Source organism: Aulonocara sp. 'chitande type north' Nkhata Bay, linkage group LG1 (genome assembly GCF_057382095.1).
Source record: "Aulonocara sp. 'chitande type north' Nkhata Bay isolate Kocher_YH1m ecotype deep benthic linkage group LG1, A_spYH_male_GT1.1, whole genome shotgun sequence".
NCBI lineage: Eukaryota > Metazoa > Chordata > Actinopteri > Cichliformes > Cichlidae > Aulonocara > Aulonocara sp. 'chitande type north' Nkhata Bay.
The window spans coordinates 21077361-21221539 of NC_141344.1; the positions used below are offsets into that span (position 1 = coordinate 21077361).

The following is a 144179-nucleotide window of genomic DNA, read 5'->3' on the forward strand; positions in this document are numbered from 1 at the left end:
TCAGGTACTTTATTTTAGTTATGCAACTTGTGCACTATTAAGCTGCCTGATTTGGATTACAGGTTTTACTCAAGTAAAACGTCTTAATAATAGCTCAGCCCCCCGCCCCCGACTTCTCAAAACACAAAATTATGTTTAGATGTTGTAAGAGGGTGTGAATCATGTCAGATTTTCTACACCAGATTTCTGCACTGATTTTTGGTTGTGATTAAATATTCAGATTTCCTGTAGCCCCCCCTCCGCGAGCTTTGTTCTTGGTCTCCTGTGGCAAAAACGAGGCAAGAATCCTGGAAACACCCCGGTCTCAAAGTTAGTTGGGAAGCCTCCCTTCAGTGACAGCGTGTATACGATTTTTCTAAACTCTGACAATCACTTTAAATCGTTTAAATCCACAAGTCAACCAAACTAAGAAAAACAATAGATTAAAAAAAAAAGGAGAAACCTTTCTGCTTGAATGCATTTCTGGGAACCGTGGAGACAAACATCTCCCAAACTTTGACATGTTAGTAATCCAGCCTTAAATACCTCGTTTTTTTTTTTAAGTGTTCTTTTGTCTGGTGCTTTTCTGGCTTAGTAAATCTCTGTTTTCATAACTTGTCCTCTCTGTGTTGGCAACAGTTTTTCTACCAATGGAAAAATACTAATTTGGGATTCAGCTTGGTCAATAAAAAAAACTCGACAGGCATTTTCTTCTTCTTCTTTTACTTCTCATCTTGACATAGTAACCCATTAAGTTACCGTGTCATGATGAAAATTTGGATTTCGCAGAGAAAAGTCCCATACAAGCATTCAAACCAGTTAAATTGCAGATGTTTGATAACTCCAACCATCTTCTTTTCATTTAACTCAGTGATTTCCATACAGCTACGTCATCGTTTCCTGTGCAGTCCGCTTTCCCTTTTTTCCCTTCTCTCTCTGCATGCAGTTCTACCGAGAAGACTATTTTCCCCAGTAAAAAAAAAAAAGCAGTTTTCAAGCTGCACACATACACACACACACACACACAGAGAGAGAGAGCGACACGGGCTCTGTGCAAGAATGGATCAGTGACCTAACTGAGCTCCAAGAAAGACAGTCAGGTAGGCTTTGTTTCTTTGTTTTACCTCCTTAAATGTTCTTTGTATAGAAATCTAACCAAACTTTCCTTTTTTAAAAGTAAGCTGTAGTTTTTGCAGCAGATTTAGAGAGTTTCTGTGAAGAAAAACAGCTGAACGGAACGATACCTTAGTCATTTTTGATATAATTAAGGTGTGTGACTCAAAAAAAAGTTCGCAGATAGTGATTTAGATCGATGTCAGATGATAACTTCAGTGTTTAATGTTTATGTGGGAAAGTAGCTCTTCTCAGTTTTACTGTTGCACTTGCATCGACGAGCCTACAGGGGTCGCCTCAGACTTTGAATTTGATCCAGTGCAGAATCGATGGCTTTTACATCCATCTGTGTTTATTTTATTTCATGCCCCAACAAGCTCCCGTTCAATTTTTTAAATGACTTTCCCAGGTATTTGTCAAACCTGTCCCTACTAATACACACACACACACACACACACACACACACACACACACACACACACACACACACACACACACACACACACACACACACACAGTCATGTTTCCATATCTCCACAATACATTACACTGACTTACATTCATTTTGCTGTTGTTACCTCAAGCCAAGTCTTCTTAAAATGCACTGATTTTGTTATTTAGAGTCTATTTTTGTACCCACAAGAAAGCCAGATCCTCGGAATGAGATGGTTATGTCAACATAAATATTATATGTATATACATATGTGCATACTCAGTATATGAAATGTTACCCCGTATCGCTGCATTCAAGGTTTCTGATTCAGTTCGGACTGATGTTGTGGCTGCTGTGTGGTCAGAAGCTGAAATGCCATGAGATAAAGGAATGTCCTTGTACTAAACTGTTCTGCTTGCTGCTCCGCCAGCACATCATGTTGTGAAAGCTGCAGCTATTCAGAGCATTTTTAGAAACAATAACATCTTATTGTTACTTTGACTGAGAGAACAAGAAAAGTTTTGTGCTTCGGTTAAACATTCCCCCCTCGATAATCAAAGGTTACTCATAGACTGCAATCCCCCTTTTCCCCTTGAAGCAGGGATGTGAAACTCATTTTACATGCGTCCCATTTTGATCTTGTGCTGAGACCTTTACACCGACACCAGGTGTTTAACTAAGCATTTAATCCCTGTGATATCTTGATATAAAATAAAAAATAAAATAAATAAGTGCATTTCTACATGATCAATGTGTAAAATTAAGACAATTACTAAGACACTGCCCAGATTGTCTTGTAGTTTTTGTTGATTGATGAATTTTGTTTTCAACTGAAATTTCTATAGTAGACAGTAAACAGCAACTTTTCTGTCATTTAATTGTTTAAATGTGTCTTAACTACTTATTAAAGGGCGAATGGCTGTGGGGGATGTCTTTCAGAAATAAAACCTTTAAAAATACAGTTAAAAGAAAAAATATTTATGCCCTCTTTCATATTTTCCAAAACCGCTCAGTGGGCCGGATTACAGTTTTTCCTGGGCCAATTCTTGCCCCCAAACCTCATGTTTGACACCCCTTTCTTAAAGGGTCTTCTATAACACAGAACCAGCTGATAACTGTTATTTACTGTAACCCTCAAGGTGGCTGATACTACCTAGCTTTTCTAAGGTGAACGATGGACTGATCCTAACAGCCACAGTACCATTTGGCCTTTTTTGCATTCAAACATGTGCGAATACAAAGAAAAGTAAGTGAGAGTCTCTTGAGAGTGATGTCAGATACAGTTAAAAGAGACACTTCCAGCCCATTTCTTCACTTCTTTCGAAGTGAAGAGGCTGTGTCAACTCGACAAGTTGCATCTTCTCCCTCTGTGCTGTCAGGCTGCATCTCAGGGTGTTGAAAAGACACGTCAACTTAATCGGGAAGTTAAAGAGCTGCCTTGGGTCCTTTTCTGAAACTCAATATGGTGTTTATTACACTATTTAGGGGATAATTGTGCTGTGACTTTGACTTCTTGTCCTCTCTTCTCATTGAAACTTCAGGAAGGAAAAAGAAAGGCTTAGTAATGATTTTCTCTCTGGCGTGTCAGTGGCCAAAGTCTCACAGAGATGAGGCGTAATCGTATCTGTTGTTCATGTTGGATGAGATTACTGCTTATTCCCTCATGAGTGCAGCTCCAGGAGGTGTGTAACGAATGAATACGATGTCTGCTGTCAGAGCTCTGTGGTTAGTCCCGAAACTGAGGTTGAAGGGATTCACATAAAGTTTTAGAAATCTGTCTTAATTGGGATTCCTTTCCTGTCTGGTAAAATTTCATGTATGCTCGTGAGTCTGTGCTTTGATGCTCCCGTGTCCTGTGAGAAGAGGATGTGGCTTTTAATGAGAAGTCCAGATGCCACTGTGATCAGTGGAACAATGAATTCCACATTATGTTGTGGTGAAAATAAAAAAAAAAATCCCACAAAAAGCTGTTAGTGCCTAAGTCTTTTGTGCTGAAAATGTGCGGATTTGAAGTGTTTTCAGGAAGGACGATCTTTATGAGACCTTGAAAGGATTTGACGGGGTCTCTGTAAGAAAAGCTGCACAGTCACTGATCTGTAGGCTTCCTGCTGACTTCATGTAATGAACCGCGATCACGGATGTCTGAGTTTTGTGACTTCCTCTCTCTTCCCAGGCTTGTGGGATGATAAGACACCCCAAGAGACTGAAAGGAGAATGTTTATGGGTGCTCCTTCAGTGTTTGGGGCAGAAATGTACAGACAGATAACCATGGATGACAAAGGGAACTCTCTTGTGAAATAGTTGGAAACGGTTTTCTCTGAACTTCCATCAACTTCTGCCAAAAGAACAAAACATATATTAGAAATTCCTTTATTTGTGTCCAGTGCAAACCTTTTTTAATTGGATGCGAGACCTCACCATAACACCGCACTACAGGCTGAAATGAGTGTGTCTTTCTCTTGTTTATAAATGACTGATGTAACTTTTACTGATGTAACACCTGGCTTTAAAAAAAAATAAATCACTGCCCTTAGGCTTAAAGCATCACCCGTGAGTCTGATTTGGTGTCTCCTGCCAGGTCTCTCCTCTGTTACACCTGGAACCACACCCACAAGTGATGACATGGGATCTTGGAGTGCACCTGCGTATCTGTGCAACAAGGTTAAAGGTAGAGGTCAGGAATAAAACAGATTTTCAGGGATTCTTAGTCATCTTTTTTGCTTTTAAGTGAACATTACAAAGTGATATCACGCCATACTCTTACTTCACTTGCAATAGGTATTCTGAATGGGGGTTTTCTTTAGAAAAGCACAGTTGTTTTCATCATGAGGTGGTCAGAGATGGATGATTAATAGAATCAGCCATCACAAATCTGATGATTTTTTTATAGGTCTGCGTAGGGTTGAAAAAACACCCAAATTTTAGTAAACTATAACTGTTCTGCATATGGTGCTACTCAATAAATAAAGCTCATTAACTTAAAAGTTGAATTTATCATGTTACTGTAACTAAAAACTGTTGTTCTGATTAATAGAAGCAGTAACTTTGGTTAGTTGAGTGTCTGAAGGGGGGACACGATGGTGAGAAGGTCCCAGACCAGAGTCCAGTCTGGGGGCCTTTCTGTGTGATGTTCCCATGGGAACAGCTACTCCAGTTTCCTTTAACAGTCCAAAGTCACGCATGGAGTTAGGTTAACTGGTGATTCTAAGTTGGCTGTAGCTGTAAGTGTGAGTAGTTGTCTGTCTCTTTGTGGTAGACTGGTTATCCAGGGTGCACATCCTGCATCTCGCCCTACGGCGGCCGGGATAGGCTCCAGGGCCTCCTGCAACTCAGAATTTGATAAGCTGAAGAACAAGATGGGTGGATCTGTGCATTTCCTTTTAATGTGAAGGTGACTAAAAAGAGATGATTTTTGTTCCAAGTCTCATTTCTTGCACATCGTTTCCTCCACCCTGGGGTGTACTCTCCCTTCAGGGAACAGCACAGTCCTGGTGCACAGCTGGCTTTAGAGGACACCGCTGGAGTCTCTAGTTTGAGGAACAGACGCTTGGCAGTTTTTATTAAACAGGACCTGTAAGAACCAGATTGTGCTTTGAGTCATCACGAAGCATTTTGAGCTAAAAGTTAGAAAAGGTGCCTTAAAAATAACGTGTTTGACTGACTTTGAATGCACTCTGGTGAAGCTGCTGGAGGACAAATGAATAACATGAGGAGTCTTCATGTGTGTACGCACTTTAATGGTGAACATGTCATAAGGGATCTTTTTCTATCATTAATGAAACGCTATTATACGGCCAACATGCATTTGCACATGTGGGCAACACTCGGTCAGTGTTTCCCATTCACTTTGGACATATGAATGGCATCTTTGTGTGTGCTGTGGAGCATTTTTCAGCATGACAATGCCCAGCAGCCAGCTCTGGCAGCGCGGATTCGTCCCATCAGCAGCCCTCGGCTCCTGAATATTCATCCACGCTCCTCAACTCGTCCTGACAATAAACAAGAGGCCAGAGGCTTGAATGCCTGGGTGGGGAGGGGAGGAGGGCAAAGGGGCAGAAGGAAGGGAGGCGGAGGGGGGGCAAATCCCGGCAAAAGTGGGGGGCAAACAACCCGTTTCCAAGGTAACAAGCCCAGCCTCTGTACTCTGCAGCAGTCTGTGAGAGAAAGGAGAGGGGAGGCAGGAGGGCTTTTTCCTTTTTTCCTCCTTTTCTTTTTTTCTGGTCGGTTTTAGTTGGAAAGACATGAGTCGCAGTTTATTGAGAAGGGCAGGTATCCGGCAGAGCCAGCCAAAGTTTTTCACCGTGTAGACGAACGGGATCTGTGCGTCGCAAAGGGATTATAATCTCAAAATACCAGCAGCCATGGATGTGAGGGGAAACTCGGAGGTAAAAGCCGTCTGCTTTTTTTTTTTTAAACAAACAAAAATTTCCCGACGAGCTACGGCAGGAAGTTTAATTTGTCACAAAGCAGCTAGTGGGACAAAGCAGGGGTGGAAAATAACTTTTTAAAAAGTTGCAAGGTGCGTTAAAGTGTCTCCATGTGACCATATTTGGTCAATGGCATGCTGAACGATGAAGTGCAGTCATCGGCAGACTGCTTTGCTTTCACCCCCCCGACAGCTGACCCTTTGAATGAAGAAAAATGTCCCAGCGGATGCAGGCAGTAACTCTGCGGGCTTTGTAATTAGTTATTATCGGTCAAACATCCCTAAAGTCAAACCAGCAGATAAGTAAGAAAACAGCACAAGACTCCAGATCACACGACTCTGAACTGAGCACCCTGTGTCCTTTTTCCTGCTGGAGTTCAGGCTTATGGTGAGGGGGGTGACTTCTGTTGTTTTGGCCAGGGAAGGGTAAAAACCCAAATACTTTTTAAAACATGCATTCTGCGTATTTTAACCTTTACACTCTTGTGCATGTGCAGTTTTATCTGTTAACGCTTTTTGCGCCACACATTTGGAGATCATTTGCATTTCGTGTGATGTAGCAGTCCTTAAAAAGTATCATTAATCACACCTCTGTGGGTTAAAATGATCATGTACGTGTTTTCAGCTCTACTTCTTAGTTTGGAGCCTTTAATTTAACTTCTTCTGACCTGGCTTTGGCGCAGATGCAGGTCCAGGGTTGGTTTATTTTTTTATTTTTTTGTGATTCTCTGAAACATGTGCATTTACTTACTTGGATAAAGGGGGAAAATCTGGCCCATGTATCACAATTGTTTCAGGCAATTTAAACTTCTAAAAGCACCTTTTTTTTTTTAGAACAACGCTGGGAAAAGAGTGTTTTCACTACACTGAGGTTTGTGTAGGTTAAGTATGGAGAGCTGTGTGGCTGTCTTTCTTGAATGTTTTGGTTCCTGAATATGAGTTTTCTTAACAGATTACAGCCTAAATCCTTATGATCTTATCTCACTCACCATAATGCAAACCCTATGGCTGTGAGCGGTTTTCTTTAAGCTTTCTTTTTCCTCCCTTAAAAAAGCCTTTCCATTGTGCAGATCAAACAATGACCTTCCCCTCTCACTGGATGGGACTGTCAACACAAAGCTATTGAGGAAGTTCTTCTCTGTTCTCCATTCACTCTAACAGGAGTGCGTCTAGCCTAAACGGGCCGTTGTTCACTCAACATCACAATCAAGAGTTGTTTTTGTCTTCAAGATAGGTTCATTGGGATTTACTGAGAATCGTGAGGGTCTGAGGTTGTAGTTTTCCTCACCGTCATGCTAAAGCGATCCTCAACCACATTTCTTCAGATCTGGGGGGTGTATTTCTCCAACATGCGGTTTTGACAGATTTCCCAGTCATAAATCTGCAGATCACAAGACCATCTCCCTTAGCTTCCCTCAAACAGCCACAGAAGTCACAAAGCTTCTTTTGAAAGCAAGCTTTTCATTGCCTTTCATGAAAGCATTTAATCTTATGTGACTATATCTACGCAGAAAGGAGACATATGATGCCGGTGCCTTTGGCTCGCCTGTGACTGTTTTAACCAATTCAGCTCTCACATTCACGTGGCTTAAAAACACAGCAGATGTCACACCTGTGGAGAGAGCACAGAACAATAAGGTGTGTGTTTCTTTCTACGATTATAAACACTGATCTCATCGATCTGCTGTCGCTCAGCTAAGAAACTATATTAACCTTGCTTTCCGCCGTGGGATTTTAGTTCATTGAAGGTCATGCTATGCTGACTTAATATTAACTTTCAGGCATACAGTATTACCCACTGATTTAGGTCTAAGGCACACTCTTAGTCATACTGTTTGTCACCATGCTGCGGCCTCAACATACAAACTAGATTTATTGGCATCCCAATATTTTACTTTAGTACATTTTACTTCCACCTTCTATCCTTGATATGAGTGTTTGAGAGCCTGCCTGACCTCTCATTAGCTCATGAAGTAAAGCAAAACATATCACTTTCTTTCTGTACTGGACAATAACCCGTGAATTGTGATGGATCATGAGTGGGATGAGCTGCTATATCACTGGTGTTCTGGTTTTCACAAGCGCTGGTGTTAGGTTGATCAGTACCTCATATGATGCTCTATTCATGGTGCTTTGTTAGTAGACTACAGTCACAGCAGCAGTTCTGTTGTCAAAAATTTGTCTGGCTAACACTGATTGCAAGACCTTCAGAGCTGCCAGCTATGGACCTCTTTTACAGCGTAACGTAGTGACACTCACCGTTCCATGTGCCAAACCAAAGATGCCATCGTGATTCATTTATATTAGTCGTCTTTCCTCTGGGGCTGCCCAGAATTGCACAGTGTAAAACTGCCTTAAGCTTAATCCCTTTTGCATTTACCAAAAGAAATCTACGACTGGTGTGTCTTAAGGTTTACTAGGAAGTTTCTCAAGCTCTCTCCAGCTGCAGTGCCAACACGACTACACTTCCTCTCACCCACTCACAGTGCCTCTGGTTCAATAGTGCTTTTTTCTTTTTTCTCATTAAAGATGACAAGTGCAGGATTTCCACAAAGCTTTAGAAAGACTTTGGTTACAGCCTTTTTCTGTTTGTCTTTTAATAAAAATCCAAAATATTTTTCAAGCTATTTCATGTGAAGTAAAAATTAAGCCTCAAGCTACTGTGTAACTTAACCTCTATATGTAACCGTTTATAAGCGCCCCCCTGGGCTGTATAGTTAATGGGTCGTAATGTTTTAATAGGATTTTGCATGCCATGTCAGGGTAACAAAACATCATCATGTAGACGTTATCATGCCGTAAGACGTCCTGACTATATTTATTCGAGGGGCTACATTTGTCATGTATAGTTGCGTGCTGAGATACGAGCAGCGCTCGGGTTGGATGTCTGGAGTACACACACTCTCAGCTGTGTTTTCATTTCTTAAACACTTGTCACAACCTGTTGATACTCAGAATAAATGGTGCAAGCGCTGCATTTACAAAGCCTCCTTATAAAGTAGACAGCCTATAATCTTTAATGAATTGCTAGTGAATTTGACTCGGAGCATAATTTTCCCAGTGCCATTAATCAGCACATATTGACTTGAGTTTCCAGATTATTGAACTCAAAACAGCTAAAGCCGAGGAACGTCTTTATCTGTCTCAGTCATCACATGCGTAATGACTCCCCTAATGAGATCACGTCCAGTTATATTAATTAACTCACTGGCTACTTTAAGTCAAGAGTGCTAATGCCAGTGTAATCAATGGGAGCCCAGTTGTTTTCTTCAGGATTTGTTCATCAGCGAAGCCTAAAAAAAGGGGGTAATTTGATCCACATATTTTAAGTGCTCCACAAACAGCTCATATTTGTTCTGTTTCTAACTAAAACTGTGCGGTGAAGTTCGGGGAAACATCACATTTATGGCCAAAAGAATCCAGTGCCAGCTGTTCTTAAGTTTTTATAACTAGTGATGGGAAAAGAAAGTGTATGAACAGTGGAAACTGGGTTATGAATGAGTGGTCATGCTGCTGGCCCTCGTCCAACATGGGAGAAAATAAAGAAATCCATATAGCTTGTTATGAACTGTTTCATGTAAGAACTGCTTTCTTTTGGCTGTCTGTTAGTAATTGGGTAACATTACGGTTCAGCCGAGGATGGGCGGCTGATTAGTGATTAGTGTCACGCTGTCAGTAGACTGAGTCTCCCGTGGTGGGCAGATGAACATTTGCTCACGCAGAGTGATAGTCTCGGTCGGTGTGTATTGGTAAAAAACAAGGTTTGTGGATTTATTGAGCAACAGGGCTGTGATTTCTGGAAAGAGACACTGCTGCAGAATATTTTAAATGCACTTTTTTGGTTCTTTGAGTACTACAAGGAAAGAACCCTTGAAGTTATACATCTCTACAGCTGAGATCTCCAAAACTGCGCAACACCGTGAAACAGTCTTTAGAAAAATGAGATTTCTAGACTCGACTGTTCCTTTAATTTGCATAAAACTGATAGATTCTGAGAAATGACTCATAGGAGAACAAATGAACCACGCAGGTATTAGTAAAGCTAATCTCTTTCTCTGTTTACTTAAGCTTTAAGAATTTGGCAAACAAGAGCACATTTTGTGTCCTTGGAAAAGTCAAAGACTTTTCTGTTGGAGGTCAGCTTTGTGACAGATTCACCCCACCCCCCCCACCTCCCCGCTGCAGCTCAGATGGACATAAGCCTGTTTTCCACATGCCTGCCTCTGCAGCTGTGCATGCTCATATCTAGGTTATACAGAAGGGGTTTTCATCTTTTCCACAAGGAGAAAATATGCCATGATTGCCCTGAAAAAAAAAAACAGAGATAAAAAAAGAAGTATTGGTTCCACCTGGACAATCGAGCTACAGTGGCAGCATGGCAAAACATGTGGTAGTGTAATTATATAGGTATGGGTATGTGCAACTGCCAGTAGCACTGACCTTGGTGAGTTTCTTTTACATAGACAGATAGAGGCCGTTAGAGTCTCAAATGGGTCTCCAGAGAGTCTCACTATGAACACAATGCACATATATACTTCAGGTTTTCAGTTTCAGATGGGAATTTTTGCTTTCCCATCATGGTTGGCTTATAAAATGCCTAAAAACAATCTTTACATGTAGTGAAAATGATTTTATGTGTATTCATCCTGTTGAATATCAAATCCTGGGTGCCCTTCTGAAAATATGTATCTGTACCTCAACTCCCACGCTGCTCTGCTGACATGATTCGGCTCAAATTGGCTCAACGGACTTTGTCCGCTGGGGACAAAACTGGTCTTTCAGGAGGTACTGAAACAATGGTGTGGATCAGTGTGTGGGCTTTTGCACTCATGTCTGCCAGCAAGTTGTGACGTCTGGAAAGAGTTGAGAATTCGCAGAGATTTTCACCCTTCCTTTCCCCATTTGTTTTTGGCTGCCTGTGAGCTCTGCAGTGGTTTGAAAAACCTTGAAGTCAGGTTGCTGATCAGCAGAAATAGAGAACCGGGTCAACCAGAAAAGCAGAGAAACAAGAGGCAGGCAGCTCTGTTTATGAAAGCTGTTGTGTCTGCTGCTTCTGATGCATATTTTTAAAGTTTGCCAGTCTTGATAATAACATGAAAATGTTACGTAAAGTTAAGCGGTTCCGTGAAGATTGCTCTTAGCCAGGTGCGTATTTGTGTAGCCTTACACTGAATGAGAACAAAGGTTTTGGCTTTGACTCCAGGTGTTTCTGCCCCTCTGCTGTGCTTCCTTTCACCCTCTGAGAACAGACTTTAATATTTTGAATGCAGCCAAGGTCTGACGGATAATGCAAATATTAGCACATTCCTGCAAGTTGCGGGGAGAACTATGTATCAGATAATATGTCAAAAGTGACAGTGCCAAGGACATGTGGACTCTCTTTAAAAGACACACACACACATAGACTACAGACTGATAAAAGACTTACTTTTTAACCATCTCTCCCTCTCAAGGACACACTGAGCACAAAGAGCTCTTTTATTCCAGGCCAAACAGTCTAATGGAGACACTGTCATGGTCCCATTTCATCAATATGCTCCTGTTGCTGGGGGAACATATGCGTCATTGATATGTAATCACATAATACTTCTGGACATGAACATGACAGAACCAGGAAAAACCCTGAAATGGCAAAGCTAGCTAATTAAGACGATGGTGTTGAATATCCAAAAGTGACACGTTGGCTTACAGGATTTGTTTTTATGCCAGAGGCAAAAACAGCCAGATAGTTTTTAATCTCTGCATTGAGGTTGAAGTAAAGGGATTAAGAAGTAGCGCTTAAAAAAGAAAATAAGGAAGAAAAACTTTTAGCTGACTAAGTCTGGATGTTTTGCTAAGCTAAGATTTGAAAGAAGAGGAAGCAGGCCAGTTGCTTGGAAATGCGGGTATGTGTTAGTCGACATGGTTAGGCGAGACAATAGTGTAAATAAAGGATGGATGTGCTAGCGGCATTTTGGGTGTAGACAAAATGCCAAACTCATAGGACTTGTTTTTTTAAGCAGGACGTGACCATATATAGGATGAACCTGGGGAGTTAGCTTACACTAGCCTAACTAGCTAGAAGAGTGCATTGTGGTTCAGTGTGTTGTAAAACAGGATGATAAGTTGGCTAGCGACAAACAGACAAAATGTATTGGTCACAGAAACCAAACAATGTGACTTTGAGTGCACTGGGTGTTGTTAGTTTCAGGGTGTTGATCTTCAAAAATGGCTGATCACACCAAGAAGCAAACTCACCCACAACAGGCCCATGGGAATACTCTTCACCATAAAGAAGACTTACAGTCATCGTATCATCTGCATATTGGGAATCCAGATGTGGCCGGATTGAATTAAAAGATGAAGAAAAGTCAGTAAATAGGAGCAGAGCATGGGCTTTGGCCCTTTCCAGACGACGATACAGGAAATTTATTCAACCACGGCTTCATCTTCAACGCCCCTACAAGGCCTGTATGCAAATTGCAGTGGATCATTATGCTCCATCTCCTGCAGAATCTCCTTTCTGTTGAGCTTTTCAAAAGACTTCATCACTAGAGATGTTAAAGTCCAGTCCCTGAACTTTTATTAGTCTTATTAAATTTAAATAATTTTCCACCCATGTTTACTTAAGATGGAAAGTTGGCATTTTAAAACTAATTGAGGCCTAATATTAAATTTAAAAAATTTTTTTAAAAAAATGACGCTGTAATGAGCCCATGATACAGTGTTACAGTAAGAAAAGGACTTCACATTGAAAAGCTGACTGGAGCCCTCAGCCTCTCGGCCTGGGGCTCGGTCACTCTGGCACAGCTGGCTGCCGGCGGAGCTCACGGGCACGTCACTGCAACCCCCCCTGGCTTCTGCTTCGCGGCTGCTGAGTGACCCCTCATCTGGGGCTCTCCTTAACTCTTTCTGGGATAGTGGCGCAGCTGCCCCTCCGTTGGTCTTCCTTGGTCTCTTGTGTTCTGAGGGCCTCTGGATGTTTGGAGTTTTGATCTCCTCCATACCTGCTTCATGCCCTGGAGGACGGGGCTGTGGCCCCCCCACACCCTCTAGCAGATCCTTTTTGGCTCCTATCTCAAAGCACACTGTGCGCCTTCGATCTTATGTGCTGCACAATAATGTTTAATATTTAGTATTTACTGTTATATTCCCATAGATCATCGTGATTTTGTTTATTATGTTGCTCTTTTTTTCTCTCTTCTGCTTCTTCTCTCTTTTTTCTTTCTCAACAGGTGATCCAGGTGATCGATATATGTATTTTTTGTCTGCTTATTTTGTTGGTTTTTGTTTTTTGCCTTTTATCCCCGTCCCTCTTCCCCGCTGTTTTTCTTTCCCTCTTTCTTTCTCCCCTTTCTTTTCCCCAGTCAAATCTGTCCCCGTATTTAGCAAGTAAAAATGAAATAAAATAAACAATAAAAAAAAGGTGAGTCAAATAGACCAATACGGCAAGGCTGGGATGGTCCATTTGGTAAAGTAAATCCGTTGGGCATCTTTCTTCGCCTTTAGACAATAATTCTGATGGCAAAAGAGCCAAACGGGACAAGCAAAAAAAAGAAAAGAAAAAAAAGCTGACTGGTAACTTGGTTACAAGTTACAATTAAAATATTATTACTTAAAAAAAACTATTTTAATGGTATACAGCTTTTAAATGAACCTTTATCTTGTCAGTTGTCAGTTATGCACCGCTTCATAGGAAAAATTGGAAAAAAGATGAATAACAGTACAAACTCTTGTCTAGTCATCCAGCTCAAGGCTATTTAGCTTAATGGTTAATGCTGCTTCTTACTGGGGTTTGTGAGATTGTTCGGTTTCCCCTCTGCAGAGAGCTCGATTAAGATAGTTTGCAGGCTGGTTCAGGCCTACATGTGATCTTTAGACTGCTGCTTTATTCAGCAGTTCCACACTCTCCTTTTGCCTTATGTTTGACACCCCTGATGTAATGCTGTGTTCCAGATACCTCGGAATTCAGATGTTGGAGAACGTTCAGGAAAAGGCACGGGAAAACAAGATTTGTTTTGATTCTTAGCAAGATAGAGGCATTCAAGTGTCGCTAGCAATACAACATAATACTTATTTTATTGAGCTTAAAAATACCGCTACAGTATATTCATGGATAGAGCCTCAGTGTCAGTCACTGCTCTGCGTATGGATTATTTAGTGAGTTATGGATACAGAACAGTGCCATTAGAGAAAAGTTTTACCGTTTTACTCCTGTTTACGTTCAGTACCGCTATCTTGAGTTGCTATCTTGGGATTGCTAGGGCTGCTCTGACGTGTCAGGTTGGAAATCCTAGTTGAGGGGACATTCCAGATTGAAATTCCTAATTGGAACTTGGAAGTTAAGAGTTCAACTTATTCAGGAATGCACTACAAACGTCAGGGTTAGTCAAGTCAGCTTTGTTTTGTGTTATGTTGCTTAATGACAAATTTGCCCCATTTTCATTATCAGACTTCCTCCATCCTCACATATCCAAGTTCCTCCTAACAAACCCTTTAGAAAGAAACATCTGAAAAAGCAAGACGGGGACGTGTGGGTGAAAAGAGTGGACACGGAGGGAGAAAGATGGAGACAGAAGAATTGTGTTTTTACAACAACAGGACAGCAACCTCAGGCTAAAGTGTGCCTTTTTGTGTCCTGCCTCCAAACCCCGTAAAACCCCAAAGATTTTAACACTCTGCGATGTCAAGTGTTTCGTCAGTTGTTGACCGTTAGCTTGCCCTTGGCTCTGACATCTCAAGAGAAAAGTTGTATTGAATGTGGTTGAATGCACTTTAAAGGTACTCTAGAGCTTTCTTAGAAGTGGTTGTTTACAGCCAGTAATTTTGTGTAGAGAGATGGTATCAGACCTCAGGAAGTCAGTTGGCTAACGCCTTGGTGTTTACACTGAAATGTCCATCTTGGGCCTCTGTGACCCATTTCTGTGATTATAGCTTTCTGAGTCCAAAAAAAATGAAAACAATAAATTTACACAGATTAAAATTGATTCTAAGTTAGCTACATAAGGTAATAATGATGTTAAAGAAATTATTTCTGCGCTTCTTTAAGGTGTTAGAGATCAAATCAGAGAGAAGAGAGTGGAGTGAATATCATCTCCAAACTCACCATATTTTAATCAGGTATAAATCATATTTACACAGCTGCCAGTGTCTCTGGATTCATGCTTCCTAATTTAACTTAGTCAAATTTTGAATAAGATGAAAGATTTTATTTCTCAAGTTCTCTGAATGTTTTTCTCAACGTCCCTTTTTTTCCTGTCAAGCATGATTTCTTACATTTTTATCGTTGTTTAGTCCATCGTGAATCAGTCTAGATAGTTACACGCGTATTAGGATAGTCTTCGATGCCGGACATGTGATTTGTAGAAATCATTTGAGAATTTCTCTAATTTTAGATCAAACAGCATGTTGATTGATGACTCTGTCTCTCTCCGAGGCATGTGAGTGGATGCTTATGATGAATCTTACGTAACTATTTGGATGACAGGAAATAGATGCAACTTTCCACATTTTCCCTCCTATTTTGGGACTAATGTTCTGTTTTTACTTTGAGCTCTGCGGTTTTATGGTTCACAGAGGAGCAGCAGCACTGGCGGAGTCGTATACAGGACAAGGCAAAATCGTTCTTTGTGTTGGATGAAAATAACGATGCATGCCTCGTCGTTCTAGCCCAGTCCACAATCCACAGGAAATAGCTGACAGCAGGAATGCTCCCTCTCTCTTCTCATCTGTCTCTATAGGAATCAGCTCCACTACTGGTTGGCTGGCTTCTTCATACAACAGCTTCCTGTAAACAAGTCATGCTGCCAAGCACCCTCCTATCCTCCAACTCTGATCTCTAGGGATCTCCATTTGACCTCCTCATGCACCAGAACAATTGCTTTGAGCCTTTTTGAAAGGTTCATTGCTGCACTTTCAGGGGCACTGGCCCTCAGTTTGAAGGGAGGCTTTAACTAACTGCTTTGACAAACTTGAGTAAATGTTTTAGGAAGAACGACTTAACAGTTTCAGTGCTACATCAGCGTTTCATAGTGTTATAAAGAGAGGGTTGTTTAGGATGAAAACAATTACACGCTCAATAGTATTTTCATTGCTATGTTCTTTTCACTTATTTTAGACGTGAAAGGTGGTAAATATGTTTGTGTGATACCAGACATACTGCTTGAGTATGAGCCATTGATTACAATTAGGCAAAGCATGAAGAGCATATGGAAAGATTAGGATGTGGGTTAAAATAGCAGACCCTGAATGTCTGTTGTGTACTGTGGGTAATCCATAGCCCGTAAGACTCTTGCAGAGACCTTGGTTGGAATCTGCCCGGGCCTATCTGCCGTGTGGCTTCCTCTGCTCTGTCTCACAGCTTTCCTGTCCTAGCATAATAATAACTAAAGAGCCCCACTCCTTCCCCAAAAATAGACCTATAGTATTATGTGTACAATATGGTGAGTAAGCAATTAGCACTTTATTTGCTAAGAGGGTTTGCCTACCCATCTATCCACCCTGACCTCCACCCTATGCACAACAGATGGGTTTCAAATATGAGTTTAAGCGTTATGAGAGTCTTTAAATATTAACTTTGTTTTAAAAAAATCTGTATTCTTTTCAATTCTAGAAATAAGTAAGCTAAATTAGTTTTCTGGACTTTGTTTGAACTCAACCTTTAATGTTAGTATCAGCAGAGTAGCACATGTGAATATATGTATTTATATATGATTCATAATGTTTATAAAGAGCTTGCTAAATAGAAGTTTAGCTTTTTCTTTGGCAGCACTGTATACCCGTATGCTTTGATTCCGAAAGGAAATTTTTCTAGGCGTAAAAACCCCACAGCTGTGCCGGGAGCTCCGGGGCTTCTCCAGCACAATACTGTCTACATACTCTGTCAGTTATGCCACTTACGTTCAGTTTATTGAAAGTCATCTGCAGTGTTTACACTGGAGATTCAAGATGGCAGATGGGGTGAAATGGAAAACTCTGTAGGATTTCTTTATTAGCCCGAACTGTGAAAAGTTGTCAGATGCAATAGTAGTAAAGCTACCATTGATGGGGGATAATAGTAACAGCTGCTGTTTCAAAACCTTGCATTGACACATTGATACTACAGTTATATAGACCCATAACCACAACAGATGAAAGAACTGCTATGTTGTATCTGTTTATTCATTTGTTTTTGGCTGCACATGTACATGAGAGGTGCTGTATCAGTAGAGTTAGTGTTGCCTTCTGTTAGCTTTGTGTTTTGTTATGTGGCTCCTTAGTGTAGTGGTTAATATGCTCACTTAGCAAAAGATCTCTGGCTTGAGACCGGCAGGGGACACAAGTCCCTGGGAGGGTTGCAGCAGGACCAGTATGAAAATTTGCAGAGTCATCTGACGTGGCGACTCCTTGGGAATAAGAGAGCAACTAAAATAATCTTTTTAACTCTATGATTCTATATCCTGAAAATATTCACGACAAATACAAACAATATAAATGGTTTAATATTCCGTATAAAACCCATGTTTAAATGTTTGATATCCCTGTGTTGTAGGTGAGCGGGTGGTTTGCAGACGAACATGACTGCCAACAAGAGTTCAAAGGCTGCACCTCGTGCTGCAGGAGGTAAAGCTCCTCGGGACGTCCCTGACAGGTCAGTGACATGTTGGACAGGGTGGGCTTGGGTATGTGCATTTCAGGGAGCATTAAGTGGTTTCAAAGTGACCAAATGACTCGACTTGAAAGACAAACAAATCCACTGCTCGAATTTATCCATATTTTCCTATTTGTTTCACTCATGGAAAAAAAACAACTAATGATTGTCAGTCATGATAAGGCTTCCAAAGCTTTTGCAAGTATGATCCTGTTTCCTGGACAAGTGCCCCATTCAGCCCTGAACTGAATACTGAGCTGAAACGTGTGTCAGCATGTCGAGAAGTGACAGTGACATACTGCGGGAAAACTCATTTACAAATGCTTTGTAAAATATAATTCTTTATGATCCTGTCAAATTTGTCAAAAGCCCCTCTGAGTCACATTTCCTGTCACATCAAATAAAATGTGTCGTATTTCATATGTTGATAAATTGAAATATATAGAATTCAAATATTTTCAGTATTGCAGCAAATAAATGGCTGCACATGCATACTTTTAACAAACCTAATAAATAATAAATCAGCTTTATTATCTCCTGATTTGTTGCATTCTTCTTTTTCTTCATGTGCTGAAGAGACTGTAGAAATAATATTTTATAAATGCCTTTAAGCAGTGTGACAAAAAAACCACCACACGTGGTCTTTAAGTAAATGTACAAAAAGAGATTAAAAAAAACAAACAACTGGCATGTTTTCATGTCAATTCATGAATTTATATGATACTGTGGTCTAAATTTAAACATTAGAAAAAGAAATACATTTTTAAGGTATCCTGAAAATTGGACATATTTGAAGAATGACCCTTTTGTCTTTGTTGAAGCTGTTACACGACTCTGCCATAGCTGATTTTAAACAGCATTTTTTTTTAAATCCATGGTTTCTATTATTCTTATATAGTTAATGATTCCCAGGGATGTTGCTGATTTCTATTCCTTTTCTCATTTTTCATTCTGATGAAGCAAGACACACAGAAGAGAGCATTTCTTACATAGAATTATAATGTAACCTAATGGAGCTGGTTTCTGTAGCTGCTCATTTCAATCAGGCCTAATGCAAATGGAAAACCACATAAAGCATAATTTGTGGTACTGCATCGAATCCCCGGTGCAGTGTGTGACATTCCTTGTGTTTATACTTATGTGCTGATGTGGCTGCATCCTTAATTCATGGGTGAAACTGAGTAAGTCTTGAACAACAGAGAGGAGAACATTTGCAGACTTTTGAGTGCGAGCACAAATTAAAATGAGAGAAATATCGTATGTCTGTACTGTTAAGCTAAATACATTCACAACAGAGGGATTCTTCTTGTGCTAATCTAATATACTGAATGTTTATTACTATCAAACAAATCCAGCACAGTTGAGGTGGTGTTGCTGGGATTTCTATGAGGGTACAAGTCTCAGTGGGTACTTAGGATTTAAATCAGTGTCATAAATCTAGTATAACAAATTTTAGGTATTACTGTGTACACACTGTTCTCCATAGTAAACATTCGCAACTAGTCATTGTAAGTAAAACACTGATCGCAGTAGCACAAAGCTTTCTCATCATCCCCCTTGCACCCCATTTGTCCATTTAACCTGCGTCTCTTAATAAAAGTATTTGTTATTATTGGCAGCTGGTAGTCCTCAGGGACTCGTCTTACACAAGACTCTTTAAGATCATATTTAAAGCTCGTGAGATGCAGCCAGATGTTTTAACAGATGGAGAAGATTTATGTGCTATTCAATGGATTCTCACCGACGTATGAAATTAACCAAGGATAAATTTCTAGGACAAATTATGCTTGTGCTTAACTGTGAAGCCCCAGGAGGGGAGCATTTTAATATGCAACAGCACATGGGCAAAGTCTCGATTAAAATGAGTTGAAACTGGAAACTTGTCCAAATACAGGATCTTCGTCTGATGTTGTACTCTGAATGGACATGGACCTGCAAGACTACAGTGAAGACTACTACACTGTTTTCATTGGTACACATTTGCCATATTTAGGTGTTACGCACTGATAATTGACAGAGAGCTGGTAAAGTCGGCACATGCGGAGCTATAAGTTTAGGGAACAGGCTGAATTCTCCATCCTGGTCAGTAACGGGAAGTGGCTTGTGGTTGGAATGCCCTGGAAGCCTGAGTAAGAGCCAGAGGCCAGGTTGTGACTGGCATTCAGCTCTTTGTAGAGTACTGTATGTGTGGCCAGTCCATCTGAAGCTGACTAAACTGGGCTTATTTTTACAACTCTTAAAGCACCCAAAGCCTTGAATAGGCAAAAATCTGATAGAAAAGGTGAAGCTCAGCACAACGTTTTGACTATCTAATTTAGAGGTCTTCAAAGTCAGACTACAGGTCAGTTGGTTTTCTAATATTATTCTTATACTCGTATTATTTTATGTTTACAACTGAAATAATATGAAGCTGTCAAGTGGCATGTGAAGACAGGAAGTTTTCACAGGATTCTGTGCAGACCTGTGAAAGCTAAGTACACCCTCACTGTTTTGATAGGAAAGAAGAGAGTAAATAACAACCAGGTGCTGATAATCAAATGCACTTGAAAAACTGATCATCAGCAAGTGTGAACACCGTTATAAAAGCAGATGTTTCTGCAGCCTCCTGGTCTGGAGCCTTGGGGTGTGTGTTTACACAATACCACAATCTCTGGAACATTGTGCTTTGATCAGAAAAGACCAAAGTAGAGATGTTTAGCTATAACACACAGCTCCATGTTTGGTGAAAATCCAAACAAAGCACGGTGGGGGATTGGTGATGATTTTGGCGCATTCTGCAGCGACAGGACCTGGGCACCTTGCAGTCACTGAGTCATCCATGAACTCCTGTGCATACCAAAGTATTCTAGAGTTAAACGTGAAGCCATCTGTTGGACAGCTAAAGCTTGGCCCAAATTAAGTCATGCAACTGCGCAAGGATCCCAAACACAGCAGCAAATTGACAATAGAATGGCTGAAAAAGAATAAAATCAAGGGTTACAATGACCTCAGCCTGAATGAAATGCTGTGGGACGAGAGCTGTGCATACGATGCACACATGATTAATAGTGGGTCAACAAGCACCTCCTGGGACTTTCTCCACTAGGGTTTAAATACCTGGGACATCTTTTCGTGTTAGAACTGAAAAAGCCTCTTGGATGAGGGGTGAAAATCAGTTCAGACATGTCAGAGTGAAGACACAGCAGTTTGTGCACAATTATGCTGCGTTCTCTCTTTAAGATGTTCTGAAAGCCCAGCATGAAGCCAGCGTGAGTGTTTTCTCCCAGATCATCTTGTTTTTGCTTGTTTACTGTCACATTGTGGAATCATTGTTAGGCATTGTTGAGTGTTTGGTCTGGTTGCTACTAAAACATTCCAGTTGATACTTAGCTTCAGAGATGCTGTTCCCTCACTAGGTTCCTGTGGCAGACGTAGTCCTTGGCAGAATTTATGATCGGAGTTTTGCCAGGAAAGCAGTAGGAATTTAATTTCCCAGACAAATTCTTTTCAACAGCTCCCCACTGAAACACTGCAACACATGCTGACTGCTGATTAACATCAGTGCTTTAAAAGGATTGTATTCATGAAACCATGGGGTCTATCTGGCTTTTTTTTTTGGTTTGGGAAATAGGTGCAGACATAATAGGTGCACAAATGTGCAAGCATACATGGGAATACAATATATATGACAAAAACAGAGGTTTTATATTTCCAACAATCTTGAAAGTCAGTGTTTGGTATGATAACCTTTATTCTTCAACATAGGCAAGGTTTCTTGTAATTTCTTTCAGTTGTCCTCAGGAATAGTTCTCCAGGCTTCTTGAAGGACATTCAAAGCTCATCTTTGTATTTTGCTGCCGTTTTTCTGTTCTCTTTCAAGATGACTCCACATTGCTTCATTAATGTAGAGGTCCGGGCTCTGGGGAGGCCAATTTATCCAGATATTCTTATACTACACCGGCAGTGGGTTTGGGTTCATTGTCATGCTGAAAAATGGATCCTTTGCCAGACAGATGCTTCCATTTGGTGGCTCAAAATCTGATGGTACTTTTTTGCATTCATTACTATTCAGTCAATTTTGAGAAGATCCCCAACCTGTAAGACTTGTTGCCTCTTGTTTTCAGTCCAGTTCTTGTGTATGGCATACCCCAGCCTTTTCTGGCTGTTTACCTTCATTAAGAATTCTTTAATTGACGGCCATCCCTCTACTGAGACCATTTCTGGTGAGGCTTTGCTGAACAGTAGATGAATCAACTGAAGGGCCAGATGTATCGCTCAGGTCCTGTGTTAGGCCTTTGATGGATTTTTTCCTTATTTCTTCAGCACATGACTTTGAGATACTGTTCATCTGTTGTTGTTTTTTTAGGACTGCTGCTTCTTTCGTCCTCCAGTTGCCAAGTTTCCTCAATTTTTTTAGGAAAATACACAGCATGCTGAGAAATGCAAGTTTGTGGCTAAAAGCTCTCTGGGAATCCCCTTGTTGGTGTATAAATACTATTTTATATTTGTCAAACTGTAATTGTTGGTATTTTTTGTTGACTCAACTAAAGAAATGGGAACAAATGATGTGTTTTTGTGACAGGCTGCTTGTAACAATGTGCCTAAAGACACAATATAAAATTGGTTGTTTACTAAGTTTTCTCTTAGGTGTAGTCATAACATTCTTGAGTTAGGTGCGTTCTTTATGCTTGAATGATTCACAGGTCAGTGTTAAGTAGCTTAACAAAATAAAAGCATTTTTCTGAAAGTTGTTAGGTACAAGGACTGGAAAAAAGTAACCAATGTCCACAGGAAAAATTAAAAAGACCTCAAGAAAGCCTGGAGAGCTATCACTCAAGACCACTTTAAAAGTTCCCAGAATGTCCGGATCATTGGAAACAAAATATGAGGCAATGAGGGGTGGCTCGAGGCTTTTGGACAGTGCCCCCCCAAAAATAAAACTGCACCATGTCATGTTATAGCCCCGTTATATTCATCCTTTAATAAAAATCTAAAAATGTGATCCCCTCAGTGTTGTAGCAGTTGTCCCCGCACTGTAGAAAATGGAATAATAAGAATAAAAAGGACAGTTTTTTTTCAAAGAAAGTTGAAATTCTTTTTAAACATTGCAGCCATTGCAGATTACACTAGCCATAAACCTCACTTTGTTTTTGCATTACTACTGCAGTTTTTTCGGAAACCACCTAATATAGGTAGTTTCCCTTAGGTAGTATCATCGCTGGCATAGCATACATACATTTTCACTGCCATGCAGATGACACCAGCCTTTATCTATCCATGAAGCCAGATAATACACACCAATTGCAGGAACTGCAGGAATGTCTTAAAGACATAAAGACCTGGATGACCTCTAATTTTCTGGTTCTAAATTCAGATAAAACTGAGGTTTCTGTACTCAGCCCTAAAAATCTTGGAAATGCAATTTTTACCAGATCTTACTCTGGATGGCATTACCTCGGCCTCCTGTAACACTGTGAGGAACCTTGGAGTCATTTTTGACCAGCACATGTCCTTCAATGCATATATTAAACAAATATGTAGGACTGCTTTCTTTTTTTTGCGCAGTATCTCTAAAATTTGAAATGTCCTGTCTCAGACTGACGCTGAAAATGTATTTATTACTTCTAGGCTGGACTACTGTAATTCATTATTATCAGGGTGTCCTAAAAACTCCCTTCATTGGCTTCCTGTTGAATCCAGAAGTGAACTCAAAATCCTGCTCCTCACATACAAGGTCTTAAATATTCAGGCCCCATCTTATCTCAATGACCTTGTAGTACCATATCACCCTATTAGAGCACTTCGCTCTCGCTCTGCAGGCCTACTTGTTGTTCCTAGAGTATTTAAAAGTAGAATGGGAGGCAGAGCCTTCAGTTTTCAGGCCCCTCTTCTGTGGAACCAGCTTTAAGTTTGGATTCGGGAGACAGACACTATCTCTACTTTTAAGATTAGGCTTCAAACTTTCATTTTTGCTAAAGCATATAGTTAGGGCTGGACCAGGTGACCCTGAATCCTCCCTTAGTTATGCTGCAATAGGTGTAGGCTGCCGGGGGATTCCCATGATGCATTAAGTATTTCTTCTTCATTCACCATTCCCACCCAGTACGTGTTAATATAGACCTCTCTGCATTGAATCACATTTGTTATTAATCTGTGGCTCTCTCCCACAGCAGGTCTTTTATCCTGTCTTCCTTCTCTCACCCCAACCGGTCGCGGCAGATGGCCGCCCCTCCCTGATACTGGTTCTGCTGGAGGTTTCTTCCTGTTTAAAGGGAGTTTTTCCTTCCCACTGTTGCCAATGTGCTTGCACATAGGGGGTTTTCTCTGTATGTATTATCGTAGGATCTACAGGGTCTGTTGTTGTGATTTGGCGCTGTAAACAAAATGGAATTGAATTGAATTAAATTAAATTGAATAGGGGCTGCTTATCCTCATATATTAAAACATGAGAATTACTGTAAATTGTGAAGGACCAGATGTCAGTGGGATCCTGCTTTTAAAGGACTATAGAATCATATTTGGTCATATTTCCTTTGTCTCCACTGACATTTCAGCCTTATGATGAAAATAGTGTTAGTGTTATTAATCATTCAGTTTACTCCAGAGTAACTCTGGAAACTACCATTAAAACTCTGCAGATGTGAGGTCATGTCTTCATTTCTCATACAGTACACCTTCAAAGCAAGTAAGATGAGATGCATCCTCCATGGCTTCAGCAACCAAGCCCCCAGCTTTTGTATAAGTTTCTCCACCCTGGAGTAGGAAGAGTGAAACCAGGGATGGGCAGATAGGCGTGAAGTCGGATCTGTCCCAACCTGCATTGTTGGATCATAGTCCACAGCCCTCAGCTTCCTCCTCCCATAGCTCTTGTTATTCTAACCATGGCTATGACATCAGATCTTCCCAACACTTCACTTTCACAAGAGTTAGTCACCTTTCAGCTCATGACAAAGCTCCTGATGTGCTATGAGTGGTAGGTTAACCTGCTGTTAAGTGGAAAATTTGGCACTCTGTGGAAATCTTAAAGCGGGTGAGCACCGTGAGAAAAGGTGTGTGTGTGTGATAGTGTGTGTGAGGTAAACGGTTGCAGAGTCTGCAGTAAGTGCGAGAACACAGTAGCACCTAGTACCACTTAGCTGCAAGGATCAGCAAAAGTTTTGTGCACCTGAGCGGAGCAGCGAGACTTTCACAGGTAAGATAAATCTCGCTTGGCATGCTCCTTTCTGTGTGAGGTCCAAACTGATTCTCCTCAAGTTTTTTTTGATTATGTGGAAAAATCCGCAGTGGCGTTTTAATGTAGTCTGTATTTCCTTTGGCCTGTATTTGAATCCCGCGCTGCCAGAGACAGAATACTTTAGTGTGGTTATTCTAAATACGTGGCTCAGGTTTTCATGCTGTCTTTGATCTCGGAAATGATTTCAAATCTTTCGGCTGATTCTTTACAGTTTTCTCCCATCTGTTCCACATTTGCACGCGGACTTGTTGGCACCTTTTATGACACTGGTTTGTTACCATCTGTCAGTCTGAAATATTTTTTTTAAATGTAAATTTTCTTCACACCTCTCTCCGCCTTGTTTCAGGTGCCAGTCTACATCACCGTGTCCTGCTCTCTCTGCCAGCCAGCGGCAGAGCCAGCAGCCGCTCCTCAGCGACAGTGAGAACTCTGGCAAGCAGAGCAGGTACGTCAGAACTGACGGCAGGTTTCTGCTACGCGGTGGATGGAATAACAAGACAGCTAGCCTGTGCAGCGGTGCATCTCTCCCAAGTGAGCCTGACTGCCAGGGGCGTCTAACCAAGTCAAAGAGCATCAGCTGCCTGGAGAACAGGCTTTCCATCTACAAGCCTCCAGCTCAAACCAAGTCCTGTCAGGAAAGTCAGGGCGCCCAGGAGCAGAAGGAGAAACAAGGGGATCTCGCTCCAGGAGATGGACTTAATGGTAGGACACTGAGCTGGAGCACGCTCTCACTGGGACCTTCCTCTTACCAAGGCCACAAGCGCGCCCTCTCTCTCACCTCTTCAGCAACAGGTGTCCCTCCTGCCACAATCCGCAAGAAGATCTCAGAATGGGAGTGCAGAAGGGTGTCTCTGCCTAGGATGAGCTTGTGTCTGGACAAAAGAGGAGGGGAGCGCATAGGGAGTAGCGAGGGCTGCCCGAGCCTGCTGTCTTCTCCCTGCAGCGAGAAGACTTTTGACTTTAAGGGGGTTCGCAGGATGAGCACGGCATTCTCTGAATGCTCCTTCACAGAGACGGAGGAGGAGGAAGGATTTCCAGACAAAAACGGACGTTTCCAGAAAAGGATCGGCAAGACAGACTCTACGGGACCGTTCGTGCGCTCCCTGTCTACTCGCAAAGAGACGTCAGCGGTCCTCAACAGGATACAAAAGATCGAGCAAGCCCTTAAGGAGAATCCCAGCCCACCCCCTCCACGTTACCTGAGTAACTGCTACGCGCCGGATAAGACGAGACAAAAGTCTTTTGTGATAGGGGACGACCTGGACAGCACATGTACCAGTAAGCGCAGCAGCATTTGTTCAGTGAACACTGAACCGGACACCGCTTTGGTGCCCGACAAGCTCTCTAAACTCAGACAAAGGTTTAGTGTGAGCTCAGCCAGGTCCGAGAGCCCAGAACCACCGAGCCAAAAGAACTCTGTTAGCACACCAGTCAACCCCTTACCTAAACCCAAACGCACTTTTGAATACGACGCCAATCGAGACCAGAAGGGTGCATCGTCGACCAATGGACTACCTCCAGACAGAGCCTCTGAGTCTCCGCCGCCGCTGCCCTCGACCCCTGCACCCAGCACGACACGAACGGCAAAGACCGAAGGAAGTGCCCCCATCAGAATCCGGGACAGGTGAGGCAAAAATCAAATGCCTGCTTTTGTGTCTGTAATCACACAAGTATAAGCACAGGAAACTTGTACATTACCACACAATACGATGCTTTATTATTACAGTCTGGAGTTTTGAGTGAACAGGACGAACCACTTTAAAACAGGAAGTTTTTGAAGGGCTAGGGAGAAAGTATGAAACCTGGCATGCACTTACAGTGTAATAAAAACGTAATATTTTGTGGATCTTGCATATTCCAACTACATGCATACCACATGTAACATCCCCAGAAATATTTTAAAAAGCATCTTGGAGCTATACAGGTAGTTTACAGATTTTGAATTAACTGCACATTTACCATTCCCAGTCTGTACATTAATAAACTCTGCAAACTTGACAGTTTAAATGACAAACTTCTGTGGTATGTTATAATTTGGCATTGGACCTAGTTTCTGGCTTCATCTCCTTTAAGAGGATAACTCATCAAACATGTTTGACTGCCTTGTGAGAAATTAGGCTTGTTCATTATGGCTAATTGCTTCGCTGATGATGAAGCTCAACAGGCTTCTCATCAGTGTGTCCGTTTGCAAGGTTGCTGCACGTCCTGAGTTTGTTTTAGCTCTTGAATCAGCTGTTAAGGTTGCCACTGAAAAATAATACTTTGACAGAGGATTTGAAATGCCAGATCCTATCCAGAAATGTATGCAGGCCCATAAAAAAGGTCTGCTCCTATAACTCTTTCATAATCCTCTTTATCAGAAGTCCTCAGTTGTTTTTTGTGAGCGTCGGGCCTGTCCAGATCATCCCCGTGTGTGAAACGGGCATGAAATCCTTAAACATTCATCCCTGTGACTCTGTGTTTAACATTCCTGTGGTTCAAGCAATTTCAGACCGAGCTTATAGCCACAAGCTGTCGATGGCGCGACTTGACCGTACTGTAGATCCCTGCGCCGATGTAGCTCCGCTAACAGTTTGTGCAGTGCTTCGACATGTGGCATGTGCTTTACACTGTGCAGACAACACGCAGGAATAGTAAGATATCTGCATGTTTACTTTGGACTTATCTAGAATTTTTCGGTGATCGGAGCATGATCCTTTTATTTCAACATTAATTCTTCTGATTTAGGGTTTTTTTTAAAGGACAAACGCTGACTTTAATGCGCTTATCAGCACTAGGAGTGTTTTAACCACCTGTTTCTGTTCTTCCAGATGACAAGTAGTGCATTTTAGAAGTAGGGCCAGCTGTCTGGATTATATTTTAATACAACCTGCACTTTTTCTGTCCTCTATCACGTGTTGACATGCTCTGAGTAAGACACTGGCTCGTGTTGACTTGTCCTCCTTGTAATTTTGCCTCAGCACCTTGGTCTGTTTCAAATTGTTTATCTTCTTCTAGAGAGTCGTGTGAGTCGGAGGATGCTGCCAGCTTGCCGTCTTCATATCCGTCCTCGCCCACGGAGAATGGCGCACTGACCACAGACGCACGGAGCCGACCCAATTCCAAAAGCACTTTAGAGGAGAATGCCTATGAGGACATAGTAGGTAAGCACACTGGCTCAGTACACTGTAAACAAGACAAGATGTAAACATTAACTGATCTTCAGATCGTTGATCTGTAATTTGTATTACTGTATAAGTCACCTTTCAAAGTAAGACATACAACATTTTTCTGGTTCTTGTGTCTTGAATTTGCATTTATTTTTCATGTTTTCTATTCCTCTGTGATAGTAAACTGAATATTTTTGTATTTTGAACTTATGTTGAGACAACAAAAGGCAATTTATACGCAATCTTGGTCTTTAGGGAAGTTGTCCATGGTAATTTTTTTTTACAACAGGTGTCTGGTTACATATGAATTATGAAGGAAATACAAATTTGTTGTAAGAGTAATGTGACAGCTGAGGCATTAATTATAATCTTCAAATCGGTTTGCTCCAAACATATAATGATACAGGTACTATAAAGGAAATCAAAGGCAAGGACACCCAAATCATGTGAAAAAGTTTTAGCTCCACTAGTTACACTTGTTGGCCACTTTATTAGGTACACCTGCTTAACTGCTCATTTACGCGAATATATAATCAGCCAATCACGTGAGAGCAACTCGATGCATTTAGATCTGTAGACATAGCCAAGACAATCTGCTCAAGTTCAAATTGAGCATCAGAATGGAGATAAAAGGTGATTTAAGTGACTCTGAACGAGGCGCGGTTGCCGGTGCCAGACGGGCTGGTCTGAGTTTTTGACAAACTGCTGACCTACTGGGATTTCCCACACAACCATCTCTATGATTTACAGAGAGTGGTCCGAAAAAGACAAAAATATCCAGTGAGCAGCAGTTCTCTGTGTGAAAATGCCTTCTTGATGCCAAAAATCAGAGAAGATTTTTGTCCAGACTGTTTTAATTTGACAGGAAGGTAACAGAAATTTATATATAACCGCATCTCTGAATACACAGCACATTGAACCTTGAAGCAGATGGGCTACAGCAGCAGAAGACCAGGCTGGGAACCACTCCTGTCAGCTAATAACAGGAAACTAAGGATACAGTTGGCACAGGCTCGCTAAAATTGGGCAATAGAAAAGTGGAAAAATGGTTCTTGGTATAATGATTCTAAATGTCTGCTGCTGCATTCAGATGGTAGGCTCACAATTTGGCATAAACAACATGAAAGCATGGATCCACCCTGCCTTGGATCAATTCAGGCTGCTTCTGGTGATGTAATGTGTGGGGGATATTTTCTTGGCACACTTTGGACCTCTTAGGCTACGTTCACACTGCAGGTCTTAATGCTCAATTAAAGCGGCCCGCATGCGCAAAAGAAGACGTCACACACAACGCACTCTGTTTAGACCCAGAGCAAACAATATTGTTTGACTGATGGTCCTTAAAATAAAGACTTCAGACTTTATGTTTCCCAATTTTTGCTTTAAGTTATGATAAGTAATGATCCTTATTGCTGTTTTAGAGAGGAGCTGTGCTTCAAAGGATAGTTGCAGATTTCTGTCAGAATCTGCAGATTATACAGTACAAATAAAATGTTCACGTTGTCTTCCCAACAGTTTCACTAACATCTACACTGGATGGACAGGAAGCGTTCACGATGTCTTCTCGAGCGCTGATAATTGGCGTCTGTCTTGTGTCAGTGACGTAAAAGATGGATTTAATGCGACATGACCGTTCAAACAGCAGTTGCTTTCTAAAACATCAGATATGTATCGGATTCAGTACCACATACGAAAGTGACCCAGATCGGATTTGAAAATATGGGATTTGTGCCGTTCACACTGTCATACCATGATCAGATATGGGTCGCATAGGGTCAAAAAAATCGGATTTGATGCGCTTTCGCCTGCAGTGTGAACGTAGCCTTAGTATCAACAGAGCAAGACAGTCTACTGGAGTATTGATGCTGACCGTGGTTGCTTCCAGCAGGATAACTCACCATGTCACAAAACTCAAATCCCCTCAATCTGGTTTCTTGAATGTGAAAATGAGTTCACCGTACTCAAATTCCCCTCACACTCACCAGATCTCAATCCAAAAGAGCACCTTTGGGATGGGGTGGAACGGGAGATTCATGTGTGGCCGATAAATTTGCCGCAAATGTGTGATACTGTCATGTGAATATGGAATAAAATCTCAGAGAAATGTTTCCAGCACCTTGTTGACTCTATCACATGAAGAATTAAGGCAGGTCTGAAGGTGAAAGAGGCTCCAAACTCGTACTGGCAAGGTGTACCTAATAAAGTGGGTGCTGAATGCATATCATTAGTCTGATTGTAACAGAAGCTTTGGCAGACAAAGTCGGATGTTTTAGTGACTCTTAAAGTTGTAATAAGCATGGTGGCCCGCCCCCTTTTCGCTTTTGCTTCATGTAGAAATGTGTGGGGTGTGGAAAACAAATCCCACTGTGGGAGCAGTCAGTGAGCACTGAGCCTGAAAATAAGATTAATGGATAACATGTGGCTGCACGGGTTGAATTTTATTGTAGAGATCGACTGGGTATCTGCATTTTCACTCTGCTATCCGGCATCAGCAGGGCGAAGAGGAGCAGTGGGAACTCCCACAGTGAAATGCCTTTATTGATGCAGATAGATGTAATCAGTAATCAGTAAGTGGCAGTTCACCAAATGTTAGAGTAAGGATGGAATTTTTTGTGTGGTCACAGATTTGCTTTTTAAAAAAATTGCTAAGCATCATTTTCTTACATTTTCATGAAGCGTTTCTCGCCGGAGAGAAGTCAAATCATTGGTTTGTTGTCTGAGATGATTTGTGTATGAAATGCTGGACGCGTCGAGGAGCCAAAATTCCTTTCCACTAGCAAATGACCCCAGGCCCTTTGCCCAGTTCAGCTGCCAACTCCCTCGGTACATATTTAATGCAGTGAAAATGTGTCAGTGCGATGTGCAAGCTCATGATGAAACTTGTGCAAAAAAACAAAAAAAAAACCAAAAAAATCCCCAAACAGTTTACACACTCTGCAATATTTTTATTATAAACGCTCAGTGATGACTAAATAAGGGTAGGATGTTTTAAATATACAAGCATAACCATTTTTTCCCAGTCAGTGCACTTCTTCTTCTCCTTCTGTTTTTTTTCTTTTTTTCTTTTTGGCTGAGGATGTGCAGCGGTCTGAGATAGAGCGTCAAGGCATGACGGATTTTCATGTGACTCGCAACAAAGCTCCTATTGTTCATCCGGCACTGTGAGGGTGAGAGTTTGCGGGTTGGAGACGCACTTTTCCCGATCTTTGCCTGTTCTCGACAGAGATGTTGTCTTCGAGTTGAAGTGCTCAAACAAAAGCTTTCAAACTAAAGTTTCATTTGAGAAGCAGCCACGCTGGTAGGAAATTAGGGTTTTTGTGTATCTTATTACACGGTACAGCCATCTTTTACAAAGAACAACAACCTCGCGTATATTCTCTGAACTCAACAAGTAAGCGTGTACAGAAAGAAACAGGAAAAAAACCCTTTTGCTGATGTTTAGATTATATATATATATATATATATAGTCTAGGTCTCCCATAATGTGTTTCATATTTGCTCATGACACGTTTTTCTCTTTGCTATTTGTAATTATAAAAATCAAATGCAAAGCAAGCTGACATTAAAGCTGCTTTCAGACGAAACAATTTCTGGGGAGTACCTGTGGGTAAGTACCCACTGGGGATGTCCCTGTGTTCCAAATTCCTTCCAAGCCTTTATTCTGATTGTATTCGCCCCTCAACAAACTCTTGAGGCTGATGTAATGCAGGCCAGTGGTTGGTAGCTCAGCGTCACCTCTTGTTGTGGTCAGCGTCTTCATTTTCTCCCCACATTGCTGCATGGGGTGGATGCCCACTAGCAAACCGAAGGGAACTGTGAGTGCAGAGTTTTATATTTAATCAAGATTGCATCTTATTTCCCTTTATTAAAGTCTGGACTCCATCTCATCTTTAAGAGTTGCTCTCTAAATAGCTACATTCAGATTTTTAGCCAATTACAGTATACCTGCATCACTCAAAGTTCCTCTTAACCTGAGGAAGTACCCTGGTAACGCTGGCTAGAAAAAAGACCCTATAAAACAAAGTGCTGCGATGGTTCCCAGATGTGAGGTCTCTTTTTCATGTCGGATGAAAATACATGAACACTGACTATGCAAGAAATGAAAAGAATTAAATAAATAAATAAATGTTTTTCTTTCCCATGAGAACTTTGACTTCTTTGACTTTCTTGGAAGGACGCCCACTCACTTGTTGTCAGTTGGCACTTGTGCTTGATGTTAGGTGTTTATCTTAAGATCGCTGGCCTTTTTTGACCTGCGCTACAGTGTTACTACGGTTGCATGATATATTGTGACATCAGGGAACCGTGCTTTTAACCAGTGTAGCTGATAAATGGTGTGCCGGTGATTGATCTGTTTACAAGCTGATGAATCACACCCTTTGCACCACTGACACAATGATTCAGCTGTCTGCTCTTACCCCACTGCGAATGAATGAATCTGGGCGACTGTCTGCTACGTGTAACGAGCGATTAAACAGATGCACCTTAGACACATAAAGCAAGCTGTAATTTTGTTATGGTGCCTGAAATACTGTACATTCTGCCACAAAACGTCGCCGGCGTGGTCACGGGAGAGACTGTCTTCGTGACGGAGGCGCTGTACGGTTTGCGGTCCTGCCAGAGGTTCTTCTATAGCGTCCGTCCCTGATGTAGTTTTGTTTCAGTGGTTGAGCATTGGTACAAGATCGCCACTTTAGAGGGTAAATTGATCCTGACATTGTTGGTGTAGTTTGCTCTGAGCCTCGCCCTGCCCAGAGCGTCTATTGTGCGTGTGTACAATCACAGTGTGCAGCTGAGGTGTGTCCCCTCCCTGCGTAATGCTGCGTGTCTGGGAGTGTGTTAGGGAGAGATCCTGATGTTTGTAATCAGAGCAGCAGATTAGTACCCTCCAGTGCATGAGCAGCTATAGAGACATATGATTTTCCCAGCAGGCTCTCATTACAGTATAGCTTCGGTTTAATGGCGCAGCGGCACAATGTGGGGTCAGACTGAGCCCTCTGATTCTGCCCCGCAGCTTTAATGATGCACATAAAAATAACTCCACTCAACTAATTGACTGCATGACACAACATAACGCCCCGAAGCTCCCCATCCAGTGTACATTGTCTGTGCATGGATGTGTGTGTGTCCAGGTTAAATCATTAACCTAAAAATAGGTAACTGAACAAAGCTATGCAAGCATTTTTTTAAGTTAGGTGCTTAAAAAACTCTCATTGTTGGAGGGTTCACCAGGTTTTCCTTTAAAACACAGCTACCAGATGCACTTCTGTTGCCAGATAACACTGATTTTCTTTCTTTTAAAAGTTCCCTTCATGCATTTCGACGCCATCTGGCTCTGTTTTTTGTTCTTCGCCGTGGTTTCTTCTCTTTCTCACAACCTTTTTCAGACCCTGCCAAAAAGCTATTCTCAGAGCACATGTCTGAATAGACACGGACTGTGGTGTTACACAAGTTCTGTCTTTATTGAAGTTGGTCCCCTGCCAGGTGACATCAGCGAGAGCCATGCTATGCTCTGTAATGTTCATGCTCTTTGCTTTCCTGCCATCATTTAGTGACTGAAGGACAACTATGGAGCGGTAGCAAAATCTATGCTTATTGCAGGCCTAAAATAATTTGCCAAATGAGACCTGAACTCTTGTTTGTCAGATGCCTTATTAGATTGTCTTATGCAAAAAACAAACATAAAATGATATACTTAGCTGATGTATACTTGAAAGAACCAGTGGTTATTGGAAAGGTCTTTGTGGAACTCATGATGTACTCTTCTTTTGCTCTCTCACTACAGTTTGCATATCTGGACAGTGACTCAGTTGGGAATTAACTTGAGTCGGCTGTGAATGTCCTTTGACTTACCTTTCATCACTCATCCCTTTTTGAAATAACCTAGGGAGGCTTTCTTGGACCTCTGACACCTTTAATCGCCTTCTATTTACCCTCTTTGACCCCTCGGCCTCATCTGTCCTCTCTCAGAAACGGCCTGCTTACACAAACTGTTGCCAGCTGTACTTCTATCGTGAACACTCACTTTATTCCCACAGAGAAGGAGAATCCATATGAGGACGTCGACCTGAAGCGGCGGAGTTTGGGCCGTACGTCTCGTCTGTTGGAGAACAACCGCTCTTGGTCCGTCATGGACAGGAAGCTGAACTCTCCGCCTCAGGTAACCCTTTCGGGGTGTCACGGATGAAACCTGGATAACGTCTTTTAAAGAATCTCACACCTCATTTGAGTCACTCCAGGAAACAGCTTGACGTGTTTAGACCTTGCGATGTTTACAGAAAGGGCCATCTGCTGATTTAGTCTGCTCACTTCATTGCCAGGCACATGCCTCACACTATGTAAAGTAGAAGGGACAAAAGGGGTACATGTGGTAACAACAAGCATTGTTTAACGCTGCTGTAAACACTGTTTGAACCGCTACTTTTGATAGAGAAGTCCATCAGAGAAGTCAGTCATTTCCAGAGTAGCGCTGAGAAGATGACAAACGTTTCAAGTTATCACATGTACAGGAAAAACCCCTGCTTTGAAGATGCACATGCTTTTTTAAGTTGTTCCTTTGAACGCCACTCCCTGTGACTGCTTCACAATAAATCGTATTCTCCTGCTTAAATGCTTTAATGTTTTGTTTGCATTGACACTAACACATTAAAGCATTGTGGCCCACATACGGACCGGTGCAACTGACCTTTCTGTCAGTGCAAAGCTATTAATCTACACATTTAATTCCTGGTATATTTTAATAAAAGAAAAATAAGTGCAATTTAAAAAATAAATGTTATTGTTATGTTATTGTAGGGTCAACTTAAAATATAAAGTGCCTTAAGGGAACTGTTGTTGTGATTTGGTCTTATATAAATAAAACTGAATTGAATTACTTGTCAGTTTTTCTACATAATAAAGAAACGTTGTTATAGTAAATGAAAAAATAAAATCAGTCAGCACCACACTGGGTTCAAATTGTAAGAAAACACTGTTACAATTACCGAAAATGTTCTTGTAGCTCATTGCACAGACTGTCCTGTAATTATTAAACAGAAAATAAAATCAAATAAAAATTCTTGTTAATTGACAGAATATGTCCTTTTCCCCCTTTGTACTCTGAAACCACCATTAAAATGACAGATTTCTATGAAAAAATGGAAATTTCTGTCATTGAAGTCCAAAATTCAGGCTCTTTCCAAAGCTGTCGAGCAGGCCATATTAGAGGCCAATTCTGGCCCCCGGGCCTTATGTTGGTCACCTCTTTATGACAGGAAATGAAAAACTAGGAAGGCAGATCACTGCGCAATGTAACTGAGATATAAAGATATTGCTTAAAGCTAAGTGTTATTACAAGTGAATGAAAGGTACCAAACCTGCTGCTTTCTTTTCTCTGTAACTAGCTGCCTTCCAAGCCCAGCAGTCAGTCCCTTCACTTGCCTGCTCCGAGCGACAGGAAAAGCCATCGGATGTCGCAGCTGACCAAACGCTACAGCCACGACGAAATGCTGCTTCTCCCCCAGATTGGTGTATCGCCCTCACCTTGCGGCCTGCTGGATGATAGCCTCTGTAGCACAACCGATACCCTGCCCTCACACAGGCACTGGAGGATCCCCAAGGTACACACTGCGAAATTGTACAAAAACACCTACACTAAGTCCTCGCAGAGCTCCGACCGTGTTCACTCTGTGTTCCCGCTTCACAGGCCATCTCAGGTTTCAGTCAGAGTCAGTGGAGCTCTGGATCACTTGTAATTCCACAGTTTGGAATGGATGTTTTAAGATAGAGTGCCTTGGTGCGTGTAATCACTGTTTAAATTTGCCTTTTTCTCAAGAACTCCCCTTAATGCCTTTCTGTTGTATTTGTCTGCACCCTTTAACACACATGTACTGTATTTCACACTGTTAGCTTTGGCCGTGCACATCTCTGCTTCCTATACTTAGGCTCAAGAGAAACAAAACCTTAAGTTCCTGATAGAATTTCCTCCTTCCTCCGTCTACAGCTGGTCCAGAGGATCAACTCCATTTACTGCACTAAACGTGGGAAGAAGAGGTTGAAGAAGCTTTCCATGTCCAATGTTGAGACTGCATCTCTGAGAGGTATTGCTTCTCTATATTCCCCTTCATCTTCTGGCCAGATAAGCGAGTAAATATTTGTATCTCAGCCACCCACGTAGCGTTCCCTCTGTGTCCCTTTTGTGACATAAACACATGTTTGTGAAGAAGCACCCTGACCCATAAAGACCCCTTTTCTCTGTGTGTCTCCAGACGACAACAGCGAGAGCGAGAGCGACTCGGACGACAGGTTCAAAGGTTAGCGAGCGCACATTTTTCAGATACCTTCTGTTTAATTGACTGACCTGCTGTAGCCTCAGATTTCATTCTCTACAAAAAAACTGACAATTTTGCGTGTATTATGTTTCTCAGCTCACACCCAGAGGTTATTAAAGTTACAGTCCATCCTGCGACGAGCCCCGAGCTATCGAACGCTGGAGCTGCAGCTCATCGAGTGGCAGGAGAGAGAACTCTTTGAGTACTTTGTGGTTGTTTCTCTGAAAAAGAAACCCACCAAGAACTCCTACTCCCCAGAGGTCACCTACCAATTCCCCAAGGTAAAAGCCGCAACTGGGTCCTGCTGCTGGTCACCTCTGACAACTTTTACGTGGGGCGTAGCAAGAACGCAGAGAGTGCAAATTGCTTTGAAACAAAGCAAACAAGCAAAGAAATTGAAAAAAAAATCAAGTCTATCGTGTCAGTGACCATAAAATTCCTTAACCGACGTCACTAGGTTTTTAGAAATCACAAACTGTGCACAGATATGTCACCACTGAATGGTTTCCAAAGCATAAATAGTTCAGAACCTCCTGAGTGTTATTATTACGTGACTTCTAAAAGCAGTTACTGCAATGATATTATTCTTACTATTAAAAGATCTTGTAGAGGGTTTCTAAAATTTCCCCCCATTTTGAGCCTTGAAACACTTTTTTCACATTTGACCCTGCAGGCTGTTTGAAGTTGTGCGGGTTATTACAGCTTATAAATTAAAGCCCTGTAGGTCTGTTTATAATTTAAAATAACCAGGATCCATTCACGCCACAGGAAAAACCCTGAAAGAGCATTTCTCTAATTACTTCTCAGCTGACGTGTACACTGGGAGAAGTTAATCTCACACGGCCAGAGAGCACTCTCTGTGTAGTTGAATTAGAGAGGACATGAGGGAGTTTAACCTTGAACAGGAGAAAAGTTAGTCTGGTCATTTGTAGGTCATCCATGGGGGATTTTAATAAAGGATGACAGAGTTATGTGAAGGAGGATGAGCTGACTGGAATACTCTCCTCACCTCACAGCTGGATAGGCCCACCAAGCAGATGAGGGAGGCAGAACAGAGGCTCAAAGCCATTCCCCAGTTCTGTTTCCCAGATGCCAAAGACTGGAGTCCGGTCTCAGAGTACAGCAGGTACGTCCAGCAGTCTTCCACACAGTGTCAAATTCCTTTCCTTTCCTGTCTGTTGGGCAACAGAAAAAACAGAAACTATAGAAATTTCACATCCACCTCACCCTCTAAGGCGAGGTTTAGGTTTTCCTCTGCTGAATACCTCAGCTTCTGAAATGACGTCTCATGCATGTTAAAAGTTTTTCCATTTGGCTCCGTTCTCTAAAAGGTGGATTTTTACTAAACCCAAAGCCACAGTGGACGTTATAACTGATAATAAATGATACTGTACTTTATTTAATCAACAACAATATAATAATGATGATAATCTTTCACACACCTCCACCCTTTTATCTGTGCACTCCACCTGCTGCACCGTTTGAATGTATAACCATGCCAGGCCCAATACAATCATGCTCTGTTTTATCACAAGTATCTGCCGTTGTGTTCACGACTCTGTGTCTTTGCGTTGCTCCTCATGTGCATATATTTGTTTTTGGCCTCAGCGAGACCTTCTCCTTCATGTTGACTGGGGAGGACGGCAGCAGGAGGTTTGGGTACTGCAGGCGCCTGCTGGTAAGCCGCTGTTCATCTCCCTGTTCACCCCCCGCTGAGCCCCTGTTTGTTGTGACAGACGCTTTTATTTGAACACTCGGTGTAGTTTCCTGTGGCGCTGCTGATGTGACCGTGTGCTTTGTCCGAAAAGGAAAGAAATCGCTAAGAATAATAATGTCAAAAATAAAACATGAAAAACTAAACAGGGTGTGAAACGCTTGAAAAAATAGATGCGGACAAAGATTATCGCACTTACTGTTACAGCAGCTGAGCAGCATGTGTGTGTGCCCAGTAAATACTTTAAATAGTGTTAGCAGAGCAACAAACACCCAAACTACACAGGTGAGATTTCAGTGGCTACAAAATACAGTAATTGAATAAGTATATGTTTAATGAAATGTGTAGCTCTGTTGCATTTTAAATTGAATACACTTGGGAAGAAATATTGCCTTAAAAGATAGAACGCAGTCATAAAAAGCCCATGAAAATGTTGTAAAATATAATAATTGAAGATAAAAACCCAGTTAGAATAGAATAGAATAGAATTCAACTTTATTGTCATTGCACATGCACAGGAACAGAGCAACGAAATGCAGTTTGCATCCATCCAGAAGTGCTTTAGTGATATAGATATATTACAATATATATTAGCAATAGTATAGATATGTAAGTATATTACAGAAATGGGTCTATTCAATTCAATGAGTCTAGGACTGACTCATTGAATTTAACAACGGTTTCTCGAGCGAGGCAAGACAAAAAGAAACCATGAAAAATCCAAACATTGTCATTCTGGAGCATTTCCTCTCCGTAATTAGGCTGGCGAATGCTTTGAAGTGTTTCGTTGAGCCTCCCATTTAGCTTGCGGGTGGAGAGCATGACTGTGTGGGATTCTGCTAATGTGCTGGCGATTTTTGTTTGCCTTTAAAAACGAAAGGAAAAAAAAGCGTGCACGCAGCATGCACGGTCTCAGACGCTTACCAGGAGCGTGTGTGCTGTTTAGATTTCTTGGTAAATTTTAGATCAGCAAAGTGTTTTCTTATGCATGATCCGCTTTGTTGATCTGAGATTGTTTTTGATGGAAGCAGGTTTTAATGACGGTTGACAGAGACAGATAGGGAGATGGGGAAGAGAGGTGAGCTGCTCTCCTCCAGTAATTTTGTTTCCTCCCCGCTGTCTGTCCAGCAGTTGGCAGCAGGCGAGCATTCCTGAGGACTTGAATCAAGCTCCACATAGTTGATTTAATCATCCATTTGGAAAGGCAGAGGAGAAACTAGAGGAGAAAATTGTATTCCTAATATGGACAAGTGGATTCGTCTGTGTGGCCTGTGTTCATTTGTGTCCGTGTTTTTAAGTGTCTGTGCCCCCGGTGTTTCTATTTGAGCGCACAGAGGACAGCAGATAGGATCAGACAGAGCAGATAAACCACCTATGTTTATCCGCATGAAAGACTTTCACCTCAGATGACAGATTGAGTCAAAGACTTCACATACAACATTTAAGCAACTTATCTTCACGTTATCATCCGTGTAGTTTTATGGTCCCTTTATGTATTTGTAATTATATACAGTAGTGTTTGGAAGTCTTGAATCGCCCCTTGTTGGATTACTCTTCAATAACGTAGAGGTTCTTACTCAGGGGAGGCCAATCGTGACTGATTATGTTAAGTCGTGTGTTTTTCTATCCAGGTATGCAGCGTGTTTAGGATCATTGCTTGACAGATCAAAATCTGATGGTACTTTTCTGTCCTTTTGTAATTAATTCCAGCAACACCGCTGGCTGAAGTGCAGCCCAAAACCATGACAGAGCCACGGCTGCTTTTTAAATTTAGTTATTTTTGGCGTTTTCTTTAATAGAATGAACTAAAGAAATGTGAACAAATGTTTTTGTGTTTTTGTGACAGGCTGCAAGTAACAAAATGTCTAAAGTTGATTCTTTGTTTTCTATGATGTGAGGACACAACACTGGTGCATCCCTTGAGTTTAGGTTCCTTGTTTATGCGTGAATGATTCATAGGTCAGTGTTAAGTGTCTTAACAAGCAAAAACAAATATTCCTGTGAAGATCATCAGGTACAAGGACTGGGCTCAAAACAGCCAAGAAACCCTCAAGAACTATTGCTCAAGACCACTTTAAAAAATGTGTTTCCTTTGAAGTAAAATATAAAGAAAGGAGGTGTCACTCCAGACTTTTGGACAGCACTGGGTATAGGGCTACCTTGCTAAGCCCTTTCTTCAAGTGCATTTATAGTTATCATTTTTTTAAAGGATATCTCTGAATGGGTCTCTTCTGGTAAAGAGTTTATTCTTTTTTCTCTTGCAGCCGACTGGGAAAGGACCTCGCCTTCCTGAGGTGTACTGTGTCATCAGCAGGCTGGGCTGTTTTGACTTGTTCTCTACAGTGAGTTCAGTCTTGTCCTCTAGCCACACACACAGTAAATGCACACACACACACACACACACACAAAAAGCCAAATTTCTGCATGCGGTGCTGTAGCTGTGGTTAACCTGTCTCATAGCTGAAGGAAATGACTTTCAGCAGACCTTGTGCCGAACGCTTGTTTGTCAGTAAGGCTTGTTTCAGCTTCTTTTCCTTTTTTTGTAACCCTCTGATTTCCCAGAGTAATTGTTTCTCTTGCTTTTTTCTCACTGGTGCTAACGCAGAACAGAGCAGTCACTCTGTGTGACTCTTTCAGCCTTATCTGATTCCTTTATTATTTCAACCCAGACTGTTGAATGTTTTAAGGATATGGTGCATATATATATAGTTGCCCAATGAGACTGCAGTAACTGAGTAAAAGTAGAATAACTTCCCCATATTGATGAAGTATTCACACACTATCAGTATGGGTGTGTGCCTTTAATTTGTACTGGTGTTTACTTACTAGAGCCAAACTTTAACTAGTTTTGGATCCTGTGATATTTAAGCACCCTTAGCAGATGCCCAAAGAGAGCAAGAGAATGCCTGCGATGTTTCAAATGTAAATTAGATTTATTAAAAAAAAAGTTATCATGATAAAGAAGGAGGTCAGTGTTTGCTTTCAGAGGAAGCTGTATGTGTGTGAAGAGAGAGCAACAGGGTTGGTATCATATGACCTCCAAAATGAGCGATTCCCCAATCAACTTTCCAGACAGGAGGCAGCTTGGACCAAAACAGGCAGACAGGCACACTGGGTGGAATTTTCCTCACACAAAGGCATGGAAATAGATGCCTTTGCTATTTTTCAAAACAGAAAATGAGAGCTAGACAACCATGAGCGCTTAAAGCCACAACAGTATGTTTCCATTAATTGTCAACATCCTCTTTTCAGATCCTGGATGAGGTAGAGAGACGGAGAGGCATCTCAGCAGCTCTGGTCTATCCCTTCATGAGGAGTCTGATGGAGTCCCCCTTTCCCGCTCCAGGGAAGATTATCAAAGTAAAAACCTTCCTTCCCGGTGCAGGAAATGAGGTCAGAGCTACAGGCACAGGCACAACAAAACACAACTGCTTTTTGTTTACGACCGTTAGCTCAGTACACTTTGGCAAAGTGCACTCAGTAAATCAGACTCACGCTTTCTGTGATCACTCAGGTCATTGAGTTGAGGCGGCCCACCGATTCCCGACTGGAGCACGTGGACTTTGAAAGTCTGTTCAAGTGTCTCAGCGTGCGGCAGGTGATTCGCGTCTTTGCCTCGCTGCTGCTGGAGCGGAGAGTCATCTTCGTGGCTGATAAACTCAGGTAAGTGTTCGAGTTAAAGAATTGGTCTGCAAAGTTGACCTGTGCAACCATATGTGCATACTTTATATTTGCATATACAAAAAGTATCTCATTGGATGGGTAATTTCAGACATTTTGTTTCTTTCCCAGTAGAATTTGTTTCAAATTCTCCTGGAAATTTTTTAAAAACAACACCAAAATTTCAGATTTCAGCCTCAAGACTCAGACTTCATCCTTCATTTTCTATATAGATGCATCTCTCTAGTGTAGCGGTTAACACGTTTGCCTCACACACACAAACATGATCCCTGGTTTGAGACCAGACACAAAGTTCTGATGAAAAATGAGGGAGCTGCTGAAAGACGTTTTACTTATACTGTGATTATATTGGCAACTGAAATGGGAACACACTTGTGTTCTTTCAGTGTGGGCTATAACAGGCATTTTCCCTCTGTGCCTTTACAAAAGGCTGTATATAAAAGAAAGAGTGCCTTAAACAAACAGCCGTCTGGGTACATTGAAATCTGTGGGAAAAGACAAGTCAGCTCCTGTGCTTCGTGACCTCAGCAAAAAGTGTTTCTGAGTTTATGGTCTAGTTTCAAATCTTTTTTTTATACTTATTTTCCCAGTTGTGTTAGATTTATTAAAGTGGCTCAAGATGGACATGTGCATGGAGGGATAGTGGATATATTGGAAAAAGGATGGAGCTGCCAGCCAGAAGGGAAAGAGGAACAATACAGAGGAGGTTCATGGATGTAATGAAGGAGGACATGCAGATGGTTGGTGTGACAGAGAGGGATGCTAGGGACAAATCATCCACTGTGGCGACTCATAAAGGGGAGCAGCCGAAAGGAAAAAAGTTTGGCCTAAGAGGCCCTGACAGACTGGTTTGGTTTTCCTTGCCTCCTTGCCATTTCAAATCAAAAAGTAGTTTAAGGATAGTTGGAAAGAAGCTTGCGTTCCTGAGTGCAGCGCACAACAAGAGATCACTTACATCAGCCGCGTGACCACTCAGTAAGCTGTGAATCTATATTAAATTAAATTCTCAATTTGTTCCAATCTGTGCGATGACACATCACACTCACTCTGAAGAGGAACTTGCAGGATAAGTGCCGTTTAGTGTCCAATCTGTTGTATCTAGAAAATTTCAGGGCTGCCTTAGTCTCATGCGGCCTATTGGAATCCCTCTTCTAAACACAGAGACGTGTAATAGCAGGGTTATGCTGTGGATTTGCCAACTGAAGCCTGACAGATGCACGTGTAACAGTTTCACTCTGATGTCTGATGTTTGGTAAGTATAAGAAAAAGTCAAGCAGGAGTGGAGTTTTGATATCAGAGGTGTAACGGGTCGCTTTCAAAGGAGAGGTAAAATGTGAAGTCTCCAAGGACTCAGTGTCCTCTTCTTACACAAAAGAGAGGGGTACTTTAAGAGCATTGGAGTCAAGGGTGGAGTGGGAGGAGATTTGAGTGGAGAAGTAATCTCTTCATGTATCAGAGCCCAGTTTAAACAAACATCAGTGGGGGCAGTGACTGCGAGGGGAAGGAATGCACTTCCTGTGTGTGCAACTCTGCCCTCTGTGATCTGTGGCTCAACTGTCACCATTTGACTTACGATGTCACGTTCACTCCCTACGTACAAGTGACCTCGCGCTCTGCGTCCCCGGAGAAAATTTGTCTGAGCTGCTCATTAGCGGAGCTGATAGCATCGAGGAGTCATAGGGTGGGAATCACAAAGTGACTCGAGATAGAGTATTATTATGATATGTTAGCAAATAGCAGTCAATGTTGATAGATCTTTGTAATATCTAGCTCAAGTGATAAACAAAGCATACTGATGGTTTCCAGAGAATAGAGTCTTATACCTTCTGGTGATCCTCAGACATTTCCAAACATCAAGTTTACATTTATAATTTTTGACAACTCTTAGATGGATTGTCATGAACTTTTGTGAAGCTGCTCTTGTCCCCTCAGGGTTATTTGAACTTTGGTGACCAGGTGTCTTTTTATTTACCACCATCTAAAGGTTAAATTTCCAGATTTCTTCTTGTTTTTCTTTCTGCACGTTTCTCACACTTACATGTTTCAGTTCATTAGACAAAGTTTAATATCAGTCAGCAATAACCAGATAAATACAAAATGCAGTTTTTAAATGATGATTGAATTTATTAATGGAAAAAAGCTATCCAAAACTACCTGGCCCTATATGTAAACGTAATTACCCTACTAACTGGTTGCGCCACCTTTGGCAGCAAGAACTGCAGTCAAGCAATTGCAATAGCTGGCAATGAGTTTTACACACTGCTGTGGAGAAATTTTGGCCCACTCTTTTTTTGCACAATTGTTGTAATTCAGCCACATTGGAGGGATTTTGAGCATGAACGGCTTGTTTAAGGTCATACCGAAACATGTAAATCCTAATAAATTCCGGGTTTTGGAGTGACCACTCCAAAACCTTTGTTGGTTTTGTTTTGAGTTTTTTTGGACCCTTTCAGAGGTGAACTTGCTGGTGTGTTTTAGATTATTGTTCTGCATAAACTGAGTGTGCTTGATCTTCAAAATACAAACTGATGGCCGGACATTCTGCTTCAGGATTTTCTGGTAGAGCGCAGAATTCATGGTTCCATTAATAATGGAAAGTCGTCCAGGTCCTGAAGCAGGAAAGCGACTCCATCAAACTACCACCACCATGTTTGACTGTTGGTATGATCATCTTTTTATCAAGTGCTGTTGGTTTTACAGCAGATGTAATGCAACTCAAGATCATCGAGGATGATCCAGAGGATTTTTTTTGAGACAAGTCTTTGTGTTCTTTTCGGTCAGCAGTGGTTTTCACCTGGGAACTCTCTCATAGATGCCATTTTTGTCCAGTCTCTTTCTTATTGTTGAATCATGAACTCTGACCTTAACTGAAGCAAGTGAGGCCTGCAGTTCTTTAGATGTTCCTCTGGTTCTTTTGTGACCTCCAGGATGACTCGTCAATGCGTTCTTGGACTAACTTCAGTAGGACAGCCACTCCTGGGAAGGTTCATCTCTGTTCCAAGTTTTCTCCATTTGTGGATAATGGCTCTCACTGTGATTCGTTGGAAATCCCTTTTGTCTGATTTATTGCTTTTTGAGATCTTTTAGCTGCCTAAAGGATCTCTCAGTTATCAAGCCTGGATAAGGCAAGTGAAATTTAACTCAAACAAGAATGCAAAAAACTAAGAAATCAGAAAGGGGGCAAAAACTTTTATGACACTGTACCTAATTATTAAAAGCTCCAAAATATAAACTGAAGTATAATACCCACTTCAGATTTATTCCCAAATTTAAATAACTGAGAAGCAGAAGGTCAGTTAAAATGTAAAGAAAGGAGACATAAAACTTACACAAAACAAAAATAACATACACAACGTTTAATAAGGCAGCGTTCTCGACAGATTCCTCTTAATGTTTGATCTGCTCAAACCAGTCCATGTTTAATGTCTATGGTTTTATGCATGTGTATATGCAGTGCTCCAGTCTTTTTATTTAATTTTAAAACATGATCTCTGTGCAGCTTTAATGACTCATGTGATAAAAGAGCTACACCCTCTCCGTCTCTGGCACATAATCCATAGCAGACCGTGATATATGTTTCTTTCCCCTCAAATGTATACCCAAGACACGAAGGAACCGAGAGGAAAAGCTATTTTAGGCAATAGCTGCGTTCAATCAAGTCTTGTAAAAATGAACCGAGAGCTTTGCTGCTATTTCCAGAAATTTTGCTCCTTCTACACAAAAGTCTGAAAAGACAAAGTCATTCACCCTCTGATGCCTGTAAAAACTAGTTGGATGTCTAATCACAGACACTCAGCATTAGCTGTGCTGCTCTGTAATTGCTTTACTCAAGTGACCTGCAGATGTTGAATGAATTTTGTCAGTCCTGCAGGCTTATGTAAACAGTCACTGTCAGCCCTCAGGGTAGAGCTGAGAACGGTTACCAAATTAAATGTCTGGATTTATTGTTAAACATAAGCAGAGAAATACTCCTGCTGTATATTAGATTACAGATATTAATAATATGGTAATATGATTCTGTGCAGCTGCGCATAAATATATTTAATTAAAATAACTAACAATGCATTTTTGTGCAAATGAAAAAATTACATTAAACCTGCAATTTTTTAATGGCCAGTTTTTAGATACACCAGGCACAAATTTCTCTCCATGCACTGATAATAAACATGAGGGCAAATTCCAAATCGTACTTGTATCATTTTAATTTGATTTGTCACTTTATACACTTATCAGTGTATGTCTGAAAGAGCTGCGTAAGAGTAATTGAGCGGGCAGCGAAGAAGAGAAAAGAATTTAATGAAATATGAGAAGTCTGGCTTTTAGAGAAAACAGTGAAAAGAGGAGGGAACTGTGAAGGGAAACAAAACAATAGCTGAAAGCCTTTCTCACAGCCATGGTGAATTAATCAAGCTCACTTTTCTGTGGTGCAGCAGGCTGTTTGTGTTTCTGCATAGAGCCGTTCCTGTGTCCTCTTACAGTAAAACTACACGATTGAAAAAAATATTAAAAAATCACGTATGAGGTGTCGTGTTTTTGGTTTTGCACTAAATTGCCTGAAAGTGAACTGCAGCCGTGGAGCTTGCCAACATGTTTTGCAGCTGCAGATCTGCAATATTATGATCAATGTGGTGACTGTAGTGCTCAGACAGGTAGAATTATTGCTGTTGCTGTAGGCATTTTCAAATCAGCAGGTACTGCAGCGTGCTTGTTTCATTTAGTCCACGGTTGCTCTCAGACGCTTTCTCTGGCATGTTCTGCAGAGCTGGTACAAAGCCAAAACCACTTTTAGCAACTCATACGCTTTCCCATGTGGTATTCAACTCATCAACGCACTGTAAATATGTGAAATGTTTCAGTGGAGAAAGATGTGGCTATTACATGAGTCTGACCAGCTGATTTTTACATCGGTGAGCATATGTAACGGAAGACACCTGCACACTTACATTTGCTCTCCAGACAGCCTTGATTAAACTCGGATGTTATTGTGGTTTTAATAAGAACATGTATGGAGTTTTCCATCAGGGGGCCATTTCTCAGTGTAAAATAGTTTGTGCTGTTTGACTGAGACCGTGGCTGGAGACCCTTGTGCACAGGAAGTGAGGGAAAACCATTTGTGGGGCTAAAGGAGCAAGCAGAGAACATTCTGCTAAAAGGATAAAAATACACCACTGGGAGCTTTCCCTTGCTATACAGTTCTGCATGTACTCTGTTGCGACTTCGTGTGACTTCTAGGTGTTATTAGGGGCTTTGAAGGAGGCCTAACACTGAGGAGTGGTTTTGTGGATCAGCTGGCAAGTGACAGCTGTGGTTTGGTCTTCTACAGACCTGTCTGTGGAATTCATCTTGCCAAACCGTCCTAAGACTGGTTGATACAACACAGAGCTGCAAAGCATGTGATGATACAGCCTTGCCTCTCTTTTTCTTGAATACTGAAGTTTATCCTACTCTTCTTCTGGGCTTCACATACTAAGCCTCCCGATCCCATGTTTCCTGGAGTATCTGCCAATTCATCGTCACACACATTAAACCAGGCCCAGCAGACCCATGAGAGCTAATATGTGAGGATTAGCTCCCAAACCTCAACACACAACAGCTCTGAACAGACTTTATCTCTGTTGAACTCTCGGGATCTTTTTTTTTCTCTTCTTTTCTTGAGAGTGGCATCATAAATTGAAACATAGATGTATTCCATCAAATTAAATGAGTCAAATTAATTTCTGTGGTGTAGTTTTTATTAGTAAAAAGGTATAGACCCTGTGCACAAGAAAATGCTAACTTCCTGGTTTGAGACCGGATGTGGGGTTGTACATTTCCGGTATTTTTTATTAATCCTTTATTTATCCAGGTAAAAAATCTCATTGAGATTAAAAATCTCATTTCCAAGAGAGACCTGGCATCATAGCAACAAAAGTCACATACCACATAGGTATATAACATTTAAAACAAATACAATATCCCATACAAACATGTGTAAAATATACAATAACAGATCAAATTAAGAGTACATTTAAAAACAATCAGCAAGTAGCTTTACTTTGCGGTCAATCGCTACTGCGAAGACATACTCCAAAATCATGTCCAAAACTCGAAAACGGAAAGATCGCGTTAAGTTACAAAGAGCAGAAGGTGGAAACACTCACCACTGTTGTGTCATAAAAAATCTAATGATCAATTTTGACGTTTAAAGAGTTTAGATCGATCAATTGTTTGAGTCATTCCTACTATTCGGTGCCATTTCAGTGTGATCACTCTTCATCAAAAAATACAAAATTTTGAATTATTTTAACATTTCATCTAAAAGAGGGATTTTCAACCTATAAGAAAAATGTATTGGTCCAGCTAAGGATATTATATTATAATATTTTTTAAAATCAAAGTCTTTACCCATGACGTGCCAAATGTCCACCCTGTTACAGGACATTCAATTTTCTATTAATAACTGTTTTGAATACACAGTTATAGTAATATTTACATTTTCTAAAAGCTACAATGTCCCTTTTTAAAATCTGCAAGGAAATTTCATGTTACAGTGCATAGCAATAACAGGGGTGACGGTAACAGGGGGGAGATTTTATGCTAAACTTAGCCATTACTACTAGTATGATGAACAACAAGCTAGTACATGGTGACCACTAAGAACCATTTTTAACATGTTTATTAGCCATATTATAAAAATTACAAAAAAAAAATTGTTTCCACTATTAATAAGCGTAACAGGTTGGACATGTTATGCTTTGCCACATTACAAAATCTTGCTAAAACATTGAAAAAAGGGTTGATTAAAGAGTGGTACTTACTCGTCTTCTTCTTGAAAGTTTTCCCTCCAAAATATGTTACATCCGGGAGTGTCATGTGACTAAAAGAATAATCAGGTGATGTGTTCTATGGAATTCTTATCAGAGTAACAGGGGTGACAGTTGATTCAGGGACACAACATTTTTTAAAGATTTTAAGTATTAAACATGCATTAATAATAAAAAAGAACATTTGATGAGGAACATTAGAAATAAGCCAATCCAGAAATGATGAAAAATTTTGATTTTTTTTTTTTTTTTTAAGTTATATTTGTAACTGAAGTCGAGCAAGCATGACTGGGGACATAGTACTTTAGTGACTTGTGCTAAAATAAAAGTAATTTACTTTTAATGTATTTATCCTGTGTATATATCAATGTGTTCTATGGTAGAGGGGGGTTAAACATACAAGAAAATGGTTTAGAAATAAGCATTAGACAAGTTTTACACTAAATATACCATATTATGTCATTAGGACTCAAATGGCACCGAATAGTAAGAATGACCCGTTTACATCACTCAACACAAGCAGAACTGCATTACAGAATCAGAAGACACATCGTCCACATTCAGAAGCACATCTCTGTATAGTGACAGTTCTTATGATTTAAACAGGCAAATGTTCAGCATTCAAACTACAGGTGAAGAATAGTCAAGCCAGATGTTTCCCATTATGTCGATATCAGGTAGTGAAGTACACACCTACACAGCATGTTAACAAACCGTGAAAAAAAGCAAAAAATGAAAAATTGCTGAACGATTGCTGGTAACGGTTTCTATACATTAGTATTTACGAAGGGTATGTTGTGACTTACCTTCAAAATTACAGCAGTACTGTATGTCCACGATGTCCACGAAACGTTTTGCACCGTCAAAAAATAAAATTGGCTACTTGATTTCACCTATCGCTGGTTATTTTTAGAACATAACACCCGCGATAAACGAGGGACCGGTATTTACAGATACTGAGAAATATAACATTTGAATCCCTTTTCTCTTTTGCTCTGAGGCGCGGGGGAAAAAATATCGACAAGTCGATGAACATCATTTACAGATATATTGGGTAAATGCCCAAGACATCTATAGAAATGTAAATCGCCGCTTGATTCATTCACTTGCTTAACTTGTTTTGGACAGTAAACAGGGTGCGAATAGGACACCGGAAACAAAGCTCCCCACAGGGGTTTCCGCACCGGAAGTAGCATGTGCTAACGTGCACGTAGTCTATTAAACTATGGAAATTCATGTATATTTACATATGTTTACGTCAGCAAGTTTATTGACACACACTTTGTTGCTTTGGGTGTCATTGAATGGCAAAAACCGATTTTTTTTGTGCTCTTGTATCTACGTTAGGGTAACTCATGTAATTTCTAACATGTTCTCAATAATGCTAAATGCTAACCTATGCCTTCTTACTTTGTACATAGGCTGCATATAAAAGCTGGACATGCCTACTGTGATGTCACCCACGTGCTTTTGGACTTTAATAAAGGGTGGAAGTTATCAGCAAAGCAAGCTAGCAAGCATGGTTAGGCCTCAGTCACACAGGCCTAGAGACTGGGTAACCACCATATGGTAACGATCAGTCACGACAGAAAAAACAAGTGTGTCACGATAAAATAGACCCCCTTTTACACAGGCCTACAGAGTGGTCGGTTTGCCTAGCAACCAGTGAAGTGTGTATTCTGTCACTGGTTGGTGAGTGGTTTCTGAAGGTTTCTGGAAATCGCAGAGAGGGCCATGGTACTTTAGTGAAAAACCTCCTTGCAGTTACCTCGGTCACTAGCAGACTGCCCTTATTGCAGTTTGCATGGTAGATGCCAAATTGTCCGCAAACACTTGGAAACTATTTTCAAGCAAGAGTTAAACTGAATAGTGTTACACAAAACAGAAACGGTTAGTGTCCTGAGGGTGGTCAAGGCAAATTGTTTGCAACCAAATCTACCACAAGGAGGTTTTTGGCACACCATGCTCTTTGTAACCAGTTTCACCTAGACTCAGCCAGCAGCCTCTAGCAGTCACTCACTGTCCGAGGCCTTAGAAAGCTACATCTATAAACTTTAGAGATGCAATGCTAAGACACGGGTACTTACTAGTTAGCGTTAACAGATAAATAAAATACTACAATTTTACTCCTCAAAACTGAAGCACTAAACTTCTTGAATGATCTGGAATGAACACATAGTAGTATTAGTCATGATATTTAATTCAAAATGGTCCAAAAGGCACCTGCAACACAAACACGGGCAAGAAGTCCAGTTCAGTGACTCAAAATTTGTGAGCGAAGCCTAGCAGGAGTGCTAGAGCTATATCGTCAGAGTATGATTCAAATAGGCTGGACTGTTAACTTTAACAAAGTCCAAATGCAGTACAGTTGTTATGAAGGGGGAAACTATCCACAGAGACCAAAAATATTTTTGTACAAAGCCGTAAAATTGCTTAAGAATGCAGTTTAGTTGGAAATTTTACCACAAGCGTCTGTGACGACTTGTCTCAAGTGGACACTCCAAGAACTGCAGTTTTTTCCACCTCCGACTTGGATTATTTGTCAGTTACTTCATTTTGATTTGTAGGGTTAAATTTCCTAATTAGCACTAGAAAGTACAGAAAGTACATCTGAGACAGAAGTACTGCTAGTTTTATACTTCTGATGGTCACAAACCAAATAATTTTAATTCATTCAGTGGTTTTGAAAAGATTTCCTCCTCTTCCTGATCTTCCTCCCCTCAACCCCAACCGGTCACAGCAGATGACTGAGGTTTTTTCCTGTTATAAGGGGGTTTTTCCTTCCCACTATTAACAAGTGGTTGCTCAAAGAGGGTTGTTTGTTTTCTCTCTATTACTGAAAGGTGTTACCTTGACATGACTTTCTGTGATTTGGTGCTACATAAATGAAATTGAATTCAGTGGAATTTCATATTTAGAATAAAGTGGCACTGACCGACTTTGTGGCAATGTTGATGTCATAGCTAAAAAAGCCATATAAAGGCCTATAATCTTATCTGGTACCACCAATTTTGAGTGGCTAAAATCCAGCTTCTGTACTTATCGACACTGTACCAAGGAAAAAATATGGCTTTACTGTTTAACTCAAACTGTTTTATTTTTTACATTCTACTATTCTTTACCAATCAATGTATATGGAGGCCAAAAAGCATTTTTTTCTTCTTATTTTATGACCTGCGTATGCCTGAAGCTTTGGTCTAGATCAAACGGGAATGTCCCACTCGTTCTCCAGAGTTGAGTGGCAACCTCTGGTAGTGCGGAGTGTTTTCGTTGCAAGTTCATTTTCTCCCAGGAGTATGCGGTCGGGGAATGAGTGTAATTGATCCTTTTTGGTATCAGTGGTGTGCAGGGCTGTGTGTAGCCTGTGGCGAAGGTTTTCGGAGATCTGTGCCCCATCACTCCCTGTTGGAACTCGTCAAACCCAGGAGACGGGATCTGTTAGGAATTATCAAGCCCACCTCAGGCAAATGGAAATCAGACTGGCCAAAGCAAAGCTGCAAGTGCTTCATGTTGTGAGTGAAATGTAAAAAAAAAAAAAAAAGAAAGGTTGAATGCTGTGGTTATTGTAGCCTTTGGGTTTCTCTGATGTAATTTTATTTTACCCTGTCTAGAAAACATTTTAATCTTGTCAATTTGACTCATGGGAAGTTCAGAAAAAAAATCTCTGGCAGACATGTAGCTGGAATGGATATTGTGGAAAAAAAAGCTGTGGGAGTTTGTCAGTTTTCTCTGTATATTGCTCAGTAAAGTTTCTCTGCGCTGAAACAGACATAGGTCACATAAAAGGGAGGAATTTTTGTTTGCTGTACTGCTGTTGATGAAATGTATATATCTCAGATAACGTGCGTCATATACCATGTTTGATCACTGGTCTCGGTCTTGAGCTATACTGATTTAGTGGTTTGTGTGTGTGTGTGTGTGTGTGTGTGTGTGTGTGTGTGTGTGTGTGTGTGTGTGTGAGAGAGAGAGAGAGAGAGAGAGAGAGAGAGAGAGATTGGACCCACAGTTTATTTTCACTCTCTTTGTGTACATGGACTGGACAGTATGTAGAAGACTGAGGGGAGTCTGGAGGGGGGGCGGGGTCAGCCACTGTCAACAAGCGACGGATCGTGAGAAAGACGTGCTGCTATTTGTGAGCTTCATGTTATACCACAGCTGTCGAAGTTAAACCGAGCTGCTGCGTTTTGTTATTGCGTCAACAAGACCCCAGCTTAACCATAGCAACATGTCAGAGTCACGCCACCCCTGCAGACAGAGTGGGGCAATCTCAAAATAATGCAGTTTGTGGGGTTACGGTTCCTCGTTGTGGTCTATAGTAAATGGTGTTAACTGTTGGCGCGAGAAGTGGAATTGCAATAAATTAAGGCATTAATTTTTCCAGAAGCTGTGATAATAAGCTCTGATAACGTAAAAACTTTGGGGGGAAAGAAAAGAAAAACAAGTGTATTTGTGGAAGCTCAAGAACAGTCTGTTGGATCTGGCTGCACCTTAGAAGAGCTGCAGGAAGAACAAAGAGTCCGAATACTTAGCTGTACTGTTATGGCTCATTTAAAGGCAACAGTTTCAGGGAAAAGAGGATCAAATAGTCATTTAACTTGGAGAATTGGAGTGTAGTGATGGAAATACATCGGCTGTGCTCCAATAGTTTGGAATGTGGCCCCAGTTAGTGATTTAGTAGTAATGATTTTCCAAACATTGCATTTTAAAGAAGAATATAACGTTCAACTTAGCATGACCACAGCAGGTGGTGCTTTTTGAGTAAATGCTTGACTGCACAACCCTTTCAGCGTTTTATACTCCCTGTTTCAAGCTTGTCTGAATTAATCTGGTTAAACATGATTGATGTGTTTGCCTTCCTCTTTGTCTCCCATCATCAGCACCCTGTCCAGCTGCATGCATGCTGTGGTGGCGCTCCTCTACCCCTTCTCCTGGCAACACACCTTTATCCCGGTGCTGCCAGGGTCCATGCTGGATATCGTCTGCTGTCCCACTCCGTTCCTGGTGGGGCTGCTCTCCAGCTCGATGCCTAAACTCAAAGAGCTGCCTGTAGAAGAGGTGAGTACATTGTATTTAGACCATGAATTTTTCAATTTTCATGTTGATGTCAGCGATGTGTAAATGTTGCTGCGTAGAGTCCTGAATGTAAGGGATTTGAATGACATGTTTGGATGACATGTTAAAACAGTACAGATTCACAGTAATTCCATTATGACCTGGCAACTGTGGCTGTTTCTCTTTCTGTCTCCGTTTTTATTATACTAGGGAACGAGCCAGGTGACGTCCAAATGATGAATTTACCCAGCCGGGGTAAATTAGTTGATCAGTAAAAATAATGGTTACAGGTTTTAGACCAAGTCTTTCTACAAAACAGAATCTTGGTGAAGTGAAGTGTGGCAAGACTTTACTACACTGGTCTGTATCACACATGGCTCAATGTGGATGGACGGATGGCATCTGTGCTCTCCATCTGATTCTTTCTTTCGTATAAAATAAATATTTTGGCAGTAGAAGCCGCGTGAAATGAAATGGCCATTAGTTTGTTACAAAAGTGTTACTACACCCAGTTTTTCCCCAGCGTGGGCCACATTAATGTATCAAACTGAGAAGCGACCATGTTAATCAGAGTTAAGACTGACCCAATAACGAGTTGTTCGCGATACCAGAAACCTGTTTCTGTCACTCTTCCAGTTTGTGATTCATTCATTGCGACATTTGTCCAAAGTACGTTTACATCTAACATTGTGCTGTAGCATGTAGCTTTGACCATTTTATGTACAGTGGACTTTAAAGTTAAATAATTCATCAAAGAGTTCTCATGTGTGCTAATCAAATAATGATATCCTCCTTTTCTCTTTTTTAGGCTTTAATGGTCGACCTGGGAACTGACCGCTTCATTAGACAGGTTGGTCTAATGGCATTTAAAAAGAAAACCATTAGCATTAGCATGAGCAGTGACCACTGTGCCCCAAGTGGTAATGTAAAGATAATGGCAAATTTCCTTTAACACCCTACATGTTGTTCAGTCGTTTGCTCAAAAACATTAATTGGCATTTCTTATTTCTGGAACAATATATTAATAAGTAAAAGCAGCTTTAATTGTGACTTAACTCAGAAAAATGTAATAATTATAATAAAAGTTCAAAACTCAGGATAGGAATGTAATGACTAGATGAAGTAATGAAGCACACAGAGGTGATCTGTCCCAAGAAAAAAGCCAATAATGCATAGGTGAACTACATCTGACAACAATGAGGGTGTGAAAAGAACAAAGGCAGGAAGTAAAAATATAGCCACATTAGGAAGAAAAAAAGCAACAAAATAACACAGGAAGTGACGGAAAGAGAGACATAGAACATACCTTCCTAGGCAAACAGGAAGACAGAGAGGAATGCAGAAAGCAGGACAACAGTAAAGAAATAGAGAAAAAAAACTAAGAGGAACCGCAGAGATCATTCCTGGGTATCCTGGTTTTCTGTGGCAACATGTAATTGTGGTGAAACATCTGTCACAGCAAAATGTCTCAATAATGTGCGTACACAGCAGTAACTAACTCAAGTTAGCAGATAAGAGCTATCATGAGTAAGGGACAAAAACAAACAAACCAAAAAAAAACCCTGACTGTATCAGGTCGAGTAGGAAGATCGAAACATTTCTTATTCCAAAAATTAGACAGTCATGCTCGTAAAAGGTTGCAGAGCATCGTCTCCACGCCACTGTTGTTCATCTGTAGTAACTGCAGCACTTTCAACTGTCTGTAGATGGATGACGAGGCATCGCTGTTGCCGCGGAAACTTCAAGCAGCTCTCGAGCAAGCGCTGGAGCAGAGGAATGACATCATCACTCAGGACTCTGACAGCGAGTCAGACGAAGGTGAATAAGCGACTGAACATCTCTCGGTTTAACGCGGCAGATGTTCTTCTTGTTAATTAGGGCGACAGGGAGCGCGGTCTACAAGTCTGTGAAACTGGCTGGGAAATGACGTCTTCTGTTCTGCTGACAGTGAGTCATGAAAGGCTCATCTTTGAGATGAGCTAATGCTGTTTCTGGTGGTAGTAGTGTACATTTCAAGCTGACTGGAGCATAAGTGCAGTTGTTTCTAATGTGTCAATGTCTCTATGTGTAGCTCCCATGTGCCCTCGCAGTCAGGATTCCCGGTTTTCACCCAGGAGGCCAGGTTTTGACTCCTGGTGTGGAAATGAGGCTTTTATCAAGGAATCATGAATGGCTTACCTGTAATGGGCTGTCACAACATGCTTTACGGCACAGAAACAAAGAGAATTTTGACATAATAAGGCCAAATCATTTGTGTTTTTTTAAGGCTACTTCAGACAGTCTTATCTCTGCTTTCCAAATTCCCCTCCAAGACCAACAGCTAACACTCTGTGTGGTTATGTTACATGTGCCAAGTGCCACTCATAACCAGTTCTCACTAGTCCAGAAAGCCAATACACTTGTGCAACCCACAGTATAGCCTCATTGGACTGTAGGTGAAGGGGAAAATGAAACTACAACTACAACAATTAGCTTTCTTGTGCTAATATTAGTGGAAAGTAATAAAAAACAATAACAACACGAGTAATCAAGAAAAGAAATAAGTAAAAAATATTGACCTGTGGTAAACTAGCCTTGAATGACAGTTGTAGCTCTGGGTGCTCTGATGGGCAGGATTTCAGGTTTTTCCTGCAGTGTCATTGTGCTTCACTTGACATCTTCTGACATAGGATAAGCACAAAGCTGTCACATCATTATTGTTATGTCTCAATTTTGTCGTTAACATGACTGAGGTTTGGTCTTTATTCGACAACTTTACTTTGCAAGCACAGCAAAATTCTTGAACTTCAAGGTTTAACAAAAGCTGTGGGCCTATTTTATCGATTAACGCCTTCGTTTTTATCCCCCACAGAGTATAACTCGCTGAACAGCCTGGTGTCGGAGGCGTTCATCCGCTTCTTCCTGGAGACTATTGGACATTACTCCCTGTTTATCACTCAGAATGAGCGTGGGGAGCGCATTTTCCAAAGAGAGGCCTTCCGCAAATCAGTGGCATCGAAGAGCATCCGACGTTTCCTGGGAGTCTTCATGGAGTCTCAGATGTTTGCAGGGTTCATCCAAGACCGGGAGCTCAGAAAGACACGAGCTAAAGGTAGACTGCTGTTCTCTGAGTGTCAGCTGGGTCTATGAATGCTCTTTCTTCCTTAAAACATTTCATGAGAAAGCTGTTTGCTTTTCTTTGTGCATTTCCACCCCTGCATTCCTAGTGCTCTCTGTGCAGAAGAAAGCATTGCACTTACACTGACCTCTAGTGGCTGAAAGTTTTTCAACAGCATGCTTTCTCACTGAATCAAAGCAGCTCCCTGAAGTATTGATGTTTCATATTCTCGTTCTTTACCTTTCCTTTTCCTTTTTTTTAAAAAGAAAAGTCTCTGCTGTTGTGTTGACAGGTCTGTTTGAGCAGCGGGTAGATCAATATTTGGAGGAGCTGCCAGACACAGAGCAGAGTGGAGTCAACAAGTTCCTCAGAGGCCTTGGTGAGTTCAGAAGCAGACATATTTTAGGAGCTGGAAAGTTATAAACAGAAATATCAAATATTTATTCTGCATATGCTAATGTCATCTGAACAGGCAGAGCTACACAGCAGCTTTTACCAAACCTCTGCACAGTTTCACTCTCACTTTATTTTTTATTGTAAATATCTCACATGACACGAGCTAGCTGTGATAGGCTTCACCAATAAGAACTTAAACATGGATGTTTGCCAGAAATCAGATTTTTTTTTATACCGAATATTCGTGGCTTCGTTTTACACGGCTTAATAGATTCATGTATTTTATTTCCAGGAAGTAAAATGAAGTTTCTCCACAAAAAGAACTGAGGAGACGACCTGATCTTTCAAGTCTCTGCGTCAAGACGACTCCCATTTTCATACTTTGTTTTGTTTTAAATGTTCTAAAAGCATGTACATATTATTTCACTGTAAGCTGTGATGCTCTTCAGCCTATGTTTATAGTATGAGATAGCAATAGCAGGACGGTACACAGCATGTGAGTCGTAGAGTAACCACTGATGTCTAGTCGTGCTTGTGAAGAGTGTTATCGGAGTTTGTGAGTGTATGTGACTTGAAATGGGTTGCAGGAGGGCGTAGATGTACAGATATGTTTTCCTTTTTGCATTATTTTACGACAGTGTTTTTCTCTGTTTGACCTAAAGCTTATTCAAAAACTGTACATGCAATACAATGAAGAAGATGGTTTGAACTCTTCCTGGAGATTTTTACAGTCTTTTATTAAAAGTGATCATTAAAATTGTTTCAGTGTCCAAGTGTAAGCATTGAACTTAAACTTTATTCTATTCTTTATTCTTTAACCTTATTAAACTGTATTCGTTCATTATCAAAACAAGGCCCAAAGCAGTACAGACTTCCCAGTCAGACATAGACATATATTTCACATTTTGCCTGATGATGAAAACTCACCTCCTTTTATCGCTGACATCTCAATGACAGCCTCTCCCAAAGCTGTGTATTAGGTTGGTAAGATCCCAAAAGGCACAGTAGTCTAACACTGGCTACCACATGCTGCTGGTAACCTAATTACGTCTGTGCACATCACTCCGGTGGCTGTCGCTGCCACGCTGTTATTAGCTCTCCTAACTGAGCGGCTCGCTGTTGATTCCAGGTGCCGTGGTGCTTTTCTCCTGCCAGTGTCTTTATCGCAGTTAAGAGTGACATTTGATGTGAAGTGGTCGTGCAGAGACTTTCGGATAAAGAGCTGGCCATGAAAGAATTTTTTTGCTTGAGCAAAAGTTGTGAAATCAAGTTATAATAACAGTGAACCTACAATTATGCTTTCAGAATGTAGTAAATACAACAACAACAACAATCTTTATTTATAGAGCACATTTAAAAGCCTTGGGCATACCAAAGTGCTTTACATAAAACAATAAAAGGTTCAAACATTGATAACGGATAAAAAAAAAAAAAATAACGAGTTATGTTCATAGATAAAAGCTACCAATAAGAATGACTACAGCACATGGGTAATAGCAAGATAAAAGCTGTACCACCATAATAAAAGACACCAATAGAAAGATAGGAGGGAATTAATACAAGAGGTCAATAGGTCACAGCAACCAAACAAACAAACAAACAAATACACACAAGTACTAGTATTTAATATTTTACTGTGGAATATTATCATTCATAGGTGTAATAACTGGGAGTTTTAAAATCCCCCAGTCCAGCTGACATTACAGCTTCTTACCACTTTAACTTCCTGTGACCTGAGATTGTATTTTGATTTCTTCTAGTTAACTTCTGTAAACTTCCTCTTTGAACAGGAAGTTTATGTAAAAAGAAAAAAGAAGTATCTCCTCATATGAGGATATTGGTTTTCTTTTACAGCGTAGCACAATAAAGTCAAAGCTGCTTAACACAGCATGCAACACTTAATAAACAGAATGAAACCCAAAATATGTCAGGAAGTTAAATGTTGCAGCTGAATCCAACTCTTAGGTTGGTGGCTCTGTTACTTAAACATCTTTTTATTTTTAAACAGATTTTTCCTAATATTCATCTGAAATATGTCTAGGAAAAAAGTAAAAGGTGCAATAATTTCCTTTAAAATTGATTGCAGCTACAGTGGCATAAAGACATACTCAAAAAAAGTATCAAATTTAAAAATCAAGTAAAAGTATAAGGTCCTAAAACCACCAACATACTGCTAAAATTATGGCTGTACTTTAACTTGCGGACACCAAGGATATGTGCTGCTACATTGCCCACATCAGCAGGGCAAATAGGGTAAACTGGCCAAGTGGCTGCAGTAAAACGGTCCTGCAGATTATAGTATCAATAATTCAAGACCAGGAAAGGATGAGTGTGTAGAGTGATGCCTTAAATTGGGAATATACCTGCTACTTCTTTAAGCTGTCTAAGAAAATGTTTTAATGTTCTATTTGTGACCATTATGAACGCCGGCTTCACTCGCTTGACTGATTTAAAAAAGAAATATTTGAATGTTTTCACTGCTTTAATAATAAAGTATTCCATATCTTTATTTTATTTTAACTAGATGACTTTTAAAGTCATACATGTTCCTGATGTTGATGTTTGATGTGAGTGTTGAGATTTTAAATGAACCATTCACATGTCCGCTGAATTTCTGTACATTTAGTCAGGCACTAAAGTCATCTATGATTTTCAGATGCTTGCTTGATTTTAAAACGCTATCATGTTTTATAATGATAATGCACAACACTTTAAAAAAACATAGTTACAAAACGCTTCAGAGACCAAACACAATTAAACTATGAATTCCAGCTAATCTCCGAAATTTAACAGCTGAAATGATGCTGCAGTAACTCGGCGATAAAATGCGTAATATTTTATCACTGTTGCACCTTTTTTTTTTACTCAGAAATTGACACACGATTCCCGTTTTCAGAAAAATGTGGAGTTTTAAATTTTGGTCACGTTGATGATTTGTTTGTAATTTTGTAATTACGTGTTTATACATAATTTTGCATTTAAGTTTCGAAAGGTATTACACGTTAATATTTTGTATCGCTCAGTGACGGTGGGCTCTAATTGTAAACTTGCAGTCTTCTCGCCAAGTGTCACACTTCAGCCTTGAGAAACGTCAGAAGTATTGCAGGACTATAAAATCTCACGATTAACTGCGAGACTTGGAATCTCCAAAATTTTGTCCGGGCCAAAGAGCGACATCCGAAGGGGGATCAACACTCGGAGATGCTCGGGTCAAGGTAAAAGAAAAAAAGAAAAAGAAAGGATAAACTCTCTTTGTGCAGACGCAGGGCACAAGATGTGATGGGCAGGCTGACAGAAGCGGAGTTTCTCGGCAGACAGTCTCGTTTCCTCCGGACCAAAAACAACACTGTGACATCCTCACACGCGCGCACACTGATGTTTACCTGACAGGATGTTTTGCACGAGCCGTGCGCTTCGTGAGGGGATTTAATTTGTACACAGGCACAGTTTGTAGCTGCTTAGTGGTGGAAAGTATCCGTGTGTTTACTTTGTGTTTGCGTGCTGTCCTTCTCTGTGTTGTGGATTGCACCATGATGCCATGATAGGGGCGGAATCTCATGCGCACTTTCTAAAAAATAATATCACGCTCAGTGATGCGCTGGCTGCTGATGCAGAGGCAGGCTGTGGATGAAGGGGCAGGTACTCTGCGATGTCTCTGACGTGCTTGCTGTTGTTATTTGAAGAAGCTTTAATAAGGTGCTGACAGCACATCCATAAACAGATGGAACAGGTAGCCGAACGCGTAATACGCCAGAAGGAAAAATCACAGGAAATCCCGAATTCCCACAGCCTTATGCAGTGGGCTAATACAAAAACTACACATTACTGTTCACGCTTAATGTAAGTTTCCCACAAGGGTTGGGTGCTATTCAGATACGGATGTGCTGTTTTACATTGTTTACAGTTCAGTCATAATGTAACCTAAACACTAAACAGGTATTCATTGCAATAATTTGATGAACTTGTATTTATTATTAAGCTAAAACTAATTTTTTTAACGCCTCGATAAGATAAAGAGGGTAAAAAATTGATTCTTTCACAATTATACACCCCATGACTTAGTGGTGTGCAGAAACTTTTTGTTTGTTTAGTTTGTGGCATGTCCTGTGACTTGACTCACATAAAATAACTTCTGCACGGCTCTGGATTTCATATAGGCCAATTTCGTTTTAGAGGCCACTGGCTGTGATGAACTTCTCGATATGTTTTTCCTCTTATTTATTGCGTGAATTGAGCTCCTTATTCTGTAAGTTTTGCTATGAATATTATATTAATATTATACTTTTTTCAGTGAAGTTTAATTTCAAATGTTTTCTTTTGCTTCAATGTAAAGAAATGTAGTTTAATGTAAATCCAAATTAGCATTTGAGAAGCCTGCTAGAGGACCGCAGCTCCCAGCATCCTTAGTGCTGCAGAGCTGCAGCACCCTATAGTTAACAAATTTTAATACAATATTATTTTATGTTTTGCATATATATTATTATATATTAATGTTGTAGCATGTACTACTATAAATGAAATGCAGTGGTTAACCTATCGTGCTGTGCAAAATTCTCGAGCTACCCTTCCTTTCTTTATATTTTGGTAGGAAAATGGGAAATAGGTGCAATGATTTATTGAAACACATGCAAAAAAAAAAAAAAGCAAAAAACTGAGCTTTTACAATTTCAACAAGCTTGAAAGTCAATATTTGGCATGACCACCTTTCTTTTTCAACACAGTCTGAACTCTCTTAGGGACGATTTCTTGTAATTTAGTGTAATTACAATTCCTTTAGTGTTCAGGAATAGTTTTACAGGTTTCATAAGGATTGAAGATTCAAAGCTTCTCTTTGGATGTTGGCTGCCTTTTGTTTCATTCTCTGTCAAGATGATCTCACACTGCTGTTGTTGAGGCCCGGGCTCTGGGGAGGCCAGTCCATGACTGACAGTGTTCAGTCGTATGTTTTTCTATCCAGGTATGCTCAAAGGGTTTGCATTGTCATCCTGAGCTACGAAGCTGTTGCCAATCAGATGGTACTGCATGGTGGTTTAAAATCTGATGGTACTTTTCTGCATTCATAATCCCATCAAATCTGACAGAGCCTTCACTGTGTTTTACAGATGGCTCTAGACACTCACTGTAGTAAGTCTCTCTTGATCTCCACTATGCCTATTGACAATATTTGGACTATAAATTTCAAATTTCATCACTCCATAAGACCTGTTGCCACTGATTTTCAGCACAGTTTTGTATAATTTGGTATACCTCATTCATTTCTCCCTGTTTTCCTTTCTTAAAAATGACATGCTTCTACTGAGCTCATTTCTGATGAGGCTTTGCTTTGCTGGATATTTTCCTGTTTCTTAAGGACATGACTTTCAGATACTGTTCATCTGCTGTAGATTTTATGGTTTTTACCAGTTTTTTGGCTAATAGCTGTTTGAGAATCACCTTGTTGGTTCTTTGCTAAGTTGCCTGTTATGTAAACACAACACAGGTTCACCCCTTGAGGGGTGGTTCAGGAGTTTTGCACAGAACACTTAATTACAGACTACCTGTAATATCAACAGTATTGCCAGTGTAATGACGAACTGGGAATTTTTACTGTGCAGCTTTATGAGTCTTTTGCTAGTTCAGTGTTTTTGGATTTATGGCTTACATGCTGAGGCTGAACCGATGTCAGTAATATTACATTTGAATATTAAATTGTGTTGTTGGCACATGTGGAAAGTAGTTTATTAAGAAGGTAGCCATTGCAGCTAAAGAGCAATAATATGTGAGAGTTGTTCGTCTGCCTGCTTATTCTGCCCCCTGGTGACAAAAAAATTATAAACACCCCTTTAAAATAAATAACACTGAAAATAAATGTCATGTTATTTTATAGCCTATCAGCTATACCGGTTCAACTAGCCCACATTCAAAAGATAAACATGATGTGGAAAATATGTGTTTAAGACTTGTTTCTATCTTTAAATTAAATTGAGTTAGAAGGTCGGGATGTTTTTGTCACATGTGATGCCTTTTGTGAAGGAAGACTTTGTGCTTGATTAACATCTGATGAGTGAAAAGTGAAGACGTTTCTTTACTGTTCATGGATTTGGTAACAGTGAGTTGTTTGAAGGGAGGAATAGTAAAACAGCATGATAATTTCAGAGTGGTTGAAGATAATCCCGCTTTCTCTGTGACCTGATCACCTCAGTGTTAATAGATGTTACTCGGGAGGTGCTTTCAAGGGAGAGATCATAGCGCAGGTTTCTATAATTGTGACGTCTCCGGAGATGGTATGCGTATCTAGTGCCAGCTTAGCAGAGCAGGGAAGCTGGCGGGAGGTTTCAACGTGAGCGATAAACGCTGTGCAGGTTGCAGAGAAAGCGAGTGCGCAGTTTGAAAATGCTACAGAGCTGAGTGAACGAGACACAGGGTGCACCACGACTGGCTAATTGTGTTTCAAATTGGGTCTTTGAGTTCACAATGGGGAATGGGATTGCTCTGAGCTCCCCCGCTGAAGTATCCAAGGATGAGAAAGTTGTCAGATTTTTAGGTCAGACTGTAAAGGGTTGTTGTTAGGCAGATTTTCTCATAGGTCCAGATGCCACATTGGTTTAATTCAAAGCTTCTGGGTATTTGATGTGGAACTATTTTAAGTTTTGGTTGGTTTAAGCAGTAACCTCTTCTTTGGTTTCGTTTCTCTGCTTTTACACTATCTTGCAACTGTATCTTTGAAAGACATGCAAGTGTTATATTTATATTTATATTTTCTGTGTTCACATCTGTACTTCTTTACTTTCATTTTACAGTGCTCTGTTCATTTTAACGTCCTGATTGATTTTGTAGTTTTAGAAGGAATAGCAGGAGTGCATCCTAGTCCCATCAGAGCCTGACCCCGTTTCCGTGAGCTACGTTAGAGTGTAGCCCCTCTGGGACTTGTCCCCTCCTCGTGCTGACGAAGGGAAGAAGGCCACAGCTGGCCCATCCTAGCCCAGCTCAACTTAGCCTGACAAAACCTCAGCCTTGCATCACCTAATCCTGCCTGCTGCAAAGAACCTAAAGGTGCTTGCATTACAATTTCTCCTTCCCTGCTCATTGTAGGTCACTTGGTCTTCCTTCCTTTAATTTGGAAAGGCTTCCGGGGATATTTTGCCCTACAAAAAATAATTATGTTATCTCCCTAATTCCCAATTATTATGCACAGGCTTATTTAAGAAAAAGGATTAGATTTTCCCTCCCTTTTTTTTTTGTTGGCTGCACCAGCGAGCAGTGAATGAATATGAACATGACACTTCTCTCCTCGTCTGCAGTGAGGGGTCCTACACTTGGATGATCTGGGGGAGGAGAGAGCACAGTGAGCCTGTCATGTAAGCCGCCTCCTTTGGGGCCACCTCTCGGTGTACACTGCTTCCTGCCTCAGGTAGAAGCCTCAGTGTTTCTGCTGCTGAGGCGTCAGGCAGTTCTCTTTCTCCCTCTCCTCTTCACTCCCTCCCGCTGAGAAGGCAACACATCCTCTCGCAAAGCACGGAAATGGAGAAGGTAAGTTGTCGCATTTTTGAATCTTGTTTCCTATCTTTAATTTCTTTTTTGACACAACAGGAAATTATATTTCTTTCATGTGGCATTTTGTGCACCGTGCACTTTCTGTATAAAGCTGGCATGTTTCTTATGTTTGTGTTGCCCTCTTCTCAACCCAAAAGTCTTGTTAGATGTTTGGAATACTCCTACTGTTGTCTCTGGACTAGAGTTTCAAAAGCGGATTTTATCCCAGAGGTGCTGTTCACGGCTCCAAAATTAGGCAGGATCAACTATAGATGACAAATGTCCTGGCAAGGATACATTAATAAAAGTGAAAGTGCTTTGTTCTTATAGGTTCTGTGCTTTTATTTTGAAACTAAAGACGACATAAACAAGAGAGAGCATTTGAACATTTTATTGATGAAAACCAGCTTTTTTAGATTTCAGTGTTAGATATTTTATTGTGTTAGATAATCTCTTGGTTGGGTACTTATATTTATCCACACGAGTCGCTCTACAAAGACTCTCGGAGGCATTTGCAAGCATGCAAACGCATAACAGCTCCTTAAAGTGTGATTCCACCTTAAATGAAGCAGCAGCACAATTTTTTCTGACATGTCATGTGCCACCCCATCTTTTTAACACATTGTCATGTGTTTGTGTATTCGTTGTATGACTTAAGGCAAAGTTTCTCTTTCAGAGCTGCTCAGAGTGCACAGAGCCGACTCTTGCACAGAGTCTGTGTACGCTCTGCAACAAGTGGTTGTGTTACCAGTGCACAGATGTGCACCAGCATCTGAGAACCCCCAACACTTCCCAGTACATGGAATCACACCAGCAACAGAGGCCCAGTGCCACCCAGTTCCCAGAACTGCACCAGAGGGGCTCCAGCTCCCTGCCTCCTACTGGACAAGGCAAGACATTAGTTTGATTTGTTGGCTTTACAGACTTGTATAACACATTATTATATAGTTAGCAGGACTGGTGTCTTTTTGCAATGATTAATGCATGATAGCTGCATGTATTTCTATGCACCTGTCTTTAACACGTGTCTCAGTGCTCGGATGATTTCATTTTTGCTAATATTAGTGTTTTGCTATTTTAAGCCCATCGCGTATGTTTGGCAGCTTTGTTGCCAGCTGCTTTTGCACAAGTTGTCAAATCATAATGAGCACGTCCCAGACAGCATTATTGTGATGTGGGAGGGTTAGCATTTGGTTTGTGTACTTGTGAGAAAAACCGTGTGACAGCGCTGATAGACAGGATGTGGTCAGTCAGATCAGGCTGATGCACACAAGGTGATGCTCAGCTCTCTACCACAGAGATCTCTGATGATCTGCAGGCAGGAGGGGGGTTGGCTGAGGTGAGCCGGCCACCAGAGAGCAGTAGGGTACGTTTATTAGCATTATCCAGCTAATGTTAGATGGATTTTCTGTGCGCCAAAAGCTTCTTATATAGCGAGAGAGGTACAGGTGAGAAGCACTTTAGAGCGTGTGTATTAAAAGTGAGATGTTGCTAATGGTACTTCAAAAGCCAGTTGGACAGCAGCTGAAACACTGACATCTTTGTCACTAAACACTTTAACACATACAGTTGCAACCTCAGCTTCCTTCGGGTGCCACAACATTATTTTGGTGTTAAAGTGTAGCACTAGGTCAGCTTTAATAATGCTTGTCAACAAAACTGGTAACAGTTTTCTTCAGTTTTCTTCAGTTTCTTTTCATGTATGTTTAACGCAACAGTAAGAGCACTGACTGACATTTATTTTCAACATTTAAAAAAAAAGAAAAAGAATCCAGGTATAAGGTACAAGTAGAATTTATATTCAGACCATTAGCTAGCAGGAGAATAAACAACTTAAAGAACTGAGGCTTGGTCTGGTCAGCATGGCACTTTAGAGGCGACTTCTAAGGATTTACAGCTCTTTAAGTATTTCACATCAGCATATCTGTCCTATACTGATGACATTAAAAGACACTTTGGAATAATAAAAAGTGTTCATAACTTATCAAGAAGACAGTTAGAGGCTGTCATGTGATCCTGCATGCCATTTGAGCAAACTTTGAGCAAACAGGCTGATGACACTGCAAGTCTTTCTTTTCTTCTAATGTGTTTACTTTAATGCTGCGTGCTGTGGGCCTGACTGTGAACTGCCTGTTGACTGCTGCTCTGCCCCCCTCCCCCTCCTCTCTCTGTATGTCGTTCAGGCCCGGGGTCGTATCCTTGGTCCCTCCTCATGTGCCACTCTCACAGACAGGAGCCCTTGGAGCTTTTTTGCGAGTCATGTGACCTTCTGTGCTGTAGCAGCTGTCACCTGTCCTCCCACAAAAACCACAGGTCAGTCCTCAGATGCACAGCACAAGGACACTGCCGAGAAGGGCTAACCACAGGTTAAAAAAAAACTTCCTGTGAGCAGTAACACTCTTTAACTGCCTTGTCAGTTTTATCATCTATATCTGCATACACTACCCTTGGCCAGCCTAACATTCATTAAGTATTCATACCTTTTTGTTTTCTGTGATGTTAGAAAGCAGGAGGTGCTGCGAAGGTCACCTGCATAATGTCTTGTCCTCGGGGGAAACAAATTCAATTCTGGTGTTCGTCATGCTCAAAGAATAAATTAGTGAACTTTCTGGTGGATGCTGTGATCTCTCATGTGTTTAGGGTGGTGCAGATCGGAAAGGCCCTACAGGATCAGCAGTGGCTGTTTGAGAGTCTGATGGTTCAGGTGGAGGAGAAGAGGTCTGCAGTGGAGAACAGCGCTAAACAAATAGAGGAGAGGTTGGTTTTCATCCACACTGTCATTAAAATCCAATTTCTGAGCAACTTTGCCCACAAATGGTGGGTTAGGGAGGGACTGAGACATTTGCCCCCTTTCTGTCTTTCCAGGCTTCACGGAGTGAAGATTGCACACAGGAAGGCAGAGAACCAGATTAAAATGGCAAAGATGATTATGATGAACGAGCTTAACAAACGAGCCAACCTATTAATAGAGCAACTGGAGGTAATTACTTTCTCTTTCCATCTAATCATCTTGCCGGCCACAAATCTACACGCAAAGAATCTGTAACTGCCACGATGCCGTCGCTAGCTCGTGATAAGCTGTCGCAGCTGCTTAAACCGACATCCCAGCACCTACATCTGTCAAAAGCTGTCTGTTGATTAACCTGCAGTCCAATCACAAGGCTTGCCTTCTGCAAGTAAGGACACAAAACTTCATGTTTACATTTGTTTTTTTAATTTTCTGCAGAAGATTGCAGAGGGCTTCCAGCAGCGTCTGGAGGACCAGCTGCAAGGGGCAATAGAGATATGTGGCCAGCTGGACCATATTCAGAAGTTCATCACCTGGGCTATGACCCATCACTGCACAAGCCCGGTGCTCTTCAGCAGAGCTCTGGTATGCATATGAGACAGTTAACAGACGTCGTCCCGCACATGCACACGCACACACACAAAGTCCGGTCCTGTGAGAGAAGTGATAATTAATTTCTTGTAAAGTAGAACAACAAGTGTGAAGTCTCTTTTTATCGTCTTTGAAAAAGAAGCCACACATTTACATTTAAAGGGGAACTCCAGTTGTACTTGAAGGTCAGTTTGCTAGAGATTACTTTTTTTTTGAAGGAGCAGCCTGAGAAAATTGCTGAAGTTGTGTTGCTGGCTTTAGTTCAGCATGAGAAAGAAAGAAGGCTCCGTGTGCTCTGTACTGGCAGCCTGGAGTTTGACATTTACCCGTTAGGTGGGGTTTAAAAATAGAAAAGCTGCATGATAAGCAGTGCAGGATCCACTGTTTTGGGAGATTCGCCTCTTTGTGGAAGTCCAAACTAAACCACTTAAGTGTTCTTTTAAACTTATTTTGCATCCATTTGTCTTTCTGGTCTCATGATTTGTATGGAGACACATCTGTCCACTGACTCTTTTGTCACGTAGTGGTGTAGTGGGCAGCTTGGGGCCTTGTGCATGGACCTCAAGCTGCCCACCGCATCACTTTTTCGCATTTGTCCCAGTCCAAATCATGCTCTTTGGGTTAACTGGTGCCTCTAAATCAGCTCATGGATGTGAATCAACTGGAAATCTGTCTTGAGTGTAGTCCACCTCTTGCCCTATCATAAAAACCTTTATATGAAGTCCACTTTAACAAGCATGTTTTATCCCTTGTGTTGATTTAGTTTATTATAAAAAACTGAATGACATATTTTTAGTGAAAGGAACAAAGGAAATGCATAATCATCTACAAATACATGCTGGAGTTTTCTTCCTGTTAAAAGGGAGTTTTTTCTTCCCATTGTCACCGAGTTCTTGCTCACAGCGGGTTGTCTGATTGTTGGGGTTTCCTCGCTATCATTTAATGGTCTTTACAATCTAAAGTGCCTTGAGGTGACTGTTGTTGTGATTTGACCCTAAATGAATAAAGTTGATCTTCCATCTTTTTCATATTTCCTTTCCTGCAGATTTCACTCCAGATGCAGCAGCTGCTTGAGGCGTCACACCACTCAGATTCTTGGAGTCCTGTGAAGATAAAATTCAACTGGGATGCTAGTTACTGGACGAAACAAATTTCCTGTTTAGGTAAAAATCAATCCGTTAATGCAAGAAGACTTTTTTTAAGAACATGTTTTTCTAGGAGAAACCTCCTCACTCAAAAAAAAAAAGTTAAGTAGGCACAAAAGGAACCGTAACTATGTATATCTGTTTGATAATTAATCAGCATTATTTTGATGCATGACATGTGAAATACTATCTCTGAAACCGGGCTCTCACTGTGACTCTGTTACTCTGCAGGTCAGCTGACTGTTGAGGGGGGAAACTGCGCTTATCCCCCAGGGTTGGCCTGCTCCAGTATTATGAGACCCCAGCCCATTACCTGCTTGACTCTGCCACCAGTGTTTCACAGAGGACGAGAGCCGGGCTGTGGGTACCAAGCCTGCTGTGAGCCTCAGATGTGCTGCCTTCATGGCATTCATTCGCAGCCAGATCTTCCCAGTCTGGACAAAAGCCAGCTGGACACCACACTTTATAACTCCAGCTGTGCTCAGCCGGCTCATATTTCTGCTTCCCAGCACCAGAACCAGCAGATCCAGAGGTTCTGGGACCAGGAGAGTTCCTTGCAGCGTCCTCCACCTGCATCACCTGTCCCAAACAGAAGGCACAATCAGCTCAGCCGCAGCCGAGCATCTGCATCTCAGCCACAAGCTGCTGACTCACAACCACATTCTCAGTCTAAGTCCTATCTTTCTCATCATCAACACCGCAAAGAAGTTCTTCCAAATACCCAGGCTCGGCTAAGTGCAGAGCGTGGGAGACCAAACCGGCGTCGGGGGAAGCTATCGACCAGCAGATCTCTGCAACAGGAGCTCAGCTACACGGCTCTGGAAAGGGATCCAATGAGTGAAGAGAACCGGGTGGAAACGCATCGTGTGGAGGAGACCTGTGGACAAATAGCGGTTGCTGAAAGGAGGGAGATGTTGGATCAAGAGCTACAACAGGGCAGGAGGGTGCAGAGTCCTGTCCAACAGCAGCAGCTGCTGCTGTGTTTATCAGGTGTGAGAAAAGAGCAAAAGAGGACCAACTCTGCACTGACCGTCAAAGACCACAGAGATGCCAGGGTGAGAAATTAAGCTAAAAATGGAACCTCACCAACAGAGGATATTGCAATATAATATATACCCATATGCACATGCATTAAAAAAAAGAGCTGAAGCTACAATATATTAAAAAAACAAGATGAAAAAGACAACAAACAAAAAATGTGTGTTAAAGCAAAAGATTATACAAATGAAACAGAAATCTCTTTGCTGTCGTGTCAGGAAGGGCGACCAACATAGAAATCTGCCAAATCAAACATGGCGACACCTTGAGAATAGCCGATCAGCTAAAAATAGCGTTTTATGTACAGTGTGCTTCTTGTACGCTCCTCGTTGTAACAAGAAAATTCTGCTTAAATCCAGCTTCATAAAGCTTCTTAAAAGCAGCAGAGTTGCGAACATTGTTTGACAGTTGGCCCTCAGATGAAAGCGAGCCATGCGGTGGGATTTTTGTGCACCTCAGCCTTCGGTTTTTCACTTCACACGTGGTTCTGCAAAGTTTCTAGAGGCTCAAGCGAAGTTTTTAACCCTGCTATGGTAAACCACACAAAGCTGTTTATATGTGCCTCTCAGAACCCGCTACTGTTTGGTCAAGCCTATTTCCTGTGAAAACAAAGACGTTCAAACACTTGCTTACACAAAGGCACCAAAGCCTGCATTAGAAATTGCTTAATGACGGGACGTTTAAGTCGAATGAAAAGCTCGGAGAGCCGCGATTTACGCGTTTTGAAAGGGCTATTGTATATTTTTAAAATATTGACATGTAGACGAGTGTTGGAGCGTTTGAGGCGGCATTCAGTTTTAATTAATATCCATTAACAATTGAAACCAAAAGCAACACTTTATATTAATGCCAGAATGATCACTTCCCACAGCTGACAGCTAGCCTCAAAAACAGATGGCGCAACAGAAAGCTGCTCTTGCTTTCAAAAAGAAGGGATGATGGGAAAACAAAAGAGCTGCTCTGACAATTATAGCCGAGCACTTCAATGCATGCTTAAATCCAGGAGCTCGCTGTTCATCATAATCACTCGTGATGCCAGGGGTTTTAGCAGCCGCATAATCGCCCTTCTTTAAAAATTCTCAAGATGGGTGATTACTACCACAAAGATATGTTATTTTTACATTTTCAAGTCACAGCATCTGAAAGTGATATAAAGCCACTTGGGCACAGTCATTTGTGTACTTAACCTGTCATTAATGAGTCGCTGAGGGAATAGTGTGAGCTGCCAGTTTTTTAGTTCTGGTTTGCACTGAGATAAATTCCCATACCCCTCCGTGATTCCAGAGAGAAGGATTATAGTCTATTTTCCTCTACAGCCTGAATCCTGCATACGTTTCCCAGGGGGCATAGATCAGGTGAGTGTTTTAATCGCATGATACTAAGGAGCATGTGCTTGGTGTCAGCCTGGCCTGAAAATGTGTGATGGTGTACCGGAAAAAGAGACACAAGCCAAAGTGTTTAAAAAAACCTTTTGGAAGACTTGGATCAGTAAACTGTAATATATGAGAGAAACTGTGAGAGTGGTGGCTTAATCAAAGGGCCACACTGTAGCTCTCGGGTTGAATTTACATATGATAATTGGTGTGATATCCAAAGCTTTCATTGCTCCAACAATAACACTAATATATTCAACATGTTTGTAAGGATTGAGGTGTTCCCTGAATAGGCTCTGAGTGATGTTTTTGTTCATTTGGTGTGTGCCCGTGTGTGTCCATCCACTTTTTTTTTTGTCTCCTTTCAGTTTTTAATGGCATGAACAGGTGCACCTGTGCATGCAAGGCTGCTTGAAACCCCAACTCAGTTGTGTGTGTGGATATATTTATGTTTTTTGACAGAGATCCACATCCCTGGAGGTGACAGTGGCAGCCCACGAGTGTGTGTCTGATGTGCAGAATAGCAGCAGGCTGAGCACTGGCTCGGTGTGCTCGAGGAGGAAGAGGCGCTCCCAGAGCATCCCGACAGAACTGGCAGCCCCGTCCGCCAGCCCTTACGCCGAAAGGCCCACAGGATGGGCTCGTAGCCTAGAAGCGGGAGCTGCAAATAAGGTAACCCCGCATCAGAATATGATTGCACGTGGGGAGGCTGAGCTGTCAGGGAGAATAGGACTGATCACAGTTAGGAGGTGCACTCGCCACATGTGTGTTCAGCACTGTCATCTCTGGTGATACACAGTTCCACAATAAAAACTGTAACTCCAAAACTAACTAGAGGCGAAAACAATACCAAGATCCACTTTGCATCGATGGACTAAGATGCTCAGTTGTCACTAGGTTGCTGTTTTTCAAGCGCTTTTAAGAATTCATCTGCCATGTGAAGAAAGAGCAAAGCCTTCTGGAGGTGCAGAAAGAGCAGGATAAAAGGAATGCAGAGTTAGAAAGAAGTGAGCTTAGCACACCTGTGCACGTGTAAAGCCCACTTCTCATCTCTGCTTGAGCCTAGCAGCTTAGGCGAAATCAGCTGCTCTTGGCACGGTGCACCCACACCTCTGATTTGGTGCTATGCATATATTGGAGGTGCTCAATTTGATAAGGCGGGAGAATGAAAATGAGCAAGGGAGAAAGAATACAAAACGATGGTTCTGCTAAATCAGTTTTAATAGTTAAATTCCCAACGTCTGACAGAGAGTGCGATACTAAATCTGTGCAGTACTCTTGTAAAAAAGGAAAAAATAATAAAATCTGTGAGGCGTTTAGTTGAACAGTTTTCTCAGGAGATAAGCAAGGGAATGAGGAGCCCATTTTTCCAATCATTTTTGACAGTTTCTGTCATTTGAAAAATCGTGTGCTTGTAGAAACCTGCAGGAGCCATTATTTGGTTTAACAGCATATTTTGCTGCTGGAGTTAATGACTAAGATGGTGCTGGAGTTTTTTATTGCTTGATGGGGCAGGGATAGCTCAGTAGGTAAAGTGGTTGCCCCATGATCGGAAGGTCAGGGGTTTGAATCCCCTGAACGGCTACCCTGAGGTACCCCTGAGCAAGGTACTATCCCCACACGCTGCTCCCTGGTGGCTGCCCACTGTTTCACTGAGTGAATGGGTTAAATGCAGAGAAGAATTTCCCCATGGGGATCAATAAAAGTGTACATTATTAAAAGAGTTTTACTTAATGCTTATTCTGATTTCAGTATTACGTGCTGGATCCCAGACAGAGGAGAGCATCAGATGGGGTGCTCTGTGTGGCCAAGGAAACTTCAACTGAACCTCCTTTAATGTCCTATAAGACAGAGCCAGGTGGTTGAAAACACTCAGAGATTTTTTTTTCTTACATAGTCAATAAAAAAAAAACACCTCACATTTTCAACTGCTTGAATTCTTCATACTTTTTAGATCACCCCATCACTTACGTAAATGAAGAGACTGGTTTTGATGCCAACAAGAAATGCAGCTTCTCAAGTAACAGCAACAGCAGGTATGTATTGTCTTAAAAAAATGAAAGATCAGTCCATGCACAAATCATGAAAACAGCTTGTTAACCTATTTTTACATCCCTCTAAATTAATAGTGATGTTCAGAACGACTCTGCAAGGCCCAGGGTTCCAGTCATTTGCCTCGAGCGTCTCAAAATACTCGTGTCTCAGCTCCCACCACACGGACGAAGACAGAGTGACCCTCTACCTGCCAGTGGGACGGATAAGAGCGAAACCCTCCCTCAGGTGTGGTGCATTTGTTTCATTCAAAACAAGAAGGGAGATGTTTTAACCCTTTAAACCCTAACCCGTCACGGTTAGCATTGTTAGCAAGGGTGGGCAACTCCAAGCCTCGTGGACCGGTGTCCTGCAGGTTGTAGATCTCACCCTGGGTCAACACACTTGAATCAAATGATTAGTTCATTACCAGGCCTCTGGAGAACTTCACGACATGTTCAGGACGTAATTTAGCCATTTAAATCAGCTGTGTTAGATCAAGGATACACATAAAACCTGTAGGACACTGGCCCTTGAGGCCTGGAGTTGCCCACCCCTGGTTTAAAGGGTAAATTAGGTTAGGGTTTAAAGAGTTAGAAGCACCATAGCAGGCATATAATTAGCTGTCACCACACCATTTATTTCATTTGTTTACTTGGTTATGGCTAAAGTGTGTTGGCTAGTAAGCTTTAGGGGTAATTTAGGATGACCCTGGCTAGCTGCTGTCCTCTGTAGTATTTATGCACGAGGGTTTTAAGAGATTAAACTGTAATATGAAAAAAATCCCTTCCTTTCTCTTCTCTGGTAAACACAGGGAATAACAGGAGAATCTGAGACTAGTGGGGCCACCCGCGTGCTTGCAGCACCAAAGCGACAAACTTGTAATGAGTCCACCGCACAATCAGACTGCAGCGACAGCAACATAGGGGTACCTGTTCCTCGTAAAGAATCCACACTGCTCTCCGCTGACTCTGAATATGTGGCACCAAGTTTCTATGAACTGGATCTGGATTCTGACTCTGATCCCAGGTCAGTGTCAGAGGAAGCAGTCATCTCTCAGGCTGATTCAGACCCACAGCTTGACTCAGATGCATCACCAGATTCTGACCCGAATGCACCGTCTTCATCTGAGGCTGAACTGGAGTGTAGAGCTGAGCAGAAGTCTGCAGAGATGGGGCTGTGTGGCGACTCAGAGCCAAGTCTGGAGTATGAGGCAGATCCAGAATCAGATGCGGGACCAGACGGCCGAGGGTTGGATGCAGATACAGAATCAGGTGATGCTGAAACGGAGTCCGACATCCAGCCTGTATACGACCCCACTTTTCAGGGCGAGACTGATTCTGACGTGGTCTCCGATCAGCCTCCAGACTCTCAGGGCTCTGTGGCATCTGAGCTCGATGTAGACTCTGAACCCGAGCTGACCACCGATGACCCGCAACCGCTTCGCTCTGACCTGGATGAGGAGATCGGTCCAGGTCAGAGGCCGCTCCTGATTGCAAATCCCGTTGTTCCCGGAGACACAGAGGAAGTCCAGACTGAGCAAGACAGCACAGAGTTGGAGAGTGAGGATTTTTGTGCCGTTTGTCTGATCGGAGGAGACCTGCTATGCTGTGATCGCTGTCCAAAAGTCTTCCACCTCTCTTGCCATATCCCCCCTTTGCCGACCTTCCCCTCGTAAGCTCACGTGAAATTTCAGCACAATCCTCACACCTCCTGTTAAACAGTTTACATAAAGCTGGTACTGCTAATCTAATGTGTCTTCCCTCATTCAGAGGTGACTGGGTGTGCACCCTGTGCAGAGATGTTCTACACCAAGGTGTCGAATACAACGGTGACAATGAGAGAGCATCTGGAGAAAATGCATCAGCAAATTTGCTATCTCCATGTGACCAGAAAGTAGGTCAATTCATAAGAACAAACTTATTTATAGCAATCAATTTGATATGTTATAGAGGGTAACACAGCTGTCACTCATATTACCCGAGGGGGTTCATCTAAATGCTAAAAAAATCTCCATAAATATCATGACTAACGAGTGTTTACGTACTTATCAAAATGGCTATAAAAAATGTATGTGGCAATAACTAATGTTTTTTTTAGTTTTTCTTTAACTGTGATCCTTCTCTTTCTGTCGCGCCAGTTTTCATTCATGTTTGGCTGAATCTTTGCAGAAATGTGAGCGGCTGACACTTCTGATCCTCAGTAACATCCTGAGTGCGCCATTCCAAGAGCCCGTCAGTCCACTCGTAAGCTAATCAACATTTTCTTACAGTAAAGTTAATTTATTTTTGCAGAATATATTTATGTTTTCATTATACTTACAGACACATAGTAGTTAAGAGTTTTACTACCAGTCTAAAGTTTCCCTCATGGGTTTTATATGTAACACAGCTCTGCTCACATTCAGTTTTTGCCCAAGTGAGTGAATCCTTAGAGCCTTAAAATTGTGCTGAATACATTTTCTTCTTCATAAAGTATTTACGAAGCTCATTTTATATGATATTTGAGGCATGCTATAATTGTCATTCATGCCTAAATCAGCTTACACTTATCTATTTATGCAACATTTCATTGTGCATTGTGTTTAAGCTGTTTTGTAACCCATAAACAAAACTTCAACAGAGAAACAGGTCACCTCCATGTTACCATATGCTATCAAAGGTCTTGAGTATCTAACTTAGTTTAAGACTGCGATGCAAGCATGCACCCTGTGCACAGGTAGAAGCACGTCTGTCACAATGATACATAATGGAGCTCATGCAACATTAATGTGATGCATTTTGAAGAGCAGAGTGCTCCTGAGATAATTAAATTGGAATTGGTTTTAGAGAACCAAAGTGGCTGGGGGGATAATATAAGAGTCTTAAATGCCACTGCTTTCTCACACAGGCACGCCATTACTACCAGATCATCAAGAGGCCAATGGACCTGTCTGTGATCAGGGCCAAGCTGAGCAAGGGGAATACCCAGTGTTACAGCTCACCTGATGAGTTTGTGGCCGACATGTATCTCATGTTCCGCAACTGTGCAAAGTTCAATTACGTAAGTTAAAAGTCTAAATTCTGCTTGTTTCTGTGTATATACATCAGTCTCGATATCATCACTGGTCACTACTTTACTATAATTACTGCCCCCCCCCCCCCGTCATTGCAGCCTGACTCTGAGGTGGCCCAAGCAGGCCGCAGCCTCGAGGCCTTCTTCACCTCCAACCTGAAGGAAGTTTTCCCAGGCAGAGTCTTCCCCATGGCTGAGGTGGATTCAGACAGCGATGAGTACGACGAGGCTTACAGGACCACTGAGAGCGGGTTCCCTTGGCCAGAGAGAAGAGAGCAGTGCCACAGGAAGAGGAAGAGGAGGCAGTCTCTCAAGTCGAGGAGGCATCATTTCTAATTAGAGCTTAATAGTGCGCAACCATGGCAGAAAACATGTTATTTCTGTTTATAAATATGCTGTTTTTTTTTCATTTAGCAGCCAGAGGGAATGCACCAGTGTTTCTAAAAGCAAGCCAACCTTGTGGTTTGCAGTGATATGACAGTACTGCCATCTGATGGCAGCTAAACATGCGAAAATAGGATTGAGAGTAGTAACTAATGCAGGAGTCATTATTATCCATGCAACTCATCGGAGGGGCTGAGTGCGAAAATGGAAATAAGTGAAGGTCACATTGTATAGGTTACGCAGTCATACCTCTGTGGATCTCGGTTTGTTGCTTCTACAGCCATGTAGTGAGGTGATGCTGTAATACTTCCTTTATCATGTCATATTTTGCCGGCTAAGCATATGCTCCTGATACACTGCACTGCTTGCTATTTTCTGCTAACATAAAATACCTTATATATCTTTCATCACATGCTTTTTTTGTACAGAGGATGCTGTAGTTGGATGCTTATTAATCGCACTTTGCATCTTTATTAAGTGGACTTTTTCAGGCCATCATAGCCCTGATTATACGCAGTACTCTGAAACTTTGTCGGTAAATTCTGTACTTACCATATTCACGAGTTTCCAAATCATTTATGCACGTGTCACTGTATAAACTTTTATTTTACTATATGAATGATTGCAGGCAATTAACATAGGTTTGATCATTGTTATAATTATGTGTGTCAGTAGCCTTTTTTGAAAAGCAGCAGCAAATTGTTTAGATTAGAGGAAGACAGGATGTGAGAGATCGTGGGCACCGTAAGCACTGTTAGAGCTCACCGGGGCATTTTTATTATTGGAGAATTTAATATCTGGAGCAAACAGTTCATGAAATGTAAAATTTCACATTTAGCTAACAGATAAGTTTGTGTATGTATATTGCAAATTATTTCTCTTGGAGCAAAATCTTCCACTCTTCTCTTATCGGGATGTCTCAGGCTTACTGAAAGTCTAAGGTGTTGTTATCTTTGATTACTGATGAGTATAAAAATGTACTTGCTGCTGTGTGTAGAGAATTACTGTCGAAAGGAAATGCATAATTTTATAAAAAAAACGCTGTAGCGCATTTCCTGTTTTTAACTATGCTGTACTTGGTTCCTGCAGCTTAATATACGCTTTGTGTGACTCATGGCGATGGATGTACAAAAGTAGCGAATGTATAGTATGTAATGCTATTCCTTTTGACATCAGTAGATCTAATAGGCGTAAGGGGAAACTGCCATAGTTGCTGTCACTGTTTCAAGAGAAATGTTGTCTTTTTTCCTTTTTTGTAACTGTAATTATAAATGCACAAATATTAATATCAATAAAACGCATTCATGAAAAAAAGCATGTTAGCATTCTTATTTAAGATACAGTACTGCAGAAAAGTCTGGACTCCCCTGTCATTTCTTTATATTTTGCTTCCAAGGAGCCTGACTTTCTTGTAACTTTTATGGTGGTCTTGAGAGATAGTTCTTTTTTTGGACACTGGCCGCTTTTCTCCTCATTTTACATGTTTGCTAAGCCACTTAAAACTGACCTATGAATCATTTAAGCATAAAAAAGCACCTAACTCAAGGGTTAATCAGTGTTGTGTCTACACATAACAGATAACTTAGCAAAAAAACCCATTTAAATTGTATATTTAAGCACTTTGTTACTAGCAGCCTGTCAGAAAAACACATTTCCCCCTAATTTTATTTAGTTTGAGCTATAAAAGCAAAAAATAACGCAATTTAAAAGGCATAAAAAAGCAACAGCAAGGTGATTTCCAAAAAATGGGAAAGTGGAGGGGAAAAAAATCTACAGCAGATGAAAGCCGTGTTGTTTAGAAGAAATCCAGACACGAGACCTGTCTTATCTGAAACAGTCTCAGTGGAAGGGTGACTGTCAAGAAGTGGTTCTTAAGGAAGGGGAATGGGGAGAAAAGACGTATACAGGGACATATTACAAACTGCAAAGCAGGTTAAATGCTGGATCAAAACGAAGCAATGTTAACTTTATATCAAAATCCTGTCACTGCCATGTCACATACAGTCCGAGGTTATGGGTGTTTTATAGCTTCATTAATGGTGTGTGGAAGGGTGGTAAGAGTGCTCAGAATTACACAGCCGAAACTGCAAAAATATTCAGAAAAGACTCTTTTATTACTTCTAAAACCTTCGTGACATTTAAAATATTTGGTTGAATAATCTCTCAAACTGCTTTGATGCAACATAAAGTAGAGAGAGATTTTTTTGTGAGCGGACAGAAGTTTTAAGAATTAATCAGATGAGACTAAAGAACTAAAAATTGTGTAATTAGTCACACTTGTTTCCTTGAGATTTGACAGTCTTTTTGCTCTGAAGTAGTTTTTTTTTCTTCAAAGCAGCCACTATCATCGGCCTGTACCTATGATTGTAACCCAAACCTTCAGTTCAATCTGTCAAATGTAAGAAAGCAATCAGTCTAAAGGTTAGTAGCTCCTGGAAGCCTGCGAGCAGGGCAAAATGCACATCACCATGAGTTTTACGAGTTTCTTTTCACATTTGTTTTGAATATTCCCGAGTCATAAATCAGTTAGCATGCATCATTTGAAGTTTTATCTTTTAGTTTTACGTAATGAAATGCTTCTTAAAACCCATCGCTTCTTTGCCCTGATGTATGTAGAAGTGAGTCATGCAGACAGCACCGCCCACCTAGTCTGCACGGTTCTTAAAAGGCTCTTTCATGGCCACTTCAAACAGAACACCATCAGAACACATAGCATGTAATAATGAATCTGATTGTCTGGAGAGCATTAAAGAGAGAGAGGGAGAAGTAACTTGCTGGACTCTTTCGGCAGCACAGACGTGATGTAACCCTTCAACGTGGCCCAGGAGACATTGCTGGCTCCTGCCTCGCGTCACACAAACTGTGGAGAAAAAAAGTTGCGATGTTTTAATTGCATGTGAAAAAAAAACATTTAAAAAAGTTAAAAACAAAACAATCCTCATATTTAAAAGTAGAAGTTCAAGAGTTCTAAGTGTCATAGAATTCACTTAACATAGGATTTTCTGCATCAGGATATTTGTTTTAGTTTTAATCAGACAATGGAAGGCGAGATTCATCGTAGGGATTTTAAGGGTTTCCTGGAGAGAGAAGGACATTTAACAGAAGCCCCCTGGTGATGCATTAAAGTGTTAGCGTTGTAAAAATAAAATAACAACCCCCCTCTTGGTGCAAGTTGCAGTTTGACTTCTGTGACTTTTGTAGTTTGCTGCAAAAAGCCTGTGCTTTAAGAACAAAGAAGAAAGTTCTGTTTTTACATTACACTGCTTATCCTCCTCTCGAGATCAGTCTGTTTTTTTTATTTTTAACCAACACACACACACAGCAATAATTGTTATATGTACACTATTTTGGTCAGGAGGCCTCTTGCTATGTTTTATTTGTGAACAAGGCTTGTGACCTTTCAGTCTTCAGTCTTCACGTAAAACATCACATGATAATAATGAGACACTTCTGTGACCTTTGGTGAACAATGAAAAGGGCAGACAGAAATGCAGTGAGAGAAAAACACGAGCTGGAAAGTGACGCAGGGAAGTTTGGAGTCTTTTAGTGCTGCAGGGGGCAGAGAGGGGATCTAAATTGTGTGCCTTGCTGAGGTTAACTGGCACGTTACACCTGGAAACATCTGCTGGCATTTTATAGTCTTGGTAATGTGCCTGTGTGTGTGTTAGCCATAGATTCTGTTTATGAGAACTCTGAAATTCAGAGCTGACAATTCCACAGACCTCACATCCACCTTAAGGAGTCTTTAAGGTTGGTGCATCTCGAGCATCGCTGGTGTAGTGGTATCATGCAAGATTCCCATTCTTGCGAGCTGGGTTCGATTCCCGGGCGATGCATTTTAAGGGTGGCGGTAGCTCACTTGGCAGAGTGAGTTGCGTACCAATTGGAAAATAAGGTCGATCAGTTCTCGACTCCTTCTCCTCATGCTGAAGTATCCTTGGGTAAGAAATCGAACTCTAAGCTTCCCCTGATGTGTCTGTATGTGCATTGACAAGAGTTTTGGAAAACTTAAGGTCGAGGTCACTGAGATTTGAACTGGTGTGAGCTTTTTAGTAGCACCTATGGTATTAATGTGAAAATCCTACATCACCTCGTTGAGGTAATGTGTTCACAAAGTGGGGTAACGGGTAAAAAGGCGCTTCACAAAAGGTGATGATAGATGTTTCTGAATGGGATGAAGCATAATTAGATGTGGTTTTATTGTGTGACACAAGCACATTTATCAAATCATCTGTTGTGCATAATAATCTTAGAGGTATAAATGTCCTGCCTTTGTTTTAGGCTGCTTGTCAGTATTGTGTTGCGTGACTTTTCTGCCAAATCCTTAAATTTTAGCACTAACTGAAGAGTGGTAGAGATTTTCACTGAGTTTTCACAGGGGACACCGGTGTTTGCGAGACAACTCACAGCATGTCTGAGCAGCTGGCACAGTGATAGGCTGTGTACACTGGAGAGAGGAAGAGGGACAGTTTTAACAGCTCACTTAGCTCTTGTAACATCATCAAGTTGGCTCCGCTGAGGAACAACGGGGCTGGAAAAGCAGATGAGCAAACACCAATCTCAACCTTTCTTTTCTGGAAAATTACTACATGTTTGTGCATTTATCTAATCTATCTGCTATGCTTCCCATCACAGATTAAATGTATGTAATGAAATATAAATACTCTAAATACTTTAGAGCACAGTGATGTGAGAATTATTAAGCCCTCTCTGGAATTAACAGAAAGAGTCTCACCTTCAGCTAACAAGAAATGACATTCATGTTTTTGACCACAAAAACAGCTGCCGTCATTCTATTCTAGAAAAAGAATAGGAAACAGTTAGTAAGCATTGAGCTATTTCTTCTACTTCTTCTTCTTCTTTTTGCTTTATAATGAGATATCATACTGTTAAAAATGCTCAAACATTCCTCAGAGATGTTGGTCCAGGCTGACATGACAGCATCATGCAGTTGCTGCTCATTTGTCAGCTGCACGTCCATGATGCAAATCTCTCGATGCACCACATCCCAAAGGTACTCTATTGGACTGAAGTATGGCAACTGTGGAGGCCACTTGAGCACGGTGTACCCACTGTTATATTCAAGAAACCAGCTTGATTTGAGTTAAGCTATGTGAGATGGTGTGTTATCCAGCTGGAAGCAGACTTTAATAGATGTATACACTATACATGGTCAGCAACAATACCCATGTATGATGTGCTGTTTAAAACTAGTTCTAAGATGGCCAAAGTGTGTCCTCACACTTTTTAAGACAGGACAGACGCATGCTTTCATGTTGCTTCTGACTCAACCGTCACAGCAGAAGTTTGACTCATTAGAACAGGCAACAATTTTCCAACAACCGTGCCACATTTAGAGTCACAGGCCTTGTGAAGCAGGGAAATACTGACTCCCTTTCTTTTACCATCGTATTCTCCCCAGCTGTTCTGCGGTGATTCTCCAACATTTTATTGGAGAGTGTGCTTCCATTGTCGTTATGTTGATATACTCATTAAACCAGTAATATTGTTATAGCATACAAAGATATATAATATATGACTCTCATGGGTTTTCCTTATTGTTTCTGTTGGCCCTAAACGAAATACACTATATCAGTTTAATGTGACTCAAGAAAACCTCCTTTACAGTCTGTTTCATATGGGTTTGGAATCAGCGATGTGCACATTTTACCACCACTCAGTGTTTATCTTACAGGCTGTAATAGAATGATGGTTTGCAGAAGGGTATAAAATTTCAATCTTCTTCTCTTCTGGCCTAAATTAATTAGCTTGTTTGCCCTCTCTGAGAAACCATGCACAGTAAATATAGTAATCTTTGTTCCATAATTTGACTAAGCTGGCATCATGCTGTGTTCACTGCCTCTCAGAGAGCTTTTTCATTTACTTTGCTTCACCCTCCACTTGTATTTATGCTACTGGCTAAGATTTGATTACTTTTAAAACAAACACTCATATTTTTCGACTTGTTTTTGTTCTAGATTATACTATAAAACAATGGTCACCGGGAGACAGTTTTCATCCAGTCACTTTGCCAAATGATTTACCGAGTTTCTCAGCAATTTTCACAATTTTTGCAGTTTGTGGACAATAAAGAAATCCATGCTTCTAAAAATTCATCGTTTTTGTAGTCTGATCAGTTGGTAGATGATATACTGCATTTGATCTTTGATGTGTCAAAGAGGAAGCTGCAGGTGTATCCTGAGGGAGCCTGTGAAGTGACCAAATGTCCTTCCTGTATGCCAAGAGTGCCCTGTGGCAGATCATTGAGGCCCAAGGGGAAAGCAGCACTGGGTCAGTGACCATACATGTAGTTGTTGGTGTTAGATGTTACTGAAGCTGAGCTGGATGACTTACTTTCATGAACTAATGAGCCCCATTTCTTAAATCAGCCCATCAGTGTGAGGATCCATGTGGTATCATGTCAGCTATGGTCTGCATTCCAACACACTGATTTGGAGATTCCCTGCACAAAGTTCACTTATGTTTGTGGCCAGAAAGAGTAAATCTGAGCAGGAGCACAGGGATGAAGACACTTCTGACTCACACTGGATCTTAAAGCATTCCATTAACTGGGTAAATCAAATAACCTCTGTGTGCTTCCTTGCATGTTTATGTAAATTGTAAATGGATAAAGTAAACATACTGGGGATTTTATTTTACTGAATTATTTTGTAGGTTTGCAGCAGTTCAGTATATTACACATTTTAAACATCATAGAGGCAGTAAAAAAATAAAACAAAACTGTGAATGTGGACTTACTCAGTCACCTTAAGTGCTTGGGTTGCTGGTTACTGTGTAACTGCTTTATTCTTCCGTGGCACATTTATGGGCGTTCCAGTCTTCTTAGTGAGCAGCGAGCAGGACTGCTCAGCAGATATGCACAAGCTCAGAAAGAGTGCTGCCACTTCCAGGAGGTGTTTGGAGCAGAGAATTAGTTGGAGATATCCAAGCTTTTTACAAAGCTCATTTATCATGTGATGGTCCTTAAGCACTGTGTAGACTGTAGAGAATACAGTGGCTCCAAGTCCATGGCCAAAATGATCAATAATGCCTTAGATAAAAGGCAGAAGTCTGCCTAACGAAGGAAGTCAGTGGTTACTAATTACATGTTACCACACAAAACTGCTTATTGGATACTTCAAGCCTTTTGCACTCATCACCAGATATGTGGAACTAATCTGCTAAGCATTTCAGAATACCATCTTTATTCAAACATTTCAAATGACATTTTAAATCTAGTTGTTAAATTAGTTTCTTAAAATTCAGTAAAATTTACATTTTTAATTATTATTTCCAAACAGGAACAGTATGTGATAGAACTATGATTCCCTATCTTGATTTGTATTACAGCTGGATGTTAGGGGTATACACACTATTATTTTCTAACTTCTTGTAGCGATATCCTCTCAAATACATGATTTCTGTGGGTAGAAAATAGCTGCATTACATCAACATTCTTATATTTCTAAATGCAAGATAAAATGGGTGAACCTGGATCCAGCACAACTACAAATTATGAGTCTCACGAAGCCATTTGTGATTTCAGTGTAAAAGGAAATTAACACAAACAAACAACCTTCAAATAACATTTAAAAGAGTCAAATGAAAATCAACAGACACCAAAGGAAATGTCAAAAAATAAAACATGACTGTAGCTCTGAGTTTGGAGTAGATCTTTCTTTTTTTTCTGATGTGACAGGAACTCTGGCTCTATATATTAGTGTAGAAACCACATTGTGGTTGCAAGGCTGCACTAGTGTCAGGTTGTTGTGCTCGTGTTAACATCTGACTGAGTTAACAAGTCTCAGAGTTTAAGAAAAAGAAGTCTGTCTAAAGTTTGCTTTACTCACCACTTGTGTCTTTTAGGATCTTACTCTAAACAATAATTAATATAAATGTTTTCTTACTTATCTAAAATGATAAACATAATGTGAGATCATTTTCCCAAGGGGCCACACCAATACACCGAACTCAGTTCTGCTCAATTTTATTTCTTTATAAGCCTATCTATAACCAGTTCCAGTTCCAGGCATCCTGGGAAACATTAATTGCCCATCCCTGAATAATTATTCCAAAATGAATCTAAAACTCAAACTCACCAGACAAGCTCTCCATGTGTCCACTAGATGGAGACTAAGAACCAAGAAAAATTCAAGATGCCGCAAAGAAAAAACATGTCTCCTTATGCTTAAATATCCGGGTATGAATTGTTCTTTTGTTCTGTCAGGTTCATTATTAATAGGGTTCTCTTTAAGCATCAGGTAAAAAAAAAAAAATACTACTACTAGCCCCTGAAGCATTCGCTATTGACTCAGTGGAGTTTTAACTCCCTTTCTGTCCCTCTTGGCTTCCCGTAGTCGTTCGCCAAAAAAAAAAAAGTTTTCGCGTGAAGCACAACCTGCTGAATGAAAAATGTCTCATTCCAACAGGTAAGAAACTTTTGGTGAATTTTACAGCCGCAACACTGTACACACTGTACAGCCGTGCGTGTATGAGTGGGGTCACCTTTATTTAACGCTGTCTTCTCAAGAGGAAACGTTTTTGCAACCTCACGTTTCGTTGCCATGACAACGTGTAACCGTGGGAGACGTTACCTTATTAAAAAAGTCACTTTTTTTAAAGCTTTCTGCGCTGTTTTTATGCGAGGAGTAGCTGATTTTTTACATTACTAGATACCGAATGTCTCCCTGCCGTTTCTGGGATATCACAGTTATTATTATTATTATAATTATATAATATAATTATATATATAATTCTATAATTATATATATAATTATATAATTATTGTAGATTTCAACTAGCTATCGTTATTATCTAAATAGCACATTTGGTTACAAGCGTCAAGTGTTAGGATTGAGGCTCTGTGTTAGATTAACTGGCAGTATAATGACAGAGGTTACACACCGAGCAGGACAATAATTTAACATTCATTTTAATGACCCGGTTATTCAATACTTTAGAGTAGTCGATGTTGAATGCGTGTTTCATGCGGTTATAGTGACTATGTTTCTTGGCTCTTAACATTGTCCTCTTATTTTAAACCACCCGGCATTCCCTTTTAACTGCAGCCATTTTGACATGAAATAGTATTGTGTGCCAAAAAGTGATTACAGACGTTTCTGTGTGTTTTTTTTAAATGTCTAATGTCTGCTTATATTGGTAATTAGTAGTAGTAAACAGCATTTATGAATGGGTTCCATATAAAATAACGAAATGCCATGTTTTGTAAGTATCAAGGGCTGCTTAAAATATCTTTATAGAACTTTTATGTTATATTTGTTGAAATTTCTGCTGCCCTTTTGGTCAGATCTCTCTTTAAAAAAGACTTCTTTTTTTTAGCTGGATATATAAAGTCACTTCGCAGTTTCTACTCGGCATTATCCATGTAAATGACCTGCTGAATTCTAATCGGTCAAACAACAATTTAAATGCTAGCACTTTTTTAGCAGGTGACATGAAACATAGATGCTACTAATAAGAAAAGCTTTAAATGATGTGATTAATAACACTTGTGTACTATTGTTGTCATATTGACTTATGTGAAACAGTCTGTGTAAAAGGGAGTAGTTTTAAGTGTCCTAAAACTTTATTTGGCCATAAAGAGGCCCACTGCTTCTTTTTTTTTTAAAAACAGATGAATACTGTAGAAGCTGTTATGACATTAGTATTTGACAGGTGGGGCCATTTGTGTATTCCAATATGAATGTGACTTTTCTCCGGCTTCTCATCGATGTAAATTTGAGGTGTTCTTGTTTCTGCACTGGCCTACATTTTCCTACACGTCTGCCACCCTAGCTTCCCAAGGCTGAACCCAGCAAGGGCAGAGATTAGCTTTAACCAGGATTAAACCAATGAGAAAATTTGAATTTGTTGGCCCTTATCTCCTAGCAACATGTGGAGAGCCCTGAGCAAATGGCAGAATTTGATCTTTTGCTTCCTTTTGGCAAAGCGTGTTTTCTTGCCAATAGACACTTATCAAACATGACCATTGAACACAGCAGGATTTTTTTTTGAGGGGGGGGGCGGCTTTAAAATGATTTGTTTATAGGAAAGCTGCATGCATTTCTTGTTTGCAGTGAGGGAGCAGCAACTTAGTTGCACCTCCATTTTATTTGTCAGTCTTGTTGTCCATCAGCTGCCAGGTACAGTGTAATTTTACTGCTCTTTAGTTAGTCTGGTGTGTGCTTTAATGGCTTAATGTTGTTGGTGTAGTGCATTTAGACCAGAAGCTTTGATTATCTCTGCATAATATTAGGATTCACTCCATAACTTAGTAGATGGGATATTCGCATTCTAAACATGCAATTTCTTGCCTCATCAGGTAATGTAATTCCACGCTTCATTAGGACTGTGAAGTTTATCATTTGTCATCAAAGCCAAGCTGTCAATAAATGATTAAGTTTCACATGAGTAAAATGTAATATTGGGGCCCGAGCAAAACGGATGGCAGTGTACATTTTAATTGCAGTTAGGAAGATTTTGTTTTTGTTTGATTTTCAGGCGATATTTAAGCAGCTGCTCGTTACAGCTAGAGGCAGTCCCGCAGAGCTTGAGTCCAACTTATTCCTACAGTTTATGCAATTAAAGAAACATGAACTTCTAAAGGCCTCAAACAATAATTGAAATGTGTAACATGTTATTGGTCTGGGCAAACAGAGAGGGCTAAGTGTTTTTCTGTGTGCTTACCAACATTTTTCACTTACATGCAATCTCATCAACCTTTAGTATGCTACAGCTAATCTATACCAACTATTTCTAGTATTGGCTGACTACAGTTAATAGATAACTAAATCTGTTGTTTAGTCTATAAGATCACAAAAATCATTATGTATATCATTTCCCACAGCAAGGGGCTATTCTTGCTTTTTATGTTCAGCAGAGTCCTTGCTTCATATGATTGACACTGATGGGTTAGAAAAACTACATGTACATGATCATGAATAAATGAAAGAAGAGCTGTTTTAAGTAGAGAAAAGTAGGAAAAGGTTTTAAATGAACCCTTATGTGTCTTTTCTCTTTGCTTGTTATAGCATGCTTATATTTGGAAAACATTTGTATATTTAGTTAGTTATGTAAATAAGCTGAAATTGCTGTCTGACAGAATGATGGAGAGGTGGGACAAGTAGGGGCTTGACCTGGGGCTCTAATTACTACCTCCTGAACCTGGAGATGAGACCAAATTCAATATAAAAGGGTGTACTGATGTTTGCTCACCCGTCAGTGTGTCTGTGGTTGAAAACAGACTTGTTATTTGTGCCATCACTGCAATTCCTTCCTCACTGGCTCTAGTTAATAATTATGTGTATTTTCTTGGGTCAGTGCTATAGAGATTGGAAAGAAGATCCATACATAGATTTTGGTGGTACTCCAGCACTTTCTTAATCAAGTCAAGAAAAGGAAAATAAGGAGTCTAGCCTTCAGGGAGGTTTCAAAATTTCGCATTTTGTAAGTACTGATGTAGGGGTAGCTGGAAGGAAGACGTAGCCTTAATGGAAAACATTTTAGGTACACAGGTGGCACAGGGGCACACTTCTTCCCCACCACTGCAGAGTGGTTCAAATCCCAATTGTATTTCCAGCAATTTGGTCATGCAACAAACACAAGTGGCCATGCTTTGCAAGCCACTAAATGACCATGTCTTTGCCACTCCATTAGCAATTCTTCAGTGTTGTCAGTGGCTGTTTCACTAAAGAGCACAACCTCTCAGTGAATTTCCTCAATGGAGGCAATTTGTAGCTTTTGTCAGATGCATTTATGTTTTACATTTAAAAAAAATCTTGATGGGAGAGGTGGCGGTACAGTGCTTGTCTTTACTTTAATTCTCTTCGGTTCTTTTCTTTGCTCCTTTAAGGCCCTTAGTTTGGGTTTGTATTGTTGAATTGTTTTTGACTTTAAGTTTAAAAAAACAAACAGATTTAAGTAAGTCATGCATTTCAATTGAATTGTTAGAATCACAGGTATAGATATTCTAGATAGGCACACAAGGCTTAAAGCAATTCAAGACCTGTGTCTGTGACCCTTTTAAGGTCAGACCTCTCACCCTAACCTGAACATGAACTTGATATCCTATTTCCTTTGCATCAGAGATCTGGGGCCAAGGACCAGTCACCTCTGTCTGGGAGATACCTGAGGAGCTGAGACCCTCCTCCAGTCTCCTCAAGTCCTCAGTGATACACTCATCACATGCTGCTGTCTCCACAAATGAGCTATGATTGAGGTGACTGGAATTTCCAGAGGCTGTCACAATCATTTTGATTGGAAAATAGACAGGAGAAAATGGGAGAGACAGGCCTGTTATGAGAGCCCTGTCAGGGCTAAAATAATGCATCAGAGTGAAGAGGTTAAAGACACCACTTCCTTGTTAATAATTAATTGCTGTGCGTGTGGTGGATCCACTTCATCGCTCCCAGTCATCACTTGATAATTGCTTTACATTTAATTTGGCTTTAGAGACTGTTTTTCAAGCTGGGTAAATTGTGCTTAAAGTGAATATGGGCTCAGACAGAGACAAGAGTTTTGGTCATAAACCATAAACCAGAAAAAAAGGCGACAACTTAGACTGGGAGAAGTAAAGTTTTAGTAATTCTGTACACTATTTGAACACCAGACTTTTGGAATTAAAGTCATTAGGAAACTTTTAAAAATGTCTACAGCATTAGTAGCTGAAGCTTAAAAAATAAACGTAATCGTTGACACTTGCTTGAAACTAGCAGTGATAATTTCTTGCGTTGGAGAATATTTATGTGTCTCTCAGCATTTCCTTATTTTTAAGCCTTCTTACCACGACACATGTAATGCCTTAGGGTTTAGAAACATGGTTGCCAAGGATTGATTGGGCTGTAATGATTAGGAATGATGGCAAACTGGATCATGAAGGAAAGCTATTACTTTTCTTGACTGACTAGAAGATGAAAAATAATCTTGTTATGATGTTGGGATTTTAAGATAAAACAATATAAAAATCACTTTGCTTTTTTTTATTTGTTTTAGAAAAACCTGCTGTAATACCAATATTTGACAAATTTGACAGATTTTAGTATTTTAAAAAAATTGATTAGCCAAAGGATTACAGCTGCTCGTCAGTTAAGAATGAATTTTTTTTATACGCATGCCAATTCAAGAAAGATTATGACTGCCTTCTCCTTCCTTCTGTAGATGACAAAAGGAGATGTTAGTGGACTAGATATGAACCTGAAGTCTGTGCGGACCAGTAGATGCACGTCGGAGAGGAATGTGCTAGATATGCGGCTGAAAAATGATGGAGACATCAGGGTATGTTGATCCTGTAACACGATCCCACTGACAAAGTAAAACCTAGTCTTTGATGACGTCTGTTTTACACACTATGTGCAGCATTAGAAAACCAAACTCCACTTTGCTGCTGTATAGCCTCCTTCATTGGTTAATTTCACTGCTCACTTTTCTAAATCCAAAGCAGCCAGTGCTCAGTCTTGCGTGCACACAGATAACAATCAAGTTAATTAGACCTGAGATTGAGCGAACTGCAGCAGCAACTTAATCATTTGTAACTTGATTAAAAATACTATATTCTGCGGCTCCAGAGACTGGTGTGTTTTTTTTTCCTTCAGAGGGCTTCACAACTTTGCAATTCAGGTCTTAAGTTAGGACATAATGTTTTTGAAAAACAACAGTGAAATGATCCTGAGGTCTTCAACACCTGCTCGGGGGAAATCCTCTGCTGTATATGACTGACGGTGAACAGATGGATATTACAAATGTATTAATGTTTTCTAGTATTTTTGTGCCCATAGGAAATTTATAAATTTGAAAATAAATTGGGTCAAGGTGCCTTTGGAGTTGTTTATGAAGCCACCCACATAGAGACACAGACAAAATGGGCCATTAAGACGTTTTGCAGACCACCGGTGAGTGTGTTTGGCATCCCTCGAGGAAGCCTGTTTTTTAATGTGTTTAAAAAGTTGCACTAATAAGGGAAGTTTATATTTGGAGGGTAACAAATCCAGCTGTGATTTGACTTTCTGTTGCATTAGGCAGGAAGTTCGAAAGTAGAAATGGTGGATAACGAAATAAACCTTCTCAAACAAATGAATCATGCGCACATAATACATCTTGAGGCAGTCTACCGCTCGACCACGGTAAGCGTTGCTATCCTTTAAATCACAAACTCAAAATTAGCATAATTAAGTGAGTGGGTGAATGTAATGCATGTAACATATCACTGTGTCTATTGCTGCATGCCGCTCTGCATAAATATTACTGATGAACACACAAATTGACTGTATAGTAAGATGCATTTATCTTCTCGTTTCTAGATGATTTATTTGGTTACTGAGCTGTGCAAAGGGGGTGATCTGAGGGAGCTGTTGCAGCGGAAAAAGTTCTTCACAGAGGACGAGACGAGGGATATAATCTGTAGTTTAGCTGATGCTGTTGTGCACCTTCATAAAAGAGGTAACGTCATTTTCTAGATTGATCTAATCTATGCTAATTATACTGTCAAAAATGTAGTTCAGCCTGTGTTTTGAATGAATTGTGCTTCAGTTAATTTATACTGGTGCTATAATGCCATTATTGTATTCAAATTGTTTTTGCCCTCAATGATGTGATATTCCTTGCCATTAGGGCTTTCAGTCACTGTAGCAAGGTGTCTTATTTTGATAAAATGGCAGTAATGCCCAGCTGCCAGGAAATAAACATTTTAATTAAACCATTTATTTGGAAATGCTGTTTCCCCTTTGGTAAAATCTGAGGTTAGAGGTAATTTAGGACAGTTCTTGGTAATGAGGCATCATTTCATGTGGCTAATGACTAATGTAGAACAAACTAGGGAACAATACTAATTAACAGGAGTTTTTCACATGGAAAGTCCTTTTGTGGTGGTGTTCTTCGGCTTCATTTTTATTAATGATAGTAATGAGAATGAGCTCTCCAGAAACCTTTCTTTGTCAAATGACAAGTTGCATAACTTGGCTTAAATTTGTAGATCACATTTTTTCTGACGCCCCTTAATGTACCATCGGCACATTAAGGGGCGTCCACACAGGAAGTGATTCGCTTGTCGCTAGCGGACATACCAGGCTCTGATTGTCTAGGAAACACTCTAGTGCAGGGGTGGGCAATTATTGCTCCCCATGGGCCACATGAGAAACTGGGACTGTTGGGGTGGGCCACGCCAATAAGCTTCTGAAGATATAAAGTTAATATTGAGCAGAGTTTAGTTCATCTAACGGAGAGATTTCGCAGGTCTTTCCTCCCCACTGCTGTCAGACTCCATAATAAAGACTTTAACTGATCAAGCACACACATCCATACATATGCAATAATACTAAGTGCAATAATCCTTTCTGTCATCGTTGTATTTTTACTCAGTTGTATATAGTATTTGTATTTGTATTCTATTTTTATCTTATTGTATATTTATTTTATTTTATTCTACTGTATATAGTATTTTATTCTATTCTGTACAGTTGTGTACTGTATTTATTCTTATTGTATTCTAATTTTTGCCTCATAACTTTTGCACTGTCCACTTCCTGCTGTGACAAAACAAATTTCCCACGTGTGGGACTAATAAAGGTTATCTTATCTTATCTTATCTTATCTTATCTTATCTTATTGGTGCGACTGTCCAAAACTGTCCCAGTTTCTCATGTTGCCCCTTGGAAAAAGTAATTGCCCACTGCCTGCCTCGAATGAATTACCCCTCATATGTCAGTCAGTGGTATGCTTCTGTCTTATTGGTAGTCTCCTCAATCACTCGCTTTGAAGCTGAGAAAATTTTAACAAGACCACTTCACCTCAGCAGTGGTCTCTGGTTCCCGCATCACTGGTAGTTGCTTGCTGTGTGGATCTGTGAACTGTATTGTTCCTTATTGTTCTTATTCCTTAATGGAATTAAATGCACCAAACCTTATATTGTGTAGTTTATAGTTCGAAATTAATTTCTTTGCACTAGTATTTCATTAAGTGACTAGAAAAAAAGCAGAACTAAGTAGTGTATTTAACAACTGGTACTTCTGTTTTAGTGTGTGTATAATTGTTACGTAACTGAAAAAAGAAATTGAGAGTTCAGGTGACAGAAAGCACTTTAAAGAAAAATAATTACCATACCAAAAAAATGTTAAATAGACAAAAGAAAAAAAAACATTTTCAGGTGTTTGTTTTGGGCACATCATTTGTTCTAACTTACCTTTCACACACCATCAGCACTGTTGCATTGTATAATTGGTTGCTTCAAATAGTGCACTGAATAGGACTGCCCAGGGCAAATTGTATTTTTCCTCCTGCCTTCCCTCTCTGTGCTAAGTTAACAAGGCCCTTCAGCCTGGTCTGCTGTAAGCAGGAAAAACATAACTGTGTTAGCATGTATGGAACATGTAATTTATTCTAGTGACTGACCATAAAGTTATACCTTGATGAAAGGCTACATATGTATTTTTCTCTTGTTCGCTTCTTCAATTCTTGGCTTATAATTCAACACAAGAAGTCAAAATATTAACATAAAGGTTTTGTCATGTTCCACTGGCCCAACCCATGAATCTGCTTAGTTAAGTTAGTATTTATAACTCCCTTTGGGGACATTTGCCCCCTGCTTTACTAGCATTAACTACTTAGAAAATGCAGGTAACCTCCAAAATGCAGCCACATTTTTGTTTTTGCCTTTTGCACAGGTAATATTACAATAATTATGTTGGGATTGATGTTTTATCTATGACTCATGAAAAGTTAAATAGTTATCACTGGTCTCATCATTAAGCAACCGCTGGTCTACTTCTAATTTAAAAAAAAAAATTTGATTGAGATATTTATTGCAGCACCTAATCCTGTAAATATATATAAAAATATTTGAAGCTTTTATGTCCGTGTAAAATTTCCTGTTTCTTCACATCCTACAGATATTGTACACAGGGACTTGAAACTTGAGAACATTCTTGTGAAAAATTCTCCTGATAAGGATGGTGACAAAATCGATGTCAAGGTAAAATGTTGAACCAAACTGAGAGCTTTCCATAAATGCATCTTATCCATTCTCTGCCACACTGAGAAAAAGCCTCAAATAGGCGCCTTCTCCTCGCCCACTGTCTCCTCTATAGTTAGTAAAGGCTTTAAATACTATCTCATTATGATAGTCTCCCTCTGGTCTTCCTTTATAGTCCACCTTTACAAATGGAGTCTAAACTGCGTCTTTAAACAGATGACATGCTGAGCACAGCATGTTGCTTGTATTGATGGCGAGCCAGACAAAGCAGATACCTGGTGTATGAGTTAAAACAAGGCCAGGATTGTCTTTGTCTTTGGCTGCACATACACTAACACACTTATAGTACATGTTGTTAGAAAGTTTTGTCATAGCAGAGCATAAATTGTTTTTCAGAGTAGTTTCTTTTTTTAAAACTTTGCAAGTATTGCGATTTTTTTTTCCCCTAGAAAAATTCTGTATAGTGTCGGCTTGTATTGATGTTACTTGCCTAGCTCCTTACTGAAGCACCTTTAACAAAGAATCTAATATGGATTTTGTCAGCATGACTGAATCATGTTTATTTGTGACACCTTTTTCCTAAGTGCTGTTCTCCACCTAGGTGGCAGACTTTGGATTATCGGTGAAGACAGGTGGTGTCGGGATCGAAAACATAATGACACACGCCTGTGGGACCCTTATCTATATGGGTAAGATATTTGGATCTTCTGCAGCATGCTAGTTGACCAACACGATGACAGTGCGGATGAACAGAGTAGCAGAGATCACTCCTGTTTTTGATTCTACCACTGAGGGCGCCAAAGTATTTTTATGACATTTTTAAGTTTAAATACAGACTGCAAAATTCATAAATGGACTGTAAAATGCTGTTTTTGTTTTTATATAAAAAGTATATTGTTAAATGTTATGACTAAATATGCTATTATATACTTATATCTACAATGCAGTGTAAAAGCTATTAGTCCTTGTGAAAAAACCAGTAAAGTGGTCATGCTTTCAAAAGTAATATTTATCTTTTAACTTAACGGGATACAAACTGTGGTGTCCCTATGCCTTTAAAAAGTACCGATTCTTCTACAGGCAGATTTTCACTTTAACTGTTTGTAAAAGTTGGAATAAAGTTATTGCCAGTCTTTCAGTGAATTTATGCTTCCTCAGCTGCCACTTTCTCTTTGGTAATCCTTGACTTACTCTGTGATACTAAGATCAGCGTTTTCTGGGATTGTGTCCCTTCATTCCTTTCATTATCAAAGATATTAGGAGAATTTTTATCTTTAGAACTTTGGTTGTACGTTTGAGGTACTCAGTCTGGGACAAATTAAATTTATTCTTGATGATGTTTAATGCCAGGACTTCTCAGGTCCTTGTTAACACTCAGACGACTAAACCGCCTCCTCTTGGAGCCAAATATTTCAGGTTATGACTTGTCCCAAAGCACCTGCTCTTCCATTTCTGTACCCCACATCTCGTGTTTTTCTGCATACGTGAGTTAACTTGGCTTTGTCTTTACATCAGAGGATTGGCTATTTGGCTGGAAGTCTTCCATGACGGCAATGCTGGAAAATCCTCAGATTGTAATGTTAACTTAATGCATCAATTGTTTGCTGCACTCTATTTCCTTGGCTTGCCTCTTTGTTTTGAACCGTAACCGTTTCTGTGTGGTTCTACAGATGATCTTGGACTACACGTCCAGAAAAACCTGTTTGCCACAAAATGTTGGCCTGTGAGAGACCAAGCATTGCAGGCTGACCACCTTCTGTCTTCCTGCTGAGGCTCATTTTGTTTCACGGTTAAAGATTTTTAGCTCGAACTGTCACTGTTTCAGAATCCTTACCTTTTTATTATGTCAGGGTATCAGCCACTTTAATCCTTCCTACACAGCTGTTTCTGTTACAGTTAATGGTTTTGGTTTAGCCACGTTAATGATTTGATTCATTAGCACCTGTTTGGTATAATTGTTCAATTATGTGCTGGGCTATATGCCTGCAAATTCCTTCTGTCATTTTGTTACTTTCTCAGCATATAAATATGTCTCTGGAGTGTTTCATGGTTGCACAAAGGATGTTTTGTAGATCCAGCATATAATTTAAAATACATTACAAAAGATATAAATCATTATATATTAAAAATATATAATAATATATTCAAAAGATGAGCCTCCTCCACCTTTATGTATTCATCTCTAACTTTTATGGCTCATTACTACCTCTAACTGTGGTTTTGCACTTTCACCTTGTGTGTCACTCAGCTTGCATGTGTATGTGTCCTTGCAAATATGGTGACAAAACATAACACACACATTATTATAGTGTTAACTTATTGAAATGGGGCTCAGCAGCGCTGCTGGTGCTAAAAAACATCATTTAACAAAGTGGTTTTCCACCACAAATTTCTGTAGCTCATGCAGACCAAGTCATACATTTGTGCATTTTTGTGTTGTTGCCAGCCCCTGAAATGATGAGCGGTCGAGGTTATACCCAGTGGTGCGACGTGTGGAGCATAGGAGTCATTATGTATATGTTGTAAGTAGGCGCACACGTACTATTTTTATACATGTACACGATTCATGAGTGCACATGTCTGAGGTATGTGTCCCTGTAGACTGTGTGGAGAACCTCCATTTGTCTCCAAAACAAGGAAAAACCTACTTAAGAAGATAATGAACACTGGAGTCAAATTTTCTCAACCCATCTGGGCCTCAGTCAGTGATGCAGGTAACACTTCATGATCTTAATCACATTCTTATGGTAATATAAAGTAGCAGCGCAAATGCTTCATATGTGCAGTTTTACTGGGCAGGTTGGTATTACGAACACTCACTGATCGTCTTGAGTCTGTCTCAACAGCTAAAAATCTTTTGACTTGCCTACTGAAGGTGGACCCCGCATACCGAATGTCTGCTAATCAGCTACTAGAGAACCCCTGGATTACAGTAAGGCACTTTCAGCATTCATGAACTTCAGATAAGTCGCATGAAGAGCTCTTATAGTGCGCTTTGTCAAACAGGGTGACTCTACTATGCCTGTTGTACCACCCAATGTGCTGGAGATGATGCGTCAGTACCTGGAGCAGGAAGAAAGTAATAATGAAGATTAAATTAAATCTTCCAAGTCATCACTTGATCATTTTGATTTTGATTTGATCACTTTATTAGTACTGTTGCTATCATTTGATAAGCTGTAGTTTAATATGCTGATTACTATATTTGAGTTCTCCTGATATATAATTGAGCAGACATGCAGGTCACAGTATAAATGGATCTGGAAAAGTTGCCAAATAAGGCCAAGGCAGTGATATTGACTTAGTAATGTAATATTTAAATGTGAGGCATTTGTTTTCATTTAGCATAGACTATAAAGAAACAGATGACAGTGATAAACCAAAGGCATGTGAATCTACCTAATGTAGATGTTGCTAAAAAAACTTCCAAAACAGGAAATAAGACTTCAGAAGTTTCACCCTTCATCACTTCTGAGGCAAACCTGGACTCAGTCCCGGTCCACCCGGCATTTTCAGCAGAAACTAACAGCAACTGCATGAGACACAGCAGCTCTGACATATCTTCCACATCCACTAAACTGGTAATGTGTTTCTCTTTAGCACAGCTCTCTCAACATTTTCACATTACTTGCCTATGTATGTGTTTTAGGACCCCAAATGTGTGTTTCTTAAGGTCTCTTATTATCTACTTAAGTGCTATATGTGATTAATGTAGGTTTTGTATCACTCACTATTAAACACCCCACTTTCCCCTTTTGGCAATTATTGGGTTTTATCTTGAGTCATCGCTGTAGGTTTATGATCAGCACAACAGAGTTACAGAGTTGTTAGATTTCATCTGTATTATATCATAATGGCTGGTGTGATGTGTTTGTCACATGCTTGCTTTACTCTGATTTCCCACCCAAAAAAATTTCCCTGGTTCCTTAAAAGTTTTCTTTTAAATATAAAAACATTTTAGAAGCACTCATACACAGTTTTAAAAGTTACTGTAATGTCGTCAGTGTCTTGATTTCTTTTTATTCCTGTTAGCAATTAATACTGCTAATAATTCACATAAATTGAGTCTCAGTGTGTGTGTGTGTGTGTGTGTGTGTGTGTGTGTGTGTGTGTGTGTGTGTGTGTGTGTGTGTGTGTCAAAGGTTTAAAATGAAACAAGACAAACCTGAATTTTCCTTTAAACTACCTCTTTATAGGCCATTATGTGTGGTCATGAAGTCCATGTTTCGTGTTTTCCCTGTGGTTATCATAGGACGGTGGAATAAAGACTAAAGAAAGCAGTGGCAGTCTTCAGCAGGACAAACAAATAAACAGCTCTGACACCCCAGCACAGCCAGCAACCACACAGGTCTGTTGAATCTCCTACATCCTATGTTTTTTGGTTAATTTAAAGTTTTCTTTAATGTGTATTTTCAGCAGCATACATGTCTAATCTAAAATGTCAGTTTACAAATGTCTACTGATTTACCGTTTGGATTAAAAAAAAAGAAGGTTTTTTTATAGCTAAATTTCTGTATATTGGCTTTCATGTTTAACTACCACTAGATGGTGCCAGATTCACCTCTTAAAGATGTTAGAAGATGTTAATAAAGGTGTAGCCATGCAGCTGTTTTTTTTATATGGGTGTCATAGTTAATTATGTTATGTAAGATTAATATGAGTCTTATGCCTGCAGTCTCATGCTCTTGTTAAACTCTCCACACAGCCGAGTGCAAAGCAGCGTAGGCCTACAGACAAGAAGGACCTCAGTTCAGGACAGAAACAATCCCCCAAACCCAAGTAAGGCAGACGACCAGAGACTTTCTACCCCCAGTAAAGTACAACTGGTCCCTGCAAACCACCAGCTAGCTCCAAGACTGAAAACCATTTAGAATAAAACTAAAAAATGAGCCATATCCCATTATAAAACATGAAGAGAGAGAAAAACAAAAACAAACCTGGCCTTTTGTGGCTGTGTTGGACATACATTTATTGTTTTGTTTTTCATTCTGTTATTTAATTGAGATCTCTTATTTAACAGTAATGTGAATGTAAATACTAGGAATGGTGCAGCCTTTTTGTGATGGCCGGACACTAAGCAGCAAACACAGTGTCACATAACTGTGAAAATAGTACAAAGAGGCCGAAAACCACTGCAGCTGATTCAGCTTCAGTTTCAGCTTCAGGACTGCCGTGTGCCAAAAGAAAGAGACTCCGTCTGAGATAATCTCCCACATGGGGAGAAACTCCTGGAGAAATTATTTGTATTAAATAGCCAATTGTTTTAGAACATCAAACAGCTAACATAAAGACTCATGCATTTCTATAGTTGCTGCCAAATGTGGAGCCTGAATGAGTCTGATGTGTAACACTGATACTTTTAGCTTACAGCAACAACAAGGTTAGGTAAGATTTTGATGTTTTATCTTGACATCTCTCTCTTCCCTAAGTCTTCATTTTAGTTGTTGTAAACTGTTTAGGTATAAATTTTTGTCTTTTTTTTTTTTTTTTTTTAAATTTGTCACTTTTCTTTTAGGTTATTTGCTTTATAAATAGGAGAGAAAACACTCGTGCAGATTACTGGATATTATTTAAAAAACAACAAACAAAAAAAGAGTGAGCAATAGGGATTTTCTTTCTTTCTGTTCTGACCTCTCAATTCCAAAACGTCCGATATGCAGTGACTGCACCCTCTCAGTGTCAAAACAGAAAAACTGTCACACAGGCTGGTTACGCTCCATCTGAATGCAGAGGATTGGGACTGGGGGCAGCCACGGGTCTAATCTCGTTTGGAGGCCATTGAAAGCAGTAGGAGCTACTTTGAGGGCACTGCCATTCAAGCACAGGTTTTTCCGCTGCAGAGAGAATAATCCCCAGCATAGATACAACATTAAAGTATCCAAGCATAACACACAGAGGGTGAATTTCAAATCCACCCATTTGCATCTTGAAGTGAATGAGTGCCAACAATGGGGCCCCGTTTTCATGCACAGGCTCTGTGTTTTAGTGTGTATGTGTAAATGTAGTTTGCACTTTTTCTTGAATGAGTGGACTCTTTTTTTTTTTAAGTCAAATTTTATCCAGGCAGACATTCTACAGTAATCTCAGGTGATGTTCCCTAACATAGTGAATAGATATGCAAATGAGATGTGAATTATTTTTGATTAAAGCTGCTTGCCAAAAGGACTGGGTGATTCCTGAAAACATGATTTTTGTTTACTCACTGCTTTGAACAGCAGATGGTAGCTGGTAGTGAGTTGTTGAATTGATTCTGAAATAATTCCCTGAAGTTAATCTGACACAGGGTGTCGTCCCTGAAGCTACCTAGTTTTGTGCATGAAGCTCTGTAATTAGAATTGATTGCTTGAGCCACTGCCCATTAAAACTGTGACACCCATGTGATGTGGCACTAATTAATATGTTGTATGCTTATATCTGCGTGGTCCATAGAGGAAAAATAAATAAAATGTTCAGACATACTTCTGTTTGGGTTCTGCCTTATGATTGTGGTGATAAGTTGAGAAAAAGAGGACAGCAGTGGGGTGTGGATATTTGACGTACAGCAAGATATAGGAGTGCTTATATGTGTCTCCGGTTGGGACAAATTCTAACAGAGTGAAACTCATGAAGGACACATGGAAGAGTCATAACTATGTTGCTAAAGTCAGATGTTGTTAAAACACTGTCATGGTGTTTCAAGCAAACAGCAGCCTCCAGTTTCACTCCTTTTGCCAAAACAACAGAGCACAGAGGTGGGAGAGGAGGGGAAAGAATGAGAGGCTGTATGGTGGATAGGTTAGGGGCGTGAATTTGGGACAAAGCATGGAAGCAAAGGAAATTAGAAAATTCGTCGGGATGGAACGAGGGATGCGCCCCATGCCCCCCCTCATTCCCTCCAATCCTCCCCCACCCCTTTTCCCTCCAGCAGTGCTCCCGACAGATGGAAGTAAGAGTGGGTGGGTTGATGGGCTGGAGGGATTAAAACTCTGAAGCCCCATTTTTTTGGGGGGGAAACAGTGTCACTCCTGCAAAGGTGGGGTGCATAAGAGGCACTTGTGGAGAGGAGTTGTGTGACGTGTGCACGCTGGCTAATGTCAAAAGAGGCAAGGATTCTTCAAACACCCCTCCCCACCCCCTTCTTCATCCACCTTTCTCCATTGAGGAGTGTAGAGGGAGTTGCTCCAGGAGAGGAGGGGAGGGTTCATTTCAATAACCTTAATAGAGCTCCCTTTAATTAAGCCCGATACCTGCTGCTGACCCCCCCCACTCCCCAACACACACACACACCCTTCCATCCTCACCCCAACCCAACATCCTCACAATGCTGCTATGACATTGTGGTAATGAGGGAACACAGCTACAATGTCATGGAAATGTTGCAGAGACGTTATCTGCGGGAGCTCATCACACATGCCGATGTTCTCGATCCCCTTCAGTGTTTGCGATGTGTGCGGAGATGCGGCTGTATTACACCGCAGCGTACCTCCCCTCGTAAAATAACAGATACATATGGCCCGGATGGCGGGAGGATGCCATGATGCCTCTATTTCCACAGAAGAAGAGGGGAGGGGAAGTGCCGGCGTCAAGTAAACATTTGAAACAGATGGCAATTTCAAAGCATGCCTCATCAATCTTTGTTGACACTACCCCCTTTTTAAAACTACTCTTATTTGGGATATTTGCAATTATAATGCATACTGTAAGCTCATTTGAATATCAAATTAATTACTGAACACACTGGAGTAAATACCTCTTTTATAAGTCCTTGTTAAAAGTGAAAAGTTCTTCACTACGGTTGGATGGTGTGTTAATTTACAGTGATATCTAATCCCAAGTTACTTCACATAAAAGGCATTACTATACATATTTTAATGGGGAGGTGGTTGTTTTCCAAGCAATTTTCTGCTAGAGTACATTTTTAATTTATTCATATTTAATTTATTGGTCTCTGCATAACCGCTCAGTAAAACTAATCAACGCCATGTATGGCCCTCTTAAAGCCACATCTCTCTTTGGCAGGCAGACAGGCAAGCCTCTGCATTTGGATAAGCTCCCTTCTCTTGTGCACAGAGCTCGGTGAAATGCCCCGCATTCAGTCAAGCAGGCGGATGCCACCTCCAAGGAGACTCTTGGGTTCTCACAAACAACCTTTTAATCAGAAGGAAAAAAAGAGTGGAAAATGAAATATGTGCCCAGCCTTGAATGATCCAAAACACTGCAATTTCTGTGGATAGTGACCATCGTCTGCTGTCAGAATACAGTCCGCTGGGGACAATGCCTTTTCCCCTCTCTTTCTGTTACTTGTTGCCCTCAAACTCATCTGCCCTTGAATTGGTTTTATGGAGCTTTTGCAGTCATTTAGCACAGTATGACTGGAGTTCTTATCACCTGACTCCACTATACACTCCAAATATCTATCGACCCATTGACACACCTTGAGGAGGGATTCACACAACCTAACACATGGAAATGATTTCAATTAATTACCATTCCCCTTTGACAAGGCAGATGGGGGTGGGGTGGGGGGGGGACAAAGGAGCCCCAGACAACAGGAGCATTTCTCTGGTGTAATGTGGACCATGTGTAATGAGCAGCGGAAAGGTCATTTGACACATTTCTGCCAGAATGAATTCATTTATTTCAAGCACTTAATTCTGTAGTCACCTCATTGGTGCACGGCTTGGCAGTGCACTGAGAGGGTGCATTACCACAAGTGGAGGCTTAGCTTCCTCCCAACTGCTAGCGTTGACCACAGGTCTGTGGGAATGCCTGAAGAGCAGAGAGATAGTGAAATGGAGTGTGGGAGATCCAATCACCTCTTCCATCATACGAAAATCGCCTCCATCACCTTCAGCGTAATTGGAACATTCATTACAGTTCAGTAAAAATGCAGGTCGCCATTAGATGAGCAATTTAAAAGAAGGCTCCTGGAGAATGAGAGACTTCAAGGGTCACGTTACAGGGTCACAGTCAAGTAAATAATAGGAATTGGTCCCATGAGACTTGAAAAACCACAAAGCTCATGGTCACGCACCAAAATACAGCTCGGGAAAGGAGGCAGAAATTCAATCATCGGACGGAAAATAAAATGCCCCCTGCGCCCTCACAGCATTAAATAAATTACAATTAGAAAGGCAGACCGTAATTTGCTGTCTTAAATGTACTCTAACCTGAGGAGTTATGCGGCTGTGATGCTTGTGTGACAGCTGGCAGTGTGTTAATCACAAAGCACCCATTGAAGAGGTACAGTGATGGGGAAATTAGTTGTATTTTGTAGGTGCAAGGTATAAAAGGCTAGACTATAAAAGTTCAGAAGATTAACCAATTCAACAACTGCCGTTAACCTTTAACTAATGAAGTCATACTGAAAGTTTAAGAGAAGTTTTACTGGCGAGGATGTTACCTTCAGCTGCCACTAGAGGCCTCAGTCTGGCTGAAAGCACTACCACTGTGCTTTTTTACATTCCTCTAAAGGGAAATGGTTCACTGCAAGCAACAGCAGATACACTAGCCTGATCAAAGGAAGCATGTTTAATATGTTTAGGTTTTAAAACGGACTTGTTATTTATGTTCTGAAGGTTATTTTGTAAAACTTTGCTCTAAACAAAGAAATCACAACAATAGCTCACCGGATTACGGGCAGCGGTGCTTCACTAGCCGCAAACATGCCTAAAGTCACAACTGATAGCATCATTTTAGATTCTCTTTGAGAAATTTAAACCCTCTCACAACAAATCTGCTTATTTATTTCTTTGCAGAGCTCTCGCTAATGACCGTGTTTTTGCAGGAGAAAATGCTTCTACATTAAATATGAATAAACACATCATGATGAAACAATTAGGCAATGGTCCTAAGTGTTGCTGGTTTAAGTATCTGCATCACTAGAAAAAAAAGAAATGGTAATAACAAAAACAAAGCTGAGGAGTTGTATTCGCTAATTAGCCTTACTTCTCAGGGAAAGAGGAAGTAATTAGTGAGTTTTGCATTGAGAAATCTCACGCAGTCCCCCCTCTCGTTAAGATGGAACCTTTGTGATTGATGAAATAAGATAATAATCGGTAGCGTGATCGCCTTATGGAAAGGGGTGGCCACAGGTTCATGATAAGATGACACACGGCCTCAGAGTCAGGAGCGCTCACGCAGCATATGGGCTGTGCTTTCCTCTCAGCCCTTTTACCACTTAGGAGGCAGACTGGACTTCTCACTCTCAGCTACTCCGCATTATTGTCCATTATCACACAGTGGTCCATGTGTAAGGTGACAGTGGTGCTCTGATGGAGAGGCGACGGGGGGGACCTAGACTGCAATAACATATTATTAGCTTTTTTCACAGCTCCACTGGGCTGGATTTACACTGGATATCCAGAGACCTCTGAGGGCAGCTCACTGTCACAGCGGTGTCCACCAGCGGAGCAATTGCCAGAGCTACACAGGTGTGTGCGGACCAAATAGCCATGCACCCACGCAGGGCACAGATGGGCAATGTGTACACACGTGCGCGCACAAACACACACGCAAACGGTGTGCATTAGTGTGTCTATAATCAGTGACAGGCCCTTTCCAATTAGCCTCGGTGTGCTGTCTTTCTTGCTGTTGTAAATAGTAGATGTTCTCCTTTTGTTCTGTAAACTGTAAACACATCTGCCATCGCTGTAGTGAGCCAATGCATAGATAGATAGCCACACCTTGAAGATAGATAAATAAATCAATGTATTTAAATTGATATGAGGGAGAGTGGCCCTCCCTATGAGGTGCTCTTGTCCTTGGTGATGTTAACAGTCTCCCTTGTGACTGATGCCTCTTGTCCCAGCCCTGTTTATAAAACAGCAGAACTTCGTTAAGGGACAATAACATCAGCCGAGCTCAATTATGGTGACATTTTGCTGACATGCAGATTGCCTCCCCTCAATCTTTTTTTTTAACGTAAAATACTGGTGTGCCAGTCACATATGGATGGATGAACTTTGGGAGAGTCGATGGTATCGATGAATCATAGATCATACAAGTCAACAAGAGTGACACCAGGAAAGTGAATTCATCGCACACGGAAAGTCAATGTGAAATTGTAATCATAATCAGACAAAATGAGTTATGTGTAATCAATAGCACAATTATGATAGTGAGTAGGACCTGTCCTTAGCAATACAGACAATATGTGCATTCAAAGAGGCTGTGTTCATTATAGCATTAACTTGTGTGGTGTGGACTTAAACTAGCATCTGTTGTCAGGAGTGAGATTTATGCTATCTGCACACTATCTCATGCACCATTTATGATGATAAAACGGGACCGATCATATTAGTCCTAATCAATATATCAGGGGCTCTTTGTGTAGTGTAAGGGAAGAAGAATTATATTGTCATGAATTGCTGGAGAGTATGGAAGTTACCAATTTTAAAATATCATAGAAGGAGTTTGTGCAGAGGGAGTGCAGTAAGGCTGCTAAATCCAGTGAGATGATGGTATTTGCCTGTCCTTTGGCGTGCCCTTAAATATTGGAAGGACTGCAAGGTGTTTCATGAGAGTGGCACATGGCGGCTCCATCTGATGTCGGTGGTCAAACAGTAATAAAAATAAGTAAAATAACCCCACACGTAATTAGTTTTTTAAATCTAGATTCTCAGTATATTTGGTTTGCTGTTTTTTTTTATTTTTTATTTCTGCACACACTAAACACCTGGCCCAGGCCACAGGAACAGCTTCAAATATTCACGATGTATGCATCAAATCTGGGAATGACAGACAGATAGAGCATATATATATATATATATATATATATATATATATATATATATATATATATATATATATATATATATATATATATATATATATATATATATATATATATATATATATATATATATATCAACATAAAAAACAGCTACAGCAATTAATGGCCCATAAAAATTGGGCCAGGGTACAGCCTAGACAAGTCTCTATCACAGGACTGACCCAGAGAGATAGACAACCATTCATACTCACATTCACACCTACAGCTAATTTAGAATTGCCAGTTAACTTAACCCCATGCATGTATTTGGACCAGGGGAGTAAAGCCAGAGTATTCAGAGAGAGCTCACCCCCAGTCAGCTGGTGGATTCAATAGATTCAGTGGTGGATTCCCACGACCTTCTTGCTGTGAGGCAACAATGCCGTCCACAGTTTAATTTCACATAGAATAACTTAAGGCCATTTAATGTGGTTTGACACCCGACCCACAGAGGTACTCAAACATTCAGGTTGAATGTGGCTAGATCAGTCAGCCTCGGGAAGTCATACTGGATGTAACAAGCAAAGGAATATACAAGATGCAATCTATCGACTAAAGCTGCAGCGAGCACAAAAATCCAGCGGATGTTCTGCAGAAGCTGATTGTTAGTCATCTTCAGCACCTCCAATCAAGATTTAAAGGAAAAAGGCAACACAGGTGCCCGGGGCATAAAAGTTTCCCGCTGTACATTTCATAGCATGTGATGATGTTTACATATGATTGCATGAATAGGCTTTCGCTCCTTCTGCCGCAGCTAGTGTGATTTCTTCATGGTGTTTGCAAAGACACTCCTGCAGCTGAGCAGAGTGTTTCAAACTTAGGGTCAGCCATCTCAGCGTTACCTCTTGTTGTACAAAGTGGTATTTGAACCGGCGAGGAGGCCAGTTCAAGTCGACCCACTCCCTTTACTGTACAAATTCAGCTCAAGAGCAAAGCCCTCTAGCTAGCAAAACTTCTGGTCAGATGAAATTCATTTTTCTAAGGAAGCTACAGAGCAGAAAACAACCTTTCCACTCTGCCATGGAGTTAACAGATGGCCTTTTCAGCCTGCTTCTGTTGCACTTTCTCTCTTTACATTTAATTTGAATTTTTAATCAAGTTTGAATTTAAGATGGTTAAAGTGAATCGTGGACTTCATTGGTGTTTTCTTGGTTTAATACCACTTGAGGTCAATGGGAGAATATCTCTTTTTCTGCTTTTGCAAACTGTATACGTTACACAATTTTCCCCAAGAATGAAATACTCAGCACTACCACCTGTATGTTAACTTCCTACATGATCTGACCATGTGGCACACAGAGCTCTGCTATCTGACCCAAACTCAGAAAGTCCTGACAAAGCTGCAGATCTAGTGGTGTTTTGCTCATTTTGAAATGTAATTCATGAAGAAATTTCTCCTCTGTTCTTGCTGACTGTGCCAATTTAGTGCATCCATCTGTGTCATGTGATGCAATTCAATATGCAAATGCCCATTGTGACAAGCAGAGAGACAGAGTGTAGTCAATATGATGCATTAGCCTGTTAGGTTAACAGTCAGTAATGGATGAAATGAAGCAAAAAGTAGCATAAAGCCTGAGGTATGCGGCAGTATAAGAAAAGTTAAATGCAAGTACGTGACATTGACTCGATATTTCCAAATCTTCAGATGTTCTTTGCTGAAATGTGATAACGTGTAGGTGATATTTCAAACCTCTTTCGTCATTGTAGTAAAAAAAAGTACATTATAATAAAAATGATGTTGATTTAGAGCAAATCATATGATTTACTGCACCCATAACCCATAAAAACATAGCGTACATGTCTGCAGAATCATACTCCCTCGCTTTCTCCCTCTCTCACGTGCATACAGTACACAACCAAAAACAAACACACAAAGGTTTATGCAACTCAAAGAGATACTAATGTATTTTCAAGCTCTCCCTTCCTCTCTTGCAACAATAAAACGCATTACATGTGACTCACATGATGCGACGCCCCACTTTTTTTCCCCTTCTAATAAATTCTCTGGAGAATAAGGCGGCCTCTGTCACCTTCATTAGAGGATGGCAGCTTTTCTTCCATCAAAAAGCTCATCTTAAGGATGTGTAAGCGCTTTGAATCACAAGCTGTAATTGCTGACCGATGGAAATACTCAAGGCTGTGCACAAACAGTCTTCACAGAGGCCTCATTTTCCATTATGTCGACTGGATTTGGCTACAAGGTTCAGTAATTTCACAAATCTGAGAGGTGTACACACTAAAATTCATCCTCCTCTCTTTTAGAAACTTTTTTCTTCATAATTTCCACACTGAACAACGGTCTGCGTTCCACCGCACTTCAGTGTGTAACCCACTATTAGAGGGACAAAACATGAGCTCGACTGCATTAAATGAATGTAGTATCTATTAGATAAAAGGTGTGTAATGCTGAAGACCTGGACCTTAGCTGCCCTCCATTAGACACCCCTTTGCCCTTCACTTTGTTGTCTTTCATTCACTGGCTTTTGTTGATTAACCACGATGAGGTGACTTACTATAGTCCCCCAGTTTATCCTCTTCACCCCTCCCTCCTCCTTAGTGAAGTGGTACAGATAAAAAAGTCCATTCAGGCAGCCATCATAGGGGGTCAGCACAAATCAGATGGAGGGGCTTTCTTGTGTCTGGCAGCCGACACTTTCAAATGTTAATGGATGGGGGCGAACAAAGTTGAAGTGGGTCTGAAAATGCTAATTGTCCCTAATTCATGTAAATAGGTTCCTTAATGGAGGAATTAAGCATTTTAAATATGCAATTGGAGGCAATCAGTCCTTTCATTTGGTGGGGTGGCACAGGTGTAGTGGATTGAAATTCATCTTTCACACAGGGTGGCTCATTTTTCATTTGGCTGTGCTCAGGCATGGATGACGGGGACTGGAAGAGAGGTCCTTGTGCACTGTTATGTACAGATATCAGCGAGCGAAACACGTTGCAAAACCTATAATTGCGTTCTTGTTGTTGACTGTATCAAGATAGAGGGAAAAGCAATTAACGGAGACTGCAATCAATACTGGTAAATACAGCCAGTGCAAAAAATATAATTAGTTCCTGTGGCTTAAATAAGTCATATTAAATGTGTAGTGTTATTATTCACATTTGTTTATCTTCACTATGTATACAGTATATGCAAAATGCATGTATACCCCATTTAAAATGATAATTAGAGCGATATATACGCTGTGATGTTTAGGTAGAAAAAATATGAGTGTGGCACAGAAGAAAGGAGCGAGGCCTACCTACATATTACAGACAGAAGAGAAGCGAATAGACAGCTCTGACTTATTATTCTGATCATCTCAAACAGACAATAAACCAGGAGGTCATGCTTCAATATGTAATAACATGGTGTAGCAGGACCAGAGACAGAGGAAACTCACACACAGTGTGTATGGGCTATGAATCAAATGGGCAATGCATTGTCTCAGAAAATGACTTATTAGTCAATATAAAGGGGATACTGTGTCTTTGAGGTGTAAATAGCCACAGCTCTGCTGCAGAGAAGTGGAGCCAGCCCTGGTTAATGAACGAGACAAGAAAAACCTTGCTTAAAAGGACAAATCAGATCACAAGATTTTAAACCCATTAGCTGCTACTCACATGGAATGATAATAATGATAAAGGATGGTAGGGCCTTTTGATTTCAGAGTAGCAAAGTGTGTTGTCTTGGGAAAAATCTTTTCCTGGAGGAGAATCAAAGAGCAGTTCATTTTCACACTGACCTTCAGGGCTCAAGGCGGCCAGACAAGGGCACAAACAGATTGAGAATTAATTGGTGCAATTAACATTTTGTGATTATAAGGACTTCAGATCAATACCCTATGCAAATAGCAGTATTGATGTGCAGCAGAAACCTTGTTAATTGTGTTTGGCGAACAAACAGGCCCCTGTGTTACTATTCCATAATGGAACAGGAGGCACGGACAGGTTCAAACTGCTGACCACTTTAGATGCACGAGGACATGCGGTAGTTTCTCCTCCCCCCGCCCTCCATCCCCCCCCGGTCCACACCCTTCACCCTCCACTCTGCTCAAGACTCTTAAGAAAAGTTGCAGAGTTTGATGATCTCGGTTGCTTTTAAGCCAGCCTTTTAGTGGCTCTTTGAAGAGCCTCTTAAAAGCTGGATGAAGATTCCTCAGTGGCTCTGTGATCACCATGTTCGTGTCAGGCAGCGGCAGATTACACAAATGGCCTTCTGCCGCCTTTCTTTTACAGTTTTAAACAGTAAGAATGGGCATGCGAGGAAGAATGGAAACACTCTGTGCCGACAGCCATCGAAATGAATTAGTTTCAGCTTTATTGCTATGGACTGGATTTTCCACTCTCGTTATTAAACTGCGTTAAAAATGCACTTTCATTTCAGATAAGTACCAGTAATCCTGTTTGCGGACCACAGCAGATGAAGTTAAATATAATTTAAGCAGAAACGGAAACGGGAGGAACAATGTAATCACTGAAAGTGAGATTGAAGTGATGCTATTCTTATCATTATTATTATTTTCATTACTGTCTGTGTGAGGAAAGACGCTGGCGAGGGCAGCGACAACGGCAAGCAGCAGGTGACAAAGGCGAAAAAAAAAAATACTCCATTCAATAACTATCACAGCCAGTAAATCCCTGCTCACTACTACCCGTCTCACTTTTTCGGTGTGTGACAATTGGCTTGCAGATTGTTGCATGGCTTACATCCTGTGGCCTTGAAGAAGCACGCAGAGCTGGCAACGTACAAAAAGCATGAAGCTACTGTTAATTAGCTGAGTTTACAGGCTGACGGGACCGTTTGCAGGGTCTTTTATGTGCTGTACTGCCTGCTGGGGTTGTGGTGTCGGTGTAATGATGCTGAGCTTGATGTGGTGGGCTTACCTATCGTTAGGTGCTGTGCCGCACTTGCTAAAGGATGCAACATGAAGGGTGAAGACCCTGGCAAGAGTAGAGCTGTGACAGAAGAAATGCTTCTTTTTAACCCTGCGTTTTTAATTTTACTAAATTAAAATGAATTTTTTTTTATTAAAATGACCCTCAACCTCATTTCAGCATAACTTAAAATGAGGTTCTCAAGGGTACGATTACAGGTTATATAATAAAAATATAACAATTGCCACCGTATTAGCCATTTGTCAGTGTGCTAATTAGAGTTAATTCTTTTCAATTTTGGGCTGTGCTCCTTTAGGCATTAGCTTTAATCTCCCTGGTGATGAAGTTGCCATATTAAATGGAAAGCAGTAGAACAAGGGGACAGTGGACATGGAATTAAACCATCACACATATAACTATGATTAACAAACACCACAATTTATTAGGTGGATAATAACTTCAATCAAAACAGCTTCACAAGTTGTGACTTAATTCTAAATACCTCTGCGTTTGTGAAGGACCGTCTTATTATATCCAATTAAATGAAACAAATACAGTGAAGTGGAAGTTTCAAGCTCAAGGTCATCGTTCAAGAAGACAAATTTATGGAAAAGGATCATTTAACACAGTACTGTGTAAAAGTCTTGAGCCACCCCCTTTATATATCTCTTTAGATTTTGCTTCAAAGGAGCCAGACCTTCTTATAACTTTTTGAAACCATCTTAAGAAATAGTTCTTCAGACTTTCTGAGGCTCTTTTGAAAATTTTCTTTGGAAATTGGCTGTTTTTTTTTTTTTTTTTTAACTCATTTTCACTCCTTGTACGTGGACATTTTTACCTGAACATATTCTTTTGTTTGTTCCACTTTAGACTGAACTATGAATCATTCAAGCAACTCAAGGGATGACAAAGTATTTACAAAGTATTTGGGCAACCTGTTTCAAAAACACTTATTTATTCCAATTTATTTAGTTGAAGCTACAAAAATGCCAATGATAACACAGTTTGGCAGATATACACCAACCAGCAACCCCAAACATCCATTACCACAAAACTTGGCATATCTTGGCATTGTGTCCAGTGTGTCATTAAAACATTTAAGGAAACTGGCCAAGTGGAGTACTATCGAAGTCATTTCCTTAAGAAATAGGAAAAAAATCCAGCAAAGGCCTAAAACAGGATCTGAGAGATACATCTGGTCCTCCAACAGATCCATCTACTGTTCACTGAAGTCTCATCAGAAATGGTCTTAGTTGCTATCAAGAAGATATTCTTAAGTAAGGGAAATCGAAAGAACAGGCTGAGGTATGCAGTTACACGAGGACTAGGGTGAAAATCAGTGGCAACTACTCACATAGAGTGATGAATCCAAATGTGAAATTGTCCTCAGTATGCACTGAGAAGGTCAGGAGAGAGATACGACAGTGAGTGTCTACAGCTATCTGTAAAACATGGTGGAGGCTCTGTCATGGTCTAGGGCTGCATTTCAGCCGTGGTGTTGGAGATCCTGTCAAAACTGATAGAACTATAGACTCAGAAAAGTACCGTCAGATTTGCTTCCACCATGCAGTACCATCTGGAAAGTGTTTGTTGGGCAAACACTGTTCATTTTTCAGCATAACAAAGATCCCAAACAAACTGTCTGTGCAGTAAAAGCATAGCTGGACAGAAAAACATACAAGGGATCACTATCATTCTTGGATTGGCCTCCCCAGATCCTGGGGCTCAAGCAGTGTGGGATCATCTTGACAGAGAACAGAAGGAAAGTCAGCCAACATCCAAAGAAGAGCTTTGAATGCCCTTCAAGAAGCCTGGAGAAATATCCCTGAAGATTACTTTAAAGGAAATTTCTGCATTTTAGCACCTCTTTCCCATTTTCTTTGCAAAACATAAATTAAGGGTGGCTCAAGACTTTTGCACAGTACGGTACATGGAGATAAAAAAAGGGCAGAAATTGGAAAATTATAGCATTATCAGTAAGGACACTTTAAGCTGTGTGTGTGTCTGTTTTCACAGGTTGATGCAATTGCTGCTTGATGAACTTCCTCTTTCACCTGATCAATTATTGTAGAAAGTCATGAATTTAAAAATTAGGATTCAACAGAACTGCAAATATGTAAGGATGAAGATCAATCCACGAGCAAACATCAATGAGAGAGGTGCTGGAGGTGGAAGATGAAGCTCACAGTAAAGTAAACACTGCAGGGATGAAGAAGATGATGGTGCTGATGATGACACTGATTGCACCTGTTATAAAATTGACTGACTTTCTGCTCTGGAAGAGATGAGATGGGTTGTTCTACCTAAGCAATCAACATACAAAAGATATACAGTGATGACATGTGAACCATTTCCCAAACACTGTTATAGAGAGAAAAATAAAGCAGATAGTTAATCTTAAAACCGGCAATCGAAATGCCCCTCTACGGTCAGACTGTGGCGAGCAGGTGAAAAACACAAAATGGCATTGCATTTTTAGACATGGCTCAAAAAGACCTTGTCAAGATTGATGTTCCTCCTGTAGCTATAGTTAATAGTAAGAGAACACTCCTGAAATTAGAATCCACTTCTTTCTAAATGCACCACCTGTGAATCGAGGACATTTGAGAAAAAAATGGAAGGGTAGATGTCATTTCTATAGGTTTCCGAGACACAGGGAACGGACAACAGCCAATCTGTGTGGCGTAATGGATATGTCAAGAATTGCTAAATCATAGGTGTCCAAGGCAGAAAGACAACTAACCTAAACATAATGCCATTCCACAGGCAGGGACCGAGGCAATCCGGAGAAAGAAGAGAAGAGGAAACAACACGGACGCATGAAGTGTTGAATTTAAATTTGGGGCCCCATCATCGAGAACAAATATTAACTGTTTATTTTCCTTCATGCTGTTCTTTATTATTACCTATTTGGCATCTCTGTCTGGGTGCATTATGTAAATGAAGTAATGCTACTTTGCTTAACAATAACACACTGACTTTGAATCCTCTTACTTAAGGTTTGATTGCTTCTTGACGGTGGTTTTAAATGAATTGTGTTGAGGAGTGATAAAGAGCTTATTGCCAGGAATAAAAGCCCAGAGCAATGAAGAAAAGCTACACATGGAGTGGCTAGGCGATACAGGCTATTACGGTGAGGGAATGGTGTCCTTGACTGCCAGGACGGCTTAGAATTTTATTTCATCTTGTTTTGCTGGCTGCTGACAATGATGCGTGACTCTGGCACCGGAGGAAGAGGGCAAGCATGAGAGCCATTTTAGATCTCATTTGCATATAGTGTGTCTACAACAGCATGAAAATAACTGCACTGGCATGCGTGTGCATGTGTACATGAACGCACCATGTGCATGCTTCATGCACGCATTCATAGGTATCAGTACAGTATATGTGTACATTCAGGTGTAATTCTGCATCCAAGCAATTTAAAAGTTTCTGAATCCAGTGCCGTTTTAGGGGAAGTTTTCGTTCACCTTGTGTTGCGTGTGTTTGTGGATACACACTTGCTCTGACCTCTATCACCCGCATGTGCCGAAGCCCCCAAACCTCATGTAAATTCGGACAATGGAGGACTAGGGGACTCTGGGAATTGTTGTTTATCAGTGCAGTGAAGAGAACGGTTGAGCTGTAATGGCTCTCCTGTGGCTTCAGTATGCAAACTCCTCTGTGCAGCAGCAGTTTGAGTCGTCCCCTCTGAGTTGCACATCTCCATGTTATATTGGTTGAATGCTTGATTTGTTTGGGAACAGTTCATTTGGCGATTATTGTCGTGTTGTCAAGGTGAGTATGTGTGCCTTTTGTTGCATACAGTGGCTCAGATGAACGTGGAACTACATTTATTTATTTATTTTCATTTTTGACTCCAAACTTTCAGTTTAAAAACCTCCAAGTTTGCAACTTTTTTTTGTGACATCATGACATTCAATAACCGTGTTAGTATTACCTGCTTTTTACCAGCAGATCACTACATCTGCCGTCTGTGACGCTACATCACAAGACTCGTAATTAACTTGCCACTGAAAACATCCTGCCCACTCGACTGTCTGCGAGGCTCTGCACTCATTAACTTTCCATTCTCGTATGGCACACATGCAGTTTACAGTTTTTAAAATGATTTATCACTTATTATTCTAAGTAATTATTCAGCAGACAAAAATAGGCTTCAGATAGTGAATCTGACATCTGTAACCAGCAGGTGTTATTTGTTGCTAACTAGCTAATTAAGCTAACACGCGAACCTGAAAATGAAAAAAAAAAAAAGAATTTGTATTTATTTGCTTTTTTGAGTAACACAAACTGAATATTTTGAAATACAGGCATCATGGGACCAGGTTGATTTGAATATTTAATATGTCAATATGTGTGACTATACAGTAAGTTAGCTGTAGTATAATGGCTGGGGCATTAAGAGATCTGTGCTCGTGGCGAGATTTGCAATCACACATGAACACTTTGGGTATAGAGTGAGGACACCCTCCAAATGTAACATGTAGCTACTGTTAAATGCAGCTAATGTAGTTAGTCAGTGAGGCACTTCTTGTTTCTTCTGTAACTGGCTTCACTTTTCACCTGGAAGCTGCAGTATTGTGCAAAATTTACGAGCCTTCTCTCCTTTATTTATATTTTGTAAAGAAAATGGCAAAGATATGCACTGATTTATTGAAACATGCAAAGATACAAATGCAAATACAGTGTAAAAGGGAAAAACTGAGTTTCAACAAGTCTAACAAATTTGAAAGTTAATATTCTGTATCACCACCTGCATCCTTCAGCACAGCCTGAACTCTTTTAGGCAAACTTTCTTGTAATTTGTGTAAGTAGTTTTCAGGAATAGTCCAGACTTCTTGAAGGACATTCAGAGCTCTTCTTTGGATGTTGACTGTCTTTTGTTCTCTGTTAAGATGATGCCACACTGCTTCAATAATGTTGAGGTCCAGGCTCTGAGAAGGCCAGTCTAAGACTGATTGTGTTCCATTGTGTGTTCTTCTATCCAAGTATGCTTTGTACCATATTAACAAAGTTTTTGAGACCATTGTCATGCTGAAAAATGAACACTGACATTTACACTGCACAACTCTGTCTTCTCTTATTGTTTGTCTTTATCTAAGTATCCTGAATTCATATGTTGTGGTCCCACACAGCCGTGTACGTGCATAATTTTCATGTTACGATTAGGTCATGCACACCATTTCAGCGTGTGGAGAGCTGATTGGACTGTGGTTGGTTGGTATTAGTCAGCAATTGTTTCAAAGCAGGTAGCTATTTGCTAAAAAAATGCTCATCACACCCCATTTTGTGCCTGTAACAATATTTGGAGGATCTTAGAGCTAAACTAAACTCTATTTTCTGTTTTGCGCTGTTGCCTCACAGCAAGAAGGACGTGTAAGTGTGAGTGTGAATGGTTGTCTGTCTCTCTGTGTTAGCTCTGCAACATTCTGGCGTGTAGTCCAGGATGTACCCTGCCTCTTGCCCCATGACAGCTGGGATAGGCTCCCGCGGCCCTGAAATGGATAAGATGGACAGATTGAAATGGTAGTTGTCTGACTGAGTTAGAATTGTAATAATGTTGGTTATTTGGTCCAACTGAATTTTTTTATAGAAATTAAAATGAAGTGTGTACACTTGCACAGACAAACAAGCATGCAGGGATGAAGATAACAATGCGCAAGTGCATTATAAGCAACAATCTGCACACTCTGACTTGTGAGTCAGACATGCCAAAAGCTGTTACTCTTTAAGTAAAATATGTCCAGTAATTATCTCATATGATGCAGTATGTTTTCAGGCATACAGAAAATAATGATGGTGTGCCACGAAGTGGTGAAACCTCTCCCTCTGATAGGTTTAGGCATTTCAGACGTTCTTTTCCAAAGAGATTTGGTCAGAGCTGTTCCTCTGCTTAAACAGAGAAACACTGAGGATCAATTTGCGGGATTAGTGGACACTGCTTAGATAAAGTTGGTGCCGAAGAAGCCCACGCGGCTGCTGTTCCCCCAGTGTCCAGCTAAAGTCCTCTTAGCTCCATTCCTGGCTGCAGACTAAAACCATTCAAACCCCAAATGCAATCACAACCCCGACTCAGCCGGGCCCCTCAGAATGATCATCTCCAACAAGACAGGCCTAGATTGCAGCTCTGTCCCTGATCTGCAGCCCTCCCTGCTTCGTCTCCTCCCAGAAATTTATTTAATGAGCGAAGTTTTGTGGTGGGTGTTCGGGGGTCTCACACCAAACCAGGAGCAATGCAGAAGGCACTTTCATAAACCACGGGCGAACAAATGGGATTTAACACACAAGAGGCTCTGATGGCCTATTAATTCTGCTTTGGCTGGAATCCAGAATGAGCCCAGCCTCTCTTCTAATTCATGGCTAATTTCTATCAGAGGTGTCTGGAGACGTTTTTTTTTCCTCTGTGCAGGATGCATCCACATAACTTTAATGGATTCATTCAAGGGCTATGGCACGCAGACATTGATTAGATTGCCTCTGAGGCCCTGCTGCTGGTCGCTTGACATAGGCAGCAAATGAAATGTGACCTCTGGTAAAAGGCCTGAACCAGCCAGCCCCAGTCTAATCCATTAGCTCAGAACCTTTCCCAATCCCATTTAATTAATGAAGTGATTTGAAAAAGGGTGAACATTTACCAATCCCTGGAACTGGAAAATAGTGGGCATATAAAGTAAGTGAAACAGCACAAACAGCAACAGCAGCAGTTATAAAACACACACGCACACACAAAGTAAAAGCACGAGAGTTGGGTTGCGGAGTAATTGTTTGGAATGAGATGGGATATTGTTTGAGCCCTGAGACAAGATGATCCAACCACAAAACACATACAGATGTGAAGTAATGAGTTGGGTTAAAGAAAATTGCCTTTCTTTGGCTGGTTTGCTTAAATATTTGTCAGCAAGAGAAAAACTCAATTTATTCATATTCATCAAAGCCAAAGAGTTACAACAGAGGAGGAGGGGGGAGTTAATCGGAGAAAACATTAAAAAAAAAAAGAAAAATATTTTCCACTTTTGTCTGCTGAAAGAATTTACTAGCATGTTCATCTTGGCAAAGCAGCTGTGATCTGCAATCGTCAGCACTGCCTCAAATCTTCTTTCTGGAGTTCACATTTTGTTCAGTCATTCCCTTTCAACAATAACTTTTTTCATTTGTTTTATGACGAGCTTTTGATGCGGACAATTGAAAAAGGAGCCGCGGCACTTTGTTTATCTGAAGCCAGAGAGAAAAAAACAAAAACCCTCAATGTCAAAAGAAAGACGAACACGAGATCTCTGCCGGCGCATATGTTACATTACTTACTTTTCTAATTGAATTCATTTATTTATCTACAATTAATAATTTATGATGCAACACACAGCGGTATGCAAATGAACAGTTTAAATTTAATGAGTTTTTAATGACCAAACAAATAATTAGCAGAGCCTGGTGTGGTGTGCATGTAATTTGAAAAGGCATGAATTTGAGGGTTTTGTTCAGTGTTTGAGTGCAGACAGCCTAAGCTAACTTACTTATAGAGAAGCTTATGCAGCAAAAGAGCTGTGCGGTATATACAAAAGCACTGTAAAGTCATTACCTCAAGGTCATTAGGAAGGCCAGTTGTGGACATGTAATGCTCAAGAAGTAATGCGAACCATTATATTCCACTACAATCACAGCAAACAGCAAAATAGAGGCACATGCTCTGAATATAACTCACATGCTGACAACGAAAAAATCCACTATGGATATCCTAAATATTCTAACTATTCCCATCGGTGTGGGAGAAAAAGGCAGAAGGCTACATGCCACTGGAGCCAAATGGCATTTGATAATGGCTTTTTTTTTCTCCGGCAAACCTAAAAGACATTGTTAAGATTTACATTTTCAAATATATGCTGACCTTTTTTCCCTCCTCTCCTCTGTTCGCCTGTCATCAGCACTGTAATTGAATCAATATATTTCCTGATCAGCCCAGAGATTGAATAAGGTCACAGGAAGCCATGTGTGGACATTAAAAATCATTATTCTACTCAAATTGAGCAGAGATGGCATAGACCATTCAGGGTTCAAAATGAAATTATATTAGAGTCTATTACACTTTTACAATTATAGAGACGTCCCAATATTACAACGGGAAATGAAGTCATAATAAAAAGCCCAGGGGTGTATTACAAAGAAATGACCCAACTATTTTTTTTTCCACTTTCACACTGTTATTGAATTGATGAAGAGAACTTGGTGACATTACATTCACTGATAAGTGACCTTATTCATGAAAAATAGAGGAACCTGTTTCAGTTGTTCCATTTTCTTACCTCAAGTTTGCTGTGGAGCCATTTTCCACCCAGAAGACCACAAGGCAGTACTAGCGTGTGCGCTTTTACTCTCCTCACAGACACTTTCTGGGACAAGTGGTACTAATGTAGCTGCTAAAGCAGTTACTGCTTTAATTGCCTTTAAGCATACATTTATTTTAATTATTCATTTATTTTCTGGGATATGGAGTATGGGGTTTTGCTTTATGCACATGTCTGAGCAGCAAAATGGCTAATTAAATAGCCCAATGGAGTTGTGCAATTGGAAGACAAAGTTTCAATCCTTTTAATCCAATACTCTGGAAAGAAAGTGTAAAATTAAATTAAACCACACTATTAACTGAGAGTTTTCAGTCTAAATTCTTTCAAATTATGTCTAACTATCAAATTAGATAAAACTGTCTTTTTAATTGGCTTGCTCACTGTAATGAATAACACTTATCAGCAATCAACTTATCAGGGCTGCATGAAATAAAAAACTTTCCTTCTGGCTTTACAGTTATTCTTGTGGTCCACTTTCCCAAGGTTTTCACATTTACAGATCAAGCTACACTGTATCTCAAATTAGACAATTATAGGGCTTCACAGTTATAAAGCGGCGACCTGGGATTGCTCTGTGCGGTCACATACATCTACAGAGGAGGAGGAGATTCATTTCTTCAGGTGTTCTACTTGTCTTTTCACTTAAAGGCACAGTGCTTCTGGTCAATTAGGTGTGTTGGCCACAGTTTCCGCAAAGCTCTAGCAGTATGCTTCTTAGAGCCTGGCAAATGACAGCGAGCTGGGAAACCCGGTCGCTTGGAAACGATGCCAGCTCCCACAGCCATCGCCATCACCATCATCATCATCATCATCATCATCATCATCATCATCGCTGGATGTAAATAGCCTTTCATCTCAGGTGGAACAGAGCCATTGAGTGAGCACATCTATGTTGCCCTGGTTAAACTCTGGCATGCGGAGGGATGAATGGTAATGAAAGGACCATTTACATTGTCTATTCCACCTCCACCTCCCCAGATTTTTTGAATATAAAACCTCAGAGTGGAACGTTTATAAAACACATAATGGCAATCTAAATCAGTGGGCGGCATCACTCTATAAGGATTAGTGGGCTTGATGTAGTTCAACACACGAAGGCATACTTGTCGCCTTATTACTGTAAGCTTCAGAAGTCCTCCCTGAAGGAGTGAGTGCATGAGGGAGGGGGAACACTCAAGTATGCCACAGATCTCTGGCAGCAAATTAGGGACTGTGTTATACATTCAGTATGGAACGAAGAAAGAGACTTGGCCTGTAACATTTTTCAGGTAGAGGGAAAAAACCTCTACTGTAGATTTTCACATTGATTAAATGCCCAGGACCTTAATGGCTCAACATGGCAAAGAAACTCCTCTACGAGAACTGACGACTGTGTACACTGTGTACGCAGGATTGGGATGTTTTGATGTTGTCTGTTCTGATTTTATTGTACCAGTTGTTTGCATAAAAAGTGTATGTTACACTCCTGCTGGTTTAACCACTTTTTGTCACAGTTTATGTTATGATAGAACATTTGGATCATACCTGTGAGCACCTGTATAAAAACTGGTGGTCTGGGGCATTCAGGTGTGTGTGAACAAAATACCACAATCTTCTCAGGAGTGGGTGTCCCAGCAAATCTCTCGTATCTTGCCAAATATGTGTCTTTGTGTTAGGTCTCTGTCATTTCACTTCATGTTATATTTTCAGTTGTCGTCTCTTGTGCATTGTTTTCAGTGTTACTTCCCCGTGTTTCATTTTCTGATCTGGTTCAGCTGTGTTTTGTTCCCCAAGTGTTTCCACTCTACATTCATTACTTTCTGTGTATATATGGTTGTAGTCTTCCCTTTGGCCTTTGTCAGATCATCTGTGTCTCAAGCCTGCGACACAAGACTGCTTACTGCTCCAATCTCTAGCCTGTTTATCTTGTGTTGATTTGTGCCTCTGGAGCTCGGGGAGTTTATGAACTCATTGTTTAGATTTTTTTTTATATATATGTGTATTTTATTTGGTTTAATTGAATTTTGCCTTGAGAGTCCAGCTTCTGTCATACATGTGACACCTCCAAGTGTCAAGCACAGAGGTGGTGACGATTTATGCTTGTTTAAAAGCCATAAACTCCTCTTTATACTAAGGAATCTTAAAGTAAAATAAATGTATGGCTGTCTGAATGACAGCTACAGTTTGGGTGAAATTGGGTCATGCAACAGGACAGTGATCCTAGGCACAACAGCAAATCTACAACACAATGGCTGAAAAATGTAATGGCTTCAACCTGATTGAAATGCTGTGGTACAACCTAAAGAGAGCTGTGAATAAATGAATGCCTGAAAACCTCACTGAAGTGAAATAATTAATGACAAGTTTTGACACCTCAGTATATATCAGCAATGATGTGGTTTGATGACCATTAGGATATTTTTTTTCCAAAGGCAGCTGCAGGCAGAGCCCACCCTGACTAACTTCTGATGCAAACCCAGTCATTTTGTTTAATAAGCAGGTCTGAAATATGACAAAACCCACTCATTTCAGAAAAGAGCTTCAAGGGTTATTCTTAATAGTTTTTCAAGGGGTAAAGAGTTAAAAGATGACTGATTGTGATGGGCGCTGTACTGAATATCTCTAAATATCAGTGATTTTGCAGCCTTTATGCACATATTATTATTACTTGACACCATGTTGGTGTATAAAGATAAGGATGGAATAAATAAGGGGAAATAGATGGGGGAACATGTTGTTGATGGCTATGGGGCTTTGATGTTATTTACTCAAAAGTGAGACAATTACTGATTATACTCAAAGGACACGATGCACAAATGAAATGACAGCGCATAAACACACAATTTCATCCCTAAGTTCACACAAGGTGCTGTGGTGCTCTGCAGTCTGATCATCTCCTCTCGCAGCCAAACTAGCTGGCTCGCTCTGTCACCCTGGTTTGTCGGAGGCCCGATGGTGATGAATGTCTTTTCCTTTTTGTGAAGTCCCCTTTACTGCTACAGCATGCCAAGCAGAATAAAAAACAGATTAAAGAGGCAGGAAACCAACACAGAGAGGATGTTTGGCTGGTGGCTATTGAGTTATCAGCCCTTTTCACACCTAATGAAACAACTTTCAGCACTGCAGCTTATTAAATATCCCCCAGTCACTGGGCAGAGCTGCACTGTTTCCAGGCCTTGAGAAAGCTACATTAGATTTTAATTAAAAACAAACAAATTACCCAGAGCTCAATGCATCCAGGAAATTTAACTCCATCCAAATAGGACCCAACTTTTCACCATGGAAGGATTCCTGTGAGAGGTCTACAGGTATACATAAATAGCGGTTAATGCGGGGAGAAGGGGAGTAAACACATCAAAGGCCTTTTATAGATCAAAAAAACATGCAAATTTAATATGATAAGATGGCAGGGAGACAGGGTCCAAACATCAACAAATACATCATGTGAGGCCGGAAAATCGCTGGCTGATTTATTATTTGATAATCAACCTAATCTCTTTAACCTTCACTTTGGACACTTCTGTGCATCCTCAATGAGTCTGAAAATCACATTGAAAGGTTAATAATCAAAATTCTTCTAGGAGATGTCGTATCATACAGTAGCACTATGAGTACAAGAGAAGTGTATAGTTACATTATACTTGTTTGTGTTTACACGGATCTTTTAAAAAATATGCTGACTGTGGTTCAAAGTGTGCAAATTCAAATTTTGTTTGAAATTTTGGGGGCAATGTGTGAAACAGATTCAGCTGATTATTTAAATATATATGCAGAAATGAGCTATCGTATGAACAACTACATCAACGTTCTTTTGTCGCTGCATTGTGAGTCCATCATGAGACAAATGAAGACAGCTTGGAGGGAATCGGCTGCGAGGCTGAAGTGCTTCTGTCCCAGACAGCTAAACCGGTGTGAACTACTTCCCGTTCCTCTCAGTGTCGCCGCTTTTCTCCCCTTTTTCTCCCTCTGGACTTCTGCTGTCCTCCAAGTGCACACATAACTGGCTTGTTCCTTTCATTTGGATTTGACCCCTGCTTACTTTACTTCCGATTGGGCTTCATTAAATGTCTTTCTGGCTCTTTCAGGGCCTTCCTTCTCTCGCTCTCTCTCTCGCTTTCCACTAAGTGGGAGAACTGTAACAAAAGGAAAGCCTCCAATGTGCAATTCTCAGTGGAAGGGGCTGACCCTAACTTTAGGGAGAAAAAGAACCTGAGGATAATAGCAAATGAAGCCAAGGGCTGCGTTAATGGGCAGACACGGCACAGCGAGTTCCTTGTGCTGCCTTAACTGACAGACATGTATATTAATACTCAGCACTTTTTTTTTTTATTGAAGTCAAAGAAATATGAATATTCATCCTCATTTATATTTCAAGGCATTTCCATTCCTGTGGGGGACTTGGTAGGTTTTGACCAATTTCCATCCCCATTACGAAAATGACAGCTCTCACTCTTGGGCTCTGACAGAGGTCTGCCCAATGCACAGGAGGTCCGACGAGGAGGGAGCCCGCGCTCATTCCCAGCTGTCCATAAACACTCATTAACAGAGGAAAATATCCAACGGAATCTCTGTGAGAATTTTTAATCACACAAAGGCCCTGCTAATTAGGCAGCTGATGGGGCATGGAGAGCACAAGGACGAATTCTTTAAACAAAGGACTAGAAACTTTAGGAGCCTTAATTACTTGGGCAAAGAGTTCATTCCAGAATGGCAGAGCACATCATTCCACTAATGAGACCAAGTGGCAGCACATATTAGTGAGAAATAATGTGGAAAGTTCAATTATATTGTGCTTTTGGAGCCTTTTCCCTCTTTCCCTTCCTGCTATTATGCACACATATAAGACAAAGCCCGGGCCAGCGGAGGAAGGAGGCAGGGGTGGAGGACACGTAATCACTGGCACCAGCACACCGTTCCTCACGTGTATCTTGGCAGGCTTGATCATCTTAATTGCCCATTAGAATGTTCTCCTGTTTGAAAATGAATATCATTATGGCACCCAGCTCTGGCCTTTGCTGGATAAAAGACTTGCTGCAGTTTTGCCATTAAGTACCACATGTGTCTTGAATTCCAACCACACAATTGACTATCAATTTGCAGTAACCAAAACCTTTAGAAATATTATGAATTAAAAGGGTGCCGGTAGAGTTAATTAGCAGGATGTAAGTAACTCCTTTTTTCTTGCTACACGGACAAATAATCTTAAAAGAACATGTTGTATGCGGCCCTTTTGTTGTTGCCAATTCTGTTGTTACTGTGTCTTTAGGGAGAAGCGTCTCAGTGTGTTGCCTTTTACTACAAGTCTGCTTTTGCTGAGATTTAAACAGTGGTGTCTTTTGTTGAAACCATTCTGCTTTTTTGCAGAAAAAAAAAGTTTTCAGCATTAGGATCGCCGTTGTGAAGCGTTTGAACAAAAAAACAAAACAAAACATTAGCCATAATCTCCAGGTTTGTTTCACAAAATATAAGTGTAAATAATTGTGAATGGCAATCAAATACTGTGGAAGTAAAGTAAAAGGGTAATATATGCACATTCCCACCTGTGTAAAAGATTGTATTAAAAATTCTAATGCCCACATCAGGAGGTGCCTACATACCAATTACAGCAAGCAGGAAGCAAATTTCCCGTGAAATAAAACTGCTAATGGGAAACAGGCAGCATTGCTTATTGCCCACTAAGCTGGAACAAGAAAAAGAGGCATGCAGAGGAGAATGTCCACAACTGTCCTGGTTTTACCCACTCTGCAGCCAAATACATCAAATGGGATAACGGAAATAGGACGATTAAATGCGTTTGCCCCGTCAAGATGATGTCACGCGTTCTTCTATATTCAGCAAAGGCTCTAAACTCATGGCTTAATTGTTGATGCTTTATGATGTGATCTGGTTATAATTTCATTCATCACTGAAAACAATCTGTTGGCACAAAGCTCACACATTTAACACAGACAGGGAGATGGCAAATAAACCAAGATCTTGTGCCCCAATTAGATCCATGATTGTGCCACAAAACTATAAAGCATCATCTCCCCCCCCCCTCCCGGATGGGATTACGAGGGAAAAATAATACCAACCAAGGAAGGTGTACTGGCCTCACAGCAAGAAGGTCCTGGGTTCAAATTTAGCAGTGAGAGGGCTTTTCTGTTTGGAGTTTGTGTGGGTTCCCTCCAGGTACTTTAGCTTCCTCCCACAGTCCAAATACATATGTGTTAGGTTAATTCCAAGTGAGGTGAGGTTAGGTTAATGTGTGGTGGCAATTCTGAACTGGACGTAGGTGTAAATGTCAGTGTGAATGTTTGTTTGCGTTAGCCCTGGTTAGACTAGTGACCCTAAACTAGGGGGTTGTTATAAGCTGTTTGGAAATTGGATGGAAGGATGGATGGGGTTACAGAGGTCAGACACAAGAGGGATCCAGCAGAGTTCACTTACCAGAGGAGCCTCACTTGTAAGAATGTAATGATCTGTTGTTAGTCTGGACACACCAAGGACCAACTGCACAGCGCTTCTTTTCTCAGTTTAGGTGAAAAACTGTGCATAGTTCATACAGTGGGGCAAAAAAGTATTTAGTCAGCCACCGATTGTGCAAGTTCCCCCACTTAAAATGATGACAGAGGTCAGTAATTTGCACCAGAGGTACACTTCAACTGTGAGAGACAGAATGTGAAAAAAGAAATCCATGAATTCACACGGTAGGATTTGTAAAGAATTTATTCGTAAAATAGGGTGGAAAATAAGTATTTGGTCACCTCAAACAAGGAAAATCTCTGGCTCTCACAGACCTGTAACGTCTTCGGTAAGAAGCTTTTCTGTCCCCCACTCGTTACCTGTATGAATGGCACCTGTTTGAACTCATCATCTGTATAAAAGACACCTGTCCACAGCCTCAAACAGTCAGACTCCAAACTCCGCCATGGCCAAGACCAAAGAGCTTTGGAAGGACACCAGGAAAAGTATTGTAGACCTGCACCAGACTGGGAAGAGTGAATCTACAATAGGCAAGCAGCTTGGTGTGAAAAAATCAACTGTGGGAGCAATCATCAGAAAATGGAAGACATACAAGACCACTGATAATCTCCCTCGATCTGGGGCTCCACGCAAGATCTCATCCCGTGGGGTCAAAATGATCATGAGAACGGTGAGCAAAGATCCCAGAACCACACGGGGGGACCTGGTGAATGACCTGCAGAGAGCTGGGACCAAAGTAACAAAGGTCACCATCAGTAACACACTACAACGGCAGGGAATCAAATCCCGCAGTGCCAGACGTGTTCCGCTGCTGAAGCCAGTGCATGTCCAGGCCCGTCTGAAGTTTGCCAGAGAGCACATGGATGATACAGCAGAGGATTGGGAGAATGTCATGTGGTCAGATGAAACCAAAGTAGAACTTTTTGGTATAAACTCAACTCGTCGTGTTTGGAGGAAGAAGAATACTGAGTTGCATCCCAAGAACACCATACCTACTGTGAAGCATGGGGGTGGAAACATCATGCTATGGGGCTGTTTTTCTGCCAAGGGGACAGGACGACTGATCCGTGTTAAGGACAGAATGAATGGGGCCATGTATCGTGAGATTTTGAGCCAAAACCTCCTTCCATCAGTGAGAACTTTGAAGATGAAACGAGGCTGGGTCTTCCAACATGACAATGATCCAAAACACACCGCCCGGGCAACAAAGGAGTGGCTCCGTAAGAAGCATTTGAAAGTCCTGGAGTGGCCTAGCCAGTCTCCAGACCTCAACCCCATAGAAAATCTGTGGCGGGAGTTGAAAGTCCGTGTTGCTCGGCGACAGCCCCAAAACATCACTGCTCTCGAGAAGATCTGCATGGAGGAATGGGCCAAAATACCAGCTACTGTGTGTGCAAACCTGGTAAAGACCTATAGTAAACGTTTGACCTCTGTTATTGCCAACAAAGGTTATGTTACAAAGTATTGAGTTGTATTTTTGTTATTGACCAAATACTTATTTTCCACCCTAATTTACGAATAAATTCTTTACAAATCCTACCATGTGAATTCATGGATTTTTTTTTCACATTCTGTCTCTCACAGTTGAAGTGTACCTCTGGTGCAAATTACTGACCTCTGTCATCATTTTAAGTGGGGGAACTTGCACAATCGGTGGCTGACTAAATACTTTTTTGCCCCACTGTACATCTCTCCCTTGTAGGACCTGCCACAGTGTCTTGTATTCAGAAAATCACATGTGGAGAGGACAGCACAACGCTCAGGCACTTTGGGTTTATGGCTTGCAGTGCTGAATACGGACTTTCAGCAATTGCTTTTTCCATCACCCATGAGAAAGAAAAAGTCAATAATTTTTTAGCCTGCATATCTGTCTTTTCATGCACTGACTGAGTGACATCATTTGCAAATATTAAATATCAATGAGCAGCAGCACAAAATCTCCTATCTCTTACATTATATACAGCGTTGTTTTTGCTGTATGGGGTCTGAAGAAACTTTTTAGTTCACTGAAAAAGTTCTTGGGAATCCACAGACTGTAAATAAAAGATGGATGAAGTAATTTGATCTGCTTTTTCGGGGGTTTGAGTTTTTAATTTAGTCCAGCTTCTCAAACTTTTTTTCTGGCATGCCTCAGTCCAGAAGCTGAGAAAGTTCAGTCCACACACTGTGCAGTTTCTTTTTTAAATCAATCATTAACAATAAAAAAAAGGGTTGACGGATGGAATTTTACTTTGAGGTCTGTTCACTGTTTGTATTTATTTAAGATAGCTTTACTATATATATTTCACCATGTTATCTTCACCCTACCTGCAGTTGTTATGTAATATTAGTAGAGAGTTTTACACAACCAAGTATCTTAGATTTACAGTAATGCAACACAGTGTCTTTAAATGATTGACCCACTCTAAAAACAATCAACTGAGTTGTTTGAGTAACTGTTTCAAACTCAAACAAGCATTTTCACAACTATTTTCACAGATCACGCTGTTCAGAAACTGATTTTGATATTTGAAATTGGTCACGTGCTCCTTTAAACTATAAGCATAGAATCACACGAGCCCCTCTGAAAACTCACAGTAACATTTGTGTGATAAACCCCGAACCGCACAATTCTGCAGTCTTCTCCGGTAGCTGTGTGGATTAAATGCACACGAGCTGCATTCACAGTGAAGTCCTATTATAAAAGAAATGTGGAAATCAAGAGAATGTTGGCTGTGTGCTTCCTCCTGTCTGCAGAAAGTCAAACCCAGAGAGAATAGTTTGACCAGAGAAGACCCACCAGTGAGGGAACCTATTGATTTTTTTTCTCCCCATCCCTCTGCCAGGGTTGTTTGTTTCTTTTTGCCCATTGCCCCTGTTTTATTTACAGGGAGGTGGATCAATAGAGACACTTCCTCACTTGCCTGTTTTCAGCTTTATGAAAACATATCTTTTAGACTTTTAAGCGCATTGGTAGATCTACATCATTTCTCCAGTAGTTCAAAAATTTCATTTCAATTGATTGACAAGTGTAATTGTATAAGAAGACGGCTTAAAGAATAAAAAGAAATGCTGCAGCATTGAGATGAAGTCTGCATACATATTTGTTTAGCTCTCTTCTGAGCCACCATGAAATGGAGAAAAAAACATATCCTGTATAATGTCCTTTGCAGCCACCGTTTCATAAGTGGTTTGATTTTTTAATTTCAGAAAGTCGTAACAATTAGAAAACCTTGTACAAAAGATTGATTGAGACCATTATTTCTCTGGCTAATGGCAGCAAATATAAATGAAACATCCTGCTTTCTTCTAAAGCAACAACGAAGTAATTATGATGGGTTAAAATCAGACTCACCAAACAGCATTAGTCATTATGTCAACATCATGTTCCGAAATATGGGTTCAGACATTATAAATTGTCTTTTGAGCTCGGGGTTGATGAATAGGTCAACAAAATATAGGTTTTCAGTTGACAAGCAGCATCATAATAATCAACGTGTTCTCATCCCAGGGCGTCAAATTCTTCACATAAATGCTGTTTCGTCTGAGGCTGCTGTCGTCAAGAGATTTACTCACGAGGTGCCCTTTGGCATCAATGTCTCGCCACACAGCTTAGTAGTTTTGAATGCTGACCATTAACAGTTCTGTTAGAAAGTCCAACTACGTCGATATAAGGAGGCAAGGAGGTTGGCAAGGCATAAATTACATGCTTGTTTCCAGTTTGGCTATGTCTTATGTCTTTTATTTTATTTGCTTTCTTTTCATTCTCTAATTTTAAGGGACCAAACCTCTTTGGTTAGGTTTAGGTAATGATCATGCTTTTTTGTTAAATAGTCATTTATATTGATTCTCCACACTGTAAACATTAAACCAGTTTGACGCTATTAGCCATTTCCAAAGACTCCCTCAGTTCCCAAAAAGGAAGACTGAGGCTCCACTTGGAGTTAAAAACAGTCCAAATTCTTTAAATTCGAATAAAATGATCAGTGTGGCTGTTCTACCTGCTGTTATAATAAAGTACAGAAAAAAGTTAGCTTGCTAGCTTCCATCTAAAGATGATATACCATATTCTACCATTAGAGGGTTCTGCAATTGGAGGGTTGGTGGATTTGTGCTGGCTGACATACACTGCGCAACGTTTAAAGGAACACCTTTTTAATCAGAGTATAGTATATGTTGCTGTTGGTGCACTAGAAGGGCAACAATAAGACAACCATCAACATGAACTATTTTAGAGGTGGAGCCCTTTTCTGACTGCTTTTTTTTTTTTTTAGTAATTTTATATTTGGCTAGGGTCACTGTCACTTGTGGCAGCATGGGGCAATACACAAACCTCCAGGTGTCAGAAGGTTTGTGTGTCTCCAAGCACAGGAGAGCTAAGCAGGACCGTAGAACCCTTAACCCTAAACAGGACCCTAACCCATTAGCAGGAGGACAAGGGTGAGCACCGCCAGAGGCCTAAAAGGCCTAAAAGTAGGCCACTGGTATGAATGTCTCTGATCAAACAGACTTCACAAGGGTGACCTGAGGGCCCAGTGGGCCTTGTACTCACTGACTGGCACCATGTAGCTCAGTTGGCATTTGCCATAGAATACCTGAATATTCAGGTCCACCACTATTGCCTTGTGTCTTTCACAGATAACAGCAGGTTCATCCTGAGCATCTGTGATAGACGGAAAAGGGTCTGGAGAAGCTGTGGACAACATTATGTTGTCTGTAACATTGTTTAGCACGACCGGTTTGGTGGTGGGTCATCAATGGTGCGGCATATCCATGAAGGGAGGCACAAACCTCTACAGGCTAGCCAGCGGCACCCTGGTTGCTATTAGGTATGACCTTGATCCAACAGAGCACCTCTGGGACTTTGTGTTTCAGTTCATCCTAAGGCACCAGGTTGCACCTCAGACTGTTCAAGAGCTCAGTAATGCCCCGGGAGGACATCCACCAGGACAGCAGTTGTCTCATTAGGAATATGCCCCAATGCTATGAGGCATGCATACAAGCACGTGGGGGCCATACAAACTACTGAGTACCATTGTTAGTTGCTGCAGTGAAATTTTGTCAAAATGGAATTGTCTGCTGCATCATTTTTCCCACTTTGATTTTCCAGGCATCTTTGAATTTAGCCTCGTGTAGGATGATTAATCTAATTTCCATGAAAAGATGTGGCATCCTTTCATTCTTAACACATTACCCAGTCGATATCAGTATAGAAATCCAGCATGACCTTTTCCCCTATCTGATGTGTTTTTAAACTGTTCCTTTAATTTTTGTTACTATTTTTAACCTTGGGTCTTCAAAACTTAGCTTAAAGACGTGACATGAACAGAGCTAATAAAAGACAAAAGGATACCACATTTCTTTGTAATGCCAGGTTTCCTACAAAATAGCAGCATTTAATCCACTACATGTAAAAACCAGCTATAATAACCAACTGGTTTTTAGAAGGGAAGTCGAATCATGAGTGATGATTTCTTGCAGATGTGATGGTAAAATAAGTAGCAGAGTACAGGACAAATCTGGCCTTCACTTGAACATTTACAAGCTGAACAACCCACCCCATTTTGTATGTCTCTAAAGTCCTGGGAGAACTGTCATTTGTATTTCTGGCTCTCCTCTCCCACCTCCTGTTGACTGGCAGGCTGTTCCTGCCCTGACGCACAATGCTTACACACTCATTTTGGTGCAGAGGGTGCTACACATTGAATTAAAAGAGTTCTGATTGATAAGGTAGTTGAAGGCAAATCTGCTCCCACTAATTGTCTTTCAAATGCCCTCATTAATCAAAGCGGAGCCAGCGTGGTGACGGGCGGTCCTGTCAGCCGCTCTGCTACAGGCTCTCCTCTGGCCGCTCACCTCCCAGCATGATGCCTGCTTCCCCTCTGTCAGGCGCCACTGTCCGAGGACTACTGGAGCACAGGCCATCCGTCCGTCCGCTGCACACCTGCCTTCTGCCAGACAGGATCTGACCGCCCCCTGCCACTAGGACAGCCCCAGAGACCAATTTAGCAGCCACTTAATGATTCATGACTTCAAGTGGTGGAAATGAGGGCAGCATATGATAACAGGAATAAACACATTTAATTAGCTCCTCATATACATTATTTATTTATTTACCTGCACTCTGATTAATTTATATATTTTGTGTTGCAGGGGTTTTTTGGTATTCACAGCATCTGGCAGACAGCCTTTGTTGTGTGGTTGAGAGAGTGCTTTCTCCTTCTCATCTTTGTGTGCGTGTGTGTCTGTGTCTGTGTGTGCACGCACAAGCGGGTTGGGGGCTAGCAGTGTACCTCCTCCTTATCGGGTACCACCTCTTTATCGGGGGACCTTTTGCTTGGGTGGGGTATCAGCAGGGATTTGGCAAGCCCCCCACAATGAAACGAAACGAAATATTAGACTTTAAAATATACAGTTCCCCATACTCTAAGTAGCCTTGTTTGTGGATTTCCTGACAGGTAGTTACTCCCCCAGTTTTCTTTGAGCATAGGGCATACATTTTCATGGAGGCACTAATCAAAGCGGTGCTGTGGCAAACAGCACAGCCACAGTAGGCCCAATCAAAGCCGCATACCTGGCACTCTTCCATAAGGTGCTGGGAACGCTGATGACAACTCTTACCCTAGCATCTGCCATCGCATCCATCACAGGTTGACTTCTTTCACTCTCGCTCTCACTCATAGACTCATGAGCACAGGCTGCTCTGTGAGCTCTCACTCGACAGTCGCAACTTGTTTGTGAACACGTTCCTTGAGAAAGTTATATCATTGGGTTTAAAGCACTAAATGAGACTGTCAAAATTGCCTAGCGATATTATAGTGAGGTGTCAGATTTACGTGTCAAATACTCAGTAATTGTCATTTCTCCTGGAATCTCTCAGATTTGCACTAAGACTGCGCTGAGAGGTAACGGGGAGGAAGAGGTGCGTATAAGCAAAGAGAGAAAAGGCTTTAGACACTGTCACTGATATTCTCTTAATTAGCTGTTGCTGCGAAAAATAAACTCCAATTGTGCACATGGCACCAAATTAAAATGTCTGGTGTATAACAAGCAGAGAAACACAATGTGGGAGTGACCTCGAGTATTGTGTCCCTAAGGCCTGCTTTATTTGTCACTTTTGTGGAAGGAAATCACTGAGAGAAGAGGGAGATGAGGGAGGTGAGAGGGGGCCTACGTCCAAAGTAGCAGACACAGGGATTCCCACCGCCCGCTCTCCTCCTCTTCTCTTTTTTCCGTCTCTGTGTCCGCCCTCTAATCCCCGGCCGTTGAAGACCTCCAGACGTCCTCCTCACATAATGACACAGCTATCAAACCCAATTGCTGTGGCTCAGACCCAAGGCAGTGCATTAAACCCCTTAGAGTCTGATTGCTTCTCCAGAGTCAAGTGGTTGCGTCCTCCCTGTCATTTCCTAGGCCACCGCCATCACTGCGCCGGCTGCTTAGAGCTGCTGAGACTAGAGCCCTCACACAGGCCTGGCTGACCCACTTACTCAGACACACTGACCTCATAAATGCAACGAGACAAGGGCCTGCACAAAAACACACAGAGGAGTTGTGATTGCATAATAAGCTGCCAGGATTATTTTGAAGATTAATACTTACTTTTGGAGAAATGAGCTGGGATGTTTTGTAATATTCAGTGAACTGTGTGAGCAAGGAAGCAAAGTTAAAAATGTATTGATTGTACTTTAAAAGCGAGTCCTCATTAAAGGTTTAGTAAAGTTAACAGTAAAGTTATAGACTACGTATAATAAAGTTATAAGTAAGTGTTCTGTTCTGTCATTTAAATAAAAGTACTCCTAACAGTAAACATATGCTTTTTATGCTGAAAAGAATTACCCACTCGTATTTTTATATTCAACAGTTATGCTCTGTAATTCGAAGCCGCCTTTTGAGGAGAGCATTTAACTGTCTTACAAACTTTTAGTTTAAAGTTTACATTTTGAGAGTGAAATGGCTAATTCATTAATACAATATTATGATGATGATGTATTAGTTCTGATAATTGACTACACTAAAATACAAACATCACCACATCACAAAAAGTCAATGCAAAAAAGTTATTGTGCTTCACAAATAGCATGTATACAACTTCAATGACTATTATTATCTATAATAGACTTGATGAGCATTATGAACAAAAGTCACGGATGCCCCTCCGGTGGTCCTCCTTGGGCTCTCGCACTCTGGGGCCTCTGGATGTCTGGAGGCTGGATCTCCTCCATGCCTGCTTCATGCCCTGGGGGACAGGGCTATGTCTCTCTACAACCTCTAGCAGACCATTACATGGGGAAACCTTTTGAATACAAGCGCGCTGATCCACACAGGTGTGACACGGGTGTTCACCGTTCATAGACATAAACTACACCTTTATTGGCTGCTATTTCCAAGCACATTGTGCACTGTCGGTCCTGCTTGCTACACAACAACATTCGATATTTAGTATTCACTGCTGTTTACACTTAGCTAGATTAACGTGATGGTGTTGTGTTTAGTATGTTGCTCTGTTTTCTTTGCTTGTTTTCTCTTCTTTTTCTCTCAACAGGTGATCCAGAAGATTTTTTTTCTCTTTCTCTTTCTCTTTTTAAGTGCCCTTTCTCACTGTCCCTCAAACACCTAAACATTATACTTATGGGAGTTGCTCAGCCATAGAAACCCATGCCATGAAGCTCCCAGCACACAGTTTTCAAGCTGATGTTAACGCTAGAGGAGGTTTGGAGCTCTGTTGTTATTGAATCAGCAGACTCGGTGATTTTTAAGCACAATGTGCCGCAACACTCTGTGACCCTGCTCTGTAACATTTTGTGATCTGCCACTGTGGTTTCTAAATGCTTCCACTTTGCAGGAATAGAACTTACAGTGAATGGCGGAATTTCTAGAAGGGAAGAAATTTCACAGACAGTGCCATCCTGCTATAACACCGTGCTCAAATTCAGTGAGCTTTTTAGAACGACCCATTTCCCCCCACAAATGTTTGTAAAGGCAGACTGCATGGCTGGGTGCGTGATTCTTTTTCACTTGGAGAAGCCCGATTTGGTTTTCCATATAGTCTATGTGAACTTCACCTAAGGTTAAAATCATTTAAAAGGCTACTTTTTCCTGGTTCTGGTTACAGTATCAGTGTCCCTTCTTGTTCCACATTGTTGCACAGTGATTGTTGACATATACTTCCATAAAATACTTGAATTAAGCAGATTTGTGTTTGAAACATGCTGTCTGAGTGCACCGGGAAAAAGAAATCTTTGAATTCACCTGAAGACTTTTAGCAGTCAATCATAGACAGAAATTGCACAGTAACATGCACTGTAAATGGCACACAATGGGAATCTTGGTGAAATGCATGCCAACATAAAACTAAAATGTCAGATAGACTGTTAACAGAGAACAAACATCACACATTTAAAAACTGATTCATGCAACATTCAAGAGATTTCATTCTTCTTGACATAACAATTACTTGCTCAGAATGACATTTTTTAAACAGCAAAAATCTGATTATAAAATACACAGCCTATTTTATTTTATTTTTTTACAGAGTTACAGGAAGGTGTTGGACTGTATTTCAAAACAACATGTTTTTCATGTTATGCATGATTAACTGCTCAGCGCGGTGGACCTACACTACAATAATGATTTCGTGAGGGTGCCGTCACCAAACATTGCTGTAGGGATATTCGTACAGTGCAAATGGCAACATGTCGTCCATGTTGCCTGCACACCCCGTTGCACTGGAGGGGAAAAAACTAATGGGAATGAAAGAGCAAATATCTGCGAGTGTTTGTTTGTCAGTGTGTGTGTGTGTTCCTGTAAGAAGGTGTGTACGTGCACATGAGCGCTGTATGTGTGCGTGTCCCTGTGTAAGATGGAGTGCAGTGTCGGAGTTTGGGCAGAAGGTGAATAACTACAGTGCTTACAGTGTAATCATGGTTCCTGTCAGCCCTGCTGCAGGAGAGGAGGGGGCGACCAGCAGACTGAGCTCCTTGGTGATGAAGTACAGGCACCGAGGAGCGCTCTACACCTGGATATTTATTAACACAGGCCTGACAGTAATGAGGCCTGAACAGGTGGGCTGGGACACACATATCAGAGTGAGGAGCATCCGCCAGGAGGCAGAGGGGGAGATGGTGAAGACGAGTGGGAGAAGTTCACCCTGCAGAAACACAGCACTATCGAGAACTGAGGTTGCACACCCACTCGTACCAGCAGTACATACACATCTGACTAAAAAAAAAAAATAGCAAGCAAAAACAACAGCTAAATGGTTGTTTTTCTTCAACACTGTGCATGTTACACTTGTGGAAGACTGTGTATTATGTTTGAATTTAATAAACCGCCATTGGTTTAAGGTCGAAGAAACAAGCTAGGCTGGTCAATTGGTGTAGACGTTGCTTATTTTCGTGCCCCCTTTTGTCGTGTTAGCAAACATACAAATAACTGCAGGAAAACTGCGAATAAAAAGGAAATGATGACACAGTGAGAGGTGTAATTTGCAGGCCAGCAGCAGTGTATGAATACCTGGAACAGTCACACTTGGCTTCTTACTCTTTCATTTGACAGGAACACACTACTGTTCCAGTTTTTGTTATTTACAGAAAGCATCACTTTAGTTTCAAAGAAATCACAGCAGAGTGACCTGATTAACTTTTTAGAAGATTAATGATATTTTCAAATCGTCTGCATTTCAGGAGAACAAATCAAATAAAAATTCAGAGCGCTATGAATAAAAAAAAGCCTGATTTCTCCCCGAAGCGCTGTTGGATACAGTCCAGAGGTCGACATTATGAGAAAATTATAATAAGTAGTTCTCTGTCCGAGCAGGGTGGACTTTACCAACCGAGATGCTGAGATTAGGAAAAATAGACAGATCACCAGTACTGAGGGACGTATTCCAGACCTCATTAGGGTTAAGGACAGAGTCATAGTTAGGTTAAAGGTATGGGAGTAGGTAAAGTGTAGAAAGAGCATGTAGTGATTACAGCTGTACATCCTGTGTGTTTGTGTGTCTGTGTTCACCTTGTGCCGGCTTTCTGTACTCCAGTTGTCTTATTAAGACCCTGAGTGAGGCTAATCAGTGCTGTCATCTGATGCTGAACAGATGCGCGGAACAAAGAAGAGGAGGAGACCACTGCAGGCCTAAGGTGCATCTGCGGGGGAGGAGAGAAAGCTCTGCTGCCTGAGCTGATGCTAGCTGATGGCACTCCCTGTCAAGTAAGGCTCTCAGAGACTAATAGGTGGAGAAAAGGTAGAGGGGGACTACGTCCAACATTTTATGTCAAATCCACCTTAATAATTCGTCATTGCCAGCTGTGACTGACACAAACTGTAGGTAAGACGGCTTCTCGCGCACACCCAAAATGGCACATGGGGAAATTCACTTAACTAACGCAGTCGACTCTGGATCCAGTCTGCAGCACTGTATGTAATTTGAATTTCTGGTATGTGAATAAAGAGAGAAAGTTGCGCTTTTCGGAAGGGAACATTTGAAAATGATTAGGGGGAAAGGGCTGGAAGACGGTGCCACATGAACCTTCCCCTATTCTGTGTTGTTAAATCTCACTTTGACTATCACTTTTGTCTCTTACTTCCAGCCCCCCTGCTTCACGTGTGTCTTTTTCAAACGGTCTCCGCTCTGTGTGCCAGCCGTGGTCAGAGAATAGGGAACTCGGCAAGGACTGCAGACAGATTTTAAAACCAGAGCAGCGACTATTAACTCTCCAGCCTCCCTGCTGAGTCTGCTGGGAGCTTGCACTCATTTCCTATGCAGACACTCCCAACAGATGACCTTGGTCTTATCAGGACAGGTCTAGATCTTGCCAAAAGTTGGAGGACACGATATTATTGAACCAAAAGAAACAAATATCATTGTTCATCTATTATTGCGTGCAACTTTAGCTCCAGTGAGCCACACTGAGTTGTGGCTGTGAGCCACAGGCCACTGATCTCTGCCACCTAATCAGCTCGAACAACTTTTAGATAAGTCCTAATTCCAAAATGTTTGATACCACAGTATTTGGTTAATCTACATAGATGTGTATCTAAAACTGACCTAAGCCTCTTCTGGATGTGCACGATCTGGAAGAAAATCCACTACAAGTGTAATTGGAAAGGCATGCACTCTGCACAAATTCAAATGAATTCCATACATGTCCTGCTTTACACATCAGTAACAAAAGGCTTTCCCCGTTTAGCACATTCCATTTTTAGGCCTCTAGTCAAACAAGTCACATAAGCATAGAATAGAGCTTTACTAGCCTATCCCCCACACTGCCCTGCAAGGAAGACAGATCTCCAATCTGAAGAGAACAAGCAGTTCCCTTTAAAGATCCTGTTTCTGGGACTAATCTGGTAAACTCCCATAAATGCTCCTCAGCACCCCAGATGGAGGGAATTAGCAGCACCAGACAGTGCGGAGAGGCCTTTAAGCCCACGATATACCTCTGAGATTAATTAACTTCTAACTTTAGATATTATTATAGAATCTAAGGTTGCTACACAACCATGTCTTCAACTCCATTAGACAGTTTTGCGCCGCGGACCAGGCGGAGAGTCGAGGTGCTTAGCCAGGCACTGTCTTCCATAATGCATGTTGGCCTCATCCGTACTCTGACAGCACTTAAGAAGCCCACAGCCATTTGAGTGACAAAGATCTCATCTATTTTTCATTTTTGACTCTAACTGCGTGAGGGAAGATCTTATGTGCCATACAGTATGCGCTTGTGCGCGCGCACGTGTAAACGAGCGTGCGTGAGTGCAGGAACAATTAGAAATATGTTGTTGGACAACAGCCTTGGATTTACTCGCAAATTATCTAAACTCGGGAGCAAGCTGTGAGCGTCTGCGTGTGTATGAGTCACAGTTTTTAATGAGTTCTTTTCATGCAGTCCTTCGCAGCTTCACTCGCTGGCGCTGCAGATTCACTCTTCTGCTCTTACAAATCACCGCGTTCGAGTGTATGTGCAGGGATAAAGCCTCCAACCGAAGCAAGATGAGGGATATGTAACGAGAAAGGAAGTATACCTTTAAGAGGAAGAAAACAGGCAATCTCCCACCAGTAAGAAATCTGTATCAAATTGTTTTGTGGAAATGACCCAGAGTGGACAGCTCAGACCTCCATCTCAGTGTGTCAGGAAGCTTAGATTGTCCCCATCGCGCCTTCTGCTCTCTCTGAAGTGAATTTTATTTGATGTGGTTTTAAATATATTAATACAACTGCTTAAATACACGAGCAATCAGCCAGGTAACATAAGGTCCATGATGTGCTCTATAATGAATTAATGTGAAGCAGATTCACTGAATTCGAAAAGCACTTTGCCTGATTGTAAGATGTTGGTCAAAGCTGTTGCATCACATAAAAGCTCAGATTTGGATTTTTTTTTTTTTTTTTGCACGCCAGTTTACGTCAAGAATCGTTTTGACAGCGCTTCTCCACACAGCGAGTTTCGGTTTCACAAAGAGGCAGGGCTAGATAATCCATTAACATAGCATTAGCCCAAACTTTTAAGCTTCTTCAGACAAGTCATCTCCAGCATTTGGCAGGCTCTGAGGTGGGCAGCTGCTTATTGCACATTAAGTGCTTTTAGAAACACGAGCAGAATATGTGGTGAGAGATGCATTAGGAGACAGACTGTCAAAGCCGTGCGCTCTCCCATGGATGCCACTTGTATTGATTTCTATAGCCTTTTAATTTAAGGGCACTTTCACTTAAGGCTGGAACAAATGTGAGAAAAGGCCGGCTGCATATTCAGCTGTTAATGCTACAATCATGTTCAATTAAATATGCATGAGGCCACACATTTGAAGATAGGTCCTTTAAATTGGCTCGCGTTTGGTTGTTATTATATAATTAGATCGGAAAAGAAAAGCACAGCACGGTGTTAAAATTGTTTCTGATGATTAGCAAGCAGGAAAAGTCATGGATCAGTTTGTCAGAGAGCATGAATAAGACAGTGCAGGGACGATTAATCCCTCAGAGGCTCCTACTGACAGACCAAGCTCGTTCCCGGCTGCATGACCTTGCAGAACAGCCTTGAAAAGCACAGGTGAGCACTCTGCTGCTTGATAACTTTCCCTTGGCTGCATGTGCTAAGTGAAATTGCTGTTTTCAGCTGTGGAGATGTTAGGCTGCGGGTTGATGGCATGCAGAGAGAAAAGAGGGCGGGGTGCAAGGTAACTCTGTTGAGCAGGCTGAGGGCACCCGGTGTCAAGCTCATTAACCTCGGTAAAAGAAATGTTACAATGAAACAGACAATACGCGCGGCACCGGGTCACATGCTGAAGTGCTGCTCCTTGTAAAGCCTGAACTCTAACCAACTGACACAGCACCATCGGCATTTCATATATTAAAAGACCTTCTTCCTCTGAAGTGGTTGGATAGTTTTTGTGAGCAGGATGGGGAATTGTGTATGATACTGTAAGTAGATTTAAATATGCAAATGCAAAGGTGGCTCAAGCTGCGCTGATGTGAGGGATGAGCTCGCTGTGTGTCTTATGATGGAAGTCATTATACCGCTACCAGGGCTTCTCAGCATATCTTCATTTATAAAGCTTTGCATTCAGTCTTGTACAGTCCTAACCTGTTTAAACAAAGCCTTTGTCCCTGACAGACGCAATCAGAGTGATGAGTAAACACATACACTACGTCTATCTTGCCTATTAATCTGGGCACCCAGCTGTGAGCGGGGCTTTGCTGCCCTATCTCCTCTGGTCCACACAGTAGCCTGTTGGTATTGCTGCCCATGTTTAGATTTCATCAAGAGCTCAGGATTGTTTCAGTGCAACAAAAATCAGAGCACACTGGTGAATATATTGCGTGAAAATCTCCCTAGACAGCAACTCGTCAAGATTTTAGATCTTCAACTTCAAGATCTTTAATTTCTTTTACTTTAGTTAACTGAAATTGAACTACACTGTGTGATTGTTCGTCTCAGCAATAAACGTAATTAGGTGTACACATTTGTTCTCCTTGGGAATTAAAACACTTGGTGGCAGGGCTGTTGCATTGGATTGTATAAGACTGACATTTACTGTAATGTAAAAGATAGCTGTAGCTTAAAGTGCCTTAACCCTGCATTCTTTTTAATGACAATTAGAGGGCGACACTTGTGGTTGCAAAATAACTTGTAGTTCTATAGGCCAGCGGTCCCCAACACCCGGGCCACGGACCGAGTCGCTTGGTACCAGGGCGTGAGAGTTGAGGCTCGGGTGTGAAATTTATGGTTTTCAGGGTTTTTATCATTATTTTTTAACGTTTTCATTGTTAACTCGGTTTCCCTGGGTCTTTTCCCGTGTGTTATGAATAAATTATCTTTTTCTGGGTACTGGTACTGGTTTTATTTTGTTGTATTTATCCGTGGCACCTTAAAGGCCAGTCCGTGAAAATATTGTCGGGCATAAACTGAAAAAAGGTTTGTTTTTTGGGTTTTTTTTCCCCAAAAAGGTTTGTTGACCACTTCTATAGACTGCCCTCTGCCCTACCTCTGCAAACAATTTCCTACTACTACACTGAAAAAAAAAAAGTTCTTTCAATTTACTTGATTTTATTGTGTACATCGGTCCCACATAATATGAATAAGTATGACTGACTTAATTTTCCACTTTCCCTCAAGTAATTAATGCTTGTCAGATCAAAGTATTTTATTTACATCAGATTACTTTAAAAAAATCATGTTTGATGTACTAATATTAATCTATTATCATAATATCAATGTATTGCATAATGTCAATATATTTTAATGTTTAACACCAACTTATTTTTATTTGCCAGTGTTACACAATGATATTATGTAATGTAAACACATTGCAATTATGTTCCTGCAACACAAATTATGGCTTTAAATCCTACTTAATTTTTTCAATTGAAATATTAACTGATTATTATTGACAAAAAAGGCAAAGACTGTGAGTGCTACTGAACAATTCACCTTTATTAAACTGTATCCATATAAACTTGTTAACACATTTTTAAAGATAGCCTGCAGAAATAACTAAAAGAAAAAGTTAGTTTGAGAATATATTTGCAAATATTTCACAAAAAACTGACCTCAGCAGCAAATAAAAGAAAGTGCTTATAGATGATCCTGTCATCTCTTACATATAACATTTGTATTAATTACACAATTGAAAATGTAAACTAAATTAAGACTACCTGAAAAAAAAGCAACACGCTTTTATGAATAAACAGATTTACCCAAATATAACTTGTGTGTTATTTGACAACAGTTTCAGCTTCTGTACATGTATTTACCTGTATAAGATTTCAACTAAGTTGAGCCTTAAATGACATTGTTACATAACTAATACCAAACACCTACATGAATTTTAATCTTCATTTTAAACATGTAAGCAGGACATTAAGGTTGACTTAGAACATATTGCTAAAAATCGTCAGTAAAAATTTCTTACAACATGATACCAAAAGGAAAAATTATCCTGCATTGCAGTCACACGAGGGGAAAGCAATAAAAACATAAGCAGTATAACGTTACTGAACACAAAATGAAAAACTGCAAAGAATTGCAGAAGTGCAGTCTTTGACTTCTCAATGAAACAGATGGTTTTTGAAAGCAAGAACTTTAGAGAGTTTAGCTCCATCCAGTTCCATGAAAACCTTCTGGAAAACGTCAAAGTTGTAGCGAAGGTCAGCAGGGTAGGCAAGGTTTAATGCATACATGAGTCCAAATAGCATTATCACAGCAAATGCTACATTATCCAAAGTCTTCGCCACCCTGATGCCTGCAAGGACAACTCTTCTTCATCTGCTGAAGCTTGCTCTTTAAGAAGATAAATTCAAACAGTGGTGTCTTCAACAGTCTCACTGATGGCACGTTCTTCCATGCCCTGTAAAAAAGAAGCCATGTTAGTCATTTCCAAGTAAATAATATGACACACTGTGGAAAGTCCAAAAAGAAAAAAAAAACCACAAGTACATACCACATACTCCTGGATAAGCATGCCAGGGTCTTCACCCATGTAGATACACACTCCCTTAACACACTCAGCATCAACATCTTCACACTGAAATGAAATGTATGTAATTAACCAGAATCAGAATCAGAATACTTTATTGATCCCTGGGGGAAATTATTTTTTGTTACAGTGCTCCATTTTAAACCATTAGCATCTTCATTCAGCTCTTGTCCTTCATTTAAGTTTTAATAGTGTACTTTACATGAATGTTTTTAAAGTAAAGGCACACAAATTAATAATAGGTTTACTGGCAATTAATAATAAGTTGACAAAGTGAAGGTTAAAAAAAACAAGCAGATGTAAAAATACAAAATGAGAGAATTTATCATGGGAAACATTTGAAATCTTCCACAATTATAAAATTTCATCCAAAGAGGATCGTGTTAAGTGAATGTTGAGGCTTTATCACTTACATTATCCATTTATGCCACAATTCTTTTCAGTATTAGTCCAAGCTCTCCTCTTCTGTTGACCAACTTCACCAGGTTGTCCAAGTGGAGATCCAGCTGAGCCAGGAACTTTGTTTGAGGGGGGATAGTGGCAATTCTCTTAAACTCAGCGTTGATCTGAAAACATGAGCACAGAGAAATGAGCTTCAAAGGTTTAATACCTGGAAGAAGGCCGCAATCACTCATGCTGAAGAAATGGGCTGTCAAATAACAACTGTGCCTTAACCATTTTAGGCTAATACCACAAGAACACCGTGTATGAGGCAAACCTTACCTCATGGAAATCAAATAGAGCAGGCCATCTTGCCATGAAAGCCTCCACCATTGGTGCATCACGAACAACTTCATGTCTTCTGTATGAAAAAGTCTTTTCCATCTTGAGTTTCACCAACTCTGTTACTCTTTTTTATGTCCATGTTGTGGGCTTTGACATGTCAATAGCTTTAAGAGTCCCCTTGTCTGCTACTTCTGAAACTGAGGTAAGGTTAAGAAACTCATTCCCAAACAAGGAATCCATAAACTGAAGTCTGAAACTGCCCTGAAGACAACACTGTCTCTTGACTTCAACGATGAGATCCTCAGTTGATTCAGGCGCTCCATTAGAGAGTGAGCCTTCGACAGGTTCCGTCAGCCAAAACAGTCTTTAGGACCATAGGACTCCCCATAGGACTCTGTAGGCATTCAGACATTCAGAAAGAATCATTTCAGTTTAGTTTTCATAAAGCTATCCATACCCAATACTCAAAGTTATAAAGATCAGACATAAAAAAGAAGAATTTATCTAATGAAATACATGCGACTGAACCTATTACACTTATATGAACACCTTTTATTTCTCTATGCCTTTTTAAAGTCACAATGTGGACTGATCCAATCTCATAGTCAACCAATGGATAAGTATCAAGGAGTTCACAGAGTGAAGCGAGAGTGAATATTCTTGTGGATACTGGGCGGAGCTCAAAAGCTCTGTCGTGCTCTCTGTACCAGCCACCAAGCTCTCTGACAATGTAGAATATGCTGTGGTACAATGCAGATATGGTTTTTCAGTATTCTGGCAATCCACCTGCTGCCCTTTGGGCCAGTACCATTCCATTTCTATAAGTTATACTCTTTATGTCACACACTGTGCAAGGTTGACCTCTAGAATGTCAGGGAATATGTACCTAATGACTTAAGCTATCTCCTCTTTAAGCAAATCCACTAGAAAGGCCGATACAGCTGAGCTCTCTAATTCAGACTTGCCAAGAGATGGGGAGTTTAGATAGTAAGCTATCATCATCTGATGTTTTGACTTCTGTAATCATAAAGGTAAAAATTCCACCATCACAAAAAACATTAATTTTAATTGAAAAAAGGTATTCCAGTCCAGAAGAGCATCAATGGTTTCTTTAAAGTACCAATCTTTCCCTCATTTATACATAATGTTTTGAGAAGCAGCTCACATATGTTCTACACAAACTAGAAAAAAAGAGGGGGGGAAAGGGTCCTAATTTGTTTTGGGCCGATGTTGGAAAATTCACAATACATCACTTA

At 40.7% G+C, this 144179-nt stretch overlaps 3 protein-coding genes, 1 non-coding gene and 1 pseudogene across 13 annotated transcripts in view; 4 read left to right on the forward strand and 1 right to left on the reverse strand.

Annotated features, from left to right (window-relative positions):
* Positions 1–1028: 1028 nt before the first annotated feature.
* Positions 1029–57733, forward strand: dennd2b (DENN domain containing 2B). 2 transcript variants are annotated; one of them, XM_086287876.1, is made up of 20 exons: positions 1029–1079; positions 17461–17559; positions 25119–26396; positions 27770–27915; positions 33960–34081; positions 35304–35519; positions 35903–35999; positions 36168–36212; positions 36327–36511; positions 37247–37356; positions 37839–37908; positions 40209–40286; positions 41197–41337; positions 41459–41607; positions 53306–53483; positions 54289–54330; positions 55187–55298; positions 56332–56571; positions 56870–56956; positions 57266–57733. In XM_086287876.1, the coding sequence occupies exons 2-20, from the start codon at positions 17486–17488 to the stop codon at positions 57298–57300; spliced, it is 3405 nt and encodes a 1134-aa protein (XP_086144002.1). In that variant the 5' UTR covers positions 1029–1079; positions 17461–17485; the 3' UTR covers positions 57301–57733. The 2 variants fall into 2 exon arrangements, with proteins under 2 accessions (XP_086144002.1, XP_086143993.1); XM_086287867.1 differs by lacking the exon at positions 1029–1079 and adding an exon at positions 5666–5910.
* Positions 57734–60058: 2325 nt separating this feature from the next.
* On the forward strand, positions 60059–78203 carry trim66 (tripartite motif containing 66). Of its 5 annotated transcripts, none has more exons than XM_086287898.1 (20): positions 60110–61930; positions 63790–64005; positions 64254–64482; positions 65162–65375; positions 66669–66798; positions 67126–67242; positions 67351–67465; positions 67712–67858; positions 68910–69027; positions 69241–70064; positions 71364–71402; positions 71883–72092; positions 73173–73278; positions 73375–73456; positions 73550–73700; positions 74266–75125; positions 75224–75347; positions 75623–75697; positions 76341–76493; positions 76605–78203. In XM_086287898.1, the coding sequence occupies exons 3-20, from the start codon at positions 64474–64476 to the stop codon at positions 76839–76841; spliced, it is 3711 nt and encodes a 1236-aa protein (XP_086144024.1). In that variant the 5' UTR covers positions 60110–61930; positions 63790–64005; positions 64254–64473; the 3' UTR covers positions 76842–78203. The 5 variants fall into 5 exon arrangements, with proteins under 5 accessions (XP_086144041.1, XP_086144024.1, XP_086144015.1 ...); XM_086287907.1 differs by having other exon boundaries at positions 60142–60188; XM_086287915.1 differs by lacking the exon at positions 63790–64005 and having other exon boundaries at positions 60059–60188.
* A 2451-nt stretch (positions 78204–80654) lies between these two features.
* trnag-ccc (transfer RNA glycine (anticodon CCC)) lies at positions 80655–80725 on the forward strand. The gene has a single exon. It is a non-coding gene; the product is annotated as a tRNA-Gly (tRNA).
* A 4485-nt stretch (positions 80726–85210) lies between these two features.
* stk33 (serine/threonine kinase 33) lies at positions 85211–100299 on the forward strand. 4 transcript variants are annotated; one of them, XM_086287934.1, is made up of 15 exons: positions 85211–85318; positions 88974–89106; positions 90045–90161; positions 90662–90775; positions 90902–91006; positions 91184–91322; positions 93767–93849; positions 94451–94538; positions 96296–96371; positions 96451–96563; positions 96696–96781; positions 96856–96928; positions 97285–97430; positions 98102–98197; positions 98555–100299. In XM_086287934.1, exons 2-15 carry the CDS (start codon positions 89098–89100, stop codon positions 98630–98632), a joined length of 1323 nt encoding a protein of 440 aa, XP_086144060.1. In that variant the 5' UTR covers positions 85211–85318; positions 88974–89097; the 3' UTR covers positions 98633–100299. The 4 variants fall into 4 exon arrangements, with proteins under 4 accessions (XP_086144060.1, XP_086144078.1, XP_086144052.1 ...); XM_086287926.1 differs by lacking the exon at positions 88974–89106 and having other exon boundaries at positions 85249–85318; XM_086287952.1 differs by lacking the exons at positions 90662–90775; positions 90902–91006.
* A 41386-nt stretch (positions 100300–141685) lies between these two features.
* Positions 141686–144179, reverse strand: part of LOC147339040 (uncharacterized) — a 3182-nt pseudogene continuing 688 nt past the window's right edge. Inside the window, exons 2-5 of the transcript XR_015130224.1 lie at positions 142921–143317; positions 142611–142763; positions 142162–142245; positions 141686–142068 (exon numbers count right to left, since the gene is read on the reverse strand). The product of XR_015130224.1 is annotated as an uncharacterized LOC147339040 (transcript). The remainder of the gene's footprint in view (positions 142069–142161; positions 142246–142610; positions 142764–142920; positions 143318–144179) is intronic.

Excerpts from the sequence above, each read along its gene's own strand:
- dennd2b (XM_086287876.1), top strand. The coding sequence starts at position 17,486 with ATGACTGCCAACAAGAGTTCAAAGGCTGCACCTCGTGCTGCAGGAGGT. Across the intron at positions 27,916-33,959 it reads TGCCTATGAGGACATAGTAG|AGAAGGAGAATCCATATGAG; the intron begins GTAAGCACACTG and ends TTATTCCCACAG. Across the intron at positions 56,957-57,265 it reads CAAGTTCCTCAGAGGCCTTG|GAAGTAAAATGAAGTTTCTC; the intron begins GTGAGTTCAGAA and ends TTTTATTTCCAG.
- stk33 (XM_086287926.1), top strand. The coding sequence starts at position 85,295 with ATGAAAAATGTCTCATTCCAACAG. Across the intron at positions 91,323-93,766 it reads TGTGCACCTTCATAAAAGAG|ATATTGTACACAGGGACTTG; the intron begins GTAACGTCATTT and ends CACATCCTACAG. Across the intron at positions 98,198-98,554 it reads CACAGCCAGCAACCACACAG|CCGAGTGCAAAGCAGCGTAG; the intron begins GTCTGTTGAATC and ends CTCTCCACACAG.
- trim66 (XM_086287915.1), top strand. Across the intron at positions 72,093-73,172 it reads AAGCGGGAGCTGCAAATAAG|TATTACGTGCTGGATCCCAG; the intron begins GTAACCCCGCAT and ends TTCTGATTTCAG. Across the intron at positions 75,126-75,223 it reads CCTTTGCCGACCTTCCCCTC|AGGTGACTGGGTGTGCACCC; the intron begins GTAAGCTCACGT and ends TCCCTCATTCAG.